Source organism: Diceros bicornis, chromosome 31 (assembly GCF_020826845.1).
Source record: "Diceros bicornis minor isolate mBicDic1 chromosome 31, mDicBic1.mat.cur, whole genome shotgun sequence".
Classification (NCBI taxonomy): domain Eukaryota; kingdom Metazoa; phylum Chordata; class Mammalia; order Perissodactyla; family Rhinocerotidae; genus Diceros; species Diceros bicornis.
Genome location: NC_080770.1, coordinates 33,471,113 through 33,615,291, shown reverse-complemented (window position 1 = coordinate 33,615,291; position 144,179 = coordinate 33,471,113). Strand labels below are relative to the sequence as shown.

General features: G+C 39.9%; 2 protein-coding genes across 4 annotated transcripts; one reads left to right on the top strand and one right to left on the bottom strand.

The window, feature by feature from the left end:
• Nucleotides 1-34,453: 34,453 nt before the first annotated feature.
• APIP (APAF1 interacting protein) lies at nucleotides 34,454-66,997 on the bottom strand. The gene is made up of 7 exons (XM_058527162.1): nucleotides 66,849-66,997; nucleotides 46,961-47,061; nucleotides 41,699-41,747; nucleotides 40,447-40,564; nucleotides 38,517-38,652; nucleotides 35,383-35,550; nucleotides 34,454-34,775 (listed from the first exon to the last, which is right to left on the bottom strand). Exons 1-7 carry the CDS (start codon nucleotides 66,903-66,905, stop codon nucleotides 34,676-34,678), a joined length of 729 nt encoding a protein of 242 aa, XP_058383145.1. The 5' UTR covers nucleotides 66,906-66,997; the 3' UTR covers nucleotides 34,454-34,675.
• Nucleotides 66,998-67,234: 237 nt separating this feature from the next.
• Nucleotides 67,235-142,752, top strand: PDHX (pyruvate dehydrogenase complex component X). Of its 3 annotated transcripts, none has more exons than XM_058527159.1 (11): nucleotides 67,235-67,409; nucleotides 84,511-84,591; nucleotides 100,062-100,162; nucleotides 108,255-108,454; nucleotides 111,160-111,258; nucleotides 118,359-118,533; nucleotides 120,165-120,312; nucleotides 127,425-127,483; nucleotides 131,429-131,587; nucleotides 136,099-136,163; nucleotides 139,127-142,749. In XM_058527159.1, the coding sequence occupies exons 1-11, from the start codon at nucleotides 67,250-67,252 to the stop codon at nucleotides 139,383-139,385; spliced, it is 1,506 nt and encodes a 501-aa protein (XP_058383142.1). In that variant the 5' UTR covers nucleotides 67,235-67,249; the 3' UTR covers nucleotides 139,386-142,749. The 3 variants fall into 3 exon arrangements, with proteins under 3 accessions (XP_058383142.1, XP_058383143.1, XP_058383144.1); XM_058527161.1 differs by lacking the exon at nucleotides 67,235-67,409 and adding an exon at nucleotides 78,518-78,593; XM_058527160.1 differs by lacking the exon at nucleotides 131,429-131,587 and having other exon boundaries at nucleotides 139,127-142,752.
• The last annotated feature ends 1,427 nt before the right edge of the window (nucleotides 142,753-144,179 follow it).

The following is a 144,179-nucleotide window of genomic DNA, read 5'->3' as shown; positions in this document are numbered from 1 at the left end:
CCGCAACAACAATGCTCACATCCAGTTGGATAGTCCATTCTAGTATTCTTTTCCTACCATCTGGTTCAGGTGAAATGATGTTTTTAGCCTCAGTCTATTTTACCTTTTCCTGTTCATCATTCAAAAATGGGACCTTTCATCCAGTACCGAGGGTCGTGTTGTGCAACATCTATCACAAGGGAGGTCGGGGGGTGAAAAAGAAAAGGTTCTAAGTTGCTCCAATGGAGCTGGAAAAGGTGTGAGAACTGGCTTTGTGGTAAAAAAAGAGTGTTTAGATCTCAGATCTTGTACCTGGGGTTGAGTGTTAATAGACTTTGAGATGAAATGAGGGCATGGTGTTCCTGGCGGATGGTGAGAAAACGGTGTGCCCCCCCCTCCCACCTCCCAATTGAAGCAGGTTTTTTGTTCCTTTTGCAACAGGCCTTTACTTACAAAAACAGCTGGTTCCCTTGGGAAGTATGTATCCAACTAATCCTGCAAATAGATACTTGGCCTCAACGGAGAAAATCAGCTCGCCATATTCAGCAGAGACTTGATGGTACTTGCCTCAGGCGCTCAAACAAGCAGGCCCCCCGCTGCCCATTAGGCACCTGAGGCAGAGTGCCTCGGCCAGGGCCAAGAACATTCCAGTAGCAGATTAAGATACCTGAAGCCTGGGAAAAGAAAAAACAAGAGAAAAAGAAAGAAAGAAAGAAATGTTTTGTTTCCAAAATACGGAAATTGTGAAATCAGAATTTTAAAATGATTAGTGACATTGCTGCAAATTATACTACACGTCAACTTCATCAGTTATTAAATTTGATATTCTTAACATCTCATTACAATTCAAAACCACTTGTGGATTAGATTTTCTTAGTGAAAATTTCCCATGGGTCCCCAACGATTGCTGAGAAATAATAACCAAGTGTGAATCAAAGGAGTCGATCATAGAAAATAATTTTGAAAGCCAAATTAAAAAAAGCCCTTTCAAGTATTTGGGGCCCAAGTTATGGTGGATGTGGGGATATTTGACAATGTTTGATAAGGTATGGGTGGGGCTGCCTGCGGCTTGAGAGGGTCCTTGCGCGGCCCCGCGGGTGGGCCATTTCTCCCCCCTGGGATCCTCTCTAACAGTCTCTATAATCCTGTTCTTTCTCTGACTTACCCCTGTGGAGGAAAGGCCCCAAGAACTCTTCCTTGTCCTGCTCCCCTGGGCTCCTGGACTCCTTCTTTAGCTATCACCCACAGAAGGACTTCACATTTGCTTGTGTCACAGACGACTTACATTCCCTTATTTTTATTTTGAGGGCTTTCTTCAACCTATTTTATATATTTAAGTTATATTCCTACTAAAGTGAGGGCCTCATTCATTTATTCATTCAATGAAGCTACCATGCGTTGGGTGCTTGGGATACAAAGCCGAGTGCAGCACAGTATCCAGCCCCTTCCTTCAAGACGTTCACAGTCAAGGAAGGAGGACAGACAGGAAAGCAAATAAATGATAGCACAGCTGCCTCCTGGAGGTTTACTCTCTGTTGGTTAGACTGGCACTGGGTTCAACAGGTTTTTATTTATTTAATAAGCATTTTGTGTGTGTCAGGTACTATTCTCAATACAGATGCTGTTTAACACTTTTGCAAGTATTAACACATTTAATCCTCAGACCAGTCCTATGAGGCATTATTATTATCCCCATTTTACAAATGAGGACATTGAAGCACAGATAAGTTAAGTAATTTGCTCAAGGTCTGTCACACAGCAAATAAGTAGCAGAGCCAGGATTTGAACCCAGACAGCCTGGCTCCAGAGCCCATACCACAGGCGTCTAGGGTATGAAATGAACTATATGATCAGTACCAGAGGGCTTCATAGAAAATGGTGCATAACTAATTATGCTCAGGTAAGATGAAGCAGGCAGGGGAGTCTTCACATAGGAGATGATATTTGAATTGCTTTGTATGAAACAGGAATTTTCCAACAGATACATTTGGAGTATAGAATTAAGAAATGCATTCCAAGTAGAAAGAATAGCCTGTACCATAGTCTATAAGTATAAAACAGACAGATATCATGATTTGTCTTGGGAGATGAAAATAGTTTACATGGCTGGAACTTAATGGGCTTGGAGAGGATTTCTAGAGATAGGACTTGAAAGGGAAGCAAGAAAATCAAACTTGCTGATCATTTTGAGGAATTTGGCTTTTGGTCAGTTTTGACTTCGGTCAGTTAAATGTTGATGATCTCCCCCCACTTCCACTCCTTCAAAACCACAAAAGAAAACCTCGATCAATTCAATTATGCAAAAGAAATGTTTTAAATATGCATGGAAGAAAATGACAGAAAGTCAAAAATCAAACAACAAACTAGGATAAAATATTGGTACTGCACAGCACAGTCCATTTTCCTTAATGTGCTGTTTACAAATTAATAAGGGAACTATGTGAGGTGACGGATGTTGACTAGACTTATTGTGGTGATCATTTTGCAATATACACAAACATCGAATCATTATGTTGTATGCCTGAAACTAATATAATGTTATATGTCAATTATACCTCAATAAAAAAAATAAGGGCAAAAAAAGACCAATAAATCAAGACACAAAGGACTTGTATAATTTAAAGAAAAGACATCTAAACGTTTGTAAAGGTGCTCTGCCTGCTCGTAAGAGAAATGCAAATGAAAACAAGAGTAGGATAGAATCCTCACTCTTGGTTTGGCAAAGGTCTAAATGTTTGGTAACACACTGGCCCAGCCAGGGTTTGGGGAAACAGCCACTCTCATAAATTGCTGGTAGGAAGCTAAATTAGCACCACCTCTGTGAGGGAAATTGCACAATATCTACGAAAATTACCATGTGCATATTTTTTAACCTAACAATTCCACACCTAGGAATTTGTTCTGCAGGTATATCTATACATGGATATGATATTGTACATACATATCCTTGCATGTACAACATTGTTTGTAACAGCAAAAGTTTGGGAGAAAAAAACCTAAATGTCCTTCTCTATGGAACTGGTTAAGTCCATTATGACACATCCATACCGTAAAATTCTTTGATGTCTTTAAAAAGAGCAAGTCTGTCCTATATGTATTGATGTGGCAGAATCTCCAACATACAGTGAAAAAAGCAAGGTACAGGACAGTGAGTGAGGTTTGTTACCATCTGTATGTATATGTGTGTCTAAGGAAATATCTATGTATATGCTTGAATATGCATAAAACACTTCTGGAAGAATGGTTAGAAGTTGATGAGACTGGTTGCCTCTAGGGAAGGAAGCTGGGTAGCTGAAGAGAGAGGGATTATGAAGATCTACTTTTCATTGTATAATTTAGGTGTCTTTTGAGATTTTTTGCTGTATGTTTTCTATTTTGATTTTTTTCCCGTGTATTATCTGATTTTTAATTTAGTTTTAAAATGTAGGTCGACTGCCTCCCCTTCACCATTGCATTGTTTTGCATTTGGTAGGAAGATCAATTGAGATATATTTCATGGGTTAATTTTCTGTAAAACTCCAAACTGAGTTATCTTCTTGCGGGGGGGAGAAGAGGGAAGAGCTTGGCCACGATAAACTGGAGCTGTGGGCTGGAGACGGCTTGAGGAGGTGGCTGCCTCTGTGCACCTGCCGGTGTGGGGCCAGACCATCGGCCTCCCTGCAGGACGGGCAGGTGGGAGAGAGGGATCGCGTGTCTAGGGGAATGTGTGCAGCAGAGCCCGTCGGAAGACTTTTGTTTAAACGCCTTTCCAGATGCTGGCTTTCTGGTTACCCAAACCCGGAGACCAAGGTGGTGAGACACCTGTCCAGCCTCAGTTCTGGTTACACCCCTGGGTATGTCCTCACCGACGCACTCCGGCGTGTGCGTGAGCCTCAGTGGCCCTTCTTGGATCAAAGCTCAGTTTTGCTGAAAGGGATGAATTTATGTGTCTATTTTTAGTGAAGTATCTGGAATCAATCTGCTTTGATTTAATGTGTTTATGTAACCTCACGGAAGGACTGATTTTCTCAGTTCATAAGGATGAGTGCAGAAGACCCAAGTGCCCATTTAAAAGACACTGTGTTTAGACCTCTCAAGGTATAATTAATCAAGAGAATAAAGGATCGAAGATTATTTCAACCGACGAGTCCAGGCCCTTCTAATTAGTGAACACTGCCCAGTTGCCTGCAATATTTTCTTTGCCAGGAGACAACTCCTCTCCTAAATGTTTAAGTGACTTCTTGTTGAGCTGGTTTCTGAGGATTAAGCTCAGTGTAATTTCATCTTCCCCAGGTGTGAGACACTTGTGTGTGCAGTAATATGATTCTGTACCGTCAGGGAAAACAGTGTGTCTTTGTCAGCACTGTGTGACAGAGTCAAACCCTGAATCATGACCTCACTCTTGGCAGGCCCGGATCCTGTGCGGTCACCACTTGCCCTTCTGCTGAGAGACGTGAGGGTTCGGCTGCTGGTGCCCGGTGGCACTGGGCAGCAGAGTGGAGGTGAGGTGTGCCAGCGGCCACCATGGACTTCAGAAAGCCTTTCCTTTCCCACTGCTTTGGAATCAGCTCCTAAGGGCTGAGCAATACTATCTCTGTTTTCATCAAGGGTGAAAAAACAAAATACTTAGTAATTAATTTGTATTTGCTTTAGCTAGTAGTTAGGTCAATTATTTTTCTGACTCTTTGGGTAATGTCCTCAATAATGGTTTCCTGCTGAATATTTGCATTTTTGGTGTATAATATGTACTCTAGTCTATAAAGTATTAGCTACCATTTATTACTAATAATAGCTAAATTTTATTGAGTTCTAACTACGAGTCATGGACTGTTCTATGTGCTTCCATGGCTTATTGCATCTGATGCACACCACTATAATTATCACGTCCGTTTTTCAGATTGGAAAGTGAAATGCAGGGGAAGTTAAGTTACCTGAACAAGGGAACAGGGCTGGTAAGTGGTGGATGTGGGATTTGAATCCAGGAGTCTGAGTCTGGCGTTTTAGCACATAATCACAAAGTCATCTACCTCCATTTATTATATAGCAGACACATGACAACCCCAAGAGGTTATGATTGCCATCTCCATTTTACAGATGGGCAAATAGAGTGCTGAGAGTTGAAATGAGTTACCCAGGTCACACAGGTAGTAAATGGTTAATGCTAGCTAGCTCAGATCCAACTCTGAGCTCTTAACTCACAAATCATCCAACCAAGAAAGGTGAATCTGTTTCTGTCTTGGTCCACGGAGAGCCTAGCACACGTGGTGGACAGAGATATGGGCTGTATTGCCATCTGTCGCCTTCTGGCCACACAGAGAGGAGAGAGGCAACAGAAAGGAGAGACAGCTGTGTTCTGAGCTGGGGATTATAAACATTTGTTACTCTGTCTTGCTGTCTTCCAGTAGCAAGGAGCAAGAAAAGAGTCTTGAAGGGATGGAACCTTAAATATCATAGGTCAAACCCTGTAATTTCACAAATGAGGAACTATTGCTTCAGAGAAAGAATGCAACTTACGCAAAGTCACAGAGGAAACATTCGTGGTCTTGCTGGCGTTAGAGCCAGAGTCTCCTGACACCCAGGCTGGTGGTAGTTCTCTTACACCTTCTTGGTTCTCCGAGTTTACTAAGCTGGGTGCTGCAGAAATACCGTTTGAGTGCGGTTCCTCGCTGTGTGGGTTAAAGTCAGGCCTGTTCTTCAATATTACACTTGAAAGTTCTTCATCTGAAGTCTCTACACAGTTAGCCCAAACCATATGAATTTGCTGCTTTTATGGTTCAAAAACATTGAATATTATCAACTTCTTATGATTCTACCTTAGAGGTTTTCATTTAAGAAGTACCAACTAGCAGAGACTGCCTTGAATTTAGTAAGTCAAGAAATCATGTTCTCTTATTGGATTACTTCTTAATCCCAACGCACCTTCTTAACCTATCTGTATACTTGCTACTCTTTCCTTTCCATCCAGAAGGAAACACTGAATGACGTGAGAAGAGTAGAGGAGGGACAACATAGCTAAGACTTTCCCAAACTCCCGGGTATGATGGCCTGTTAGTGTCCTCTGTGTTCTTGGCAATTAAACTTAAAGACATTCCTAAACTCCTCCATCATGCCCACTAAAACCAGGTCAGACTTCCTCATGCACTCTCATAGCGCCCATAGCTCTCATCATAGCACTTAGACTTTCCTGTTTACTTGTAAGAAGATTTGACTAACTTCTCCTGGCTCCATTAGAGCAGGAACCTGACTGGTTTTTGCTCATGCTGTGCCTCCAGCATTTAGCACAGAGTGCAGCACATAGTAGGTGCTCAAGAAACACCTGTTGAGTGACTGAATGAATAAAAATTAAAACTTAATGCTTTGTTTTATTCCTGTCCTCACCATCCAGCAACCTAATGTCAAAATGTTTTATTTAAATTTAAATCCATCAATGGAAATCTGTAGAAAGATCCCATTTGTCACTTTGAGAGGCTCACCTGCCCCATGCCAGCCAATGACCTTTACCAGGTATCAATGTACTCAGAAGGCAGACCTGGCAAGGACTCCCCTTGAAATTTCTTTGTATAGCCGTGAGGCTAGTATGTAGATTAATTTAAAATTTGGATCTCAAGTTTTAGGAGGCTTTAAAACCCATCAGCCAGACATCACCATAAACATTTGGTCATTATGACCATTGGGGTGAACATTCTGGCAATCCTCCTCACTGCCCTGATTGGCATATGCCAATCATATGCACACACAGTAGGTCAAAAGAAGGCCCTCTGGTACATCCAGCCAAGTGGACATGGGCTGGTAGAGCCACTCCTGCAAACAAAGGCAGGGGCTTGAAATGAGAGGAGCAGAAATGGAAGGTCCAGTCTCCCCCAGTTCATTAGGGTCAGAGTTAGGATGAACGGGGGCACAGTAAAAGATGCTCTGGAATAGATTTGAGGTGGGAGGGAGGTCTTAAGAAATTTGAGCCAAACCATAGTCTTCATCCCCCATCACTGACCAGTTCTTCTTTGAGAAAATGATCTGACCCTAGACTGAATCCATAGCCTGTCAGTGATTTGGAAGGCCAAATGCACACAGATGACGTAGATGCTGCTGTATCTGTGTCCCAGAGTGGGACTTGACATGAAACCTGGTGTCACTGCAGAGAATGAGACTTTTAATGATTGCTTTATTTGCCTAAGTTAAGGCCTAGAAAGAACGATCTTTCCCCAGTTGGAAGAAGGACAGTGTGACCTGGTATCTTAACTGCTCTTACCTGCTTTGCAATCTTCTAGTCAAGATCATTATCTGCAGGCTGGGCATACTAGAAAGTAGGATCATCTCCTCTGATATCTCAGCGGGGACTATGATCCTCTCTGCTTGAGGAACATGAGAAAGCCAGGCCCTGGGAAGTGACTGAGACAAATTGCTTGGTTGAGACACCAACTCATCAAAAAAGACTTAGCTTAAGTAATTGCTCTGAGCTTAGGTTGAAGTTGATGGCTGCACATCCAGAATTCCCTGTGTCTCTGTCATTTCACTACCAAACTTCTCCAATGAGTGGTCTACACAGGCTTCTCAAGGTCGTCTCCTTGACCCTCTGATATCTGGCTTCTGTTTTTCAGTTTTCCCCAAGCTCTGCCATCTCCCCTTTTGGACTTGGGTTTGTCAGTACTTTCTGTGGTTGCCCCTGCTGTTTCTCTTAACGGTTCCTTTCTACTATCCCTGCCTCCAAGGTTCAAGTAAGGGCAAGAGAAAAATATTTTGTAGGCTTCTAACTTGGGGTAAGCCTGATGCTTGATTTATTCACATGCTACACTGGCTGTGGGAGACAGTGTCCAATTCAGCCCCAAGTTCTGACTTGTGAGAGCCCGGATATATGCTTTGCTTAAATTTCCAGCTATGTGACTGACCACATCCTCTAAGCTAAAAGGTTGAGACATCTGGGCACCAAATGGTTATCACAAATGATTGTCACAAATTGTTATCACAAATGTCCCCTTTATTGCCCTTCTTCCTACATCTTATCAGAGGGGTGCGTAGTGGAAGACTGTCGGTCTGAGATGCATAGACACTGTATGGTTTTATGAGGAAGAGCATGTTGGATTTTAAAGTTTAAGAAATTTAGGCAATTTCCTAGAATGCACCAATTCTCCTTTTTGCCAAATTCAAGAAAGAAAACAAAATAAAAAATCAAACCACCATTTATTAAGCAGTATACTTGATACTTTGCATACATGATCTCATTTACACAACCATTAAAGGAGGTATTTTCATCCCCACTAAAAGAGAATTGTTCAAAGTCACATCATGGATAAACGGAGATAGGACTCAAAGCTATGTTTTTCTGAAACTAGAGTCCATGTTTTTAACAATACTATACTACACGTTTTTCCTCAGTCTTACTCTTGATATTTTAGCAGCAATAATGTTTTACCTTCTCCCTTTTGAAACTCTCACATCTTAAACTAAACGCTATGCTCTCTGGTTTTCCACCTACTTCCTCTTTCTATTTCTTTTGTTGGTTTCTCTTCTCTTTTACACTCTAGAATGTACTGCTAAGCTAGTGTTTCTTCACACCCGTGGAAAGATCTATACTCACGGCTTCAGTTAACACTTCCATGATCTCACCAGATTCTAAACACCAGGACAATAGAGACCGGATCTGTCTTATTCACTGGAAAATTGTGAGCATCTTGCAGAGTGCCTGACACATAGTTGGTGTTCAATAAGTATTGTTGAAAAAATGAATGGATGAATGGATGGGTTAATCGCTGATCTGCTGAGAATTCTTGGATACTCTTTTTCCCAAAGTCTAGACCCATATTTCCAGCTACCTACTGGATATTTCCACCTTAGTGTCTTGCCATTGCTATGAGATGATAGTAAGAGTTTCGTGGAATCACTGAGGGTTTCAACAATTTGCTGGGGCAACCACACCAGTTGGACTCTCTCATGTTTTTCCATTGGAGGCTGCTGTATTACCAAAGTGGGTTATGGAGCTTCTACAGGGGAGAATAGAATTTTGGTTTCTTCCAATGACACGGGTTTGAGTTTTTTTGGAAGGGTCCAGTATAGCAACTGGGTGGAGTCCTTGCTAAGTAGACATGGATGGAGAAGGATCACTGGATCTGAAGCTACTGGTAGCTCATGTGAGAGTGACAATATCATCACACTCATTGGGTAAACGCATCCTAGTGTTGAGTGCCCAGGGAGACTTAATTTCAAGTCAAGTCCAGGCGTGGAAGAATAATGAGCTCATAGACAGAGAAGAATCGTGATCCTATCAGGGCCTTCAGATCTGTTTCTTGGTTGACTCCTCCTGCTATGAGTCCTCAAATATTTCCATAAAACTTGACAGTAATGCCAAATCTGGTGGCTGTCCTTAGTTACTAGGGGTGTGGTCCACTGAGGATTTTTTCAGCCTGAAACAATCAATAAAATGACTTTTGGGAGGTATTATCAGCGAGAGACCTAGAGGCTGGATGAAAGCTACTGGCTGAGTCATTCTGCCCACTTAATTGTTTCATACCTATTCTATAGGTCTTCATACTTCATGCCACTGTCATATGTCTCTCTTCATATTTCTACCTCTAACCAATTTGATCCCAATTTTCCAATCTTTCTCCTTCCAGGCTCGTGAGGAACCTGCCAGGCCATTTTCCACTGCCAACGAGTGTGTATATATTTTAACCCTGGGCCATTTTTTATGTGCATACAAAGAGGGTGAGCAGATTCATCACCTGATACTCTATCCATTGGAAGAATTTTTGCCTCTCCACTATCTTTCAAGGCCACCCCTGGGTGGGGATATAGTGCAGCTGCTGGCCATTTTTGGTTTGCACCTACATACTAAGTTGACCCATCCACAAATCAAGCCCAGGATTTTTCCTCCTCTGTCAGCTAGTTGTAAGGAATCCACCACATGATCATAGGTGTGAGCTAAGGGAGAAGTGCTCATGCAATGATAATGAATGGTATGGAAGCCTGAGCTATCTGCTACTGCAATTGCTTGTGACTTCTGGCCCAGCTCATGCTTGAGCCCAGGGGTACTATCGCTCTCTGATAAATTGTGGCTGGGCCTGTCTGAACTATGATTGAGGGGGTGAGGGTCTGAGAAAACGCAACACATGATGACAATAAGTGTTCTGGATGCATGGTCACTTAGTGTATTCGTCAGGGTAATCCAGAGAAACAACCAATAGGAGATCTAGATTGAGATCTAGATGTACACACACACACACACACACACACACACACACACACACACACGTGGAGAGAGAGAGAGATTTATTTTAAGGAATTGGCTCATGTGAGGGCTGGTAAGTCCAAAATCCGCAGGGCAGGCCAGTAGGCTAAAGACACAAAGAAAAGTTGATATTGCAATCCTGAGACTGAGGACAGTCCGGAGGCGGAATTTCTTCCTCCTCAGCTCCCCTCCGTCTTTTCCCTTAAGGCCTTCAACTGATTGGATGAGGTTCACCCATATTATGGAGGGTAATCTGCTTTACTCAAAGTCTACTCATTTAAATGTTAATTACATCTAAACAATACCTTCAGAAAAATAGCTAGACTGGTATTTGATGAGACATCTGGGCACCCTAGTCTGATCAAGTTGATGCATAAAATTAACCCTCACCCTTGGTATCTCATAGGCAAGTTCTGTCTCTACCAGGGCTCAAGAGCACACTAGGAGTTTTCAGAAGGCAAATAATCTTCCATTGCAGAAGCCCAGGACCTGCATAGTGATTTTCCCACTGAAATTAGTCATAAACTACACATGACATCATTTCCCACTGCACATTCTCAAATACTAGAGGGTCTTCTGGGTCATATGGCCTCAGCAGCAGGGCTGCTTGCACCACGATCTGGAGCTGCTGCAGAATTCTTTCCTGCTCTGTGTCCCTCTCAAAGCTGGCAGTGTTCCAAGACATCCAGGGTATAGACACCCAGTGTATAGACTGGAGTAGTATTCCCAAGTGGAATATGCTGCCTCCAGAAGCCAAAGAGATCTACAAGGCATTGTGCTTCCTTCTTCCTGCTGGGAAGCATAAGATGTGAAAATTTGTCTTTCACTTTGGATGAGATATCCTACCATGCCCCTGACCATTGGATGGACGTTTAAAATTTTTCCTCATGTGTCAAGCCTCTGAATCTTCATAGGGTTTATTTCCCATTCATTGGAGCAGATACTGTTACTTCTTGCTCATTCAGCTCATTAGCATAATGTCATCAATGCAGTGGATCAATACCATGTTCTGTGAGACATACAGAAAGTCTGAATCTCTGGAGTATAGTATGAGAGTGAGAGCTAACACAGCCCTGAGGGGAAACTATAACTATTGCTTATTTCACATGAAGGCGAACCATTTCTGATCATCTTTTCTGATACAGAAATCGATGGCTCCATATCATGTGTCTGAGGCCATCTTAATCTCTAACAAAGATGCCATATCTGGCATGGCAACTACAGTTGAGTTTGTGATAGTCTATTGTTATTCTCTAGGGGATCTGTCTGATTTCTGAAGGGGCCCAAATTGGTGAATTAAGTGGAGATAAAATGGGGATCTCTACTCCTGCCTCCTTTAAATCTTTAAGGGTAGCATTAATTTCTGCCATCCCTCCAAGGATATGAATTTATGTTTTATTTAGTATCTTGGCTGGGGGCAGGGTGGGAGTAGGTGGCAGTTTCAAAGGCTTCTGCCTTTTCTACTATGATAGACAGCTTTCACCCCACAGGCCAAGGATCCAATGTGTGGGTTGCACCAGCTACCAACTATGTCTACTCCAATTACACATTTGGAAATGACCTGTAGGTGGGTCCATGGACCCAGTGGGCCCACTGTTAAGCCAGAACTTGGCCGAAAGACCATTTGTGACCTGGCCCTATATGACCGCACTCTAACAAGGGGCTGTGATGACACTTTGGGTCTCTAGCTATCAAGGTCACCTCAGACCTTGTGTCCAACAGCTGTTGAGTGGTTGGGAATTCCTGCTTTCCCCAAGGAAAACAAATCAACTCTTCCATAACCAGCCTTATGTCCCAGCTTTCTTGGTCAAGCACTCTTAGAATTATCCCCACAGAACACCCCTGGCTCCTGCCAGTACCTGTAGCTAGGTGTTGCAGCTCCTTGTGGGTCCCTTTCCTCTCTTACGGGCCCTAGCGCAACACTTGCTGGGGTTATTCTCTGACTTAACGCTAGTTATGCACCTCGTGGCCAAGAGGAGGTGGGAACAGATCCTGAGGGATGCTGCCTTGTGGGGGAGAGGCAAAGGAGGAGTGCTAGCTCCTAATAGGGAGGGGAATTCACTTCTGCAGGCTCAGGAAGTTCAGGGAATCTCGGAATGAAAGATTTTCAGGGACATCAATACTGATTTCTCCATCTGATGTGTCAAGGTCTCATTCTTTCCCAATAAGACTTGACCCTATTATGGCAGACGGACCTTAGTTGGGAGTTTAACATTCTTTGAATCTCAGATACTCTGATGATTAAAACCTGAGCTTGTTCTTCTGCTTTCTTAGCTCTCCAACTGCAGAGGATGAGATCTCTTGGCTACCAAGGAAACCCTCTGGCTTTCACTGTTCGCTCTCAACAGCCTATTAATCACCCTCAGCCTTTTGTTATCTTTTACCAGAGCAACAGTCACAGTAGCCTTCCAATCCCACTGTTGTCGCAATGACTATTTCTCCCATAATTTTCATGTTCTGATATACTGGCTGTGCTCGTGTTTTCCCTTCCTTGGTACACTATTCCACTTTACCATCAGTGAAAGTTTTAACAATGGGACCATCCTTTGGTGCCAGGGGCTATCTGCTCCACCTACTACAAGATGGGGTCCTCAATGCCAACTTGGTGGTAAGAGATTCAGCTCCAAACTCTATCTTATATCTACTTCTCAGACCACTCTTGCTACTGTCACAGGCTGAGAACCCCAAGAAGTGGACTCTGAGACCAAGTTTAGTGTACAGGATGTTTATTACGTGGTGTCCTTGGGACAACATATGTGAATAGAGTAGCCAATTCATTCTGGTTTTACTGGGACATTTTTGGTTTTAGCAATGAAAATCGAGCATCCTGGGAACCCCTTCAGACCTTGAAAAACTGGGACTGTTAGTAACTCCACCTGTGGAAGGGAGGGGACAGAAGCAGGATTGAATAGAGGGAGAAGTCAAGCTGCAATGGAGGTCTGATGGCCTCAGCTGACCCCATGGAGAAAGAATCCTGGAATTAAATTGGCCCATCAGACATGTCTAACATCAAGCCGAAATGGCCAGGCCTTCTTAACCAAATGAGTAAAAATATTTAAATTCTACCAAGTTTATCCTGTTATTTTTCAATCTAAACCAACACAGCCAACTGGGTAGCATGAAATGAATAGTAATATTAATAAACAGGTTTGTTATGAAATTGAACCTGATTTTATGCAAAATATGAGTAGTATATCCACCAACACAGGTCTTTACAACATTTATTTTGATTTAGCCTTAATTTTAGCCTTCAATGCCTATATTTCCATCTCTTCTTTTCTCTTCCTTCTCCCCCCACATCAACGCATTATGTAAATTTTTATATGGTCCTCAATCCTTTCAGAATGAGCGTGGGTATATATAAATGAAATATAAATGCGATAACACCATATATATGTTACTGAAGAATCCATGCTATGCTAAAAATAATAGGGTGTATGAGATTGGCAAGGCTGAGGCAGACCACTAAAAGTTTATGGGACCGTGTAACCAGAACACCAATAAAAACAACAGTATTACTAATAAAATGCTAGCAGTAGCTCTATCTTCTAGTATTTATACCAAGATCACTGTTAGTTAATCATTTACTTCCTTATAATTCCATGGGGTTGTGCTTACACCATTAAGGTGTAGGTCTTAGATTGGCATTTGTTTCTAAAAGACTGTATTTTCATGAAATTTAAGACCTGATCCAGTGCAAAGCCTTCTTCATTAATTCATTGTTTTAAATAGCGGGAAATGTCTTCTTAGTGTCTTCTTCCACACCTGCCCCAGAGAGTCTCACAGAGTGAAAATACAGGGGGCTTGTGAAGCTACCGAATCAGGCTTTTTTTCTTTGCAATAAAGAATGAGTTTCTGCAGATTTTCAGCTTTCCCCCAAGGTTTTCATATTTTCTAAAGCTTTCTCATTAATTGTGAGAGCTTTCCCTTATTGCTTTAAAATAATGTACTGAGAAAAATTGTGTATGAACCAACAAACTTCCACGTTATGCCAATAGACCAACATCATTTCTCCATTTACCAATTTGTATGAAGTAATGCACATGAAAGACTGTAGTCTCATCAACATTACTGTGAGTTAGCCTTTATTCCACACAATTGCCTAGCACTTGGTTTGACTTGCCATTAGTCAGGGGTTGTATCAGTTAAGACTCTGTTATGAAAGAACCATCTCAAAATAACTTGAGTTAAAAAAAAAAAAAACAAATTTGTTCACCCCTCTGACTCAAAACGCTAAGGGTGAATCCAAAGGCACTGCTGAGTCCAGGGACTGAGACTCACATTTCAGTAGATAGTTCTCTGTTAGAACTCTCTGTTCCTATATCTTGGCTCTGCTATCTCTGCTTCTCTTCATGTGCTGGCTTCATTCTCTCCAACGGGAGACAGAGTTCCTCTGTGTGGCAGGGAAGATGGGCCCTGGCTTCAGGAACAGCATCCTTGGGACAATCCCTATGGGCAGGGGAATGGTGTACCGTGATTGGCTAGGCCTGGGTCATGTGCTTACGCCTGCAGCCAGAGGGTGGGCAGGACACTGTGACTGACAATCATTCCAGAACTTCATGGAATGGGAGGGTGGGGTGGAAGTGGGTCCAATGAATGAAGGAACTGTGCAGACTCAACAACAGCTTACCACTACAGACATACCAATACCCGAGTACTGAGAAGTACTGAGGAAAAAAGAAGCTGAAATTAGGAGTTAAGAGACTCTTAGGAAATGTCAGCCAAAAAATGGAAGAAAGTTATGTGATTCTGCTCAAAGTCAATGAAAAAATATTAAAAATGCTAACACATATGCTGAGAATATAGGTGTCAGGAGAGAAAGCACAAGTCAGGACAGAAGATTAAAAGAAGGTATGCTGACTGAGGAAAAATTCACTCCAAGTCAAATAGCAGATATTTGTTTGGGCAATTAGAATTGCAATTTGGGAGACACAGATTCAGGTAGGAACCCAAAGCCTGTTCTGAGGAAGACAAACGAGACAACAGTTTATAAACACAAAAAGAGATCAATTACTCAGGTTGTTTGGCAAAATTTGTGACTGGTGCCGGCAACAACTGTTACTTCTTGGCTATCCGTGATGGGTTGCTAAGGCCGTCTCTAGGGCAGAAAGTTCTTATCTATGGGAGTAAGTATAGTTCTTGAGAGAAGGTCAAGATGACAGCAGTGAAGCACAGTTCAAAAGTTACCTTCCGTCTGGGTAGAGATGGGTGCGTACATGAGCCCCACTTCCTTCATGGCCTCCTGGCTCCATTGTAGAAGACTTGACACGTTGTCCACAGATATATGTTTAAAGAATAAAAAGAAAGAGAACTAAGGGGAGTGACGTCAGCATCATGGCGGAGTGAGCTTTCCCGTGAATTCTTCCCCCACAAAATACAACAAAAGTAACAGCGACAGACAAACAACGGAATCCCAGACAGTCAAAAGCTGGAGCGGAGGGATCCACACTGCCGCACATCTGAGAGCGGAACGTGCTGGGCCCCCGGAGGAAGTGGGGAGAGGTAAGGAGAACTCCGCTCCCTCCCCATCAGATCAGCGATCCGGTCCGCGCGGCTCCCAGAGAGGGGGGAGGGGCGGCCCTCGGCGGGAAACTGCAGCTCTTCGGGCGCTCTCAACCAGTGGGAAACTCCCGCACAGAGGGCTCAGAGGAGCCACAGGGCTACCATCAACATCTGAGCAACCCAGAGAGCGGATAAAGAGGGGCAAACGAGAAGCCTCCCACGTCAGGGACCCAGAGGGCAAAAGAGAGAGCTCCCCCCTCCCCACAACCCGGAGTCTGCAGCTCGACCAGATCTAGCGGTCCGAGGCAGACCTGAATAAATTGGACTGGACCCGTGGATCGCAGTGGGGAAAAGAAACAAAACAAAACAAAACAAAACTGCGGATCGCAGCAGAAAAACTGGGGCAGAGCGCAGGGGGCTTAGACTACACAGCCCTTCACCACCACACAGTGGCGGCAGGTGGAAAGTGCAACCAGAGACTTCCAGGATGAGGAAAACCAAAACCAACACAGGAACCACAATGCAAAAATATATGAAATCACCAGACCAGAAACAAAATGACAAGCAACCAGAAATCAACCCCGAAGACACAGAAATCCATAAACTAAATGACAGAGATTTCAAAATAGCTATCATAAAAACACTCAACGAAATACGAGACAACACAGACAAACAATTAAATGAGATTAGGAGTTTCTTCACAAAAGAGATTGAAATCATAAAGAAAAACCTATCAGGGCTGATGGAGATGAAGAACACAATGGAGGAGATAAAGGAGAATCTGGAATCTTTAAAGAAAGAGAACTAAGAAAAAGGCAAAAAAAGAAAAAAAAGTAATAAAGCAATGAATAAAATATCTCCAGTTAAGAATGGAGGGGCAGAAGGATTGACAAAAAGGAAAGCTAGGAGGAAATCCCAGGGTGTGAAAACATTCAGAAAATAGACACAAGTGAAATACATACTTTAGATTTGGTTGACAGCAAAGTTCTTATTTCATATTGAAACTATAGGTGGTAGTTAGTTTCTTAAGTAAATAGAAAAAATGCCTGAAGAATATGTGAATGGCATTGAATGATTGAAGATTAACAGCTAGAAGTAGTTAAGGCCTGGGTTAAAATCACACTTATTTGTAGGCTTGGTGAGTCAGAATTGCTGTAAATGCTAAATGGTAATTCTTAGGAAGTTACCTGGGGCAAAAGTAATATCCTTCACATGCCAGCTTTCACAACACAGCAAGGTTTTTAACAATGTCTTTCTTGGCTGGGAAGGGAAATCAGCAACTTGAAATGAGAGTTCAGTTTTGCTTTCTGGATAAAAAGACGCAAAGGAGAAAATTACAATAGGTCTGAAATTTAGAAAAATGGAGGAAAGAAGTCTTTTTTAGAGAATTTGTATAAAAAGCACACATTGCTGATAAGACATTGACGAATGTAGATCAAAATGAGTTAATTCATTCCATTGTGTGATATGATCACGAGTTAGAGATGTCATGCGATTAAATTAACTGCAATAATTGCTAAAAACAAAGGAATTTAAAGGGCAGAATTATACCTGACACCCTCTAAAAGGAATGGCTTTGAAAGTGCCATTGGAGAGTGTCACTTAGGTGCAAAGCCCTTAGAGGTTTGAATTTAAAACAGAATCAACACATTTCTAAGTTACATGAGATAGAGGTCATCAGGATCCTCATATATATGAAGAAATACTAGAACAAAGTGGAAAGGGCAGAAATGTGTAGGCTGATCAGTTTGTATAAATTCATTCTTAAGAATTGTAGAGGGAGATAAGGAAATAATTGCTTCTTTAATATCTTAGTATTCTATCATTCTTAGATGATAGATGTTAATCACCTCTATGAATATTGTTAAAATATATTGACTAAACATATTTTAGTTTTACTAAAATGTCAGGGAGAATATACCTGACATTTATATAAACAGTGAAAACAGATGTCAACCTGAAAATATCCCTATGTACGTTGTCTTGAACAATTTAAAAATTTGTAAATCAAATGCATAGATCTGCATTTGCTGAGAGGTTTGCTCATCCCAGTTGGGCAAATACCACAGAATTAAGAGCCAAAGGCCCAGGACAAGTTCCCACCTCTACTGCTCACAGGTCTTGGGCAGGGTAAGCTTTCTGTAACTGCACTTTCATTTGTAACTGGGGGTTTACTCAAAAAAACAAACATTTTTGATTGTCTGCTATGTGTTGGCACAGGGTTATGGAAATCGATAGGACATGCCCTGGTTCTCCAGAAGCTTATGTTCTTTGGCAGATGGTGATAACACCAAAAACACAGGATTGTTGAGAAGATGACTAGAAGGGTGAAAGTGCTTGCTAAACTATTAGGTGTTATGCAATTATTATTATTAAATATAGTTAATGAATAAAGTGGTTCAGAGCTTGCTAATATCTATTTATAATATTTTTATAATTTGCACGTTGGAAAAACCTAAACATGGCCCATCCCGTCCAGGAAGAGAAAAGACTTGAAAGGTGACTCCCTGCCCCAGACATTTCCCTTATGTTTTCCAGCTCTTGTGTCCTACTTATAAAAGTGGTCCCTATCCCAAGAAAATGGAGATAGTTAATAGTGGGGCTTCATTTTGATACATCATCTTGGCTCTCTCAGGGATTTTTCTTCTTAATAAAAAATGTTATTTTTATTTAAAAAAGTCATAAGTCACTCTCCTCAGACATTAGGTAGCCAGACACAAAAGGCCAGTTATTGTATGCTTCCAGTTACATGAAAAACCCAGAAGAGGTAAACCCATCGAGTCAGAAAGATCAGTGGTGACCAGGGCCCGGGGTTGGGAGGAAGGAGGACTGACTGATTAAGAGGTACAGGCTTTCTCTTTGTTGAAAATGTTCTTGAACTAGATCATGGGGACACTTGTGGAATGTTGTGAGTGTCCCTCTTGCCCCTTAAATGAACAATTTAAGAGGAACAAAGAATTAAATTTTATTTAGGTGATTATTATAGAGTAAAATATAGGAAACCACTAAGTATGTGTAAGATACAAAGAAACATTTTAAAAAGTGCAGTATTAGGGGACGGGAAGGAATTCTGTGGTGCTGGAGCTCAGGAGCTGAGGCCAGTTGCTGAGGGGATGCAAGTGGTTGTTCCAGGTCTTAAAGATGAAGGCGAGCTGTGGCTGGAGCCTGCTCCGTCTCTGAATCTGAATGTGTGGCTCTGAGCTGTAGTGGTCACCAGAGTTGGAGCTGGTGCTGTACATCCAAGAAGAGAAAATACCATCAACAGGACTGCCTTTCCATGTCATTCCAAGTAAAGGAAACCTCTCAGACCAATTGACGAGTCTCACTCCAAGAACCAACCCCCAGAAAGTCTTCCCAGACTGGAGTCCGGGGGAATAGTGATCTGAGCCCGCTGCTTGCTCCCAGCCCAACCCCAGCCTCTGGAGGTTCTGCTTTGTGCGGCCCAGCCCCATCCCCTCCACACACGCCCACGTCCCCCACCCCGAGTCCCCCTCACACTGAGTCTCTGCCTCGGTGGGCTGAAGGTGCTTCAGCTGTGAAAGAAGAAAGTGGGCACGCTGCTCCAGGGCTGAGCCTGGCATGTTGAGCCCAATGTATGCCAGTATCACCTCCCGGCAGGGACACTCGGGGGTCTGGAAAAAATCCTCAGGGTATAGTTCTAGCCAGGTGCCCAGAATGAAGGAGATGGCCCTGAGGATAGACAGGTGGGCAGCAGCGTCAGAGAACTGGCCTTCCCTTCCGCACGGCCCTCCCAGGGCACCCCTGTGTGGGCCTGGGCTCCTCTCCTGTGCCTCCTGCTCCTGGCTGTCCGGGGGACAGTCCCCCTTTTCGTCCACCTGCACTCTGGCAGTCCAGACAGAGACAGGCCTGGTCACCAAGGAGGACCTGGCAAAAAGCCTCTGTAAGTGAGAGCTCTTGGGCAATGGTGTGATTACCTCTCCTTTTCCTCAGGGAAGCCTGACACACTCCTCTGTGCATCTCCCGGCCCACTGCCCACTGGAATGTCAACTCCCTGAGGGCAGGGAGCAGTGGAGTCTGCTCTGTTCATTGCACTCACTGGCACCCACTAGGTGCCCCATGATGATCTGACGAGTGAGGGAACAGACGAACTTTGTCTCCTGCCCAGTCTTCCCAGGGCCTGCCTCATACCCCAACTTCAGCTCCCGTGCCTGCGTGCTGTCTAGTTCACTAGGTGTCCCACATGGGTCACCCTCCCCTGACACTAATCTCTAACAGGGAGGTGGTCATTTGGCCCCTGAGCACTCACTGAGTCCCCCGCCCCGAGCACCAGCTGAGCACCCACTGTTGAGGTTCTGCCAGATTAGTGAGCAAAATGCTTCCCACACCTCCTCTTCTGAGTCCCAGGATGGGGAGTGGAGGCAGGGCTGGGATGGACAGGGGACGGCTACGGATTCTCTTACGGGCTGACTCTGTCCTCCAGCCCCCCTCTGCTCTCCCACAGCCCCCACAGCCCCATCCGCAGCTCTCGAGGAGTGCTTTCTTCTCTTCTAGGAGAAGCCCTCAGACCTCTGCCCTCCCGTAGCCATCAAAAGATGAGTGGGATGCCGGGTTCTGCCCACATCCCCGATTCACAGACCCCACACTCCCCTCACAGCATGGAGAGAGGAGCCTCTCCGACTCGATCCAAAGCCCACTCACCTTTTGACTTGGTCCAGGGGCCCGCTGTCCTCACTGGAGTAAGGGAGGATGCACCCGTATCTAGAGGAGACAGGAGGGCATCACGTTGACTGTACTGTGGACAGTCCCTGCCTGAGAAGTCTAGTGTGACTGTCTGGCTCTGGACTAGAATGGAGCCCGGGAGGGCAGGGGTGTCGTCTGCTCTGTGCCCTGGATTATGGTCGGTGCCTAGCCAAGTGCCTGTACCTAGCGGGGCCTCTTCTCTATGTGATGAATGAGTGAGCTCCAGCCAGCCGCATCACAGATGTTTGAGTGGGCCCCCAGCTCGCCTGGGGGATCCCTGGTGTGGCCTTTACCCAGGCCAGAGACCTAGATGAAATCTCCAGTCTCCTTTTCCAATGGGATCACTGCTCAGCCCAAGGCCACGGGGACAGCGAGGGCTGAGGCAGAGGCTTCGTCACGGGGAAGAGGAAAACGATGGATTAGCACAGCCACGGCCCCTCCAGCAGACCCTTCCACAGGGCCAGGCTTCTAGAACGTGCTTTCCGTGCAGGACCTCGTTGAGTCCCTACCATATCCCTCTGAGGTTGATCCTCCTTGCACCCCACTGCTCAGAGGAGCAAACTGAGGCTCGGAGTGGTGCAGTGATGTTCCCAGGCCTCACAGCTAGGAGGTGGCTGGGTCAGCACAGTGCCATGGAGGGGCAGGGCGCTCACCTTTGACACAGTGAGTCCAGCACCTGTAGGGTGGTGGCAAAAGCCCTGTGTGACCAGATAAAGCTGTGGATGTAGGTGGTGTCGCCTTCCAGGAAGGCGGGCACCAGGTGCTCCACCAGCTTGTCTACAGAGCCACCCTGCGTGCTCCACACCTTGCGGGTCTCCTCCCTCTTGGCTGTTGAAGGATTCTCACCCTGGGGTGGGACAGATGAGAGAGGCTCAGTCAGAGGCAGCACCATGGGCAGCAGGAGGGTTGGGGACTGGAGCTCAGACGGAAGCCCCAAGGCCTCCGTGACTTCCGGCAAGAGGGGGGACGTGAGTGTCCACAGCGGGAGAAAGTTCTCGGCCTTCAAGTTAGAGTCTGAGGTGGGGAATGAGTAAAGACATGAGTGTCTGAGGTCAGTTTGTTAGCAGAGTATTGCCAGCGTCTCCGTGTCTGAACAGCGTCATCCCTGTGATTTCTGAAACATATCCCATTCCAGAGATGAGAACACAGAGGCCTCTCCTGGGGTGGGAGGGCTCGGGAGAGTGGGGCATGCGGGATGGTCAGCGCAGCACTGTGGAAATGGCCGCCGAAGGTGCCACGTCAGGGAGGGGCTGAATCACTGCGGTAACCGGTCTCCCTTCGGGAATGTTGTGCAGCCCAGTGAGATCCCAGCACCTGCCGTCGGGACGTGGTCCTTGGGACAGCAAATTACAGAGCGACAGGCATAATGCCAGGAGCCCCATGTTCTTTTGGGGAAAAATATCCCTAGCCATTGTGATGATGTGTAAGACATGGAGAAGTTGCGGGAGGATTGTCAGGACAACGTGGACACTTGGGGATGGGAGTTAACACAGGAAAATGTGTAGACAAACGCAAAACTACTCTCGCCTGAACAGGAGGTGAAATGGTGTAAATACTCTTGACCGAACGTGAGGTGAAATGCTATCAAAGTCTCTTTGCTGGTGTGCCCACAAATACGTGGACAGGGACTTTGCGTGTGGCCAAGGCAGGGGCCGGGCGGTGGAGGCGGGTGGGAGGAGAGGGCCATGCAGATGCCTCTGGGAGCAGGGCTCTGGGAGGGAGCCCTGGGGAGTGTCTGTGTGTTCTGGGCTCCTCTTTGGCTGTTCTGGGCTCCAGGGTCTTGGGTCTTCTCAGCACCTGCACTCACCCTGAGCCGGTGCTGGACTCTGTTAGTGGTGTGGGGCACCCTCCTTTGCTGCGGGGCAGTCGAGTAGAGGACCCCATGGATCAGCTCCTGTCCAGTCTCCTGCGTAGAGCTCTGTGAAGACAGTGCCCGGCAACCAGGCGGAAAGCCTCAGAGCCCTGCCTGGCTGTCTCTGCGGGCTCTCACACCTCTGTGACTCTCTCCACTCCAGACACACAGGCGCCACAGTCTGCACAGACCTCCACCAAGGAGGGACACAGAAGACAGCCTGAGGGCCTTGGATTAACACAGATAAGAGGCGCCTGGGGAATCCCCTTCCCGTCCTGCCAGCCCGTCCTGGGATGTGACCCGGACAGCAGCCTCGGGTTATCAACTGCCCACCAACCTGTTCCTGCCTAGGGCGGATCCTCCCCACATGTCCCTCTTCCCCCCAACACTGAAGAGGAGGGCATGGGGTCTGCCCAGGGAGAGCTCACAGAGGTGGCCTGACCTCGACTGGCCTGACCTAGGCCACCTCGTGTTACCTTAGAGGACCTCCTGGCAAAGGGCCAGAGGCAGCCAGCCTGAGATTTCAGCCAACGTCTAGAACGTGTCAAAAGGTTCTCCCTCCGGGGTTTCTGGAAACCAGAGCCCTGGTGAGTCGCGGTATGGCGGGAGAACATCTTTCAACACCAGATGTCTCCAGCCAAGTGAGCTGGGTATGAGGATGTGGATGCCTGGTCACGGGGTTTCCAAGTTCTGTTGGGGTCTGTTGTCAAGGAAGTGACTTCATTTCCTGGAGTCCCCTTACTTGTGTCCCCTCCTGCGATAACACCCATCCAAACAGTCCTCTGGGCTGCTGACTTCTCACCCCCCTTCTCCAGGCAACATCATATCTGTACCCGGTACACCAACACACCTGTCTCCACTGGCCCCTGAGAAGGTCTGGGTGCAGCCAGGGTCCCAGCTTTGAGAGAGACGCAGACACAGCTCCTCATTCTCACCTGTTCTTGATCCTGGATAAGCCATTGTGCCTCTCAGGGCCTGTCTGCCTCCTGTCTGCACAATGGGGATTATTCTAGCATGGACTTCCTCGAGACGTCCTCAGTCACGTGTGGGATAATACTTTTAAAATTGGAGGAGTGGTGTCACATGTAGGGAATGCCTCCAACCTCTTTTTTCTTCCTCTTGTCACCTCCCCTGTGTCTGCTTCTCTTCTGATCCCACCCCGTAGTCCATCCTTACATCTAACGTCACCGTGTTTGTGTGTGTGAGTGAGTGTGTGTGTGAGTGAGTGAGTGTGTGTGTCTGTGTGTGTGTGTGTTAGTGCTCACGTTCTGGATACCCAGGAGAAAACAGCCCCCGCAAAGGGAGGGATGGGCAAGAGCTTCCCAAGGTCTTAGGGTTTCTAATTTCCAAAGCAAAGCTTGTGGGAGGGGTTCTAGTCTTGGCCTAGAAGGTCAGAACACACCCTTACCTCTGGACTCTGCCTGTCACGTGCGGTGGGGCAGTCCCTGCCTCTGTGGGCCTCAGTTTCCCAATTATCTGATGAGGGACTAAATTCAGAACTGCATAAGCATGAGCTCAGCCTAAAGGTGGGCCCCTGCTCCCTCCGCCCTGGGTGTGATGTGGACTGGGGAGCACTCAGGGGTTCCCCTGACCTGGGCTCATCCTCAGAGAAGAACTTGCCAGATGCCCGTCTAGGCTACCGAAGGCTCACCCTCACCCCCGTGCCATCTGCATATCTGTATGCAGTTACACACCTTTCCCAGAGTCCCCTGAGAGAGCCTGTGTGCGGCCAGGGCCCCATCTTTGAGGACACAGAGCTGGGTTTACGCCTGGCTCCAGCGTCTCCCCAGTCTGTGATTCTGGGCAAGGCACTGAAGCTCTTGGGTCTTCCGCTTCTCCCCTCAGGGGCTCCCTGTGATCCCCAGCTCCCGGTCTACACATCCCTGTGTAATCCGCTCCCCTTCAGTGTGGACTGAACTTAGTGAGCCCTGTCTTTTCCACAGAAGACGGCAAAGTGATCCAATGTCACTTCCAAGGTTTGGTTGTAAACAGCTGGTGCCCGCCCTTGTGTCCACTCTGACCTGTGCGCTCTCTCTCCTCCTCTCCCTCAGATCCCTCACTCTGGGGAACGAGCCTCTGTGCTGTGACTTCCAACAGAGAGAGGCCCGCGTGGCCTCGCCTGAGGGAGCCCAACAGACGAGAGGCACACGGGCGTCAGTCTGGAGGGAGTCCTGCCGGTGCCCCCGCGTGCGCTCCCATCGGGAGGCCAGCGGGTCCTGCCTCAGTGGAGGCCGCAGCCCGCCCTCCTGAGAGACCCCGGCAGAAGCAGCCCGCGGAGCGCTGCTGGCTCCCGGGCCACCGACACCGTGAGCTCCTCCGTGTCTTTCAGCTCAGCCGCTAAGTTTGGGGAGTTGTTGTCACAGGGCAGTAGCAGCTGATCACTCAAGCTGTCCTGCTCCCGCGGCCCTGGCCCTGCTCTCCTCCCGCCCCTCCGGCCCCGACTCTCCCCCCGAGCCGCCTGCAGCCGCCCTGGCTTCCCGTCTCAGCTCCTCTCTGGCCACACGCCCTCGTGCCTCCAAGTGTCTGCACCGTTGCGCCCTCTGCCAGGCTCCCTGTCCCCGGGTTTGTGCAGGGCTGGCCCCTTCTTGTGCTGCTGGCAATCAGAGGTCACCTCGGCGCAGCCTTGAGGGCGCCCCGGCCTGGTGGACCCAGCGCTCCGTTGTAGCACCTGCTGCTTTTCCCTGTGGCGTGCGCTCTTGCCCTTCACATGGGTTCTTTCCCTGCTGGTGTCCATCCTGTCCTCCTGACTGTGAGCTCCCGGAGGGCAGCACCTTGTGGGGACTTTTCCAGCACTGGCAGCATTTGAGCGCTCGGGCACAGTCGCTGAAGGACTAGATAAGAAGATCCATCCCACCACCGGCCCGCTCAATTATTAGAGCCCAGTTGACTTGCGTCGTTTTAAACAGACTAGGTCGGTAACTATTTAAGTTAATCCTGTGATTTAGGCCCTTTGTGGGTATATCGGTTTATGGTGAATTACCAGATAACTCCCCACATTTCAGTAGCATATCACTATATATTTTCCCACGAGTGCTGGGTGGGTGTTCAGGTTGGAGAGACCACACTCTTTCGTGGTCCTTCAGGAACCCACAGTTCTTCCATCACGCGCCTGCTCCATCCCTAGGACATCATCCACCTCTGCGTCCATCAGCGTCAGGGGAAAGGACATAAAGAAATGCACGTGGGAGGATTTTATCAGGCAGGTTTCGAATGGCACGCATCAGTTCCTTTCCTCTTCCACTGGCAAATAGGTGGTCCGGGGCCACCAGGGAGGCTGGATAGTGGAGTCCAGCTGTGTGCCCCAAGAAGCGCAGAGGGGATTTTTGTGGACAACTAACGTTCTCTGCAACAGTGAGTAACTCATTTAGATTTACTGTGTTTTGCAAATTGTTCTTGAGTTTCTACCATGTGCCAAGCACTGCGCTGTGAGCTGGATGGAGAAGTGATTGAGCAGTACCTTGCCCCGGGAGGCGCTCCCAGTCTAGAGAGGGAGACTAGATGTGGTATGACATGCCTGCCATCCTAAGAGGAAAGGATAAAGTGAAAGTGCTCTGGAATTTCAGTGAATGATTCTAGATTTAAAAGCTACCTGGTGCTTATATCCAGTGAACTCCACTTGGAGACATAATCAAAATATGGTTGGTGGAGGAAGATGACATCAGGAACTATAGAAGCAGTTCATTATGTACAAATATGATAAGGAATAGTATGTACCCAGTAAAATCATATACTCAAAAATATTAAAATAAGAAAATTAATAAAGTTTGGAATATCTAAATTTAGATGAAATTTGAGTGATAGTTTTTCAATTTTGTAAAATGTTTTATTGTTAATATAATAAAAGGATTGCATAAATATGTTTTATTATGATATACTACCCATTGAAACACAGCTCACTGTTTCCCCCTCCCCCAGTCCCTGGCAATCACCATTCTACTCTCTGCTTCTATGAGTTTGATTATTATAGATCCCCCATATAAGTGGAATCCTGCACTATTTGTCCTTCTGTGACTGGCTTATTTCCATTAACATAATGTCCTCCAGACTCATCCACGTTGGCAGAATTTCCTTCTTTATTAGGGCTGAATAATATTCCATTATAAGAATATACAACAGTTTCTTTATCCATTCTTCTGACAGACACTTACGTTGTTTCCATATCTTGGCTATCGTGAATAACTCTGCGAAGAATGTGGGAGTGCAGATATCTCTTCAAGATCCTGTTTTGAATTCTTGTGGATATATACCTAGAAATGGAATTGCTGGATTGTATGTTAGTTCTATTCTCAACTTTTTGAGGAATCTCCTTACTGTTTTCCACAGAAGCTGCACAATATTACCCTCCCAACAATAGTGTGCAAGTGTTCCAATTTCTTCACATCTTCACCGACATTTAACTTTTTTTTTCATAATAGCCATCCTAACAGGTGTGAAGTGATATCTCATTGTCATTTGGATTTGCACTTCCCTTGTGGTTAGTGATGTTCAGCATCTTTCTATATACTTGTTGGCCATTTCTGTCTTCTTTGGATAAATGTCCATTCAAGTCCTTTGCCCATTTTTTAATCAGGTAATTTTTTTGCTATTGAGTTGTATGAGTTCCCTATATATTTTAGATGTTAACCCCGTATCAGATGCATGGTTTGCAAATATTTTCCCTCATTCTGTAGGCTGCCTTTTCAATCATTCCAAAAAAATTTTCCAGCTTTATTGAGATTTAATTAATATAAACCATTGTATAAGTTTAAGTACAACATGATTTGATATATGTAAATACTGTGAACTATTACTATGAGTTTAGTTAACACATTCATTACCTTATGTAGTTACAATTTTTGTGTATGTGTAGTAAGAAATTTTCAGATCTATTCTGTTAGCAACTTTCAAATGTACAGTACACTATTATGTTAACTATATATTATGTTATCTGTAATCACCATACTGACATTAGATCTCCAGAACTTATTCATCCTATAACCGGAAGTTTGTACTCTTTGACCACCTTTACCCATTTCCCCTGTCCCCCCGCCCTTGGGAACCACCAATTTACTCTCGGTTTTTATGAGATTTTATTTATTTATTTTTTTTCAGATTCTACATGTGAGATCGTACAGTATGTGTCTTTCTCTATCTGACTGATTTCACTTAGTATAATGCCTTCAAGGTCCATCCATGTTGTCGCAAACGATAGAATTTCTTTCTTTTTGACTGAATATTCCTGTGTGTGTGCGCGTGCGTGAGTGCTATTTATCTATATATGCATGTATCTATCTATCTACACATCTATCTTATCTTTCTGTCTCTATCTATCTAATCTATCTATCTATCATCTCTCCATCACAATTGCTTTTCCATTCATCCGTCAATGGAAACTTAAGTTGTTTCCATGTCTTGAATATTATAAATAATGTAGCAAGCCACATGGGGGTGTAGATGTCTCTTCAAGATAGTGATTTCATTTCCTTCAGATGTAACCAAGAAGTGGAATTGATGAATCATATGGTATTTCTATTTTTAATTTTTTGAGAAATCTCCATACTGTTTTCCATAGTGGCCGCACCAGTTTGCATTCCCACCAGCAGTGCATGAGGGTTTCCTTTTCTCCACATCCTCTCCAACACTTGTTAATTATAGCCATTGTAACCAGTGTGAGGTGATATCTCACTGTAGTTTTGATTTGCATTCCCTGATAATTAGTGATGTTGAACATCTTTTCATGTGCTGTTGGCCATCTGTATATCTTGTTTGGAAAAATGTCTGTTCAGATTCTCTGCCTATTTTTTGATTGGGTTGTTTTTGGTTGTTGTTGTTGAGTTGTATGAGATCTTTCAATATTTTAGAAATTAACTCATCAGATATATGATTTGCAAATATTTTCTCCATGTTGGTGGGTTGTCTTTTTATTTTCACAGTTTCTTTCGCCTTGCAGAAGCTTTTTAGTCTGACGTAGTCCCATTTGTTTATTTTTTATTTCCTTTGCCTGACTAGACATGGTATTTGAAAAGATACTGCTAAGACTGATATCAGAGAGTACTGCCTATATTTTCTTCTAAGAGTTTTATGGTTTCAGATCTTACATTCTAGTCTTTAACCCATATTGAGTTCATTTTTGTGTATGGTGTAAGACAATAGTCTACTTTCATTGTTTTGCTTGTGGCTGTCCAGTTTTCCCAACACCATTTATTAAAGAGACTTTCGTTTCTCCATTGTATGTTCTTGGCTCCTTTGTCAAAGATTAGATGTCCTTAGATGTGTGGGTTTATTTCTGGGCTTTCAATTCTGTTCCATTGATCTATGTGTCTGTTTTTTGCCAGTACCATGCTGTTTTGATTACTATAGTTTTTAGTATAATTTGAATTCAAGGAGTGTGATACCTCCAACTTCGTTCTTTTTTCTCAGAATTGTTTTGGCTATTTGGGGTCTTTTAAAGGATTTTTAAAGGTAATTTTGATTCTTGGAGATTTTCACTTTACTCATTAACTTTCAAACCTAAGACGCAGCTCTACTGTATATCAAAATATAAACAAAACAAAAAATGATTCATCTGTTTCATTTGCAGAGAGGTGGCCCTTATTTCAATAATAAATAATATTATGTAGGAAAGTAAAAGGTACTTAGTAAGATTATAAGTAAAATAATAGAAGAGAATACTATCTTTATATTTAAAAGGATGAAAATTGATTATACAGTTGAATAATAAATGGAAACCCAACGCATCATTAATAAATGGTCCCCAAAGAAATTTTGGGAAATGTTAGGTCAGTAGAGCCAAAGATGCTTCTTTGTGAACATATTAAAAACTCTGTGAGATTCCTAAGTCCCTAATGCCTATCTCAGAAGCCACATACGCTTTAAGAGGAAAATGCTCTTTTACACACCTAAGAGCAATTTGCATTACATTGATCAATAAAGTTGAGTTAATGTGGGAAAGCACAGAGGGCTTACTGGGTGATCTTGGTAAATTTTTTACTCTGAATTTCATTTTCTTCATCTGTAAAATGGGGGTAGTAATACCATCAGGAGTAATTATCAGAATTGGATATAATGTATTTAAAGGTCCTTACCATAGTTCTTGGGCTCCTACAAACCAGAGGCTGCTGGGATGACTTCAATTACACCTGGCCTGTGCTGGGGGTCATTCTGAGGACATGAATAAATTCATTTCATCCTCACAACATTTACACCTAAATCAGAAACTTTCAAGAACAATGACAGAGGAGATTAAAACTGCATTTGTGAAAAGAATTGCCTTGCTTATTCTCTGGCTTCTAAAAGTCCAATAATTGAAAACTTGTAGAATTTTAAACAAGGAGAGGAAAACTATATCTATTTTTTCTTGTGTTAGGTTTAATTTTCAGAAAATATACTTTCAAACAATAAAAATTACATAATTAGAGAGAACTGTGACAGAGAAAGAGATGCAGACTTATAACTTGTAACCTCAAAAGAATAATACTTAATTCGGTGATTATCAACCAAAACTTGATTCAGTGATTATAGATTAGATTACAGGTTAACGAAATGCAAACCAAATTCTTTTTCTCTTGCAGTCCTGTTTTAAAGAATCTTGATGGGAGAATTCTAATCGCTTCTTGAAAAGTGATATCAATAGTATTAGTCCCATATCTGACCACCTTGACTAGAATTGCTGCTGAGACATGGCAGTTTTCGTCATGGAAAGGGAAGTATTTGAACAAATTGAAATTCATATAAGATGAAACTCTCCTTAGTCTACGACTTTAGCTTTCTGATTGTTTGGGACATTCTCTGGGGAACTCTATTGTTTTGAGGTACCTCTCACAAGAGAGAGCTGGGTGGGACCAAACGGCTCTAAAGTCATTTGAGAAACAAATGACATACTCAACTAAAACATGTTAGTCCCTTTTTCAATGAAAGTGAATGGAATGTTCTACACTGAAAGAAATAAAAAAATGTTTGACCTAGATCTCTTACCAGTTTAATCCTTCCTTTATAGCCAAGCTTTCCCCTCCTTATTTAAAGGAGGAGGAATAACTGAAGAACAACAAGGGCATGGGAAGACGCCTGTTGCCCCCTCCACAAATAGTCACTGAACGTGCAGGACCCTGAGAAGCAGCCTTCCCAGAGCTGTTTGCCTTCACCTTTGGTCCTCAGCTCCTAGCAATCACACAGTAGGGATCATATTCTCCTTAAAAAAATTAACTAGGAGATATAGACTTCCACCAGCTGTTCGCCCAGCTGTTCCCCCACCTCTAACTCGGGTTTTGCAAATCTTTTTCCATTTCCAGTGGTAAAGAACCACACAACTCGAGATGCGCTGTGCTGCAGCATAGCCTACATGACTCACCTGCATTACAAGTACCTTGAGGACCACTAAGTGCGGTGTTTAGGAAACGAAGTTGATAGTCAGAGTGCATTCCTAGTAGGACAGGCACTGTAGTAAGAAGTCTACATACTTTCTCTTAATTAAATAAGAGAAATTAATTAATCTCAATTAAATTTATTATTCCTGAGCTTCAATCTCCTCATCTAAAAAAAATGGCATAATACAGGACCTACCTCAAAACAGCCTTCTGAGGATTAAATGGGGCTTATAGAAAGGAGAGTAATATTTATTGAATAGCTATGACGGACCAAGAACTGTGGTTTGTTCTTTCACATACCCTACCTCATTCACTAGCTCCATTTTGAAAATGAGGAAAATGATGTTAAGCGGAGGTGACCAAAACTATTTTTTCCCAGTGGAAGAACTTCCACCAAGAACCTAGAACACAAATATTTGTTGAGGGCTTACAACGTGTCAGGCATTTTTCTTGGTTGTAGTGAACAAGACAGAGGTCTGTCTCAAAGAGATTTCTAGTATAAGAAACCAGAAAATGTTTGGGGGTGAGGGGAGGGTAATGGCTTATAGGGAAGAAAAATCAATAGCACTGTTTTGGGCCATGGTAGGTTTAAGATGCCTATGAGACATCCAAAGGGTGAGGAGTAGGAGGCAGAGGGATAAGTCTGGAATGTAAAGGAGAGGTCTGGGCTGGAGATAAAACACGGTGGGTCAGCACATCGTCCATATTTAAAGCCATGGCACTGAATGCGGCTTCCTAGGAAAAAGGCATAGATGGAGAGCATGGTTAGCCCTCTAACATGTGATAGAGAAGAAACAGTCAAGAAAAGAACACAGAAGTGACCAACGAGTAAGCTGAAAAGTGCAGTCTGGTGTCATGGAAGCTAGAGAAAAATGTTTCAAAGAGGAGTAATCAGTAGTAAAGCTACTGAGAAGTCAAGTAAAATACAGAGAATTGACCACTAATTTTGGCAAAATGTGGTCTTTCATTCGACAAATATTTATTGAGTCCAACGATATACTAGATGCTGCTCAAGGGACTAGAGATATACCAGTGAACAAGGCAGATGAAAATCCCCACCTTCACGGGATTTGCATTCTAGTGAGAAGAGAAAGATAATTAAATCACAGTATGCTAGTTGGTTATTAGCACTTTAAAGAAAACTAAAGCAGGAAGGAGAGAGCTCTGGCTGTGGGGGTGAGGCTGCAATTTAAAATAGTGTCGAGGGATGACCCCACGGAGGTGCCTGCCGTTTGAAGACCTGAATGAGCAGAGGGAATGAGCTATGCGGGAGTCTGGAGAAGGTTGTTTAAAGAGGAAAGGACACGTGCAGAAGTGCCTGGTGAGTTTAAAGACCCATGGCTACAGTGGCTGGAACAGAGTAAGTGAGGAGGATCCCTGAATGAGGCAACGGGGCGACTGGTGAATACCTTTTAGAGCTTTCATTGTGAGACGGCAAGCCAGGGCTCTGAGCAAAGGAGTGACACTGGCTCATTCCCATGTTAACAGGATCGTGCAGACTGCTGTGTTGAGAATAGACTCTTGGGACCAGGCGTGGGGGTGGCGGGAGCAAAGACCGAAGCAGGAAAATTGGTTAGGAGGCAACCGAAATAATTTAGGGGAGAAACAGTGGGTGGGTCTTGGGCCAGGTGGTAATGGTGAATGCGGTGAGAAGTTTAGAGACTCTAGATACATTCTGAGTGTAAAGCTGACAGGATTTGCTGATTAGCTGGATGTACCATGTACAGGAAACCACCAAGCATGACACCAAGATCATCAGGCTGAGCTACGGGAAGGATGGAGTTAGCATTAACTGAGTTGAAGAAGACTTCAGGAATTGCGAATTGCATTCTGGACATTGTCCTTGAATATGAGAGGCGGGAGCTCTACTGCTTGAGTGAAGAGGCTGGCCCTGCTGGGAAGCATGCACAGTTCATTTGGACTGCAGAGTGCACACAGGCAGGGGGGAAGCTTGTAAAGGTGCCTTTTGATGGCTTCTAGTTTTTCAGTGAAATGGTGATCAAGGCATCAGCCAAGAGTATGCAGGGAGGAGGTGTTTGAAGTTTGAGAACAGTTGTTGAGGAGACGGGAGGAATGAGTGGACGAGGGTAATAAAGCAAAATTCCCGGGCAGCACTAAAGGCCCACTTGACCTGAGCCTGGTTGTTTTCCTTCAGTCACATAAAGGCACGCAGATGGAGGTGCGGAGTCCGAGGAGAGCTGGACTGCACTGTGAAGGTCTGCTGAGTACAACGGAATAAGAGAAGGGGAAGACGTTCAGTGCTCAAGTTCACTCACCCAGAGGAAGAGCGGAAGGGAAAACCACCACCACTTGAGAGCTTCAGGGGACACTGTATCTTCAGGGGAGAGGCAAGCTGCACTGAGAGCAGAGAAGCAAAGCAGCATTCAAACAGGCTGAGAACACAGGGGCTTTGGTTACTCCGTAAAGCTGTTCAGTGGAGCGGTGCGGCCTGACTGGAGTGCGTCAGGGAACAAGTCGGAGAACAGAAGTTGACAGAAACGTGGACAACCCTTTCAAAAACTTTTGCTGGATTACCTGAAGGTTGAAGGCAAAGTCTGGGTGTGTGTGTGTGTTTTAAGATGGAAGATATTACAGCACGTTTTTATACCAATGGAAAGATCCAGTTAAGAGGTTAAAAAATCGACGAGAGAGATGGGATAAATATGGGGATCCTTGCCGAAGCAAAGCCCCTGAGAAGGTCAGAGGACACTGTATCCAACACAAAAGTAGAGGAAATGGCCTTAGAGCCAACTCTGTAGAAGCCAAGGCACAGAAGGCTGCAGGCAGGAAGGTTGTGGAAACGTGAAGAGGCAAGACTGCTTAGTTCTCTTTAGAATGAATCTACTTTCTCTCTTCAAGTATGAGAGGAAGTTAGATCATCTGGAGGGGGGAGAATGTTGGAGATTGGATGAAAAATAAGGGTGAGAGAAAGTCATGTTTGGGAAAATAAATTTACTAGGGAATTACAGTAGGTCTGTTTGGCAGTAGTATCAAGTGCCCACCTGAGATCTGTGGTCATAATTCTGAAGTGAGATCAGTCAACACAGTTGTGCAATTTTTCCCCATCAGGCCTTGCTGCTTGGGTGCAGGCGCCGAGTAAGTGGCTTAACAAGGACTGAGGGCTGTGCCAGGTGAGTATGACAGAGGGAGCAAGATACAAGGGGGTTAGGATGTTTGCAGTGAAGTGGTGCAAACACTGGGCCGCAGTCTATGCTTCATAGGGAAGGAAGCAAGGACATGAAAGGAGTCTTGGACGATGACAAATGATGTGATCAAGAGACTGCAAGTCTGGATGAGGTTAGAGAGCTGCTGGAGGGAAAGAACTGCGGTACACAACTCCAAGGGTCGAAGACAATAAACCAAGAGGGGGGTATGTAAGATTTTGGAGATGGTGCATTATTTTCTCCATCACCTAAAAAAGAGTATTAACTAAACAAAACTTTTATGATCAAGTTAATGCTGTTTGTGGCTACATTAAAAAGAGTACTTTCTGATTACATCACTGGTTTGGTCAGGGTTTGTTTGGCTGGAAGAGTTAATATCACCTGATTTGAATTTCACAATCAATCCCAATATAAAATGAATGCCCGATGATTTATTATAGGGAAGCACTACAGCATACAGGGGAAATCTATAAAATTGTTTTGACATCAACATTGAAAGATATATTTGGCCTTAGCTTTTCACATAAATTTTATGATGCCAATATTAAAACAAGGAAATGCTCATTCCATAATTAAGTTGAAATTTTCCAATGAATTCTATTATCACCAGCAACTTTAAAGATAAGAGGAATTCTCTGGGAGTGTATATAAAACAGGAATTAATTTAAAGGAAAACATTTTGTTGCTAAGGACTTAAAAATAAACAGAAAAAACACTCATTACAAAATTTTTATTCCACTGCATTGTCATTTAAAACTACAAGAATATAAGCAAATATCATCCAATGTGAGAAGAGATTCAGGGTGATCATCTGCAGTATTTAGTGACAAATTAACAGCATCGTGGAAATTGTCAATTCATTTAAAAAAATAGTCGTTTCATTAAATAATAATTAAAATAAGCTTTGTCTCTGTGTCTAATTAAACTTCCATTCGGCTTATACAATTCCATTTTCTCCCACTGGAAGCTGTGCGGGATCCAGCCCGACTGTCTTCATTGACACAGCAACATCAAACAAATAGTCATAGCACTCACACCTGCGAAAGAAACAGTGACAAGAACTGAAGGTCTCCAGTGAAATCGAGTTCTCCAGTCCTAACAATCACACTTCTCCTCTCCGTCAAGTTAACCTTGTTCCTAGGACATTTTTTTCTCAATTCCCAAGCCAAATTTTTCTTATTTTGCCCCCATTATTAAAACATGGAAAGGAATTATATCGAATCATGCAATCATATTATATATTTCTCAGGAAATAAAAGGGAGTTTGGAATATACTACTTAATACATAAATTTCAATTTTTTACAATGTGCTACTTTTTGAAGTGAATGTAGCAGATCATTACATAACTTGGGTTAGCTTTATTCTCCCTCCCAGCATTAAACTCTGAGAACAAGATCTGTGTCTCTGTCTTTGTATCAAAGTGCATAGTGCCTTGCCAAATAATAGCTTATCCAACAAATATTTCTTAATAAGTCAATACATAATACAAATCAAATATCTAGAAATAATAAGCTATTTAAATTTAAACCAATTTGACAGGTAACACACAAAAAATCATACTTCATTTTAAATAATAAAACATATTTTGTTCTCTTTCACCTTTAGTGTGAACTTTTTCCAAAAGTAATCTCATTTATACTCACATGGTCTTAGCCTTCTCCCATGTTTCTCCCCAGACATACACTCCATGACGTCTGACTAGCACCGCACAGGAGTCTGGGTACTCATTCATTGCACGAGCCATTCGTTCTTTGAGGTCTTTCTCCTCAGGTGTATTCTCAATAATGGGTACCACTAACATATCATCATATCTGTAAGACAAAATAAGCCATTTCTTTTCCATTAGAACAAATAAAGGAGGCCGGCCCGGTGGCACAGCGGTTAAGTTTGTGCACTCTGCTTCGGTGGCTGGGGGTTTGCAGGTTTGGATCCTGGGCATGGACCGACGCACTGCTTATCAAGCCATGCTGGGGTGGTGTCCCATATAAAGTAAAGGAAGATGGGCACAGATGTTGGCCCAGGGCCAATCTTCCTCAGCAAAAAAAGAGGAGGACTGGCATTGGAAGTTAGCTTAGGGCTAATCTCCCTCACAAAAAAAAAAAAAAAGATATTCATATGAAAAATTTATAATTTTTTAAGTAACTAGTTAGATATTCTCTTTATATCTGGAAAGCCACACCAAATTATGAACAAGATGTTGCATGTTATTTTGTGTATCTTGAATAAACATCTATATCAAAAGATGCCTTGGGAATTTGGCAGGCATTGTTCTAATCCTAAGTAGAAGTGGCAGAAATTTGTATAGGATACCCAAACCTAACAAAGACATTATCAAGATCATACAAGTATTTCCTTGAAGCAGAGATAATCACAATATTCTTAACAGGAGATGGGAAATGACAGGTCTCAGAATCAGAAGCGTAAGAAGGATTAACACTTGAACTACTTAGTAAGCAGGAATTTTCCAAAGATGCAAAATCATTTTATTTTATCTCTGCAGGATGCCCAAGTGTCTCAGATAGGCAAATACACCAGGTGTGGCTTGTGGCACTGGGACAGCAAGAACCTTCTGGAGACAACTATCGAAGGCACGATAATATGTGCATCAGAACATTCTCCAATCTGTAGCATTAGAACTTGCTTTACTTCCTCCTTGTTCTCAGTAAATACATGTAAGGAAATCAGAATACGCTTTCTCCTTTTTGTTCAGGTAATAATATTTAAGCAAATAACTTAGTTATTGGTAAAATTAAGTCTATCCTCGAGGTCATTTATAACTAGTCAAAACTCAGACATGTTTTCCTTTTCACATGAATTTCTCTTGCCTTTTTAATCTAACATCCGCTTTTTCACAACCTCTGTAATGGCTAAACTTAAAACAAATGTTCTAGGTAAAGTTATTATCAGAAATGGCTAGTTTAGGGCAGGTATAGTCTAAGTAGCTGTCATGTGTTAAACACCTCGGCCAACCATTGATAGTATGGAGTTGCTCATTATTTCACTTAAGCAAAATACAGGTAATTATAAAATATTCTTAATTAGGGAAGGAATGAATTGCTAGTCCAAAATCTTTCCTAATATTGGCTAGGAGAACCACAAACTTATATTTTCCTCTAGCATATACTGAATAGTCAGACATATTTTCAGGGGCAAAATAATTCCATAGCAAAATAAGACCAGAAAGCTACTTTAACCCCAGCCGCTCCTTTCACAGACAGAACTCTCATCTGCACCAGTTAAATGAAGAACAGCGCCAGGATGGTCCTCTGACCATCAAACAGTGTTCTTTTCACTCCACCATAGGCATGTTGCTTCCAAAAGGGAGGACAATTATATTTAAATATGGTAACCTCCCCCGGTAAGAATTAGGTATTTCAAAGTTAAAAAAAAAAAAAAAAAAAAAAAATTAAGAGTAGAGAATATCAAAACCCTCCTTTCTTACTTCATCCAGACTTCACTGCTCCTTCTTTTGAAAACTGGACTCTTAGGATTCTCCCCAAATTCTGATAAAGTACCACTGCCCCCCAAGCTGTGATAATGACCCTGTTAGACTTCCCAGCCAGGCTTAACCAGAACTGCAAAGGACATCTCAAAAGCCCGCATTCTTTCAATTCTGAAACATTAGATATAACATACAGAATGTGTACGTTATGATGCATAAGAAACGGCAATTTTCCATTCATGTCACTCTTGTTCCCACAAAATCCCAAAGGCTATGTGCTCTGTTCCTCTACCCACCTTTTACACGTTCTTCTCTCCTATTTTATTTCTTCACCAAGGCAATCAAATGCCAATAACATGGATGGCACACGGAACGCCTCTCCTTCAAGACCCAGATATGGAAAAGGCAATAGGGGGTACTCTCTTCAGTACGTATACTTTCAGAATTTAAATACTGAACTTTTGTAAACAGGTATTTCACAGTGCTGAGGAATGCTTTAGGCACGCAATAAACATTAATTAAAATCAAATCAATTTCTCAGCACACTAGTTTAAACACGTACATTCGATTACTTAAGTGCCGTAACAATAAGATGTTGCTGTGAGAACACTTTAGAGAAAGTGGCACTCTTTTCTCTAAACGAGGCAGAATCAGGCCCTTTAGGAAATTACAAAGGGTGAGGGCTCAGGAGGAAGAATGCCAACACATTCAGATGAAACGCTGAGCCCGAGGACAGGTTTCTCCATGTCACTATATTCCGGATTTACGAATAATTACTACACTTTTGTGGACTGGTGGATTTATCTGATATCTAGAAGGCCTCTGTTCTACACTATCTATGCCACTTTCCACAGTGAAAAATTATAAAAATAGAGAGATCTATTTAATTAAGATTATTAGAAAACTTTTATAAATATGAAAATGTTCTAGAAATACTAAATTAAATCAAAAAGAAAGTATAAACTTTAGTCAGGGCTGAAACTTCCTGAGACAAAGTGAAGGTGAGGAGACCCCGCTCCTTGGGTTCTTCAACATGAGAACATCATCTCCCCACCTCTTCAGACGTCTCAGCCGAGGTTTTCTCATTTTACTCTGACACACGTTTCATTACTCATGTTCTAAGACTTTATCAAGGCCGAGTGAGGGTGGGGCAGGAGGAGAGGAGCCATCTGATCTGTGTCGCTGAGAACAGATCTGGATGTATATTAAGTGGGGTATTATTTAACATAGATCCCGCCACATCTCATTAAATGCATAAAAAGATTAGTATCCTATTTATCAAAAGAAGGAAAAATACTTTTCAAATTATTTAAGCAAAAACAGAAAAAAAAATACCTATAATACCCTCCTGAGGTCCATTTCTTTATTCCTTTGATCATCTCTTGATGTGTAATTTTAAACTCCCGTCCTGGGAAGAGCAGGGTGGCCAAGACGGCAGCTTTCGAGTGCGTGTGGATCACGGCACCTGCTCCTGGCAGGGAAGAAGACAGCGCACACTCAGTGAAAACTAAACTACACCTTTCAGAAAGAAAAAAACCACACACGCACACACACACAAATATATGCATATAGGTTAGGGACTTGTTTTTCTCGGGGTGGAATAATAAGTTGGCGGTGGGGAGGCGGGTAAGGAGGGAGGTAGGGAGACAGGAATACTAATAGAGGAGTTGGAAAGCAAAAAAGAACTCAACTTCACCCAGCACAAGGATAATACACAATACTTCACACACGCTCAGGAAATCCCTGTACTCGGAAGCACAGCGATAATAATTAGGGAGCTCCTTATCACACCACTACCCTGACTCAGTGAGGGGCTCCTGTGTGCCAGGCACTGGGCAAACCTTCTTCACATACGTTATCCCCTCGCATCGTCACACCACCACAGAGGTAACTTCTATCTCCTCCCTCTAACGTCAGGAAATGGGGGCTCAGCGACGTTACATAACTTGTCCATGTTCACAGACAGTGGGGCACGGCTCGGATCTGAACCCAGGTCAGTCTGACTTTTCATCACCAAGTTAGGCTTCACAGCACAGGCCACGTCTTGGTAACTTAAGGGATGGTAAGAATTTTTAGGTATAGATGTAATAGATTTATCTAGAAACGATTTACATGCTATAAAATTCAGTAATTGCTGTTTTTGCAATTGGAAGTTTATTTAGCTTCCTGCTGTTAGGATCTGTTGCTGAAGTTACATCCTGCCAGAAGCAGCTGACAGCGTCCCGGCACAGAGCACAGCACAGTTCCCTCTCGGTGCTGACCTCCCTCAGCGGCTGTAACGCCTGGTTCTGATGACGGCACTGTCAGGGTGGAGCCTGCACTTTAGTTATAATCTTCTATTTGCACACTGTCCTCTAGGCTCAACCTTTCTAGGCTGGTTTTCTACCACAATTTCTGGGAATTAAAATAAGACTCCTACTTTCATCATACAGTAAATGTTTCAAAAAGAGAGGACCACTCCAGCTGAAATGAAGGCCATAATTCTCCCTCATTTGTGATTTACTTTTACTACAAGCTCCCACAGGTATAACTCTAAACTAAGAGTGGGAATCTGATTGTAAATATAATATTTAGTCAGTCAATCTGACAATGCAGTGGAGTCAGACTGACCTGGGTCAGAATTCTGGCCCTAATACTTGAGCTGTTTAATTTGGGAAGATTTCCCAGAGCCTCTGTTCTCTCACACACAAAATAATAACAGACCTTCCCTGTGGGCTGATGGGAGGACTGAACAAGTTAACACATTTCAAGTTCTTGCACATAGTAGGTATTCAAGAAATGTTAACTACAATAATAATTACCATTATTTAGGAGAGCCTACTCTGCAAATAGCCAGCCCTGGTGGTCTAGTGGTTAAGATTCGGCGCTCTCACCACCGAAGCCCTGGTGAGGGAACCATACCGCCCCTCTGTCGGTTGTCATACTGTGGTGGCTGTGTGTCGCTGTGATGCTGAAAGCTATGCTACCAGGATTTCACGTACCAGCAGGGTCACCCACGGTGGACAGGTTTCAGCGGTGCTTCCAGACTAAGACAGAGTAGGAAGAAGGACCTGGCCACCCACTTCCGAAAAACTGGCCATGAAAACCCTGTGAATAGCAGCGGAGCATTGTCTGATACAGCACCAGGAGGTGAGAGGACGGTGCAAAATGACCAGGCAGGGTTCCGCTCTGCTGTCCAGAGGGTCACCTATTGGAATCGACTCCACGGCATTAACACCAACAAACTCGGCAAATATTCTGTATGTCAAACACGTTTTCTGCCCACCTCTGATTGTGTAAGCATTCATGAAAAGAGGAGTGCACTGGCTTTTTTTTAGATTCTTATATGGTGGAGGTCCACTTATATCCTGTTCATTTATGTCACAAACGAACATGTCTTCAGGCTATTTATAGAGGGAGAAAAAGAAAAAAAGGCGGGTCATACAGTATCAATTAGAAATGTCCCCTTTCTTTACATACATTTCTATACATATATTATACACACACACAGAGTGCTAATATATATGTATACACATTTAACTCATATTTTAAATATTCATATAATTATAGTTTCTCAAAGTTTTTTAGCCATTTTGAGAAATAAAAAATGTTTTCTACTAATAAAAATATTCTTGAGTTAAAAAAGTTTCCTTCAGAATTTAAAGAAAAAAGTGATATGTAAAATTTATTATGTGTAATGATGTTGCTGTCATTTTATCAATTTAGCTTCCCAACTTTACCCTATAATTTCATAACTATATTCCAGAGAGACTATATAAAGAAACCATCATTCTAAGATGAGTGTTACAATTTTTTTTCACATAATATAAGAGGAAAAACAGAGTAAAATCTTATATTCTGAGAAACTTACAGTACTCAGCAATGTTAATCTCAATAAGGTATATTATTCTTCAAGTTCTAAGAAATTATGCACATCTACAGATTTTTCCTAGTAATACATGCATATTTCTGACTTGTAACTTTTATTTGTCAGAGTTTATTATAAACTATAATATAAATGTTTTATTAATGAAGTAAAATGCCTTAGATAGAAGTATATGTTTGTTTTAACAAGATTTTGGGTATTATTCTAGCATTAACACAAAATAAGTCTTCTCAAAATTTTGAAATGAAGTTTTATAACTTTAAATTGGAATAGCTTTGCTATTATTAAACATGAATCAGTTTGGTCCATTTGAGACTATCAATCTTTTTACCCTACTAGCCTGATAAAGGTGGTATCACAATGCTACAAAGTTATAATCACTTTTTATTATGACTTAAGATTGTGCTATTCACTTTGCCCTCTAGAGGCTGAAAGAGATTTCAAAACATACTGGTTACATGGAGGATATTTACCACCTCAAAAATAATTTAAGAGTTACTCAACAAATGATTGTTCAGTAGTTATGTAAATTATCACAATATAACCACCCTTCAAAACCAACACTTCTTTTAAAATTAATTCCATTTCACCACACAGTAATCAAGTAGAGAAGAAAAGACATGTGAGTTTCAGAAAGACCCCTTTACCATACCTGAATCCGTTCCTTTTGCACTCCTGAAGGAGCAATGTAGATTTCATTGCTGGGAAAACAAAATACAGAAATGGTATTTATTTAACTCTAATGTTCTGCTTTTGCACAAAGAAAAGTGTATCCTTCCAATACAATCGTTACATTCTTTATAAATCAAGTCATACAAACAGTTGCTTGATTTAATTAATGGTATAGGCTGTATAGAAAGAATACCAATTACTGTAATGCTGGTGACACAGTAAAATGTTGACAGTTGCTTTTGTCTTCTACGTTTTCATATATATATTTCTTTATTTCTTCTTATAGTGCAAAATCAATGGTAACCATGATTTTTCTGGTTAGGGAAATAAAATTCTGAAAACACAAGTCTTTACCATCTTTAAGCATGAATAAGCAGAGTTTATCCTACTATACGCGAGATACAGTCATTCCAAAATCCAATCGGGGGAAAATATGCTCCTTAGGAGTGGACTTTTGTGTTGCAAGGAATCAGGTTTAAGTTTCTCATCTGAAATGCTCTTATGATAAAAATATGAAGTTCAGAGACCTCTGCTGGACAGTTTACTAAATTACAGCATTAACACTGGGCGGCTTTTCGGGTGGGACAGTATGCTTCCTATTGGAAAAGCACATGTATCTTGTGAAAATATTTGGTAATAAAGCTAGCACAATTGCAAAAGTTAGAAATATAAAAGGAATGGCTTCATCTGGAGATCTCTGTTACAGAATGCTGTGCTAAGGGAGACGCTACACCATATCATTTACCACAAGGTGCTCTCAAATTTGATTTGGAAACTAATTTCAAAAGCTTCTTTAAATTCTCTCCACTCTCAATAGAGCTCCTTTGGCTCATTTATCAATTTCAGTTCCTGCCAGAGGGTATTAAACAGCTGCCACATACACGCAAATGAAGGAAATGCCAGCCCCTGCACACCCCAGCTTCTGCCACTGAGGCATGGACACAGGGACATGGAATGAAGATTAACTGTTTCGTAGTGAAAATGAGGATGACGGCCTATACTGAATCGAGCTGTCAAACTGAGGTTACTAATAAACCTACAGACTTGGAACTGACCAAGACGTAAGGTCCAGTGGTGAATTAATCTAGAACAGGAAAGCCTGGCCACGGGAGCGAGCCCAGAGCACAAGGCTGCATCCCAGCATTTGTCTCCACGAGGCAGCTGCTGTGTCAGAGCTTTGTCGCACAAGAACACTAGAGCGACACTGCTCTGGAACCAGTGGGAATGCGCAGGGATCATATGTTAAAAAGGGCCTTGTACAAATACCAGGGATCCAAAGCTTTTGTCCTTGTGTAACATGGAAGAAACTTTAGAATCCTGTGTGGTAGGCATCCAATCACCTCCCCTGGTGAGTGGACTCATTGGTCATCTCGTGTGGGGAGAAATTTATGCAGTCCTGGAAACATACGCAAGTAAAACACAGAACAGTTTGCTGGTAAATAAAACCCATCTGCAAAGTAGGAAAATCCAGGGTATTTATTCTGTTTATTCAAGTGATCTGGTATGCTAAATCTGTTTATTACTGCCTTTGTAAAATGGAAATCAGTTTAGACTTTAATCAACTTTGGGTAATTAAAAGATCAGCTAAATAGGTTTTAGAAAAAATATATTTTATTTAGAAAAAATTTTATTTAGAAAAAATATATATCACAGGTTCGGATCCCAGACACGGACCTACAGCACTCATCAAGCCATGCTGTGGTGGCGTCCCACACTCAAAACAGAGGAAGAATGGCACACGTGTTAGCTCAGCGCCACTCTTTCTCAAGCAAAAAGACGAAGATTGGCAACAGGTGTTAGCTCAGGGCCACTCTCCCTCACCAAAAAAAAAAAAAAAAAAAAAAATCATCTAAGTCTTACTATGCTTCAACTATTTTGTCTACGATAAGGGTTTACTAATTTTAAATCTAATAGCATGCAACAGGATTAGAGTCTCTGACACATATCAATATTACGCTGTGAAAACACGAAATGTCAAATTTGAGTGGTAGGGACCCAAGCTAAACACAAAGGCTGCTGAGTATCCTGGAATTGCCTTGTTTACTGTTATTTTCTTGGTCCTCCATTTCCTCCTCCCATTTAATTCTTATAAATAGTGTCTTAAGCTGTCTTTTGTATACATCTTTTGGTACCACACACCAGAAGCATAAGCTGGAATGGTATCAGCAAACCTTGGAATCAGCAAATAATTTTAAACTTCCACAGATCTTATTGTCAGTATTATTCTGGAAACATAATTTATTGGGTTTACACTTCATTCCAAATTTATTTGTTCTAAGTATCAAAGAAAACCAAACTTTCACTAACAACATGAGAATAATATTGCTGATAAAGTTATTGATGTGGGCTTATGAACTCATTTAAATATTAGGGAAAAGTTAATCATTTTACTATAAAATACCCATTTTACTCTGTAATGTACAAATTTAACAGGATTCCAAATATAGTGCCATAAAATTGTTGCTGTTTCCACACATGACCTCAGGGAGGCGCTCCTCACCCAATGAGAACTTAAGGAAAAAGCATTTTATACATAAGATGCAACTTTCCTATAAATTGATGCTAGTGCTATAAAAACTATTTAATTTTAAAAGATGCCAGTGAGTATTTTATGGTGGCCACACACAATTTCAGTGCATGGACTAGTAAAATTCTGCTAGAAAGAATATAGTCCTTTTATGATAAAAAAAAAATTGCTCTTGTGATTTTCAATGGTCCCTTATGTGCATTCTATTTTTAACTTTGCTGTTTTTTTTAAAGAGCCAGTTAAAAATGGTTCTTTTAACTCAGTTTGGTAGAAAGCTCTATTTTGTACCTACACAAACTATTTAACTACACGCAAATAAAAAGTAGTTAATTAAAGGCAACATTTAGAATATGATTTATTATAAGTACAGCTGAGAAACCAAATTACTGGGACTCAACTCCTAACTGAAACAACAACAAATTTTGTTATCGAAAGGACTTTGCTGTAAACAGGTCAACTTGAAAATTTTGGCAAACTAATGTGAAAGTCTGCAAAATGCTGAATCGACACATGAGCACGGGGTGGATGATGCAAGAGGAGGCGCAGACGGATGCTCGATGTGAACTGAGCACATCCCTACATCCGCAACGTTGACAGCTGTGACTAAGGCCCCTCCTGCCGTCTCCCACAGGTCAATTAACAGTTCTGAGTTACCTGGTGATTTGAAACATGAAATTACAATGGCATCATCTTGGGGTATGTCATAAAACCCTGTGGGAGATCAAAATTGGCCACCCTGAAATATATCTGTTTACCTTGATTATTTTCTCTGATGGACATTTGACCTCCCCCACTAACTGCCTAAAGGAATTTAACTCTGGGTATGGACAGACTGGCAGGGTCCTCGCTAAGCCCATTCTTAACAAAGTTCTGTTTACCAAATATTTACATTTGTAAACATATCTTCCTCTGTGTAGTGGGAAGGGGGGGGATGACCTTATCTGTGAAAACTCTTATCAGGACAGAAGAAGATGACTTAAATGTACATACTCTTGATTACTCTAATTCCTGTCTCTCCGGCCACATTCTCTATAGGCGGCCCTGCAAAGCATTGTCTGACAAACATTTACATTTCCCTCTTCATGTAAATTGTCTTCTTCCCCCTCTGAAATCCCAAAACACCACCCACCCCCAATATCCTCTTTTGTCTTTAGCTGAAGATCGTATTTAAGACAAGAATCTCTGGATTGTGTTGAGAAACTCAGTGTCCCCGGTTTCTCCCATGTACACGTTATTAAACTTGGTATTATTTTCTCCTGCTAACCTGTCTTGTTAATTATTTGGCCAGCCAGAAGACCCTTAAGGGAAAGGGTGGAGGGGAATTCTCCCTCTTCCCCGACAACCCCTTTTGTTCAAAATGCATTTATTATATTTACTACAAAATGCAGCCTCCTTGGGGGCATTACTATATACATTCAATAGAATATAAATATTGAAGTAATTCAATTTTGTTAAAGTGAGTTAGGATAAAGATATAAATCAAGTTACTCAGTTTAACACTCAGTTCCAGACAATAATATTCCTAAAACATTTCAGGAGGAAAAATATTAATCCTACTCCAGAAGCACTTCAGAGAATGAGATCCCACAACCTCTATTTTCACTGTTAGTAAGTTCCTTATTTCTTCATCCTCTTGGAGGAAAGAAACTGAATCAATCTAATGAACAATTAAATACTATTCATTTCTCTGTTTGATTTGAGTCCAGTACCTCTTGTTTTGTCCTCTGAGGAACACAGACCAGCAGGTGCCATGTCCACTAATAATGATATATGCACTTAGAAAGGAATATTGCCTTTCTTCTGACTCAAGAAAATGTAGTTTTTAAGATTTTCAGTAGTTAGTAATCTGTATATAAGTGACTTTAAAATATGTATCTAAACCTTTGAAACAAATCCTGTCTACCTAGAGGGGATCCTTTCTAATTCCAGACATAGGAACAGACAGTAGTCCCCCCTTATCCACGAGGAACATGTTCCAAGACCCCCAGTGGATGTCTGCAATCACGGATAACACTGAACCCTATATATACTGTGTTTTTCCTGTACATACGTACCTACGATAAGGTTAAATTTATAAATTAGGCACAATAAGAGATTAACAACCATAACTAATAATAAAGTTGGCTTTGGGGCCATTAGTAAGTAAAATAAGGGTTACTTGAACACCAGCACCATGATACCACGATGGTGGATCTGATAACCCAGACAGTTACTGAGTGACTAACGGGCAGGCAGCGAATACAGCGTGGATACCCTGGACAAAGGGATAATTCTTGGAGAGGGATGGTGTGAGAGTTCATCATGCTACTCAGAATGGTATGCAATTTAAAACTACGAACTGTTCACCTCCATTTAATATTTTCAGACTGAGGTTGACCAAGGGTAACTGAAACTTCAGAAAGTGAAACCCCAGGTAAGGTGGGACTACTGTACTTGGCAGCATGTTATTTAGCTTTGGTACTCCAAAGGCTGAGGACCAAATTATCCTGATCAGAAATTGTGGTTCTTAAATCCTGAGGTATTTGTTATAACTGCAACATCTGCACCCTTGTTCCATTCAGTTATGCAGATAACCATTTCTCCATTTAGATACAAAATATCTTCAGTATCATCTAGAACTGCTCCTCAGTTGTTCTCTGGACATAAGACATGTTCGGCTCTCCATGGTTGACTTAAACGGAGAATTCCCAGAAATGAAATCAGCCAGAAACTTACCCATGCTTCAAGCTAATTCCTCCTCCAGTCCCAGTGACCCAGCCCAAACGGTAAAACTGTTTGCAAAGTTCTGGGATCAGGTATCTTGGATGTTCCTTGTCCTTAAAAAGAAGATAACGATTTTTAAAATAGACAATATTTTATCGAGTGATTATCCTAGCTGACATCTCTATCAAGAAGCCAATTTACGGAAGTTTAAGAAAACCTGCCATAGAGAGGGTACAGTGAGGGAGAAAACTATTATGAAATACTTGACGTTTTTAATGTTTAGAAGGTGGATTTACTATATTATTTGGCAGCCTGGAACTATTCAGTATAGGGCCATACAGTCCAGCACTGCGGAACAGGCTGTGAGAACAATCACAGAGTGTCTACTGAAATGGCTGGAGTCACACAGAATCTAGCGCTGAAAGAACATGCTTCAGTTTGTCCAGAAAATTTCTTTACATAAAGCACCTTATTCAATTAAGGCACGACATACATGAGATACTATGATAGTTCCTTGTTCATAGCCTGTGTTGGCTCAATTTTATTTTTATTCTAAAATGTCCCATCTTTTTTCCATAGTGATATTATTTTCTCTTATTACAAAAGAATATATACTCATTATGGTATATAAAGTCAAGAAAATAACATCAAAAGCACACACTCAGTAACAACCACAATTAATACATTCTGGGCCCATTTCTATGAAGATACATGTATACAGAAGCATACGTATACATGTTGGGATAAACATCCAGCTTATTTTTATGTAAGTCTAAAGATTACTTCTTTAGGAAAAAAACACACCCACATTTCCCTCTCTTTTTTAAAGTTAAAATTAATGAAAACAAAAATAAAGAAGAAATACAATGCACTCCATTTTTGGCAGTATGATATACAACCCTTACCTTGAAAACTAAAAATGCTAAATAAATTCCAAAATAAAGCGCTGAGATGTCAAGAAAGCAAGTTTTCATAGGGGCCATAAAAGAAATGAGAGCAAGACTACCTGGGAGGGAACTGAGCTCCAAAGCCATAATTTCCCTGGAGGTATTTGCAAAATTCTCGTGATTTGCAGCTTCAATTCTGATAGCTATACAGGCCCCTAGAAACCGAGACACAACCCAGGGCGTGCTCACAAGGGGGCGTCTAATAGAACCCCCACAACAGCCTGAGAACCCCACGACAAGGGCGAACAAGAAACAGACCCACCGTGCAGGAAAGCACAGCAAAGACACTTAGCTATATCATTCTTCTTGTCACTGGGTAAAGGGGAAAAATATCTTTGGGTCCAAAGAAGGGTTATTATTGAACAGACTGAATTTTCAGCTACAGTCATACACCATGTAACGACGTTTCAGTCAACAACGGACCACATATACGATGTTGGCCCCATAATATTAGTCCCATAGAGCCTAGGTGTGCAGTAGGCTACACCATCTAGGTTTGTGTAAGTATACTCATGATGTTCCCACAACAACGAAGTCACCTAATGGCATATTTCTCAGAATGTGTCCCCATCGTTAAGTGACAGGTGACTGTACTTAACTAGATACCTGAAATTATGGTGTTTTTCCAAACTTATGGTTAATATTTTACATATATATTTGGTTTTTGGTAAGTATTAAGAACGATAATTTGATGGAGTAGCCTTCAAAATACAAAATTAAGAACAAGGAACTTGAAACTTTTTTGAAGTTCTGATTCAACACAGGCTTAGGAGTTAACAGACACAAAGTCAAATCCACATTACCATTTACTGCTTACATGATTTTGGATCTCAGTTTACTCATCCATTAAATGGAAACACTGCGAGGATTAAAAGGAGATATAATGGATATAAAGCACTCAGCAAATGTGTGACACAGTGTTAGTTTCCTTCCCATTTTAATGAGTTAAAAATTCTTGAATTAAAATTAACAATAAAGGTATGTTGGTTTTTCTTATATCTGTCCTTATGCAATCTAGCCAAAATTATTCATGGCTTGTATAATTTGTTATTTTCTTTTTTAGGGATATAAATGATATTTTAATTATATACGAAGATGATGAGAAGACTCCTGCAGTTTTTCAATCCATAACACTATCAATTTGCATAGCAAGGTGCAAACATTACACAAAATGGTCTGTTACTACGGGCCTCCCCTTTCCCTCTGTCTTTCCAGTACTTAGGTATTATAGCAATCAGCCAGCTTCATGCTACAGGAATAGCAATAATAAGGCAGCTGTTGTTAATCAAGTTTCAGTGAATTGTTAAAATGCACAAAATTATAATTTCAATGAAAATAATCACTTGGCAACAGGAACCAACAGAGATATATTTGGTAAAAATGCAGTCATTTAAATTGTCCAGAATGATTAGAAAGTGAAAATCAGAATATATATTTTAACAAAAATTGACAAGAAGGTTTAGTTTTTAGTTCTCCCCTGAATGTCAACATTTTAACTCCTCTGTTATCGTTGCATCTGGTTTTCAATTAGAATAAGAATTGCATTGAAAGATGTATCTAGAGATAGGTTACAATCAACTGCTTACAGTAGAAGTTCTACTCTAAGTACGAGGGAGAAACATTTAACGGTATTTTGTATATATTAAAAATATTAAAGTCTAAAAAGTTTTTGAATCAATACTCTATTTTTCCACTTTTTCGATCGAGTTATTTTAAGGAAATCAGCCTTGACCATCACTGAGATAGCTGCTCACAGCTGACAACAGCTCTAATCCCCACCCCACCTTTTTTTTTCCATGTAAGCGTAACAGAGGCACGTACTGCTCAGACAGAGGTTTTCCTGGGGGGCTCTCACACATACAGAAACAAAACACGGGTCAAAGATATGATTTAACCCATCAGTTACTCAGGGAAGCACAAAGATGTTACAACTGGTTCTAAAGAGAATTCAAAACAGAGGTACGCACGCACATATAAGCAATCAGGAATCTGGGTCTACAAAAGCACCACTGGACAACATCCCTGGCAGCACTAAGCTGAGTCTCCACAACACAGCTAGCATTTCCATGAGCAGTGGCCATCTGCATCACTGTCAGGAGCTTAGGATTTACAGAGCTGTAAAACCAAGACACCTAGTAACCTTGGCTCATTTCATTCCTGCACAATTCCTCCCGACACTGGCCTCAGGCAGGGACTGGAGACAGGCACAGCAAAGCTGTCAGCCTCTCTCTGTCTTTGTTTCTTTCTGCACATCTGTTTCACTCTCCTCTCTGTGCAGACTGGTTGTTTTTGCTTCACCTCCACTTGAAGTCCTAACACTCCCTTCCCTCTTCCCCACACTTACAAACTCTTCTTCGTATCAGTTAAGCACCGACCAGAAGAAACCGGAAGACCTGGAGCCCCGCTTGAGCTTTGACCCCCGCTAGCTGAGGGGGGCAGTGCCCCAAGGCAAGTCAGTGACTCTTTCTGGGTATCAGTCTCCTTATATTAATAATCTGGATCAGCGATTCCTATCCTTGTGAATTTCAAGACCAGTAGTTTTTGTTATTGTTTTTTAAATTTTAGGGACTGACATAAGGTTGCCAAGTTATGACATTATATTTAATCATCTACAATCACCTTCTTCAAAAAAGTGCATTTTTAACAGAAAAAGAGTAAGAAAGATGATCTCAGAATAAAAAGTAGTCCTTTAAATTGAATACAATTAATTTTGCGAAATTAATTTTTTCATTCTCCTTATTTTTCTTATTTTGTACCTGTCGAGTAAAAACTCTTTCAGGGACTCACACTTGGGGAGGATTAAGGTTATCTTCTCCTATTAGGTCTCCTTGCCCACAATTCTTCTTCTCCAGCGTAGCCTCACTCTACTATTAGGACTAAGATAACACCCTACTTCAATCACTGAACTCCAGTCCTCAGATCCTTCAATGCTCAAATACCACCTCCTCGGTCTGTTATTTAAGTCCTTCTGCTTCCTTGCCCCAATTGAACTTTTCAAATACTTTCTTCCACTTTTTTACATAAATCTCTCAGTTCTTTTCAGCCTAGCTGTGGCAGTCAACCTCCAGGATGGCTCTTAATGACCCCTGCCTCCTGGCAGTCACACCTGGGTGTATGGTCCCTTCTCACATTGTGCCAGGGCTCGTCTGCGTGACCACAGACTAGGGCAGAAGTGACAGTATGGCCCTTCCGAGATTAGGTTATGAGACCCTGTAGCTTCTGCCTTGGTTGCTCTCTTGGATCACTTGCTCCGGGGGAAGCCAGCTGCCATACTGTAAGGGTACTCAGGCAGCCTATGCAGAAGGCCACGTGGCAAAGAACTGAGGTCTACGGCCAATAATCGGTGAGGAACAGAGTGAGCCACCGTGAGTGAGTGAGCTTGGAAGCAGATCCTCAAGTCACAGTCAAGCCTTGACTGCCACCTCATGTGAGGCCCTGAGCCAGAACCTTGAGCTAAGCTCTCCTGGATTCCTAACCCTCAGAACCTCTGTGAGACAATAAATGTTTGTGTTTTAAGCCTAAGTTTTGGGGTACCTGTTATGCAGCAATAGATAACTAAAACTTATTTTCTTGCCAGCCAAGAATACATCTTTTTTTCTCTGCACCGATACTGCTCATGCTGAATCTCCAATCACCCCAACTCCAGCTGTCAAACCCCTGCTTGTCAGCCCTACACCAGGCTCCTACCCACTTCACCTAGGACTCCCTCTCTCGTCACCTCAGCAGGAAGTACTCACTCCTCCACGCAACTCCGGGCCATGGCACCTGCTCTGTGTACCTTTCCTCTGGTATGTATCACAGCCCTCTCAGTCACTCATTCAGCAAACTTGCACTGAAGGCCCTGAAGAAATAAACACAAGTAAGATAAAATCCTTACCCTCGAGGAGCTCACAGTCTAGTGAAGGAGTTAACAGTTATGAAATGACAAAGTGATACATAATCTAAGACCGTCTAGGGCATTATGGGAGCAGAAGCTACTGGGAAAAGATTCCCAGAGAAGGGGATGGCAGAGCTAATCTTAATGCAGGATGGTGGGAGCATGCGGGTAGGTGAAGAGGAGAAAGGGCATCTCAGTCAGAGGGAACTCTCAGTAGTTGGAACTGGTTATAAATTAGGTTCTCTGGGATGTTGGGGAGGGGAGGGAGAGTATAAAGGGTCTTTCGTGCCATGCACAGGAGTTTGGACTTTATATTATAGATGGTTGAAAACCACTGAGCAGTTTTAGTTGGAAGATGACATGATCAGATTTCGTTTTGGAAACATTTCAACAGTGGCGGTAGACAGAAGAGGCTGAAGGGTGGTGACCAAGGAGGCAAAAGACCAGACCGGTAAGGAGGCTGTGGAAATATTTCAAAATGAAGTTGTAAGGGAGCGATGGTGGAGATGGATTTGGAAGATATTTAAGAAGTTAAAAAGAGAGGATGAACTTTGGGTGAGAAAACTGAAGAAAAGGAAGTCTTCAAGAATTCCAAGTTTTTGGTTGGCTGAGTAGCTCAGTGGAGAGTGATGCCATTCACTGGGATGCCACAGTTGTCAATTTTTACTGAGTGCTTACTATGTGCCAAGCCCTTCCTGGGAATTCAGCGACGAACAAGACAAAGTCCCTGCGCTAAAGGTTACACTCTAGGGGGTAGTTTTAAAAAATCAAACAGAAGAGATAAATAAATAAATTGCAATAAGTGGAAAGAGGGAAATAAATAAGGGACTTAGAGAGAAATTGCAGAGATTACCTTTTTCCCCCTGTTTTATTGAGCTATAACTGACATACGAGATCAACTTTGATAAGGTGGTTATGGAAGGCCTCTCCAAGCAGGTGACATTTAATTTAAGGCCTAAAGGATGTGAAATAGCCAGTGTGTGATGAACGAGTGTGTGTGCATGTGCAAGGTTTTGTGCTGGGGAGAGGCGAGCAGTCCAGGCAGGGGAAGCAGCAAGTGTGAAGACCCTGGGGGGAGCAAGTGCTCGACACGTTTAATGACAGAAAGAAGAGCAGCTGGCTCGAGCAGAGTGATGAAGTGCTGAGAGCAGAGTGGTGAAGTGCTGAGAGCAGAGTGATGAAGTGCTGAGAGCAGAGTGGTGAGGTGCTGAGAGCAGAATGATGAAGTGCTGAGAGCCGAGTGATGAAGTGCTGAGAGCGACAGGAGATGAGGCTGTAGGCGCCAGGTCGTGAAGGGGCTTGAAAGCCATGCTGATGAGAACAGACCTTCCAGAAGGGAACTGATTCACAGTGGGAGACAGGGAGAGCAAGAGAAACAACTTTAGAAGGTGGGAGAGGATGGACACCCTGACAAGTGGGAGGACTTGGCTGCTTCTATTTTATGAAATGAAAGAAGATGGGGTTATGTTTAGGCAGATGTGTAGGTGTTGTGGAAAGAAGGTGAGGAAGTTCATATCTAATGACTTCTATTTTCTTAAGAATAAACAAAGTCATCAGCTGAGTGAGAGTGTGGGGACAGAGTATGAAAGCCTTGAAAGGAGAATGAAAGGTAGACACTACTCATCTCCGGAAGTGGGACCGTGAACTACCAAGAAAACGCAGGAGGGGTGTTGGGCGGTGTGAAGTGCCAATTTGAGGCTGAAATCTTGAGTATGAAGTGAAGACAGCCAGCATAGTTGTGGAATTTTCTGCAGCAATGTTCAGCTGCTCAGTGTAATCACCAAGAGGATGGGTGGCAGTGTTCATCTTGGGCTGGGGTCTTGCTAGGCCAACTACATTTGTAAATTAGGTCATATACGGCCTTAAGTAACAACTGTTCCAACAGACTGGGTGTAGAAGCCAGATGGCAGTGGTTGAGAAGTGAATGAAACTCAGAGGCAGAGAATTCTAACAACTCTTGCAACAGCGTTGCTATGAAGAGCTAGACAGTGAAACAGAGGGGAAAACTTGTTAGAGTTTTCTTTTACATGCTAAGAGGTAAAACTAGGGAACAGGGGGAGAGTAAAGGTATAGGAGAGCAAAGGCCTAGCTAACAGGTCAGTCTTTGTGGAGACAGAAGCAGCTGGAATTAGGAGACCCGTGAAGTATTTGCCTTCAGCAGGGGAAAGAGTAAAGATGCAGGTAATATGTGATGAGACAACTGATAAAAAGACTAGCTAACATTTATTGAGCGCTTATTTTGTGCCAGGCACTATTCTAAAGGCTTTATATGGACAACTTTACTTAATCCTTATAATAACTATATTATACTAAGAAAGATTAATTTGTCCAGATAGTAACTGGCAGAACCAAGATTTGAATGCAGGCAGTCTGATTTTAGATGCTTAGTTCTTAACCTTTATATTATAATGTGGGTGGCAAGAGGAAGAAACTGAAGTTAAGAAGTTCAACCTAATAGCGTCCCTTTTCTTACTATTTTGGAGGCAAGGTCATCTATGAAATAGGCTTGGGGTAAAGCATGAAGTGAGATGGTGAGGTTTTGGGATGGCTCCTTAGGGGAATGTGAAAGGAAGCTCCCCAGAGGACGGCCATGAGGTACTCGGGGCCAGCTGCAGCAAGACACCCTAATATTTGTAGAGACACAAATTTATACAGGGAGTGACCCCCCCATCCCTTGGGGGTCTGGGTGGGAGGCATTCAAGTAAAGGCAATTATTTGTAATATAATATGGAGGATCCTATGATAGAGGCTACTCACCGAGAACTATAGCAGCAAGAAAGAAAAGTCTTTCACCCAAAAAAGTGTGGGGTGAAGGGATAGTGGTTGGGCAGGGAAAGATATGGCCATGGGAATGGGCACGAGACTGAGGGGAGGGGTAAAGATGAACGGAACTGATTAGATCAAGGAAAATAGAGCCAAGGGTATTGGATGGCCTTGTGCTGTAGTAGTATCAACGAACAAATATTTTTCAGGGTTAACGTATATATATCACACTGTGATAGGTAAGGTAAAAGTCAAAAATAGAAGTAATTCTTGGTTCATCTCCCCAACTACACATAGCTCCCTTTAGGTGGGGTGGGGAACATGCTCTTCATATACAGATACACCTAACCAAGTGTTTTTCTCAATATACATTGGCTGAATTAAGATCACATCTCTTACATTAAGAAAAGTCCTGGGCCGGCCCCATGGCTTAGCGGTTAAGTGCGCGCGCTCTACTACTGGCGGCCCGGGTTCGGATCCCGGGCGAGCACCGACGCACCGCTTCTCCAGCCACGCTGAGGCCACGTCCCACATACAGCAACTAGAAGGATGTGCAACTATGACATACAACTATCTACTGGGGCTTTGGGGGAAAAAAAGGAGGAGGATTGGCAATAGATGTTAGCTCAGAGCGGGTCTTCCTCAGCAAAAAAAGGAGGATTAGCATGGATGTTAGCTCAGGGCTGATCTTCCTCACAAAAATAAATAAATAAAAAGATCAACCTGTTAAAAAAAAAAAGTCCTATATTGGAGGTTACAAACTGGTGTCTCATGGATGGAATCAGGCTCACGGGAAGTGGTGTATTTGGCCTATACAGTGCTTAAATAGAATCTGAGCCAACATTTAAAAATCAGATTTCACAGAAATTCTGCATTTCTAGCTTCCCTTAAAAAAGGAGAACTTAGACAAGGGGCCCATACTCCCATATAGCAAAAAAGGCTGGAGTTTTGTAGCGCGACCTCTTAAGACAGAGCACACGCTGGGCCTAGTATCTTCTTTTCGGTCTCCAACTCAAAATAAGGGCCAAACTAAAATGCCAAATCCTCCATAAAGCCTCCTGTGACTCATCATTTGAAATTACTTTCCCCTGCTTTTGCACTCGCAAAATACTTTGTCCTTCTCCTAAGGAACTTATTTAGTCCTCTTTCCACCACCCCGCCAACAGCTCACTGCTGGTGTGTGGTACGTGTCACTGGCATGCATTTGGAACTGCTTCAGTTTCCCAAGGGCAGGGACAGTGGCTCATTCACGTCTGCATCTTTCAGAGTCCGGACTTCGCTAATACACAAAATTTTTAGGGAAATACCTCTTGACTTCTGTTGATGTTAGAAAAATTCAGCTTAAGAGCCTTAAGTACGTCATTGGGAATTTAATTTCAGAACTGTAAAACCACTTCAGAGATTACTGTTACAAGCTGAGTGTGACCTGAAAATAATATAGTCAGTGCCTGGACAATCTTTAGAATATTAGAAGAAAGTCCATGAAACATAAATCAACTGGGAAAGTTTAGAACAAAGGATGACAAAATAACAGGATTGAAAGGGCTATAGAGGAAGGCAAGTAATATTATATGGGTTTAGAATAGGGTATCTATCAATAAATACATGGGCCTTCAGCGGAAAAGTTTTGGTGAGCAAGTATCCCAAACCTATCTCCAATCCCGCTCTCGCTCCCAAGCTTGAGAGCCATAAATACAACAATGTAGTTTACAGTGCCCCACTTAGCATGTACCTCAAACTAACATGCCCACAACAGGCTCATCATTGAACTGCTTCTTCTTCCTGTGTGCTCTTTCTGATGGACTACCAGGCCCCATTCCATCAGAAAGCTAGAAGTCCTTCTTGGTTCCTTCTCTCACCACACACATCCAATCAATAACCAAATCCTCCTGATTTTATTGCCTAAATCCCTCACTCAGGCTACCGTCATCTTTGCCTAGATTACCACCACAGCTTCTCCAAGCCTCTAGTCTCCAACTCCAGCCAGCACCCCCCAGGCTTTCTTCAGTCATCTTTTTGATTGTCTCATTGCCCTTAGTATACAATTTGTATTTGTAAGATTGGCTTATCAAGCCCTGAAGGTTCTGATCTTGCTCTCCTCTTTAGCCTCATCTCTTCCCAAGTTCCTGCCCCCTACTTCATATTCCAATAACACCAAACTTCTCTTGATATGAGAAGCCACCATGCCCTCGTCTCTAAGACTCTGTGCATGCTTTTCATCTACCTGGGAAACCCTTACTTCCATTTCAATGGTTACATCTTCCTGGTCCTTTAGGCCTCAGCTGATCCCTTAATATCCTCCTGAGGCATTCTCTAACCCATTCAAGTCTGTGCTCCTACAGTACCTTGAACTTTCCATCCTAGTACAATGTCACATTGCCATACTGTCCTATGTCTTGTGAAAATTAACAAAGGGAAACCTCACTTAAAACGGAATCAGCAGTACCACTGGAGGTCAATTACAGGAAGGACTGTCAATTACAGACCCCAACAAGAAGAATCCTCAACAGGAAAGAATTGTCAATTACAGGTTCAACAGCAAAGATAAGATGTACATGCATCTCCTGGAGGAAACTGACTACCTCAACAACTAAGCCAATGAGAACCTGTCACCACTCTAAACTCTTGCTCTCCTCCAATGGACTTTTGCTCAAAACAACCCTCCCAATTTCCTTCTTTTTTTCTATAAAACAACTTTCCTCTCCTTTTCTTATTGAACTTGCCTATGGCCTTTGCTATAGCTTGCTTGTCTCAAATGGCAATTTCTCTGCTATTCCTGCAAGAACCCAGTTCACTGGTAAAATAAGGACTCTTATTTTTTAGGTTAACACTCTTTACTTATTTTTATCTCCCACTATGCAAGTATGCTCTACTGGGGAAGGAACCATTTGTGGCTCGCTCTCTGCTCAATCCACAAAGCCTGGCACATAGTGCGCACTCACTAAATATTTGTTGAATTAATCACTTACAGTTGAACATTTCCCTTCCTTAAGGCTGAAGAGACTGTCTCCCTCAATTGTCCACAAACCTTCTAAAGCTACACAGAAATTTTATGACTTCTTGAAACTTTTCCTATTGCTTTATGTTTGTTTAAAACCAGGTATACACAAACATCTAGATGGGCTATGCAAATCTGGTGTGAGTAGTGGAGCTGTGGTAACCTGGCAAGCACATGCCCCATTGAAAGTGGTGCTCACTAGTCAGCTCAATCCAGATCCCACGGAGGAATAAGGGCCCAGAGCCACCAGATGTTCTGAAGTTTTAAGAGAAGCCGGAAATGTTCTGCATTTTGAAATGTTCGCTCAAATTTTTTATGAAAAATGAGTGGAGCGAACACTCCTATTCACCAAATTGTCTGTGGGCCATGGTTGGTTTGAGAATTCTAGTTTATTCTCAGACCCTTTGATTAAGGCTCTGACGTTCATTTAGATTCCATTTCACCAAGATTTACTTATTGGGGGCATTAACATGTATGCTACCGAAACATCTTAGAAATGATTCTACTAACAGGTTGCTTCTACTTTCTATGTCCTCCACACACACCTGCCTAGGAACCATCCAGAGCTATCTGTCTTGTATCCAACATCTTCTCCCTTTCCATTCAATGCTCCCTGTCCAGTCTTCTATCCTCAGAGGGTCATCTTTGCATTCTGGGGAAAGTCACTTATTCACACGAGATAGTGGTTGATGTGGACAGCAATAACAAAATTGACAAAACGGAGTAACATATGTCAAAACTTCTAAAATGGAGCTGGGAGGCCATTAAGGAAATGGGGCTTACGCATACACACCACATCTCTACCCAGACAGAATGTAACTTTTGAACTGCTTCACTGTTGTCATCTTGACCTTCTTTCAATAAATATGCTGACTCCCATAGATAAGAACTTTCTGCCTTAAAGATGGCTTTAGCAACCAATCATTTATAGCCAAGAAGTAACAGTTGTTGCCGGCACCAATCACAAATTCTGCAGAACAACCTGTTGTGATTTATGTCTTATAAACTCTTGCCTCCTTGTCGTCCTTGGAACACATTTTGGGTTTCCACCTGAATCTAGGTCTCCCAAATTGCAATTTCAATTGCCTAAATAAATATTTGCTATTTGAATTTTAGTGAATTTTTCCTTGGTCAACATTTCTTGGCATAGTCAGCAGGATCCAAAGCAACTGACAGTGGACCCTGGTCCCTCCGCAGACACACGGAAGGTAACTCTAAGAGGCCCTTGTTCTCTAGCATTTCCACCAGCGAGCCTCAAAGTTCTGGTGGTAAAAAAAGTTCTCCTGGATCCAAACTTCCTATTTTTAGTTGAGATTCAGACCAGATTTCATTTGGGCAGATTAACGGCTTTTGTCCTCTCTCTTTTGGAGGGGAGGATTCTGTCTTCCCCTTAACGAGGCAGAGGATTTGGGTTCATGGACTTCTCTGTCCTCTCTCCTTTGGAGGGGAGGATTCCATCCTCATCTTAACCACGTGGAGGATTCAGGTTTAAGGACATTTCCTGGTGAATGCTATTGCAGCTTTAGTAGTTTTTCACTTTAAGTGGCCACATTCTCGTACAATTTGAAATTCAGCTGTTCTTGATAACCAATGCAGACCTCTCAATTTCTTCTGTTATCCAAATGAGGGTTCTCTGACTCGGAAGATAAGAGATATTGCTCCTTCCAACCCTTTTTGGGTTGTTTCTAGGTGACCAGAAACCTAGCAAAGTGCTGGGACTCTGTCTATGACATGCAGCAGTCTTACACGGCCTCCCAACAGAACACACCCCGGTCCTGGGTCAGAAGGAACTTCATAAGCTCATCCTGAAGGTACACATAAAGGACTGGGTCATCCTAGTACCTTGAGCAACCTGACACTAATTGGTGCTCAGGAATCTCCGAGACACGTAAAAGAGAGACCAACAGCCCACTGGTGACACTCTGGAAAGCGGTCCTCACAAGCAGCACACACTGGACCCAGAACATATGTCCTCCTGCCTTGGTTATCTGAGAACAGCCCTCGCTAAGTTATGGGAAACAATTGTTGTAGAACAACCATAAATGTATCAGTCTCCTTTGGGAACGCCACCTGGATCTATATTTAAAGAACATGGTCCCTCTTCTTGTAAATTTTTATCTCAATGGACCCATATTATCAAAGGATGATTTAAAACTTTCTTGGCCCCAATGGGGCTCATCTGAAACACCTAAATTAGTTTATTTGTGTGCACAGTCAGAAAACAAGAAATCTAAAGCTAAACAAGTGGAAATGGGTGAACTTTTGAAATAATTTGGAACTCTAATGGCCATTCTGGGGAAATTCTGTTTCAGATAAGTCTACCTTAAGGGTCACCCTTAGAAGATTCCCAACCTTTCAGAGACAAGGGAATGCATTCTCTGATTGGTATGCAGAAGCTTCTAAAAGGCAAAAGGACTTCAAAACAACTCTAAAAAGGATCCTTATAGCATGCAGGGAAAAAAAAAAAATCCCCAGCCATCTGAGCAGGTAACTTTAACTTAGTTCATCTGCCAGAAACACAATTTGGATCCAAGTATTCTTTTGAGTTTTGTACCTGAGACACGGCTAAAATTTTTAAAGATCTCTGTTTTTGTTGGTCTGTATGTCTACGTAGGTATGTCTCTCTCTCTATATATATGATACTTCTCTACCATTGGATTATATTGCCAAAATTAAACATTTATATAAATTAAGTATTCCTAAAACTCTCAGAAATATAGAAACTAATTCAAATGTTTTTCAAGTTCAAGTGATCTGAGATAATCTTTGATAAAAGGTAGTTTAAGTTTGTTGGTTTAATAAAAACAGACACGTCTTCAGAGTTATCAAAATTGAATGTAATGCAAACATACAACTTTTTCTCCCTGGGTTTATGGCTGGGTAGGCTCCTGCTGTTTCTCTCGTGGAATCTGTCCACAAGGGAAATGACTTGAGATGATGGTTAACTATTTACTGTCTAATCCAAATATGACTGTTAAAAACAAGTGTTTAAATAAGTGTAAAGAAGATAAAAGTTTATACCAAGTTAAACTAATTGATAGGTATTCCTTGAATATCTAAATCATTTCCTATGGATAGGATGGTATACTGAGACACTGACTGCTGAACAAGTTTGTCTAGTTTTGGCTTTCTAATTTTTTTCAAAGACAAACAATATTTGGATTATCAATAGACATGTTTTGCACCACACTGAAAAGATGGCTGTGAAGAGATATATGCAATTAAATCTAGGAATTATAAAATGTGTTTATGGGTTTGCTAATCTTCTATAGGATGCTACTATAGGATAGTTCACAATTACCTGCTTCCTAGTTTTCACTGGAAAGCAAAGATCACAAATAGTTAAAAAAAACAAAGTTGGGAGAAGAGCTGAGAATACAAAATGAACCAAAGAGAAAATGTCAGAACACTTACAGAGTAATAAACATAAATTAACTCTACACACACTGCACTGGCGCGAGAGAATGCAGGCAGGGCGGCAGGCGCCCCTCTGAAAGATGAGAAGCCACGGAGCTCTCACCAGAGCTTTCTCCCACTACGGAGGGTTTACCGCAACTTCTTCCTTTTTTAAATTATGGTCACAGACCATAGATAAATTATCATTAACATTAATTTACACAGAAAATGTACAGGGTATCTATATTTACCAAAATAGATAAATGGATAATATATATCTTCAATTTTATTTATAATACATAAATTTATTATAAATGTACTTATATACATATAAATAAAATAATTTCATAAAATGCAATATAGTATACATGTATGGCATATATTAAAAATAGGACGTATGTGTCAGTTTATTAAATTTTTATTTCCGTTACTTATATGGTTTTATATATTTAAGTATATGCTGGACCATAATATACACTCTATTTCTTGCTATGGAATGATCCAACATGTTTGAAAGCCACTGTTCTTATACCACAGTAAACTGAGCAACAGAAGGGTCTATGCTGCCAGATGGACAGGCCAATATAAGAACCGCCACCCTTTCTGGCCTGTACACACACCATGATAACTCCTCAAGGCCAGACTGTAATCACTCTCTGATAGGCTCATACCTTGTTGCCTTCTCTTTTCAGATTTACAGCCAGGAAACAATCTTTATTTAAAAGAACTTCCCCCATCTCTTATTACTACTTACAAGGCTGAGAATTCTGGTGGTGGCTTCCCAGATATTTGTAGCTCTGCCATCGGTTTAGAAGGTTTAGAAGTTGTTGTTTCATCTTTCCACTCTTTATTCCACCTACTCAACCTAGAGCAACCCTCTTCAGCAATAATGTGGGAATCGTGCTGCCTCTGCCTGTTCTGTCATGCCCAGTTTGGCAGAGCAATGTCAGGATGAACCTACAAACAAGTATATCTCATACTGTAATTTCCAGAGTGTATAGTTTACTTCAACTGTGTTATATATGAGTTTATATCCATTTAATGTAATGTATAGGCAATTATGATATCCACTAAGAGTAAATCTGTAATCATCCTGCAACAACTGCCTTGCATCATTTCTTTTTTTTAGATAAACTTTGTTAGGTTTTTGAAATAAGAAAACGACTATATATGAAAGTACACAAGGAAAGAAGGATATGTTTTCAGTAAGAGAAGGTAGGAAGAATGAAGATGAATTTTTGATAAAGGAAAACAAGAAAGTAATTTTGTCCTAAAACAAAATAATTGTTCTAAAATAAGAAAGAAAAAGATAGGAGAAAACCTAAACAGATATAGAAAGTTGTAGAAGGTTTGTGAAAAAGGAGTCTTTAAAAAGAAATTTTGATGTGTAGCCAAGTTGGCTAAGATTAAAATAAATTTATTTTTAAAAATGAATTTTAATATCAAAACTACACTGGTACAAAATTAGAATTTGGTTTTTCTCTCTATTAAAGGACAAAGCCTTCTCAGATCTCTGATCTGCTCTTAATAAGAAACTAAACAAAGTTTCTTTACCTTTAATGTAATCTGCCTAGGAAACAAAGATTCTGTGTTTTGTCTTTATCAAGTCTTCAATTAGTTAGGGAAGCTGGGTTTTGCTCAGCACTATGTAACTTTCTGTTTGCCTTTAAAATCACTTGGTCACTGTGGTTAAAGAGACAATTAAGTACTATTTCATAAAAATTTGTGATCCTTTTTGATCAAATGTTTTAAAACCTTTTTGATATCTTTTGACAAACTTCCCAAAAATCAAATTCTACATAAAGTCTTTTTTTTTTGTCCTGAGAGATATTAAACTAATTAGGCTTATTCAATATGTTAAACCACATGCAAAGCATTGTCAAATAAGAAATAACATTAAGCCTTCTTTATGTTATGTCTTTATAGGTTATAAGAGTTCCAGAAACGATGTGAAATTCCTGGGAGTCTAATGCGTCCTGACATAAAATGTTGTCTGTCATCAAAACTGAGGCTCACACTAAATATCAGAAAAGCACCTTAGCTGACTGTCATGCAAAGGTAGCAACAACAGAATCTTAAAGGTTATGACACATGTGGATGAAGTCCATTCTGCTTCTCTTGCAAAAAAAAAAAACTGACCTCTCATTGCCATACTTTTGCCATTCTGATGTCCTTGTAACAGGGCAACAGTCTGCTCCTGAATCAGAGAAATTAAGGTGGGTAAACAATGTCTGTAAATTCAACAAACAGCTGGGGCTATGGAAAACCCAAGATGGCCACTTGGTTCTTCCTGCCTCCCTGGGAAACCCCACTTTCTCATTTTTACATTCCGTCCCCGCCACAGTGCATTATGAAAAAGTATTCGGCCCCCAGAGGCCTCAGACCTCCTCCCTCTGGGGCCTTTGAGCACACGCAGCTGGACTGCATTCACATGCTACTTAGTATTGGTTATCATCATGTTCTTGTTATTGTATGTATGTTTTCCGGATGGGTTAAAGCCCTCCCTTGCTACAAAGCTGACGCCCTCATGATGGCACAGAAACTGCTAGAAAATGTATTTCCCACTTGGGAAGGTATAGACTTTCTAGCATCCAGTGATCGAGGCACCCACTTCACTGGGAAAATCATATAAACCTTAAGGAAACCTTTTCAAACTTCTTGGAATTATTACTATTCCTATCACCCTCAATCATCAGGCAAAGTTGAGAAAACTAATGGAAAAACTGGATTCAAGCAGAAAAAACATTAAATTACATGGGACTACGTGAGCTAAGAAAGATGCTCTAATGTTTTGTTTTTCCAGATTTAAAGAAATGTTTTCGGGCCAGCCCCGTGGCTTGGTGGTTAAGTGCGCGTGCTCCGATGCTGGTGGCCCGGGTTCGGATCCCAGGCGTGCACCAAGGCACCACTTCTCCGTCCATCCTGAGGCCGAGTCCCACATACAGCAACTAGAAGGATGTGCAGCTATGACATACAACTATCTACTGGGGATTTGGGGGGAAAAAATAAATAAAATCTAAAAAAAAAAGAAATGTTTTCTTTTAAGCTATCAACAATTTGGTAAGACATACCTTTGTGAACATAGATGAAACATTTACTTTTCCTCCCTACCTGATCCGCCAGAATTCAGAAACTCTGAGAGTAGTTTTATTTCCACTTGTATAAAAAATCAGGCCAAGTTTTTAATATAAACAAATTAGTCTTGCTGTGATTATTTTGGTAAAAAATGAGGATAACTGTAGAGATAAAAATTACGTGTGCACCCTTATAAATATTAGATTCTAGTCCTGTTAATTGTCTTCAGGTTTTGTTATATATCTATAGACTAGACTCCCCTGGCCTAAGGTATTGCCTTTGGCCTCGCCAACTGTTTGAAGTACCCTCTTTGGAAAATACAAACTAATGTTACATGAGACAGTTACCAGCAGATCAGTGTCTACGGGTACATAACTTTCTGCTGATCCCCTGTTGTCTTATGCTAATATGGCCAGCCAGCGTAAGTCTCTACTGTTTTATGCTCAAGCCTATCAGCAACAGATTCCAATTTAAAGGGTCCTGTTGGTCAGAGTGCAGAGCCTGGTGACCGGGGATTCTGGAAGCATCATGAGAGGAAGACAGCCCTCAAGCCCCATTGGAAAGGGCCTTGCCAAGTGCTCCTGACTGCTGACACTGCTGCAGAACTAGAAAGCATTGCATGCTGCATGCCCCTCTTTGGGTACAACTTTGTGTCTGGTTACTACGAGGAAGCATGAGCTTATGAACATCCAGACAGCTGGCACACGAAAGGATAATGCCTTTTACGACACCATAATATTCCATTTCAAGTTCTTGTTAAAGGAAAAAAATCCAACCACAATCTCATAGGTTTAGGCGAGGCTTGGCAACCCCTTTTTACACCTCATCTACTCTCTACTGGTTACCAGTGCTGAAGGGTTTGTCCCTTGGATTGATGTTATCCATAATGACCTGTTGACAAAATTTTATCCCTAACCACAGCTACACTGGCAAATTCTACTGCTCAAGCCTTGGCTCAACAACGATCCCTGGACTCCCTAAGGGGGACTGTATTAACTCCCTAAGGGGGATTATATCAGATAACCCAAGGGCTCTTGATATCCTAACTGCTCAACAAGGGAGTACTTGCGCACTCCTGGGAGAAGAATGTTGCTTCTACGTAAATGAGTCTGTGGGAGTGGAGAAGAATGTTGCTTCTACGTAAATGAGTCTGGTCACATAAACCAAGAGTTAAAGGTCATAAAAGATAATATAAATGTCCTCAGCGATACAGGTCATACTACTGGCTACCTGGACCACTTTAACCTGTTTGGTTGGTTACCCTCTGGCCTCGAGCTCTTTTGAGATCAGGGTTCCAGGCCCTAGTAATGATTATTGTTCTGGTTTGTTCAATTTTTCCTGCTTGAAACTTCTAATGATTTGCATTTCATGATACTGCATATTTGTGTCCACTGCCAGAGTAATGATTGCTCAGCGACTTGAGATGACTGACCAATCCTGCAACTCTGAACAAAGGACTTGACACTTTTTCCAGGTAGAAACTAGACCTAGGACTCAATTCGTGACTGCCTCCTCATTGCTCACATATGGCCAAAGCCCCTGACTGCATTACTCCTACTAATGATCGAGCACCGGCTACCAGGGACATGACTCCCCAGGAATGAGCCTTCCTGGCAACGAGGGAAACATCAATATATCAAAGGGTTGATCCGTGATGCTTTCTGCTACAAGATCTTGACCAAAAGGGGGAAATGTGGATAGCAATAACAAAATGGAATACCACATGTCAAGGCTTCTACAATGGAGCGGGGAGGCCACGAAGGAAATGGGGCTCATGTACGCACACATGTCTACCCAGACCGAAGGTAACTTTTGAACTGTGCTTCATTGCTGTCATCTTGACCTCTCAAGAGCTATGCTTACTCCTACAGATATGAACTTTCTGCCCTAGAGATGACCTTACCAATCACGGATAGCTAAGAAATAGCAGTTGTTGCCGGAACCAATCACAAATTTTGCAAACAACCCGTGTGATTTCTCTCTTTCTGCCTTTATAATCCCCTCCCTCCTTTGTCTTCCTTGGAGCACATTTTGGGTTTTAGCCTGAACCTGTGTCTCCTGAATTGCAATTCTATTGCCCAAATAAATATCTGCCGCTCTTGGAATTGTCATTCCTTCCCAATGTAGTCGGCATTGACAAGTATTTCACAATAAAATCTCCCGCATGTTATTACTTTTTAATTGAGACCTTCAACCCTAAGAACACCAGGAGCAATGAGGGGGCTAATTTTAGGAGGCTTTCCCGGCTCTTTAGCAGGGCTTCTCACGCTGCCTTGTAACTGTTCACTGCTCTAGTTTTCCTCTACACCCCAGGCCACTTGCCTTAATCACTACTGTATCCTTGAGCCCCTAGAAGGGTCCCATAAAACCGTTAGTGTGTATAAGTGAGTGAAAAGTATACACAGCCCGAGGCTGGATTTCCCTTTAACGTCTGCTTAAGGAAGAAGCGCTTCTGCGATCACCCCATAATCAACCTAAACTGAGGCAGGCAGAGAGCAATGCCCAGAGGAAACGTGCGGGTACCGAGGCCCGCGCTTCCGAGTGCCCCTGCGGCCCACCGTCGGGCTGGGCGCCAGGGCAGGGGGCGAGCTCGAGGCCAGGCCCAGCTCCAGCGCACCGGCGCGCTTCACCTCGCCGTGCGGCCCGTCCTCCCGACAAGTCTTTAGGACACGCGGGAGACGCCCAGCGGCCTCCTCGCTCCGCTACTTCACCCCCTCCGGCCTTCGGTGCCCCCGCCCGCCGTCGGAGAGCCGGACCGCCCGGCGCCCTGCCCCACGCCGGCACGCGGAGCGCCCCGCAGCCCCCACCTCCTCGGAGCCCAGGGCACCGGCGGCCCCGCCCTACCTGCGCGCCGCCTCGCCGAGAGCAGCAGTCTCCCTCCGGAGCGCGACAGCCAGACATGGCCGGACCAGTGGACCCCGGCCTCCAGCCCTACCTGAGTCGCTCCCGGCGCTGCAAGCGGGCTCGCGTGCGGCGCCGCAACGCCACCAGGCGGCGCCGGGGGCAGCCCCGGGGGCGGCGCGGACGAGGCGGGAGGCGGGAGGCGGGAGGCGGGAGGCGGGCCCGGGGGCCTCGCAAACCGCAGATCCCGCGGCGCTGCCGCCTGTGGAGGCGGGGGCCACCGCGGCGGGAGGAATCGGCCGGCGCCCAGGGGGCGTGGCCACTGGCCGGGAGGCGGTCCCGGGCGGGCCTGATGACTGGGCCTTCAGGCGGTGCTTCGGGCAGCCCGCGAGAAGGCCGGGAAGATGGCGGCCACCTGGAGGCTGGGCTGTGACCCCCGGGTTCTGCGCTGCGTCTTGGGCTTTAGCGGCCGCCGAGGCACGGGAGTGCTTACGGGGGCTGCCGGGTGGTCTGTCGGCCGCGGAGCTGGTTGGAGATGGCTTCACAGCACGCAGTGGCTGCAGGGTGAGTGGCTGGGGCTTTCTCTGCTCCTCTGTGTAGCTGAGCGGGGGGCCTCGGCAGGGGCTTTTTGATTGAGGGCCTGCGTCTGGGTGTGGAGGTACCGGGACTTCCTGACCCCCGGCCTTTTCTCGGGGACGGCTCCGCTAACTTGGTTTGGTGCATGCCGCGAAGGGCTTTCTTGGGAGCTGGGGGAACTTGACTCTGTCCCTGGTCCCCTGGTTGGGATGGCTTCTCTGTGACCTTGCCTTGGAATTTGGGTTATTTGTGAGGCGCGCAGAGAGGTCCTCAATGCTCTTCTCGCAGGCCCCTTCCCAGTCGCGTCTCAGGTTGCTTTAGGGTTGTCAAGCATTTCGGATAGGGAAAAGCTGCTTCAGGTTGCTGAGATTCAAAAGCCGCTCACTTTTAGCTGTCCTTCTTCATCCTCTTGGGCCATCTCTATTTGAGATTTTCGAGGCCACTCAGGTTGCCCCACGCTGCGACTAGTGGAGGACTTAGTTTGTAAATTTGCCCATGGCATCACAGATATAGGTCTGGGAGAATGTTTTAAGCAAAACATGCATTTGGAATAGTGAAAGTTTGGAAGGGGAATCGTCTCAAGAAATTTATCATAGAAAGTTGACATTTACTAATGATATCGACACAACACAAGGCTTCAAGTATTTAACGGTATGTAGTATATAGTATGCCGGGCATTATTTTTCTTTACATGGGAGTCGGTCGGGGAGCTAGGACCCACAATTTTTGTGTGTTACATATGACCTGCTAATCATCATTCTGGAGCTCTACAGAATGAATTTTAATCTAAAAAATTAGGTGCAGTCGGCATTGTCTACATATTCTAAGCTGCCTGAGGCTCAGGAAAAAAAAAAAGTTGCAGCCACACGGTAGGATGAGTGCACTGAGATTTTTAAAGATTCGGCAATGGGAACAATTTATTTCAGTTTCTTCAGCTTAATGTTTCATAAAATACTCCTTGGAGCAGTGGTTTTTTATCTGTGTAGGGAATTCCCTGTCCTTTCTCCCCCAAGTTTGTTAAATATTGCACTTTCCTACAGTTCTCAGAGATTCTGTCTGGGGTGGAGCTCAGCAATCTGCATTTTACAAACTACCTTAGGTGAGTTTTGATATTTTATGTTGGTGTTTGGTGGGCTACCCTTTGAGACTCACTGTCTTAGAAAATCACGGAATAGTAAAAGCTCAGTGTTGCGAATAATCTAGGAAAAGTGTTCTTAACCTTGATTGTAAAACAGATCCTTTTGAGAATCTTTGAATGCTCTAGAACTTCTCTGGGATTTTCCTTACACGTAATGTAAGGACTTTTGCCTTTAGAAACTCACTTAGGCAATCTTTATCTGATGCATCATGACATTTTACCCACCCCCACACACACCATGAACAACTTTTCTAACTCTGCTCGAACGTCATTTGTAAGGGAGAGGACACTACATCCCAAGGAAGCTGTCATAGTTTCCCAGTGCCTCCCTCTTTCAGTTAGAAGGACCCTTGTGATTACATTGGGCCCACCTGGATAATTCAGGATGCTCGCCCCATCTCAAGATCAGCTGTTTAGTAACCTTAATTCCTTCTTCAGCCTGGATTCCCCTTTGCCGTGTAGCATAACGTATTCACAGCTTCTGGATGTTAGGACTAGATGTCTTAGAAGGGCAGGGGGCATTATTCTGCCTACCACAGAAGCTGACTATGTTGTTGGCTAGCTCTAAGTTATTTGGAAATTTTGGATTTTTTTCCTAATACTGAGTCAAAATTTGCCTGACTTTTCACCGACAGGTTTTTGTTTTGCCATGCCAAATACACATGGCAATCCTTGAACTGTTTGTTTTACAAAGCATAGATTTATACCGTGTTTGTTTGTTTTTCTCTGAGCTTGGTAGAAAGTGTAGTTTCATAAAACTAAGCAATTATTTGGTAATCTACAGACTATATGAATTAAGTACAATTATTGAACTATTTCCTCTTTCACATGTCTATCCAGGATTTAAAAATCTGTCCGTTGGGAGTACACTTGGAGTTTTGGTTTCCTTAGGAGGTGTTTGTTGGCAGCATTTTAATGAGCTATGACATATGCCATGTGCTTAGCGCTTCCTGGAACACCTTACTCCTCACAACAACCTAGTAAAGTTGGCATTATCTGCATTTTACTGTACAAAAGTACTAAGGCCCAGAGAAATTAAGTAGATCTCCCAAAGCCACACAGCATAATATTAATGCAATGAAAAGAAGAAAAAAAAAAAAATATATATATATAATTTGTGTCTATGTTTAACAAGTCCCTAACTTGTTTCATTCTTTCCACTGAAGCGTTTATTGCGAGGGCAGAGACTGTTGTTCACCATTCTACTGATACTGAGTGAAAAAAGGAGCATTCATTGTTAGGCATACGGTGGCCTGCTTGGGAGGTAGTTGACCTACTGAACAGAACATATGCTCTGTATTCTGGCCCAGGACCCATTTAGTCACATTTACCTTCTGGAGCCACAATACTGAATCCTGTATAGGCCTTATCCTTAAGGTATTAATAGTCTGCCTGGGGAGATCAACATTAAGGGCTGATTTCTGTGCTGTGTGCAGTGAGCTCTGTGGGGTAAACTTAGGATGATAAGGGACTACATAAGAAGGCTTCCTAGGGGTGACAGCCCTTCCAGGCTGAAAGAATAGCAGATTTAAAGGCCCAGAGGCCAGATGGGATATTTACATAAGTGACATAGCATTTGTAAACAGTTTATCAGCCTACCCGAGGCAGTTAACTTGGAAGAGTTTCCGTTGCTACTCTCTCAGAGTAAATGGCATGGTTTGGAATTTAATTAATAATAAGATGTTAATTGATAATATGATTTTAAGTTGTCTCTGAGAAATAACATCTTGAATTTAAAATGACATTTAGGTGGAAAAATAGTTGAGGTTCAATCTTTGTAGTGCTTTGCCTGTTATATAACCACAGACCTTGTGCATGTAGATGTTAAATAAACATATCTAGGGAAGCGAAAAATCGAGGAATTTATAAAAGGACACAGAGGTCTATAATCGAGGAATTTATAAAAGGACACAGAGGTCTATAGTAGGATTGCAAGTTGACAGCCAGTGAACTGACTCTACATCATGTTAGAAGAAAATTACATTTATTGACAACATTTAAAACTAGGAACTGCACATAAAAATCTAGATTTTTGTCTTCTCTTGAAAATTTAAAGTTAGGGCCTATATGGTGACAGTTGGTTGAGACTGAGGAATGATTATTATCTTTAGGTAGGAAATTCTTCTAATTTACTACTGTCCCCTCTACTCTCTGTTACCTCTCAGTCAACAAGGCTGAATGTCCCTTGGTATTTGTCATCACCTCTAGTTGTCATTCTTTTCTTATACCCTTGTCTTTATGGAAAGCAGAAAACAAGAGATAGACCAGGAAAAATGGGAGAGAGCAGATATTGTGGGTATGTATGTAAAGGAAGAAAATTCCTGTAGATTTAATATGAAAATAAAGCATGTCTGGATCTAAAGAGAAACTTTAAGATGCTGCTAGCCCACTTCTCTCTCCTCCTATTCCCTGTAGGCATCTACATTTTTGACAGCAGTTCTATAACAAGGAGGCAACTTCTTTGATAGGAGTTGATGGTATGGTATTTCTGCCAAAACGTGGATACCATTTTAGGCCTGGTGCTTATCAAATCCTTCTACACCGATACTGATGAGACTGATCCCGTTCTTTGAATTCTCCGTTAACTTTGGAGACAGGAATACGTAGACCAGCTGAAGCAAAAATAGGAATTATTAGAGGAGTACACCACCACGTAGATGAAGGGCTGGCTACTTGGGCCATGGGGGAACCATGACGATTCCATCCATTTCTTCTAGGGCTCCCATTGTCTGTCTTCTCTCTTTCTCTGATTTGCTTTTCTCCGCAGACTTGCCAGTCTGCCTACTCATGGCTTTTCTCTCTCTGTAATGTCAGCTTGCCTTGCCTTCATGCTGATTCAGGCCCTTATGCTCCATGCTCTTTCAGTTTAGTTCGAGTGTGCACCGTCATTTCTGTGACCTAGTTCCAGGTTCCCTGGATAGGGAAGCTGATGACCCAGTGTGGGTCAGTTGTGGTTTAGGGCACACAGGGCTGATTCCTTCAAAGCCTGCAGTTTGGACGTCTTCTTTGAAAAGGAAGTATCAGTTGGGAATCAGTGATTGGCATGTCTGTTACTACGACAGTCTGATTAAACTAAGACAGTGGTGAAGTGCTTCTTCATTTTAATTGTTTCTAGGATAAGTAATGACTAAGCAAAATGTATGATCACCTAAGCAAAACAGATCTAGGCTCCTCAGTAGTTGAGATGTGTGGCCATGGAAGGAGATAAATGAGATCTTAGTAGAAGCAGCTGCGTGAGAAACTAGTACGATTTGGATTATCAGGAAGTACTTAGTACATATTTGCATTGCTTTAAAACATTTCGTTCTGTGTATGAAAGTGGGACATTCCAAGTAGCCATCACATTTTGAGCACTGAGTATTTGTCAGGCTTCGTTTTGGATTCTTTACTTGCATTACTTCTGATCATCATAAGAAGCCTGCAAGGGTTAGTTGTGTTTTACAGGTGAAGAAATAGAGACTCAGTGAAGATTACTGTGTGGCCAAGGTTAGTGAGTAAGTGGATGACTGCTTTGGAACTATGCACATACTATACTAGTATCCAGAGGAAGAAAAGAGGTCCTTTCTTGTTGGATATTTTAGAATGAATTGACTTGGACTAATCAAGGGGCTTGGTACTATAGACTGAATATTTGTGTGCCCCCCCCCCCAATTCATATGTTGCAACCTAATGCCCACTGTTTTGCTATTAGGAAGTGGGGGCCTTTGGGAGGTGCTTAGGTCATGATGGGAGCCCTCATGAATGGGATTAGTGCCCTTATAAAAGAGACCCTGCAAAGCTCCCTAGCCCCTTCCACCATGGGAGGACACAGCGAGAAGGCATTGTCTATGAACTGGGGAGTGGGCCCTCATCAGCCACCACACCAAACCTGCCAGCATCATGATCTTGGACTTCCTAGCCTCCAGACTGGGAGAAGTCAGTGTTGTTTATAAGCCACCAGTCTCAGGCATTTGTTATAGCAGTCTGAACAGACTGAGACACGAGGTAATGAGGTCACTCACTCAGAGCATGTATTCACAAGAAAGGTATACAGCTAACAAAATTAGGGCTCTGCCAGCAAGAAAGAAGTTGGAGGAGTGGGTTTGGGAATAATGAGTAGCATTTATTGAGACCTTACTGTGTACTATGCACCCTTCTCAGCACTTGACGTGAATTAACTCATTTAGCATTCGCAGCAGCTAATGCTGTGCTCGAGATAGAACTCCAATTTCAGCCCAGGTCTGCCTGACAACCAAAGCCTGTTTCCTTAACCTTAACCGCCATCTACCTCAGTGTGATAGCTTGGCTATAGACGTCAGCATAGCAGTGTCAGCTTGCTGAAGTTTTGTTCGCCATGTGTATATTCTGTTTTACCCCTCTGCTTTTTTTTGTTTCATGAAGTGAGACATGGTTTACTAATGTTTACATTGTGAAATAGTATTTCAGTGACAGTGACAGTAATGTTATTACATCATTTTAGAACAATTTAAGATACTAAAAATCTAGACTGTGTATAAAGGGTGGCAGGACCATTTAAGAGAGTTATAACATGTTAATATCCCCCATCTGTAAGTTTCTAAGATGATGTACTCTTAAATATGCCTTATTGTTGTCTTGAACTTCATTTGCTTTTTACAGCAAAATGTGTAAATCCCCAAACTATTATGCACGTGTTCATTCTTTTGCTAGACTCTTAAGTGGAGTAGTGATTTCTTTTTGCCGTTGTTCCAAGATTGCAAAATAAACTGAGATTCATGTAGAGTCTTAATTTTATACTTTAATACTTAGAAGACCAGTGTTGTAAGCTGAAACCTCTTCTGAAGTGTTTGGTTTGTCTCACTCAGAGGAAATAGTTCTGCAGCCATAGACTACCTAGCACTTCAGCCAGCCCTTACAAATGTACCATTGGACACTAAGTGTGTGAAAGGATCAACAGATTCCGTAAACCAATGATCTACTCAGTACCTTTCTGCAATCAAGGACTTACATGAATTTCAATTACATGAAACTTTTCTAGGGAAGAATTAAGGTTGGCTGATTTATAATTCAGGGGAGCTTCCTTGGGAATCTACTAGCACTGGTTTTTAGAGGGGCACTTATCTATTTGAAAACTGGTAAAAGCTATACCACTTCTTCAGAAAAATGCATATATCCTCAATTTTGTATGTGATTCCAGGGAACTTGTAGATCTCCCTGTAATTTATCTATAAATACTACATAGTCTCCAGCCTATTTCTATACACATTTTGATCATTTCCTACATAAAATAGTTGTGCTACTTTGCAAGGATACTTACCATATCTGAGAACAAGAAAGATATGTTTTAATGTAGGGGTTCCAACTGTAAGCAAATGACTAGTGGCTACATTGACATAAGTGACTACAACAAAGCCAGTAATTTGGAAATCTTGATTCAGATCTGGGTTTGGGTTAATTTACTTGTGCATTTAGGCTTATCAGACCACTCATCTTTCCCTCAACATCTGTACTTTCCTTTCTTTTGCTCATATTGTTCCTTCAAATGGAATAACTTTCCTTGTGGTTTGAAATCTTTCTCATTACTGAAGTGCCACCCTCCGGAGTCTTTCTATAGGGTCCTGGCAGGGAAGAGATGACACTCTTAAAAAGAGTAATTTGAGGAGAGGTTAATAAGTGACCATTTTTGTGAATTCAGGGTGCTGTATTAAGGGGCTGTTTAGAGCAAGGTGCTGTCACCACCCCTAGGCCTGACGAGGCGTGGGAAGGAAGCAATTACCAGAACTGGAAAGGAGGGAGCCTGTGGGAGGACATCTGATGAAGCTGTGCCCCTCGGTTAAAGGATCCAGCCAGCCCCAGGTGACTTCATGGGGAGGCAGCTGAGGAAATAAATACCCTGACCTCACTCTCTTCTCTCTCTTCAGTCTCCTGCTTATGTGGCCCATTGGCTGAACCCTACTGGAGACCAGCGCACAAGGAAGCCTGTGATGTAGCCCATACAGTAGTGTGGGGGCAGATTGACAGTAGATCTGGAAGGGCAAATGGGAGATACCGCCCCTGTCCTCCTGACTCACACCCATCAGTCATTGCACTTTATACTGTCAAGTACTGGATTGTGTATATATGGTAGTTATCATGCTAAGGGAGGGGAAGAGAGCAAATATAATTTCTACACTTGGAAGACTCACGTGTAGTTTCCCTGGATTGCATCCCTAGGTCAGTGCCTTACACAAGAGTAAGCACAGATTATAACTGACCTGATTTTCAGTGGAATTTTTCTGTCTACGTTTGAATAGGTGAATAGGAATCAAATCTATGTAGTTTATAAGGCTCTTGGGGCACTTTTCTGGGAAGAATGATTTTCTTTTTGGACCTATGGCATCTAATTTTGAGTTTTGTTTTTTCACGTGTACTCCTAACTCGAGTCATCCTTGACTCTGACTTTCATATGCCACATCCAGTCTATCAGAAATTCTTGTTGGCTCTACCTTATAAATGTAATCTGACCTCTCCTTACCGCTTCTACTGCTACCAACTAGACTGGTCCAAGCTACCACCACCTTTAATCTAGATTATTGCAGCAGTGTCCCAATAGATGCCCCTCCCACCACCCTTGGCCCAGTACAGACTGTCTCCATGCAACTTGCAGAGTGCTTCTTTTAAATGATAAATCAGATCATGCCACTCCTCTGCTGAAAACCCTCGAAGAGCTTCGCATTAAACTCAGAATAAAATCTGAAGTGGTTACTCTGGTTACAAGGCCCAATATGATAGGAATCCTCCACCTCTCTGACCTCAGCTCTTACTATGCCACTCCTCACTCACTCACTTGCTCACTCCACTCCAGCATGCTGGCTCCCTTGGTGTGTTTTGAACATAGGAAGCACATGCTCATTCTTTGTGCTTGCTCTTTCCCCTATTTAGAAGGCTGTCCTGTCAGAGATTTGTGTTGCTTCCCCCATTCAGCTCTGTTCGCTTTATCAGAGGAGGTCTCTTCTGATCAACTGATAAAATAGCTCCTCTACTGCAGAGTGGTCCCCTACCTTCCTTTCTTTTCTTAGTCCGCATCACCCCTAGACGTCGCGTATTGTTTATTTTCTGTCTCCCCTCTTTAGAATGTAAGCTCCATGAAAGTCAGGATTTTTATGTTTTTCTTTACTTTTGATATCTCCAACCCCTAGAAGAACACCTAGCTAGCACCTCGTAGGCACTGAATAAATACTTGTTGAATAAATGAACAAACAGGTCTTCTTGTCTCTTTCCTTCTCCACTCCACACCTGTGCTGTGAAAAGATCTTCCAGAAGTGCCTACTCCCTGGCTTAAAACCCTTCCATTTCTCACTACCACTGTTGGGATGAAGCCCAGACATTTAGAAGGATCTGGTTCCTAGATGCCTTTTCAGTCTCTCAGGTCACACGGTCTAAGTGAGGAAAGGAGAACAGTTAACACATTCATGGGTATCTTCACTTTGTACTTAAAATGCCGTTATTTTAGCTTTGTAGTTGTGACCATCTCAAAGCATGTGCAGTTTTTTTTCCGTAAATTGTAGACTTGTGAACATAGCCGTATATGTGGAACTACAAACAAGTTCAGTTTTTTATTGTAGTTATTTCTTTTACTTGCTCAAAAATTTCTTCGTGGCTTTGCATGCTGTTTAAATAACGTCAGACCCATTAGCTAGGTATTAAAGTGTATTATAAAGTATTGTAGCTACTATAAGGTATTAGTCCCAACATACTTTAATTTACGTGGTGCACTTTTCATTTTCATTATATTCTGCTTGTCAGCTAAACTAAGCTATGATTCCCACCTCTGTTTATTTGCATGTGATGTGCCCCTCACCTTATTTTATTTGCCTAGCACAGATTTTTTTAAATAAAATTTTTTTATTATAAAATTTATCATTTTAACTATTTTTGGGTGTACAGTTCTGTGGCATTAAGAACATTCACTTTTGTGCAACCATCACCATCCATCTCCAGAACCTTTTCATCTTCCCAAACTGAAACTCTGTACTCGTTAAACAATAACTTTCCCTTCTCCTCCTCCCAGCCCCTGGGAAGCACTGTTCTACTTTCTGTCTCTATGAATTTGCCTATTCTAGGTACCTCATAAAAGCGGAATCATAAAATATTTGTCTTTTTGCGTCTTGCTTATTTCACTTAGCATAACGTCTTCAGGTTTCATTCATGTTGTTGCAGGTATCTGGATTTCATTCCTTGCTAAGGCTGAATCGTATTTTATTATGTGTATGTACCACATTTTGTTTATCCATTCATCTGCCAATGGACATTTGGGTTGTTTCCACCCTTTGGCTGTTGTGAACAGTGCTGCTATCTCTGAACACGGTGTGCAAATACCTGTTCGAGTTCCTGCTTTCGGTTCTTTCGGGTGTATATCCACAGGTGGGATTGCTTGATCAAGTGGTAATTCTGTGTTTAACGTTTTGAGGAACTGTCATGTTGTTTTTCACAGTGGCTGCACCATGTTGCTTTCCCACCAACAGCACACAAGGGTTCCAGTTTCTCCACCTCTTGCTAATACTTGCTTTCTGGTTTTTGATGCTAGCCATTCTAGTGATTATGAAGTGGTACTGGCACAGATTTTTTTTTTTTTTTTCGTTTCTGATCTAGAATCTCAGCTCTCATAGCTCTTTGGTGTTCTCAGGGCACTTTTATCTACTCCCCTCTAGTACCTGTTTATTTATCTTGGCTTCCTGTTTAAACTGTACCCCTTTTGAGGTCAGGATGCTGGTCTTGTGTTGCGCTAGGGCTAGGATAGCAGGAGCTCAGTAGGCGTTTGTTGAATGCCTGATGTACCCTTTGGCTTTGGTGGTGAACATTATGACAGCACCACTGAGGGCAAAATGTTGGCCAGTGATTTTAGTGCGAGTTTGGGTTTCAGTTGTGCCATACCTTTACCACAGCAATCAAGAGTTACTGTACTTGAGCTGTGGGAACGAGGCTGCGTTAGGTAAAGGAGAGGGTAAAAAGGAACCCTGCAGGTTTAGTCTGGGAAGGTGAAAGGAACCTGTGAATCCATCCCTCTTCTTGAGGAAGGAATTGTGAAGTGGGATATTGTGACACATCGAGCCAACTGTCCGGATACCTTCAGACTCCACCCTCTTTTGTCTGTACTGCCTATCGATAATAAATAGTTAGCATTTTTGAGACAGACTTACTCTTTGCCAGGCCCCGTTGTAATGACTTTGCAGGTGTTACCTTATTTAATTCTTACAAAACTCTGTATGTTACGCAACAGGCAACCGAGGTGCAGAATGACTAGGTAACGTGTCAGTGAGGCATCTGTAATTTGAACAGAGGCGGTTTGGCTCCAGTGTCTGTTATCTAAATCACGATGGTATACTGCTGCTTCTTAACTTTTTTAAAAAGAAATCATTTTATTAAATAATAAAATATATGTTTTAACACAGTAATACACGCATATAGTTTAAATACTCAAATAACACTAAAAGGCTTATAAATACAGGGGTCTCGGACCCCTCTCTCCCGCCTTCCCCAGTGGTCTTCCTCCTTAGAAACAGCACGTTTTGTCTCTTAGCTTTCTTCTGGTGTTTGCCCGCTCCCTATTTCTATTTTATGTATTATCTGTGGATGACTTCCGATGAGTGTCACCCCCATGTGTTCCCTCCCCCCCTCTCCCAGTGTAGTTAAATTGCAATGCCTGGTTAAATCTATATTCAGTGTTTACACTAAACCAATACTATGCACAAGTGAGGACTGTCATATATTGTCCCATATTATGATTGTTCTCTTTCTTACTTTTTGCTTTTCCTGAAGTTGTTGCCTTTTAAATTTTTTCTTTAGTTTTCTCTGTAGCTATTGCGAAATCATCCCACGCCATCTGATAGGGTCTGAGCACAATATTCTGTATTGTCAGTCACATCAGATAATCTCTCAGTAAACTTATTTTTGCAGTGGTCTGTCTATCCCCAGGTATGTAGGCTGAACGTCCATTCCAAAGGTCCCCTCTCTTCCTTCTCCAGAGTCCAGTCTTCAGTCTGCCGTTGAATGAGGGTGGGGCTGTTACCAGCACTGGACTGACGAAGAGGATCCAGGTATCTAACTGCATCTCTAAAGGCATTCACCCAAATGTGCCCCCCATTTCCTCAGTACTGCCAGTTCCTGGGCTTTTGGGGGATTCTGTGTATCAACCAGGTTGATCATCTCAGCTTTCCCCACTGCTGGCTTAGGATTTGGCTCTCTAGAGTCTCTTTAGTCAATTATTACTCATCTCTTTACTTCTCTGCTTCCAATATTGTGTGCTCTTGTTCCTTTTCTCCCTGTCTTTTTTGGTTTTTGTCTAAAAATAGGAAAAACAAAGGCACATTTTTTACTTGGTGTTAGATAAGTTTTGGGGAGGGAGTGAAATTGGATAAATTTATTGTAGAAAATTGTTAAAATGTAGCTTATAAGAAACAAAAGAAATAAAAAGCACTTATAATAATATCACCAACTGGAGATAACACTATTGTCATTTTAGAGGCTATATTTTCAGTCTTTGTGTACAGGCTAATCAGGTGGAAATTGGGTTATGTCATATACTGTTTGTGGGACATCTTTTATATGTTTGTTACCATGCCAAGACCTGTAAATGCTATTTTCAAACAAACTACTGTGCATACATTTTCTGTTGTTATCCATTGACATTTTCAATCTATTCTTACACCAGTACCACACCAAAATAACTATTTAAACAAAGAAGACTCATATGACAAGCACTGATTTAAAAAAAAAAAAAAAAACTTTAGGTGCCTGTATGTAAAACTGTAGTGTGAGTATTATTGTGCCCTGGTGTTGACTTTTAAATTACCTGTACTTCATTTGGCTTTATTTCATCCAGCCTGCAGATGGCAGAATTGTTTTATTTGAATGGAAATTTTAAAGATTCAATTTTATTTAATGAATTCTTGCATTGGAAAGAGAGGTGATTAAATGAGCAGCATCTCTCCCTAATAGAGAAAAAGCAGATTAATGTTAGAAACAGGGAGCCACACTAAGTAAGTGCTGGGTAATTTACTGCTTCATTTGGTCTGTCTTCATTTCATGGTTTTTGTGTGTTTGGATTATAGTTGTATAAATGGACTGGAGCATGACACTTAAGCAGTACCATGTGTAAATTGCTGAATTTCCTTAGTTACTTTAGTCAGAGTAATAGAGCTTAGATCTGCTTCGTATTAGCCACAAAGCAATTCATTCTGCATTTGTATTTTAAGAGTTTGCTTATATTAATCTTTTTATTTTTTTTAATCTGGAGACCTTTTACAATTGGTGTATAGATCATCAATTTAAAACTTTGATATAATTCATTTTGCTGAAGTATCAGTGTTTTACTCTTGGATAAAAGAAATACTTTAGGAAACAAGAAATCAGAATTAGATTAGTGTACCATATTTGAAGTTGAAGACAGCATTATGCTATAGAAAGAGGGGAAGAGTGAATCTGAAGAAATGTAGCAATTACTTAGAGAAACTGCTGTAAAATTCACTGATAGATTGCTTATGTGCTCAGTATGGAAGGCAAAGCAGCAATATACTAAGCAAAAAGTTTTATTTATTGTATCGTTCTATTGAGGCACGAAAAAAGATTAAGACAGTTGTAATGATTTGTGAGACTCTACTTTTAAAATCAGTATGTTTAAATATAAGCTGGAATTTCACATTACTGTAGTTATCTTAAAAAATTTTAAATATGATTTTTAACTCCTGTGGGAGGGCAGATTTTATAAGCCATTAGATATAATTTATTAGCTTGATAAAAAGGAATAGAACACTAAAATGACTACAAAAGGGTTAAATTCTAACTAAATTTTGGGTATTTTTTTTTTGAGCACTAATTGAAATAACTCATACGATCAGTGGAGGAAAAAAGCACATTTCCTTTATTTTCACCTGTGGTTGTGCCCAGTCGTTAGTAGGAAATATAATTGGTGCACGTTTCAAGGCCTCCTCAATTTGACAGGAGAGAGGTAGAATGTACTGCTTACTGGAGTGAAAAGGGAAGCTGTATTTAATTGCTAATGAAATTAAACAATATTGGGTATAGGTTAAAATTACAAGGAGTCTAGAAAAGCCCATAATATCTTAATAGAATTGACCATAAAGTGTAAATGTTAATTATTTGCAGCCCTGTCACTCAGAACTGGTATTATGATTGTATAATTACTTTCCCACTGGAAAAGTACATTTGGAAAAGATGTGTATAATGTTCCAGTGGAAAGAGCATACACTAGAATGAATACGTACCAGTATTAATAAATTAATGCTTACATTTTGAAATGATTTTCTAGCATGAGAGTCTGCAGATAGATTGGTTAGATTAATCAGAAAATACATTGCATGTTTTGCTCTGCCTAGTAAGCCAGTACGATCAATCAAGGGGTAGAAGTGAGTAATGGAGATATCCAAAACGTCTGTCTGGTTTTTGTGACCTTCGTTCCAGAGTAAGGACACTGATCTATTACAGGATTTTTATACTTTATTGCCATTATTCAGAAAAGCAATTTCAATTCATCCATGAAGGGTGATTGTATGAGGAATGATTGTTCTTTTGACTTTTAAAATATGAAAATTTTTGAGGTTTTTGATGTGGTAATTTGGAAAATAATACTCAATAAATGTAAAAGTTTCATAATATAGTCCTTAATGTCAGGAGTAATGGAAATGTGAAGGTCTTGTAGGTGAGAGATTATAGTAGGAGATAGACTCATAAAATAAATGTGAATTGTATCATGGCAACCAGAACCAAGTGTAAAAATACTGAAGAGAGCCTTTGTGTTGAGAGAATCAATTTAGTGTTTGTCATAAATTGGAATCTGGTCATAGACTTGGTGAAGTCCATTTCTTTTGCTTCTTTGTAGTGGAACTCTATTTGATGTATAAATTTAATATGTATGTGATTATGAAATAGTCCATCTCATAATGCCAGGCTTGAACGTTTTAAAAGAAGCATCATATTGGGACTTGTTTTAAGCTATGCTTTTCAAGAAGAGGCTGGCCTCTTGTTAGGATGCTATTAGAAGGTAGTTTTTGTTTGTTTGTCTGTTTTCTTTTTTTTTTTAATCCCATTTGTCATTATGACCCTTAAAAAGATTAAATGCTGAGGCTTGAGCTGGCTATACATTCTTTAGGCAAATGTTTTTGTTTTCTTCATCAAACCGTGTAAAAAGTGGAAAAGATAATAGACACAACATAATGTAGGGGATTAGACAGCTCATTTTATCATTTCCAAATGTGTCGAGTATCAAGCTTTGAGCACTTTGGAAGAACTCTTGCAGTCAAGTGTAGGCTTGTTAGGTTTGGGTTTGGAGATGCATCGCTGATGTTCCAGTGTATCAAAACAAAGTTTGCCTGTGTGTACTTTCCTAAGCCCACTTCCCTCAGTCTCATTCACTCAGGAGGTTACTGCTCCAGTGTTTCCTAGACTGCAGTGCCCTGAGGTTGTGCATAGTAGTTTGCATTATTTTCTACCTGTTCAGTGTCTTAATGTGCCTCTTTTAATCCACAAGAACTCATTTTACTAAAGAAAATATGGGAAGATATTTTAAGCTATGTTCCAGTCATAATTTGCATTTCAACTAGAGGCAGCTTGCAAGTTAAATGAAACTGTAGTGGTGAAAGTTACTGAGAGACGTAGTAGTGCACAGGAGCTGTTGGCCTGTGTTCTCCAGGCTCTTCTGAGATAATTGTATGTTTTAATGATGTCAGGAGTCAGGAAACTCATTGTGGCTATTTTTCCTCCCTTAATTCCAAGATATAATGCACTTAAACAATGACCTGTTCTCTTCTACATTCAAAATATTCATTGTCAGTAGTAAAAGTGGTTTCTTAGTACAGGAATTCTTTATGCCCAAGGTAGGCAAAGTGTTTATTAAGATGTTTGACTGGACATATGAAGAATGCTCACGTGGACTTGATATGTCTGGTTTGCTGTGTTTGAATTTCTGAGTGAGTAGGCTGTGAATAACCAGTGATTAACTGATGATCCATATTTGTAAGGATCATCGATTAATGATGAGAGGTAGTGCCGTGTAGTAGAGTACAGCCTTGAGAGTTAGGCAGACAGAATTCAAATCCTTTAATCAATGGATTGTAGTTTTCTCATTGATGAAATTGGTTTGGGCTCTATCATTTTTGGGGTATTAGGAATGATAAGTCTACTTTTCTACTCTTCTTGGAGTTTGGTACCGATTGAGACAGAGGCAAAAAAGTCAGACAGATGGAGATCAAAGTAACAGTCTTGATGCTGATGGTTTTGTTGGATTGGAAAATGTGACTTAGATCTGTGGCCTTGTACAGTTGGACTTCCCAGTACAACCCTATATTTACACTTTGGGCTTTTGTTTGAGAGGGAAAGTTTGTATATACAAAACAAACACACAGACCTGAATTGCTTCCTCACGCCCAGTGGGCCCTGGTGGCGGCGACAGAGAGAGGTGGGCTTGCTGTCTGCCTTTGAAAGGCAGGTGCATTTAGGCCTAGCACATAGAAGAGCTGCAAGGAAAATGCAGGTTCCCTATTGGCAGGCAAGTCTTAAAACAAAATGAGGAAAAGGCTGAAAGGCAGGTATGTATGCTTGGGTCCATTTCCCAGTTCTTTAGAGAGGAGAGAAGGAAAAGTGGAGAGGGGACAGAAGCTTCCTTCGAAATGCTTCAGAGATGAAACTCCTTTACCGTAAAGCCATAGGAACTCTCCATTTGAAATGACAGTAAAATTAGTTCAGTTTCCCAAAGGAAATACTTAACCTCATTTAACATTAGTATTCAGTTCCCTTCCTTTTAACCCTAAAGCATCAATGGAAAAAAAAGAAGCCCCATTCTACCCTCTTCCACATTTGAAATATGTTAGATATGGTGCGTTGTTTTGCTTTTTGGAGTCACAGAATTGAATAATCTGAGGAGAGACTAGGTTCAGTGGAAGATTTCAGGTAATGTAATTTGTTACCATGGCTACTGCTAAGAGCTGGCGCATGCTGTTAACTATTTTATTAGTACAAACTTCACATAAGTTTGTCATCTAACAGCTGTGTGCTGTTTGATTATGGTCTTGGGCAGCAGATGACTACTGGGAACCCCATCTGGCCAAATAGCGGGAGTGTCTCCTTTGTGGATACCTAGGGAAAGCAGCTGTGTGTCATTGAGAGGCCGTCCTGGTTTGAGTCGGCCTTTGTGGGTCCCCGGTGAGTTGTGGAATGGAACATTATTTGAGATTAACTACTTAGGTTAATCATCCTTGACAAGACAAACTTTTCCTTTCATTCACACTTATCAGTAAGAACCTTTCATTCTTGAAGAGTATAATATCAGAGGAAAATGAAAATGCAACCAATTTCTTAAAGTCTGATTTGATTATTTTGTTTTAAGTTGTCAGAACCCTAGTTTTTTTTTATTATTATTTTCTTATTTATCTTTTCCTTTGGTCATTTTACTTGTAAATATTTTTTTCAGCAACAAAAGGGGAAGAAGATGAAACATAAGTCAAAATTTTTGTTTTTAATCTTTTAAGCACCTAGCTTAAAAGTATGCACAGAGGAGGGCTGGCCCCATGGCCTACTGGTTAAGGTTGGTGCGCTCTGCTTCAGCAGACTGGGTTTGTAGGTTCGGTTCCCCAGCGCAGACCTACACCACTCATCAGCCATGCTGAAGTAGCAACTCGCATACAAAATAGAGGAAGATTGGTAACAAATGTTAGCTCAGGGCTAGTCTTCCTTAGCAAAAAAAAAAAAAAAAAAAAAAGCAAAAAAGCATAGAGGACTAGGAGTTGAAAGTATTCCAGATTGTTATTTTTAAAAAGTTGAGAATTTTATGTTTCCATACTGTTTACTGGACGCTTAGTTTGATCGGTTGGAAGTCTTTTAGACTTCAGAATATTTTCTTTTTCAAATTGAATTTGATATTAATTTACTTGAACTTTTGATTGATGCCTCAGGAAGTACGTTACTTTGTTGGGGCTAATCTTTCCTTTTTTTTACTTCCAGCTGATCCTATTAAGATACTAATGCCGTCACTGTCTCCTACAATGGAGGAAGGGAACATTGTGAAATGGCTGAAAAAGGAAGGTGAGCAAGTACATTACTGATGCCTTGTGTTATTTTGACCGTTTTGGTTTTTTTCTAATGAGTTGTATTACATAGTACGTGATATATATGAGATAAATTGGATTCGTTTAATAGTTAATCTAAGTTTGTTTAAATAAAATTTTCCCATGGTAATGTAGCAAAGATTTTCTGGGTTTAACCCCTATCTTTTCACAAGCGGAGATTGGTAAAATATTTTAAGGCTTTTTTCTAAGTTTTACTCCTCATACTTAGCTTTTAGTTTCAACATCATAAATTTGTTGATCCCCTTAAGTTAATTTATAACTTTATGATGATTCTGTGTGTTTGTCGTGTGTGTGTGTGTATGTGTGTTTTTCCTGGGCTAGGCAAGTTGATTATAAATTTCATTGGAAAGAACAAATAAGAGTAATAAGGAAGGCTCTCAAAAGAAGAGCAGTGGAGGAAGGTTATAGCCCTACTAGATATCGAAACATATTGTTAAGCCCCCATAATTAAAAGTGTAGTATTGGTGCTTAAAAAGACAGATTAATAGAACCGAATAGAAAATGAGGAAGTAGACTCAGCTGCGCATGGGTGTTTAGTGTCTAATGAAGGAAGGTGATCTCATATTTATTCTTTGTACTCTGCCAAGGAAAAATTACAAATGAATCAGACACATAATGTACAAAAATGAAACCATCCAAGTACTATGAAAAAAATTGGTGAATTCCTCTGAACTTGGAAGTGGAATAAACATCCTAACTACAACTGAAAATCCAGATGCAGTAAGGGTAATATTGATAAATTTGATGATAAAAATAATAACTTTAGTATAGCTGAAAACACAATAAGTGAAGTAAAAAAAGAAGTGACAAATTAGAAAGGGTATTTGCAATTTTTATCACAAAGGGTTAATATCCCCCAAAACTGGAGAATACGAAAACTGTCAACTCAGTAGGAAAATAGTCAAGATACGTGAACAAATGGTTAGATACAGCAAATAATAGCAAAAGGTGGAAACAACCCAAATGTTGATCAATACCGGATTTGCTGAATAACTTATGCTGCATCCACAATATAAAACGAAATGAAGAGTATCTGTTTATACTACTGTAGAGTGATCTTCAGGGAAAATAGCAGAGTGGAGACAAGTAGGTATAGTATGTATCATTCATTGAAGAAAGGGATGGGAGTACTAATATTTGAAAAATTAAAAAGAAAGGATAAAACGAAAATTGAACAACAAATGGTTACCTAGAGAGTAACCACTGGAGGGAACAGTGTGGTGGAGAAAGTGGAAGCTAAACTTCTCTGAATATATCTTGTTTCGTTTCTTTAACTTTGGAACCATATACATATTTTGAATAATTTTAAAACAAAATTAAAATTTAAAAGATCCCCAAAAGTGAAAACAAATTGAAACAGATGAACCTAATTATATATTGAGTGGCTGATATAACCATACAGAGAGGGATTATTTCAAATCTCAGTAAACTTGACCATATATCCCTAATAGATAATAACTGAGGGACAAAGACATCTCAAAAAAAAAGAATCCTAAACTGTTTAGTGTAATCGTAAAGTGGTTATGTTGGTATTGTTATTCTAAGGCTTTTGTGTGTATTTAATGGGATAAAGAAAATATAGTGATTAAGATGATATCACAGGGAACCCAGACTTTTGGTGTGGTTTAAAGGAGAGACAGTTAAAAGATAGCTAAAGTCAAGGAGCGATCTTGTGATGATGAATTTTCCAGCTCTTTTGCTAGCAGAGCCTGGAAAAAGGACCAGCCCAGTAGCAGTGAGCACCCCTAGCAACCAGACCGTAGTCTGTAAATGCCAACTCCCACTAAAGTGAACTAAAGATCCTTGGAAAATAGCTGCTTCCAGTTCTGGGCAGGAAATGTAGGTACAAGATGAGCTTGGAACATCTTGTCAATTTAGAAGGCGAAGAAGCTATGAGAACTCCCGAGGACATCCTAAAGGACTCAGGAGCTAAAGATGGGGCAACCTGATGGTCAATAAGGAGAATGAGTGCCGTGTATTGAAACACATGAAATGTATTTGAATCCAAAGTTCACAATAATACTAAAGAAAAAAACTACTAATTATTGTTCTTCTTTGAAGGATGCTAGTAAATTAACTCATTTTGAAAACTTTCATGAGTGGAAAGACTCAAGTTTTTTTTTCCTGCCTTTCCAATCTTAACTGTAGCTCAGGATAACCAATAGTTGATGAGAATAAGTTTCTCATTGTTAGCATATCCCAACTCTTAAAAGATAGAGGAGTGATAGAATGTTACTGTATCACCATTTTGCATCCTCTAATGAAGTGAAGGATATAACCAGTGATTGTCAATGGCTGCTAATAACACAAAAAGAGAGAAAACCAGATATTACATGCTTCCTGATGTTAGTACACCCAGACGCCAGATACGAAGTTGTCTTGCCAGAACTGGATATGATCAAGCCTGTAGCTCTACCTACCATTTTCCAGGAAATACCAGGGAAAGAGGGATGAACTCAATGACACCATGAGGAGTATATGAGCAAAACTCAGACTGTGAGGAATTCCACAGGCCAGTTCCTTCAACAAATCAATTTCAAGGGGCAGGAGGGGGTGGGCAAAGGAAGGAGGGAGGGGAACCTATAGCTTGAAAGAGATTAAGAGACCAATTCCAATGTTCGGACCATATTTTGATTATGATTCAAGCAAATAAAACATTTGGGGACATTTGAAAATGGTATATTTAATGATATTAAAGAATTAATCATTTTAGAGGTTTAGTGATATTGTGGTTATATTTTTAAAAAAATCTTATTAAGAGAGATGAGTTGAAATCCTTATGTATGAAATGATTGTCTGGGATTAACTTCACAATAACTCTGGTGGTGGATAAAAGGATGGGACAGGATAGAGATGAAGCAAGACTGTTTGTGAATCAGTTGACAATTGTTTAAGTTGGATGAAAGGTATGTGTGGCTTCATTAACTTTCCTCACTACTTTTGTATATGTTTGAAATTTTTGTAATAGTATATATTTTTAAAAGTCGTACAATCAATAAATAGCCTTTGAGATTTAATTTGGAGTGAGAAACTACTCTTTCCTCACCTTTTTGTAAGCTCCAGGTGAATTAGAATGTTGCTATTACCAAGAAAATATTTGCTACAATACTACCTATAAAGCTATATTAGTCTACTGTTTATAGCAACCATTTTGCCAGATTTAAGTGCTCAATATGGTGCTTAGAAAATAAGACTAAGACCGTGAGGGCCAAAGCGGTGAATGTGCCGCAGTGTTCGTAATGCAGCGCAAAGGAACAGTTCCTGTGAAAGAAGTTGGGGAAGGAGACCTTTTATTTTTCTGGCAGCTGCCTTCTTTTCCTTTTTTCTTACTCTGGTCATTGCCACATGTGGTGGTGGAGTAGCAGGCCTCTCCCCTCCTGGGAGGGCAGCTTCTTTTTTATTTTTGCTTGAGGAAGATTGACCCTGAGCTAACATCTGTGCCAGTCTTCTTCCACTTTGTATGTGGCTTGCCACCACAGCATGGCTTGATGAGCAGTGTCTAGGTCCTCGCCTGGAATCCGAACCTGTAAAGCCCAGGCCGCTGAAGCAGAGTACGCAAACTTAACCACTACGCCACCAGGCCAGCCCCCAGGACAGCATCTTTTAGCACCCTGTGTAACCGTCTTTCCCTATGCTCTACTCATTCTCAACATGTTAAACTTTCGTGGAGGAAAGTGGATGAGTCTCCGGTCCCTATTAGGGATTGTTCAACAGATGTACAGAGAAATTATAGTGACCAGATGAATTCCCCACAGCCATTATTATGCTGCTTGAGAAATGGTGAGCCAAGTGTAAAAATGGATAGAGAGGAGGGAAGAGTGAGTTGAAAATGAAGGACGTGGCCTGGGAGAACTTGTCTGATTCCAGAGACTACCTGTGGCAAGGACTTCTAGGGTATTCGTATGTGTTTTGGTGGGCACAGATGTCATCCAGGCAAATGTTGATATAGAGTGGTCCAGTCTAGTGCTTATAAAATAGCATGGAGAGAGTTTAGGCAGTGGGCAAGAATTCCGAGTCTGACAGAGTTATGTTGTGATTGCAGGAGATGGAGCCATTCACAGCATCACTACTGCCAGTGATGACAAGTGTGGGGATCAGGAAGAGGGCTGCAGTATTTACTTCAGAACCCAAGCCAAATGAGCTTGGGAGTTTGGGAGAAGGCCCCAGTTCTTTGAGGGAGACAGGGGTGCTAGGAAAGGCAACAAGATAGATTACAGAATGGGCCTCACAGCAGGAGTTTGGGACTATGGATTGGGCCAATATGGAGGTTAAGAGGTATGGTTCAGTGGGGCTATCCAGATGACTATGACTGGTCCTTCATGTGCTAGATACCACGTGTGATTGGAAGCATTACTTAATTCTGTTTCTCAAGGGGAATACGTCTGAGTTTTGATAGATCTCCTTTCCCTGTTATGACTAGCATAGTAATGGAGCAGACCCAATAGCACTGTAAGTAGTCAGTTAGTAAATATATTGGCAGAAGAGAGAGTAAGCCAAAAGCAGGAAATGTGACAGGGATCTGAGAAGGCTTTGCAGATGAGGTACTATTGGAGCTGGTCCTTGTAGAATAAATGGGCTTTAAAAAAAAAAAAAAAGTGGTGAGAATGAAGGATATTCTAGGTAGTGTAAACAATATGGGCAAAATCTTAGAAGTGAGATGTCACGACATATATTTTAGTAATAGCAGGTAGTTCTGGCTGCATTAAGGGCATAGTGGGTGTGAGGTAAGATAGGTTATAGGAAGGATCTTGAATTGCAATCTGCAGTTTGTCAGTCTGTGAGGGTCCTTATCCTAAAGCCAAGATATACCCACACTCATGGTTATTTTTTAGGCTCTGGTTTCTGTGTGCTTTCTTGAGCTGTGTTAGTAGCATTACACTGAATGGAACAGTGCTCAATGGAACCTAAGAACATTCTGGTATCAAAAGCTAACTATAGAGAATTTAAGTAGGCCCATTTGCCTGTTCACATTTAGAAAACCAATGCTGGGAGCTGGCCTGGTGGCTTAGTGGTTGAGTTCGCGCGCTCTGCTTCAGTGGCCCAGGGTTCACGGGTTTGGATCCCAGGTGTGGACCTATACACTGCTCATCAAACCATGCTGTGATGGCGTCCTATGTGCAAAATAGAGGAAGGTTGGCACAGAGGTTAGGTTAGGACCAATCTTCCTCAAGCAAAAAGAGGAAGATTGGCAACAGATGTTAGCTCAGGGCCAATCCCCCCCCGCCCCCTCCCCCAAAAAAAAAGCCAGTGCTGAGGACTTGTAGTCAATATGACCGTCTAAGTAGATGGGAAAAAGCTTCTCCTCACTACTGGATGTAACGTTATAAAACAAATCTTTTAAAAGTAAGTTGAGCTTTAACTCAAGAGTTAGGAGCCACCAAGTGTCAGCAGCGTCCAGAGTAGAGAGTGAGACTTGAAGCCACGTGCCCCACTGGGCCTAGAAGACTGGAATAGCTGAGATGGGGAACAGGTATTTTTGGGGTGGGGGGAGAGGGAGGGATGGAAATCAAAAATTAGATTCAGGTTTGGATGTGGTAACGTTTGAGATGCTTACTAGACGTTCAAGGGAAGATGTTCAGTAGACAATTGGTTGTAGGAGTTGAAGTTCAGGAATGAAGTCTGGCTTAGACATAGAAATTTGAGAGTTGTCAACATGTGAATGGATTTTAATGCCATTTGATAGGCAAATTTATTTGCTTGACTTGAGATCTATTTGGAATAAGAATGCCTACTCCCTTGAAAATTTGCTCTCATGGGCCTGTCCTCATGAGGCTTTGGGGTCCAAATTTATAGTACTTGCATTTTCTGAACCCACAGGAAAAGGTAAGGTGGTCCTGGGCTGATGGTCTTCCTGGGGTACCTGGCAGAAGCCATTATTCTGGAAGGACGCTGCATCTAATCCAAGCCACAGAAGATTCCCAGATAAAGCCCGCTTTCCAAGAGTTCACAATCTCAAATTTAATAATGCACAAGGAAGCAGTCTTTTAGGAGCAAAAATCGGTGGACATAACAAGCAGCAGGACTAGATCTCCAAGAACTTCAGTCAGTTGGGAATTATTAGATACATAAAAATGTCTGTTTAAAATGACTAAAAACGTAAGAGAAGGAATTGAAAATATGAAAAAAGACACACTATCCAAAAGTTCAGGCACATTTGAAAAGGATAAATAGAACTTCTAGGAATGAAAAGTATTGTCTCTAAAATTGAAAAACAAAAAACTCAAGGTTTGATTAAAGTGTGATTAGATGTGACTGACCAATGAATTTGTGATGAAGACTAACCTGAAAAAGTTAGCTTACACACAGCAGATATAAAGCAGTAGAAAATATGAAAGAGAAGTTGAGACATGAAGAATAAAATAAGAACCATTTGATAATCCGATAGGAGGATTTCCAGAAGGAGAAAAAAAGAGAGGATGAGGAAGAGGTCATATTCAAAGAAAAAATGGCGGAGAACTTTCTAGAATTTGAAAAGACATACGTCATATAAATGAAAGAGCCAGTGTTTCATTAGGAAGCACTTTGAGCAATTGGCTCTGCATGGTTGCTGCCATCCTTTAAAGTAATTACCGGTATCTAAGGAAGTTTCACCTTTATAAATAATGTAATCAGTTGGAGTCTATTTTTAGGTTTGCTTTTCCTGATGAATTACAGAGCTTTGGCTATTTCTATATTCAATGTGACAGATTGTTGGTGTCGTTAAATAATGATTCAGACACAGAACAGCCTTTTAGCATTATTATAAAAAGATGAAATCTCTTCACACTTGGAGAACTGATGGGCAAGTAGATAAGAAGATTCTTTGGACCACATTTATCTCTCAGACTTCTGGCTCGCTGGCAGTCTGCTAAGTTATTCACGCCCATTAGAATATGGAGACGATGATGAAGAGCCAAGAGACATATGGTCTCATCAGTCTGTTCTTTTTCACTTTGATGACAATGTGCTGTTTCATATAGGACAAACCAGGCTGTACTTGGAGCCCCTGCAGCATGTTTCCCTGAAGGCTGCTCTTAAAATTGTGTGTTCTGTCACCTGAGGAGAAATGGTTATTTACCAATATGTTATAAATAATTGAGAGCAAGCTTAATCCTTGGTTCTCAATAATTCACTGCCTTCTTTTTAAGTTCATCACCTTTGTGATTTAATTGTGATCTTTTGAGCATAATTTTCTTTTCATTAACATTTAGGTACTGTACACATGAGTGGGACTGTATGTGTCTAAGCAGGTTTGGTGCTTGATACATTTATAATAACTGGTTTAGTCATTCTGTGTTAAAAACATTTATGTTCTGGCAGAAAACTTTTTATATACCTTTTTCTCTTATTAGCTGTGTTTTTTAAAAATTTTATCTTGAGATCTTTATTAATGTATGCTGTTATTTAAAACAATGAGATTAGACCTTCAAACGTGAAGAGGATTGAGATTTTTTTCATGAGAAAGAGTAGTGTTGTATCTAATTATGAATCTAGTTTATTTTTAAGCAAAGGCTAATGATCTGGTCACACTTCAGTGGATAGCAGTTCGGTGTTACAAACCTTTAAGATTTCTTGAAAATCTGAGACTCTGTAATTCACAACTACTATTACTAATGTCGTGTGTGTGTGTGTGTACTATTACTAATGTCGTGTGTGTGTGTGTGTGTACTATTACTAATGTCGTGTGTGTGTCTGTGTGTGTGGCCAAGACAATAAGGGTCCAGTGTAAAGAACTCTGGCCTAGGAATCACCATGTGTCCTTTGGGGTTCACACTCTGTCGTGAAGTATCTGGGAGTGAGTTGAACTACGTGAGATCTAAGGTATATCCCTGGCTTCAGAATTCTGTGATAACTCAATTTCATTTTCTTTTTTGAAGTCATGGAAACATGGAATAATAGAGCATATAAATTATTCCCATCTTTGTTGGTCTAATGAATGCTAGAAAAGTAGCTTTGTAGTGAGTATTAGAATCCTTAATTTCAGTCGGGGTTAAGAATTTGCATCATAAAATTAGTAGAGAAAACATTTCAAAAGTGCTAGGTAACATGTACAATTTCAAAATCTCTTGAAAGGTGAATTGAACTGTAATTCCACATCTTTATTACAAGTTTGTTATTTGGGGGAGAAAAGGATGCTTCAAATATTTCCAGTTTAATTAAAGTGGATGTAGTTCAGTTTTTCCTCAATTGAAAGGTCAAATCTGTTAAACAAAGTAACAAAAAGATGAAAATATTCTTGTTCCCCCTTTTTGTGAGAGAATATTTGAGGGTATGAAAAACGTTGTTTTCTTTCTTGAAATGTTTAAGAGCATGTCGGGAAACGCTGTGGAACGGCACTGGGCTGAGATAGTTATGTGATGTACTTAGCCGAGCGGTGTCTGGAACGTGCATACAACGTGCTCCCGCAGTGATGCTGCTCTTGGTGTTATCTCAGACTGTCATTTTATATGGGCATTCCTTCTGTCATGTGACTCGCAATTTTGAATATTTCAAATAGTTTTCATGTGAATCTTAGGCCGTATCTCACTAATGTAGTGTGTAAAATTCAGAAGTGAAACTGTTTTGCAGGAGTTTATCACTGAAGTGTTATCACTAGGTGCCACCAGAGAGTTATATGGGTCTCTGGTTTCTGTTGTAGAAGATTGGTTTCTCTTATTTCTGGGGATTTGTATACATGTCTCTGGTGCTAAAATGGAAAATTTTTGAAATGTGCATTTTGTAAATAGCTTCACTGTTTACTACTATTTTAACAGCTAAGGTATATCTCAATAAATATACTATAATTTACATACTATACCACCTATTTTAAGTGCATAATTCAGTGATTTTTTTGTAAATATATAGAGTTGTACAACCATCATTAAAATCCAGTTTTAGGACATTTCTGTCATCCAAAAAGATCCCTGGTGGCTGATTGCAATCACTTCCTTCTCCCATCCCTAACCTGATCTGCTTTCTGTTTCTAAAATTTTGCTTTTTCTCGACATTTCATGTAAATAGAATCATATAATATCTAGTTTTTTGTGACTGGCGTCTTCCATTTAGCATGATTTTGAGGTTCATGCATGTTGTAGCATGTATCAGCAGTTCATTCCTTTTATTGCTGAATTGCATTCCATCATTAATGCTTTTTTACGTTTATCTTTAAGATTTCTATTGTGTCAGAATTTTAGAATGGGTGAGTAGAATTATAAATTACAGTATTGTTCAATAAACTTTCTGTCGTGCTAGAAATGCTCTGTGTCTGCACTCTCCAGTACAGTCACCACTAGCCACGTGGGTGTCAAGCGCTTGAAACGGGCAGCGCAACGAAATGTATGAGGGCAGAAGGCTGTGAGGGAGGTAGCTTCGCCCAGCAGTCTCCTCAAACCGCTGCTCACGCCGTCAGCCCTCGGGCAGGACCTCAGCCGGCCCAGGAGCCAGGTCACCTGGGTCTTGGGCCATGGAAATGATACCCTTTTGTGTGTGTGTGTGTGGTGAAGGGGGAAGAGTTGGCAAACACTGCCTAGGGACTTCTCTGTCTTCTCACATCGCTGTAGACACTGATCAGACGGGATGGCATTGTCTGCTTGTTCGTGCTCTTCTTCAGTCAGATTAGGAGCTTCTCGAAGCAGGTCTGTTGCATTACTTTTTACCATGGTGTCTTGCACAATGTCATTCACATAGAGGCAGCTTGTACGTATTCGTTGAGTAAACAATTGACATTTCTGTCTAATCCTGGTTGTCATCGTGGTTCAGCATAGCACTAAGAAGAGGTTTTTCCTTTAATGCTCATGTAGGTGTGATTTATTTGGTCTTACAGATAAAAACTAACTCTCCGCCACCACTACCACTACACACACCTTTTAAATAAAGACCTTTATTCTTAATGTTTGGCAGAACAAAGTTATTTTGTGAAGGCCACAGGATGTGTTTAGTTAATCACATAAACATCACCATTAACTGTGTTTCATGAAGACTGTATTTCATACCCAGAATTTAAAAAGAGAAAGAGAAGCCTCTGTATACTCCAGTCCTCAGGTCTGGCAGCTGCCCGTCTGGACAAAGGAACAGGATGATGCTGCTGGCTTCGGTGCTGGGGAGCGGCCCCCGGGCGGGCCTCTGCTCTGGCCCCTCCTGGGGCCCGCACTCTCGCTCCGGGCCCGCTCCACCTCGGCTGCTGACACACACCACAAGGAGATGGCGCAGGGACACAGCAAGGCTGCCATCTCCTACACCCAGTCAGCCATCAACGTGGCAGCTGAGGACCCGTCTGTCCCCTCGCACCATCCATGATGCTCTCCCCCAGCTTCTCAGTCTTCTCTAGACTATGAACTCGTGGATACAACCCTGTCTTATCGCTGTGTTTATACGGAATGCTTAGTTATACACCAATGTTTGTCGAGTGATCTGTTTGAAATGACAGAATATAGACTAGGGAGCTAGAATGAATCTTGGTTCTTAATGGTTATTAATAACATCCCTAATGTTTTTATCTAAAGCTGTTTTGAAGTGTTATTTGAAGATGTTTGTGAAGAGTTAACCTAACATTTTCAGTTCCATGATTTTTTTTTTAATGTAACTGCACATTCAAAACCTTCCTGAGTCAGAGAGGTTAAGTAACTTGGTTAAGATTACTAGTTAGCGGGCCAGCCCCGTGGCTTAGCAGTTAAGTGCGTACGCTCCGCTACTGGCGGCCCGGGTTCGGATCCCAGGCATGCACCGACGCACCGCTTCTCCGGCCATGCTGACGCCACGTCCCACATGCAGCAACTGGAAGGATGTCCAGCTATGACATACAACTATCTACTGGGGCTTTGGGGGAAAAAAGGAGGATTGGCAATAGATGTTAGCTCAGAGCCGGTCTTCCTCAGCAAAAAGAGGAGGATTAGCATGGATGTTAGCTCAGGGCTGATCTTCCTCACAAAAAAAAAAAAAAGATTGCTAGTTAAGCGTCAGAACTTGGAATCAAACCTGTCTCTGAGTTGGAAGAGTTTTAACTATTATGCCTTGCAGCTTTTCTGAATTATAGCGCTCAATTATTGATCAAGGCTGAAACTGAGTAGATTTGGAATCTTCATGACTCATTATTTAGTCTCAAATTTTTCTTTAGGCATTTACATTATGTTTTATTATTGATAGATAGAACTTTAGTTTCATGATAAATTAGGGGTAATGTGCCCTTATATAATAATAACGATGTTTTAAACTTTGCTGTGGTTCCTAGGGAAAGTTCACCACACGATGGATAGATCCTTCTCTGTTTCTTTTCATTTTCTCTCTCTCTCTCAGCATTCTCATAAAGCTAATATATATGTCTATGTTAGGTGAATAGGTGTACATATAATTAAAACAAAATAAAAAGGAAATAATCTACCTAAGTTATGTTAGAAGCATACTACAAATCGAATGTTAGAAACAAAAGAGATATAAAGGACAATTTGATGTATACCTTATAAGGAAATGAGGATTTGTCAAATTATTGCAGTTTTTTTCTGAAGTGTTTAATCTCAAACTCTGTGTGTGTGGAGGCACCAGCTGGAGTCCTTGAGCATGAGGGAGAGTATAAAACATTAGTGAAGAAGTCTGATAAATCGAGGAAAGCCCAGTTTAAAAGAAGTAGTAATAGTAACAACTTTTTATAATACAATTTGTGATTCATTCAAATTAATTACAACTACTGTAGGAATTCAGGAATAGGAACGGCATCATCTAGGTTGATCTGTGGCTGAAGTAGAATTTGTGGATGGTTCTTAAAGGGTGTTTGGGATTTGAAATAGGCGAGCACAAGTGATAAAACATCATTTTACTATTTTCCTGTGACCAGAATTTCTTTCCTTGGAGTCTAGAAGAAGTATTTAATTGTTAGGTTCCTAGTTCAATTGTTTTTTCCATGGTTACAGCAGAAACATATAAGGGTGTGATTTTTTTTCCTTTTGAAGGACAATCTATTTTAACTACTGAAATGTCTGTCCTATAAAGCAGTGTGTAAGGTTATGTAACCTAGTACTGTGGCTTTCTCTGTAGGGCATACAAGGGTCCCTTTTGGTCTGATCTCTGCTTACCTCATCCCACTAATCTGGCATCCCTTCTGTCAGGTGCCAGGAGCCAGATCCTCCAGCCTCCTGTCCCTTTTGCCCCAGGGCTTTGGGTGTGTCGTGCCTGCTGCCTGGATCACTGCCCTTTACATGATTGTATCCTCATCTTTTCAGGCTCAGATTAGGTATCATTTTTTTTCTTTAAAAAGCCTTCTTTCACCCTCCAAAAACTGCATTAGATGTCCGTCCTGAGTGTTCTCATAGAGTCCTGACTGTAATTTCACTGTATCCCACTGTGATTCCAGTTAACTTGTCAGTGGAGAGTAAGCAGGCTTATTGAATGCAGAAGTCTTGACTTTTCTCCCCTCCACTGCTGTATCCTCGGTGCCCTAATGCATTTTCAGTAAATATTTGTGGAGTAGAAAAATCTCTTTGGGGTGAGACCCAGCACATTTTAAGTGTTCAATAAATATCATCTAACAGATAAGTTTGTTTATTTCATTAAAATAGTTTATTTTGGTAGTTCTGAACTATTTCAGCTGAAGATATTATAATATCTGTATGAACATCTTAGTATGCAATGGAGTAGTTTCTGTACAGAGAACTTTCAGAGCATATTTGTTGTCTGAGTGTTTTAGATTTTCCTTCATGTTCTTTCGTTGAATGTGCGTATTAATATTGCTTTACCAGCTATTTTTGTTTTGTGTGTGAGGGAGTGTATTTGTGTGTTACATATGTATCACTCTCTGTGTTTTTATTCTGTTTTCATTTTAGGTCTGTCTCTTGTAAGCCACATTTACCCAGATTTTATTTTTTTGTATTCATTTTGGTGATTTCTGCTTTTAGTAGGTAGTTTAAATCCATTTGTATTTATTGCAATTACTAAGACATTTGGACTTATTTCTATCATTTTTGTGTGTTTTCTGTTTTTATTCTTTTTTTTTTTTCTTTTTATGTGTCTGCCTTCTATTGGGTGACAGTTTTTATTTAATTTTTTCTCTTGTTTTTTGATTGCTGTGAATTATATTTCTATTTTTATATTTTTTTTGGTGTGTACTATTACGTTTTTGGGGGTACATACTTAATTAAATTTTTCCAGTGAAGTCTAGAGTTATTCAGCGTTTTTTCCGCTTATCTGTATCAGAGTTCTTAGCATGCTTTAACTATCAACTAAACATTCCCTTACCCAGTTTATTATTTTTTACAGTTTGAGTTTTACACGTATTTAAACCCTCAGAAATTACCTTTTAAATGATTAGTAGTTAGCATTTTATCCGTTTCTGTGATAACTTGTTTCATGTAGCCCATGGGTCCCCTCTGTGTCCACTTTTCTTCTTGATGAACTGCATTTTGTAATAGTTCATCAATAAGTGGTAAATTTTCTTAGCCTTTATATGTCTAAAAAATACTTTTTCTTCAATCTTGAATGATGGTTTGCTGCATATAAAATTCTAGACAGTTATTTTTCCTCAGCTTTTTGAAGATATGACTCTTGTCTTCTGAGCTGCTAAGAAGTGTGCTCTCAGTCTGTCATTCCACTGAGGTAATCTGGTTTTTTTTCCTCTGATAGCTTTTAAGATTGTTTTTGTTGTTGATAGTGTGCAGTTTCTCTGCAGTGTATCTAATATGAATTAGTGTTTACATAGTCTAATACTCTTTTTTCTTGTTTATTTTTTTATTGATGTGATAACTTACATAACGTGTAAGCTCTATTAATTTTTACACACACATATATTGAGATTACCACTACCTACTCAAGATATAGAATATTTCCAGCAAGCTACAAGGCTCCCTGTGCCCCCTCCTAGTCAATACGCCATAGATAACTGCTATTCCAAACTCATTCAGAACTCTTTCATTTTGAGGGTATATATCTCTCTTTTCAGTTCTTGGAAATTCTCAACAAATATGTCTTCATGTATTGCTCCTTAACCATTCCCTCCAGTCTTTTCCCTTAAAGCTAGGAACTCCATTAGACAAACGTTGCAGCCTCAGTCTGTCTCTCTAAACTGCTCTTTTTATTTTTTATCTTTTTATCTCTCTTTGTTAAGTTCTGGGTAGTTCCTTCATGCTATATTTGATTTAGTAATTCACTTCACTATGTCCAGTCTAGAATATATCCCATTGATTGTTTCTTTTTATTTCAACGACTGTATTTTTCATTTCCAAGATTTCTAATTAGTTTTTTCCTTTCTACATGGTATTATTTTGTTTTATTTCTGTACATTATTCTTTTTTTAATCTCTTATTCTTGTGATGGATCTTCTACCTTCGTTTATATTTCTGAACATCCTCAAGATGCTTATTTTAAAATCTTTGGCAGGTTGCAGTAAATGAACTGCACCTGGAATGAATTTCTGTTCCAGTTATTGATTTTGTGGGTTTTCTTTCTTAGCGTTACAATTCTTCATATGTTTTGGAACTTTGTTTTGCAGTTTGCTTTTGAGTGGAAGGTTTGATTTGTGTGTCGATGTCTTCCCACCCATCTCCTCTTCTCCCATTCCCCCAGCCCCTTTCTAGGGATTTTACTGTTGATAGTGGACATATCTGTAGCTGCAGTAACAGAGCCGGAGAGTGGCTTGGCTCAGATCCTGGTGTTGAGGCAGTGGTTTTGTTCCCCACAGTCCTGATTAAAGTCACAGTCCTGGTCAGCAGGCTTGATTCCCCATTTTATGAGCCTCCTGTATGAGTAGAGGACCCTAACCCAACCCTAGCTTTAAGTAGAGAATCTGATTTGAGTCCTGGTCTTCAGCAGGCCACTTTCATTCCCTTTACTCAAAAGGACACTGCCTCCCGCCTCCCCCTCCCCCCCCCAGCCCCCAACCTGCTTCTGGATCAGAAACCAGCAAGTCAGGTTCTGCTCAACATTGTTGAGTATCCATTTTGTTTCTGTTGCACAGAAATGTTTCTCGTTTGACCTCAGCTGTATCTTTGATTTTCTCTTTTCATGCTCAATAGGCTTTGTTTATGCTGTGTGGTGCCAACAGGATTTCTAAACTCACCCTATGATGTTAACCCAGAAGTGCTATTAATTGTAAACTTTTCTCTTCATGGAATAATAAAGTATATTAAAAAAGGAAGGAATGTGGGGTTTGAAATTGATATGTTTGGAGGATATGCATTCCTTGCTATTATCTTTAAAATGTGATTTTGTTTTTAGTATTTGCTCAGTAATCTTTGTAATCCTTTTTTTATTATAACAAATAAAATTTATATCCAATATAGTATTTTTGGAAAATACAGCAAAACATACACACACACACGCACGCACACACAATGATGAGAATTACTTGTAGTTCCATAGCCCAGAAATAGCTACTGAATATTTTGGTATTCATTATTCATGTTTTACACACATACACACACACACAGACTCACATATTAATATGTATATTTAAAAAAACAGAACAAACCCAGTGTTGTTTTCTAGGTGAGGCCGTGAGTGCTGGAGATGCCTTATGTGAAATAGAGACTGACAAAGCTGTGGTTACCTTAGATGCAAGTGATGATGGCATCTTGGCCAAAATAGTGGTAAGTTTTTATTTTGATTGTCTTCAACAGGATGAAGATTTCCTAAATGTAAATTTTCTTGAAATAAAGTTGCCTTTTATTTTTACCTCTTTGTTTTTAGTGTTGTATTATCTGAGATAATACATTTTTAATTCAGATGTTTAAAATATTTTAGTGTTAATGTCTAATGATAGCCAGTGATGATCAGATAACATAGAACTATTTCAACTGTGACATTGGTGCTCAGTGTTTTGGGTTCTCTTGTTGAGGATGAGAAGCATTCTGGCCTGAGGTATGAGCGAAGATTATTTGAGGTGGAAATCCAAGACAAAGAAAGTATAGGTTAAAGCTTAGAGCTAGCAATTTTCAAGTTTGTAGTTGATAAAATCAAAAAGAAGGAAGGTTTTACTTTTATTACATGGGAAAAAAAAAAAAGTCCCATCTTGATCCATCGCTAGGACTCCCAGGGCTGGAAGTATGTAAAGTGACTGTCTGCCCAGCTCCTGTTCTCTGGGCAAGGCTGTGTGCAGTTGTCCTGTGCAGATTCTTGTCTGCAGATTTCACAGCCACTCTCGGTGGCCTGGTCCAATTCACTCATCCTTACAGTTGGGACATTTTTATAAACGTTTAAAAATATATTTATATAAATAGATGTATGTATAGAATATTTCACGTACTTAAATATAATTGAGTTGACAGTCTTTTGATAGTATATTTTCTGTTCCGTGAGCATTTTTATGGAAACTATGCTTGTGGGTCTAGCAAGAGCAAAGTCATTTCCTTTTAGATCTAAATTTAAATATATGCAGTAATTTTGAATACTCTTCTCTGGGCAATCTTTGCTTTATGACTAATTAAAACTATGGAGCTACAACTTGAATACTTGGTAGTATTAGTAGAAGCTGAAGTTAGTTCAGCCTTTCAACCAAAATGTGTAGCAGTACGAGAGGTTACTTAAATAACAGAAGAAAATATGGAGTATCATGTAGCTATTAAAAATTGTTTCTAGAAAAAATACTGTGATTTCTTTATATATGTTATATGTTAATAGAAGTTCAAAAAGGTTTTTTGAAAAAATACTTTTAAAATTGCCAATGGACAGGGATCACAATCTTGTAGGACTTTAAATAAAGAAAAACATAAATATAGAGATCAGAATAAAATGTAAAAATGTTGAGTGTTTGTCTTTGGGGAGTACAACTAAGTGATCCTCCAGCCCCATTTTTTCTATTTTTCTGTATTTTCTAAATTTTTTATAATATGTATTTTATTTTTATAGTGCAATATTAATTTATATGAAAAGTCAGCATTTTATGGTTAGGTGGTATATTAACTATGGAGTGTGTTTGTTTCTTAAGTTCTAGAGCATTAATAGATAGTGTGGTGTGGCAAGTAAGATTGTCAGCTCTGGAGTCACACTGCAGCCTGCCTCATATAGCTAGTTAAGCTCTGCCAGTTATTAGTTATGTAATGATTGACGAATTCGGTGCCTTTTTCTTTATAATAAAGTGGAGATACAATAATACCTATGTCATGGGATAGGTAGTAGAGATTAAGATAATACATATAAGCAAGACCTGTCACACAACAAGTGTTAATAAATGTTGCCATTCTCTTTAACGTTACAATTCTTCACTCAGCTCTTGGGGACCGTTAGCACCCACGTCAATCTGTATGTTTGTGTATTAATTTGTATTGGTTGGTTGTAACTGGGCAGTAAGTATCCATTCATGCCTCTGTAGTTTGATGTGTACAAATAAGCCACATATTTATTGCTAATGCCTTGTTGATGGGTTTTTAATTCTGAGCCACCAGCTCACCTCTGCTTTGAGCATGGATATAACGCCTTCCTTTGTATACTTTATCCAAAGACCACACTGTGGAATGTTATACTCTAATTAGATGTAGATCTGTACATGGTTTTTCATTCCTATTTCTTACTAGAAAAGCCCCTTTCCCTTTTTTCTAGTCACTTATATTTTATTTCCTGTATTCTAATTTGTCAAACTTCCTTTACTTGTCATCTGTGATATTAACAGCCGTGTTGAAACACGTTGTTGAAAATACTTCCTTGGAGGAAATATGAATGGAAGGCTAAAATTTCTATACATTTATAACTAGGAAGATATAAATATTTGTACCAAAAATAGTTTCTTTGACTAATTCATGCAGCATTTTGAAAAGGAAAAAGATTGTTTGAACTATCATCTGTAATAACCCCAGCTACATTTTATTGTGTGTGCTTTTGGCAAGCTATGTTCTTGGTCCTAGTTCTGGGTTGTTTGGCTGTGAAAGTCTTCCAGAATGGATAGCGTTTTCCGCTTAGCTGCTTAGCAGTGCATTTCAGGTTGCTGACAATGTCATAGGTCAGTGGTGCCATGTCGTCTGGCCCCTCGCGCTCTGAGAAGGTGTTAACAATGTTAATAAAGAATAATTGCTGTCAGTGTAGATAAGTATGATTTATTTCCAGTTTAATTCAGTTAATGGGAGAGTTGTTAAATTCTCATTTAATCACTAGTAAATAGTCATGCAGAAACCTTAAATTATTACACATCTGTTAGTTCATAAACTTAGTCTTAAATATATTATTCAGCAAATTCGACAGCAAGTGTTTTAAATGATAAAGTAATAAAACAGAATATTAGGATGACATATTTGGAGAGTTTATTAGAGATTGTCTAGTTTGGCTTCAAACGTGTTTAGAGTTACTATATAATTTGTCATACAAACCAGGATACTTTTGCGCATGAAACGGGTGTAGGATGTTATGATTATTTAAACTTACATAATTTTTTGAAATTTTAATTCATTGACTGGCAGTACATTTATTGATAGATTTTTATTTTATTGGGTAGACCATTATTCAAAACAATTTTCAAAAATAGAATTATTTTCTAAAATTAACACCTATGGATATTAAAACAAATTTTTTAAAAAATACTTCCTTTTATTGGTCATCTGAATATTAAAAAAATAATAATTATTTTTGGTACTAGTTACGTTATTCAATCAATTTCGTAGCTGTTTCTCACTCTAATACTGTGTTATTAGCATTTTCTAAAGAATGGCTATTTTTCAGCGTGGTTTTATTTTTCATGAAATTGCCTGCAGTTGCCTTCAGAGTTGCATTTTATAGTTTGCAAGTTTATGGTTGATATTGAAGTTGTGAGACCTTCACTTGATTCTTCTCTGTAAACTGTAATATTTTTAATTGACAAAATACCCTCTCAAAGCTCAGAGCAAATCCTACTGAATGGAACATATTCTCAGTTCTAATTTTTTCATATTGAAATGAGTAAACAACATACTGAAGTGGTAAATCAGTCTATGTTCTTCATGAATTAAAAGCTAAATTAATTATAATCCCCTTTTATATCTTCTTTTTTAGGCTTGTTTTTAAAAATAGCACCATCTTGAGGTACTACATGATAATTTCAATCATGTGAATGCGATTAACAGATTCGGTACTGATCATGTGAATGTGATTCACAGATTTGGTACTGATTGTATTGAATGCTATCTCGAAGGTCAGATTGCATTTGAATGCTGGTTCAGATACTTACTAACCTTGTGATCTTGAGCAAGTTATTTAACCTTTCTTTGCCTCAGTTTCCTCGTCCATAAATGGGACTAATAATAGCACTTACCTAATAAGGTTATTAGGAGAATTAAATGAGTTAATACTGTGCTAGAACAGTGCCTGGCGCTTGAATGCTAGACAGACTGTTATTCAAGGACTTAATGAATGTTTCTTCTCCCCCTCTGCGTTTTAGCTTGTCACTAATTTGTTTTCAGCTTCAGTGTTTCCTGTGTATCTTCCTTTTAAACCAAAGTTCATGGTGCATATAAGTTAAACAGTATGTATTAAAGAATAAAAACAATTTAAAACTGTATAAAGTTTTAAACCACGAGAGAAAATCTTTGCTAAGTTTTCAAATCAACTGAGTCAGACATGTGACTCAGCTTATCCCCACTAACCACGTGTATGCCTCTGCAGTTCTCAGACTACTGTGTTTTAAAGAAGAAAAATATTTTAAAAACTGCTTTATTTGTTGATTATTTTTCAATGTCGGAATCAAAACAGACAATATCTACTAGCACCTTTAGTGGAATGAAGCACCTCAAACAATTTCTCTGTTGGGAGATATTACGGTAGACATTTTGTGTCTGGACTTCAGCATCTCCTATCCTTGGGTACACTGACAAGCTTGTGTGGGCTGTGTTAGCATATTTGCAGGTGATTCACATCAGCCCATGGGGAGGTCTCTGGTAAAGAGGCCCCATCTTGGGGATCCGGGCCTAGGGATAGAATTTAGTCTCTGTATGAGTATTATCGAGAAGTAGTTTGTCACAGGCCTTACCACGTCAGTGTCTCACATGTTGCTGTTTCCTCTGCAGGGCTGCCAGCCACGTGCCGGGCCTTGAGGCATGAATTTCCAACCCTCACCAATGGGGCAGTCCTCTGTAGTTCAGTCTTAATCTATGTTGAGTGTATTTTTCATTTTAAAAATCAGTAACTGGGAGGAAAACACCACCACCACAATAATAATAATAATAATAATAATAACAACGATAATACCTCTCACGTTTGTGTAGCAGTTACTAGATGGCAGATACTATTCTAACTGTCTTATTATATAACTCAATCCTATAACAACTCTGAAGTAGCTGCTATTATTTCCAGTTTACAGATGAAGCAACAGGCATGGTGAGGTAAAGAAACTTGACTAAGGTCACATAAGTAGTAAGTAACAGTGCCAGCATTGAAACCCAGGAAGTTGGTAGAAAACTGAGAGGAAGGCTAATACTTTGAATGACAGACTCCAGATCCAATATTTGAGCATTAGTGAGCTGTTTTAGCAGAGTGTAGTGTACAAATCCTGCCTTTGATAATAAGAAATCAGTGGCACAGGAGTAGGAGAGAGTTTTGATCAAGTTGCCGAATGCCTGGGAGAAGAGCTGGGTGTTTGAGGTGTGGCCTGGCTCAGAGGCCCTATTGGAGCCAGGGCGTCCACAGTGCTCACTCAGGGAGCAGCACACAGTTTTGAAAAGAGCGTTGTTTACTCTTCTGTTGCTTAGTCAACACCAGTTTCAAATATGTGCTGACCACAACATAAGCAAATGTCTCCAGGAGACTAGCATGCCTCTAAAAGATCTCTTACTGCACTAAGGGAATAGTAAAAGGGAAATTGTCTTCAATTCCTGTAGTGATTTTAATGACTTTAAGTGGAGCTGTAATAGACAGTGTTTTCTGTTGACTTCTGTTACATGTTCAAGTTGTGTGGTAGCATATCACCTGTGCATTGTATTTGGGTTTCATGTTCCATGGTGAAAACATGGAAAAAGCATGAGTAGTTAAAAATAAAGTTTATTTGATATTTCGGTATGGTAAAAATTGAAATGATACTAAATGCTCATTATTGCCTACTTGTGAAGGTGTCAGTAGGTAGGGTATGTATGGAATCATTTCTATGATTTATTGTAGTAAATAAAACAGAGGATGAGGTGTCCCTTTCAGATTCAGTATAGTGTCTGATTCATCTAGTGACATTTTTTTTTTTTTATTGATGTTTTAATGGTTTCTAACATTGTGAAATTTTGGGTTGTACATTTTTGTTTGTCCATCACCCCATATATGACTCCCTTCACCCCTTGTGCCCACCCCCCACCCCCACTGCCCGGGTAACCACAGTCCAGTTTTCTCTGTATTGACATTTTTAAAACAAAACTTTCCTGTTTTTTAAAGAATGCTTTGCATTTGAGTGATGATCTTTGTACTTGGATATTGATCTTATTGCTGATACAGTTTTGATAGACATTAACATAAGTGGACTTCATATCACTTAGTGCTTTTTCTATCAATTTTGTAGAAAATTAGTCATTTTACTTTGTGATTTTGAGTTAGCAGTTCATAAGCAGGTAATTAGACATTTTTAGAAGAAGAAAAAATGTTGACCTAATAATAATCTTAACTCATCTTTTTGACATAGTAAAGAAAAATGAGCAGTCCATAGAAGTAAGACTTTTTAGTATGTGACAAACTAAAGGAATTGTTCTTGGGTTGTCGAGTATTTTTTCACAGCTTGCAATTCATTAAACGTCCTTATTTAGTTGTATATACCCATTGCTTCTATGTATTTTGCTTCATCAGAGCGTTGTTCCTGTTCTTCCCCATCAGTAGTTAGTAAACTTAGAAGCTTCCTAACTCCCAGTACGTAAGCCATATTATTTTAAGAATAGTGCACATACTAATAAGCATCAAAATTAGTGTTACTCAGAAATGTCAAATGCATTCTCGGAGTTATGCTTTTACTTGTAATTACTGTATGGGCGAGCATCCTGCAGCCTAGCATTCTATTCATTAAATTACTTCTGTAATGACTCTTACTTAAAGTAATTGAAAGAGAAACCTAAGTGCCCATCAAGGGACGAATGGATAAAGAAGCTGTGGCATATATACACAATGGAATACTACTCAGCCATAAGAAACGATGAAATCCAGCCATTTGTGACAACATGGATGGACATTGAGGGTATAATGCAAAGTGAAGTAAGTCAGAGGGAGAAGGTCAAATACCATATGATTTCCTTCATTAAGTAGTAGATAATAACAACAATAAACAAACACATAGGGACAGAGAGTGGATTGGTGGTTACCAGAGGGGAAGGGGGGAGGGAGGAGGGTGAAAGGGATAATTCGGCACATGTGTGTGGTGATGGGTTGTAATTAGTGTTTTGGTGGTGAACATGATGTAGTCCATGCAGAAATAGAAGTACAATGATGTACACCTGAAATTTTTACAATGTTATAAACCAATGTTACTGCAATAAACAAAAAATTAAAATAAAAAAAAGAGATATATAGATATATAACAGCATATTATTCAGCCAAAAAAAGAAGGAAATCCTGCCATTTGTGACAACATGGATGAAGATGGAGGACATTATGCTAAGTGAAATAAATCAGACAAAGAAAGACAAACACAGTATATCACCTATATGCAGAATCTAAAAAAGCCAAACTCATAGAAACAGAGAGTAGAGTGTTGGTTACCAAGGGCTGGGGGAGGTGGTGGAAACGGGAAGATATTGGTCAAAAAGTATAAACTTCTAGCTGTACGATTAACGAGTTCTGGGGATCTAATGTACAGCATGGTGATTGTAGCTAATAATGCTGTATTATACATACAGTATACTTCTTATGTATTTGAAAGTTGCTAAGAGAATAAATGTTAAATGTTCTTACCAAAAAAAAAAAAAGTAATTGAAAGAGAATAGTAGAAAATTTTAAAGGAATGACATGTGTTCCAATACTGAAGTTATAAAATACTGTCATCTGAAGGTTCTCTAGGGACTTCTTTTAACAAGTAAATAAGAATCAACCCTTTCTTTATAAATTAATGCTGCTGAAAGGCTTAAAAGACATTTATCATAAGTTAAAAAATTCATCTTTGATCTTACTTATGCTTTTAATTGGCATTATCAATGAAAAAGTGTTTGGTTAGCTGAGACACCACCATGTTTCTGATGCTCTTATAAAAAATTGATGAAATTTTATTTTATTTCTCAGGTTTGGTAAATACATAGATACACAGGGAAAAAGTTAAATATACAATGGGATGTTCTTTTTTCCAGAGACTAAGTTACTGAAAAGATTTTCCTTTAAATTTATTTGGGTAAATAGGACTAATTTGGGGGATTGGACTTCCTAAGCCATTGTATAGAAACTGTCTGCGAAAGACAAGTGGTTGAGGTATGTATCTCCTGTTTTGGATTTGTGCTGATTGACATCAAAAAGAAGATGGTAGTAATAGCTCTTACATATTTGAAGGCTGTCAGAAAGAGGAGAGATTCTAGATTTTTCCCTTTATTTCAGGAGGTAGCATTAGTACCTGGGAGTGGGAGAGTGGTGAAAGAAGGTGTAAGAGGGGGAAGGTAGGCAAGGAAGGTGATGGGGGGAAGGAGGAGGAGGAGGAGGCAGGCTGGCTTGGAAGTAGATTTTAGCTCAAATTAAGAGATCTTTCTAACCAGGACAGAATTATCCAAGGAATAAACTACTTCATGAGGTCATGAGCCTTTCTGTCTCTGCAATTATTTTCTTTTTAAAATATAGATTGAAGAAGGATCTAAAAATATACGGCTAGGTTCACTAATTGGTTTGCTAGTTGAAGAAGGACAAGATTGGAAACATGTTGAAATTCCCAAAGATATAGGTCCTCCATCACCAGCTTCAAAACCATCGGTGCCTCAACCCTCACCAGAACCGCAGATTCCTACTCCTGTCAAAGTGGGATACACACCAGGGAAACCACAGTGAGTATATTTCTTTGAATGATGTTTAAAAAAAAAGTAGTTACAGCAACTTTTAGGGTATTTTAATCATTATCATATTTAAGACAGCTTTGTATAGTAAGTAGGAAGTTGCTGATCTTCCCTTTTTTGTCTTAGGAAACTAAGGCCTAGGCATGATTATTTTTTATCATCATTGTTCATTCCACAACAGACAGTTATTGAAGACCTGCTATGTTCCAGGTCCTGTGAAAGCCCGGCACACCCAGTGGAGAACAAAGCAGATAGTCTGTGTCCACACTGGACTTGACTTAGGTTTTAGGATTCCAGAATGGAATTCAATATACCAAACTTCATTTTGTGTTCCCATCCGTGGAATGGTAGTTACTGTAATATGAATTCCAAAGTTTCACATGTATAACTGATATAAAATGGAATTAGCATTTTAACATGCATTCCTTTTCCAACTATTCTGCATTTGAGTTTCTGAGACAGATTGGAGCTCTGTTTTGTTCATTTGTTCTGTAACAACACAGACACTTAGTAAACATCGTTTTACTTTAGCTTTACATAGCTTTAATTGATGGACTGGGAAAATTCTAACAAGTTTCATTTATTTATTTTAATATTCTGTTTATACAAAATTATTTTTTCCTTATAAGAAAAAGTTCTTCATAGAGAAAATGTCCTATTAAGAACCACATTTGAACTTAAATAAAAATGCAAACCATTTCATTTTTAAAAATTTTTTTCGTTTCATTTACCAACGTCAGTTCTTGTAAAAAAAAATTGAGTGTTTTGAAGTACTGAGTTTGAAATCCCCATTACTACACACAGTATTTCTGTTTCCACTGCCTTGACTCCTCTATTTTCTCTTTTTTCATTTACCATGAAAATTAGAAGGTAGGCTCACAGATGTTTTGTACTTAATGCTCTTCTCCCCTTGCAAAGATAATAGTGTGTGCTTTGTCTTTCCCTTAAGATCCGTCATTCGACACTTACTTGGGTCAGAGGCCCCTCAGTGTAGGTTACAACCGGCTGACCCATGAACCTGCACAGTGTCGGCCCACGCAGTGATTTTCTTTTTTGGAAACATTTTTTAATTTGTTGGTTACTAGTTAATCTTACATACACATCTAAAGTCTCAGTGTCTCTTAAAGAAAGTGACAGTTGGGTAGTACTGAGCGCCTATCAGCTGGAGCTGTTTCCCTGAAATGCAGCAAGCACCGCGTCTGTTCCTCTCCGTTTGTGGGTTGTAAACTCCAGCCCAGCCCATTTGACTCTTGTTTCCATCTAACAGTGGTCGTTCGTGTTTGCTGCTTTGCTTAAAGGTCTTAATTGAAGAGTAGACATTTACTAGTCGTGTGACCTTTTGTTGTGCCTTAGTTTCCTTGTCTGTAGAATCAAGATAATTGTTTTTGTCTCTCTTACTCTTCTGGAGTGAATGTAAAGTAAAAATGTTTTCATGTAAATACTGAGAACTTTAAAAAATACATGAAGGATACAGTTCAGTTACAACAAAACAAACAACCCAATTAAAATGGGCAGAGGACTCAAATATGCATTTCTTCCAAAGAAGGTATACAGATGGCCAATAAGCACACGAAAAGATGCTCAACATCACTGATCATTAGGGAACTGAAAATCAAAAATGCAGTGAGATAACACTTCACACTCATTAGAATGGCTATTATCAAAAAACAAAGAAACAGAAAATAAGTGTTGACGAGGATGTAGAGAAATTAGAATTTGTGCACTGTTGGTGGGAATGTAAAATGGTGTAGTCACACCAATGGTGTAGGTGTGGAAAACAGTATTGCAGTTCCTCAAAAAATTAAAAATAGAATTTCCATATGATCCAGCAGTTCATCTTTTGGATGTATACTCAAAAGAATTGAAAGCAAAGACTCAAAAAGATATTTGTATATCCACATTCAAGCAACATTATTCACAATTGCCAAAGATGGAAATATCCCATGTGTCCACAATGTGCTATATACATATAGTGGAATGTTTTTCTGTCTTAAAAAGAAAGGAAATGCTAACATACACTGTGACATGGATGAACCTTGAAGACATTATGCTAAGTAAAATAAGCCAGTCACAAAAGGACAAATACTGTATGATTCCACTTAATAGGAGTTTCCCAGAGTAGTCAAATTGGTAAAGAGAGTAGAATGATGGCTGCCAGAGGCTGGGGGGAGGGAGGAGTTATTGTTTAATGGGTACGAAGTTTCAGTTCAGGAGAATGAAAAAGTTGTGGAGATGGATGGTGGTGATGGTTGCACAACCTTGTGATTGTACTTAATGCCACTCAATTGTACACCTTAAAGTGGTAAATTTTACGTATATTTTACTACAATAAAAAATACATGAAGGAACAATATAGCTAGTTCCTTATTGATGTGTGTGATGAGGAGCCGTGTGAAAAGTTACTAGTCAGAGTAGAAACTTTCTCCCTACGAATTTTTACTCTTATTAAAAGAATATTTTGAAATAGTAACCAGTTAACTTTTTAAGTAGTAACCAGTATGAAAATGTCTTGGTAGTAAAATAAGCCAGATTCGTACAGATTAATTTATTTGACTGTGACTATCTATGGGAGTTGTTTTAGCTTTATTGTTAGTTTTTATTTTTCTAATTATCAGCAAAACTCTTGACATTTAGATATCTTTGAATCAAGTGTTAAGTGTTAATTTGTTCCATTAATCTTCGTGTTTTCTTCCTAGGCTCCGTTTAAGTCCAGCTGCCCGCAATATTCTGGAAAAACATACACTGGATGCTAGCCAGGGCACAGCCACTGGCCCCCGGGGGATATTCACTAAAGAGTATGTGTGTGCTTTATGTAGTAACCAATTCCATTATTTATCATAACCATCTTTTTCTGAAAGTATTTAAAGAAGAGCTTATTCAGTGGTAAGATTTAAAAGGAAGTACACTGTTCTTTTGTACTTTTAGTTGCTTTTGTCGGTATAAAATTGTATTCTATGCAAGGGTTGTTTTCTGAATAATTGCAGCATTACTGAAGAACAGATCTAATTTGGTAACTGAACCCAGATGTTTAGAAATAGTGATTAAATGCAGAAAGTTTAGAGTACAGAATGGTGAAACTTTATATTGTTTTAAGTTTGTATAAAATGATCACGCAATCACATTTAAATTTCTAAAACATGGAAATACACTTTTAAAAATAATTTCATTCTTCCTCATTTGGATTTTGTTCACTTGTTTGATCAAAGCAATTTCCGTATGAGGTTGGGTCTCTTTTTAGATTTTCTTTTCTATTCCATTGATCTGTCTGTCCATGAGTTAATACCTCACTTTTTTTAGTATGACACTCTTAATTAGAAATATTTTATAGTAAGCTTTAAAATCCGATAGAGCTATCTTTGCTCTGCTTTTTCAATAAACCAGTTTTCTTGGTTTATTCTTATTTTATTATTCTTCCAAATGAATTTTAAACAATCCATCTAGCCCCACTGGCAGGGTTGGGCAGGACTATGATAATTTTATTGGGATTGCATCACATTTTAAATTAACTTAGGGAGAACTGACATCTTTATGATGTTGACGTCTTCCTATTAAAGAACATTGGTATGTCTTTCCATTTGTTTAAATTTTGTGTCTTTCAAGAGTATATTAAAACAGATAGCCCCTGCTCTATTGAAACTTAGTCTAGTGGGGAAAACAAAGATTAATCAAATAGGCATACGAACTAATGTGAAATTACTGTGGTGGTATGTGCCACATTTCTGTTGGCAGTAATATTCAATTCTTCAAATTGAGTTAACATTTTAAAGCAGTATGCTTATTCTCTGTTTATCTAGTTTTAGAAATGATCAGTAATATTGGCCAAAATTTTTGTAAGTTGAGATAGAGCAAAGGTTATGAAATTTTTAAGTGGCAGCACTGGACCCGGTGACTTTTCTTTTTTTTTTCATTGGGTTATTTTACTCTTCATTAAAGCATTGGTTTATTATTGGATATTTCTTTTATTGAAAGCAATATAGCTTTAATTCTTAGATACCCTAATTTATCTGTCTTGCCGCCTTACCGATTTGTTAATCAAACACGTGTGTGGTTTTCTTAAACATATACCGTGACGTTCCTGCCATACTTAACGTGAGTTGGAAGTCAGCTGTCCTGACCCCTGGCTGAAAGCAACATCCTACACTGTAGATTTTTAGTTAAATGACTTAAAACTTTCACTTAGCCATAAAAAATTAAAATTAAGAATCCTGATAGCCAGTTAAACCTAGTTTTTTCCCCAATATGGATCCTTAATAGTGTCTACTATTTGTGTCTTAATATTTGTTAAATTTCTACCAGTCTCTATGTTAGTAAAACTCTGTAAAAATGAGACAAAGCAACTTTCTTTATAACAAGGTAGACTTACTTGTATATCTGAGGGATAGATTAAAGAGTCTATATTTAACTTATTAATCATTGAAGATTTGGTGAAATGTAAAATAATCATAGCTGTTCCTTAGAAGGATCAATTTTGCAAATTTGTGTAAGATAAATTAGAGCAGAAAAAGACTTGAGGTAAGGAGATAAATTAATAGGCTCATAAACTAATCCAGGTAAGAGAGAATGAATACTTGAATGTGAATGGACGACGTAAAAGGGAGATTACTGATAGAGACGGCATTATAAGGATAGAATCCAGAACAAGTCAAGGAATGAATTTGGGATTCTGGTCTGGGGGATGAAATTTTGGCTCCATAAATAGAAATGAGGGATTTGGGGAAGCATTTGTCTTGGTGGAATAACTAATGTGTTTGGTTTGAAGCTTATTGTGAGTGCTCACAAGCCATTCAGGTATCAGGATCAGCGAGGTGACGGTGCATTTCAGGAGGTAGTTTGGGACTGGAGAGGTGGATTTGGTAGATGATAAAGTGATGGTTATAATTAGGATCGTCAATAGGTAAACTTTGTAGAAAGCTAAAATTCCTGTGTTGGGGGACATCTATGAGATGGGTAAAGAGTCAAAGACGAAGGGATCTGAGAAAAGGCTCTTGAGGCTGGTGTTTGGGTGACGTTTTAGGAGGCAGCTCAGCGATGCTACAGCAGTGGGATACAGAAGTAGAGCTTCCTTCCGTCTCCCTTCTCTCTCCGTATGTGCGTAATACACACATGATGAGCAAATATGGTGTTTAAACCCAAACTGAGAGTTATAATAGTAATCTAACATTTCCTCAGGAGAGCAAAATGCTGTTGTCTTGCTGGATACCCTAAGGAAGCAGTATTCAAGAGTTATGTTTTTAATATTCCTGCCGTCTTTCTCCTCCTATTACCCAGTTCCCCTCCCTGCCCTTATTCTTTAACTCCCCACCATAAGAGAGTCAACCTTTGTTCTTCAAAATATGACATATTACAAAAGACTTCATGAGAAAAATGGATCCTTAAAGCATGCATTATTAAGGATTTTTGCTTTGTATACCACTAAGATGCCTGCGTTTTAACATTAAGGTGAGCTTTCGAAAAAATTTTGTCCTGGTGTCATCTACAGAAATGTCATCTGATAAAATTGAAAAATTGCAGGCTTTGGTATAAGCTGCCCCCAAAATACCTTAGCACACATTCTTAAATAGTGAAGGACAGCCTTTCTCCTCACCTTGCCAACTGAAAGTGCCAGTAAGACAGAAGGGTCAGTTCCAACTGCTGAGGAAGTGCCTCTGATCCATTGTATTTATGAAGAAAATCCTGACGTCAGGGTTGCTAATTTAACGTTGCATTAAAGCAAACATATTGTTCAGAATATATGTTGTGCAAAAGCATAGACTTTCCTTTGCCTGTATGTGTAACTGTTTTAAGAAAACAAGTGCCAGGGTCACAGTTATAGGCAGAACACTTTTAGGTTCTTTGCCTGCAGCCTAACATCTTTGGTGTATCTACATTTTAAATCGTAGTTGTAGTTAGTGTCTGTATTCATATCGCGGCATCAAAAATCTGGTAGGCATGACCGACAAGTGTCTGTTATGTTTTCAGTGATATTTCTTTTTAAAACTGATTCATAGCACACCCAGATGAATTACAGGGTCTGGTAGAAAAGGTTCTGCCCTGAGTGAGCTACCTGAGCATCCTCAGCCTTTCTGCAGAAGTGTGTGGTCTGTTAGTTCTTCTAGTTTTTACAGCTCTTACTGCCTGCCTAATTCTTCCAGTTTAGTCTGATTATTTAATGGACAGAAATCATTAAAATCATTCTCTGCATTATAGAAACTAAATTATTGACTGTTATTAAACAGTAATTTACATTTATACGCTATGAGGCATGTAGGTGTGAAATCAGCAATAGGCGTTTACTGGGAACCAGGGGCCACACTGATTTTCCACTGGCTTGTAAAGAGGATTAGAGACCCCTCCTTACTTTTATTCTTCACCCAGTACTGTTTTACCCAAGAATCTCAGCTACTGCTGGGGTGAAACTAATCTGCGTTTTCTTGATTAAATAGTATGTATAATAGTTATGCTGATAGTGAAATAGAAATGTGTCTATTTAGTGTGACCAGCCTTTTTTTTTAAATAGATGTATTCAGGCATTATTTTAGATTTTTTAGTCTCCTCAAATGTTCGTTATGTTTTGTTTGTTTGTTTTTGACTGATTACTGAGGGTAAACTAGTGATCCTTGTATAAAGCAATTATTGTGTATTGGATATGCCACTCTAATGCTAAACTTCGATTTAAAACCCAGATTAATAATAGGTTTTGTTACAGACGTATTTAATTCCCGTACAGAATGGAGAGGGACTAGTAATGTTAGGCAAGCTAAATGTCTTTGGTGGGAGGCATTTTTCTGAATCAGCAGAAGGCCTTCTCTTATATCAGCTCTCGCACTTGTATCTGTCTGGCTAGAGTGTTGGCTCATGGCAGTGAATTGTACTGGCAGTCATTTACTTCACGTGTAAATGTTATCACAACTGTTAAATGCTGCTTTGGTTATAAATATCATAAGTAAGTTAAAAATTAATTTCCAAACAGAAGTAAGCGTGTATCAGAAGCCTTAACAGTGCATAAGATCATTCTCTAGGACCCTTGCCTCCTCTGCTCCCTCAGTCTTTCTGTAACCAGTACCATGTTGGGGCTCGTGCCTTGAGAACCAGCCCTGGGAATTTCCAGTTATTTCCATGCTACCCTTTGTTCACTAGTAAAAGGCCTCGTTCAATCCCAGAGCTGCTGTTAATCTGAGATATCTGGGGCCGGCCCCGTGGCTTAGCGGTTAAGTGTGCGAGCTCCGCTGCTGGCGGCCCGGGGTTCGGATCCCGGGTGCTCACCGACGCACCGCTTCTCCGGCCATGCTGAGGCCACGTCCCACATACAGCAACTAAACGGATGTGCAGCTATGACATACAACTATCTACTGGGGCTTTGGGGGGAAAAAATAAATAAATAAAATCTTTAAAAAAAAAAATCTGAGATATCCTTATTCTAGTCTGTTCTAGTGAGAAAAAATTACTCTGACTTGGCCTCAGTTTATATTTAATTTGCGTACTAAGTACATAGGTAGTAGAAAAGTGGTCAGAAGTGCACAGGTGTTGGCCATAGCGGCTGTGATCCTGGCCCTGGCAGCTCTTACTACCCCCCTCTCCAGCTTTGTCTTCTAGCCCTCTCCCTTTGTTCCCTGCACTCCTGCCACACTGGCTTGCCTTCTGTTCTTAGGGGAAGCCCTGTTTTCACTGCCTTTACACTTGCTGTTCTCTCTGCCTGGAAACATGCTTTTCCCAGCTCTTCTTCAGGCTTGCTCCTTCACATTGTTCCACACAGATGTGACCTCCTCAGGCCTTCCCTGACCATCCTGTTTTAAAATAACCCCTCCTCTTGTCCGTCCCTCTCCATCTCATTACTGCTGTCATCTACCCATCTGTTTACCTGCTGAACGTACTGCCCTGTGGGATAACGTTCCTCAATGGGAAGTGTCTTGTGTAACGTTATGTCCCCAACACCTGCGACAGAGTAGGTGCTTGAGAAATGTTGACTTAGACGTGGAGTTTAATCTCTTGGAGCCTATTTACTCATCTGTAAATTGGGAGTAATAACACCTCCCTCACGTGGCTGGTGTAAACTTACATAGTTAACTTAAGCACGACACAGACGTAAGGGGCTCATTTTCTCACTTTTATTCTTTCTTTCCGTACTTAGTGATCCAAGGTTATATAACAGTTTCCTTCATGAAGAATGTACCAGTACGTTGGAGGGGTCCCTCTAATGATGGGCTCCAGGTTAGGGCGTTCCTGCCTGTGGTGGTTTCTATTGCTGCGTAACAAGTCACAGCAGACTGAGCAGCTTAAAGCGACACCGACTCATCCTCTGACAGTTCTGTGGGCCAGAAGTCTGGGCCCAGCATGACTGGGTTCTCAGCTCATGCTCTCACAAGGCTGAAATCAAGTTGTTGGCCAGGGCTAGGGTCTCAGCTGAAGCTTGAGTCCTCTCCAGGCTCAACTGGTTGTTGGCAGAATTCAGTTCCTGGGGCTATAGGACTCTGGCCCTTCTTTCCTTGCTAGCTGTCAGCCAGGGGCTGCTCTCACCTCCTTGAGGCCTCCTGTTCACGTTCTTGCCACGTGGTCGTCTCTGTAGGCAGTTCACAAATGCCTCTTTGCTCCTCCGAGGCCAGCAGGAGAATTTCTCTCCATTCAAATCTCTTCTTTCAGGACTTCCCAGTTCCATTTAGAGGGCTTATCTGATATGTCTGACCCCTGCAGGATAATTTGCCTTTTGATTAACTCAAAGTCAACAAATTTGGAACCTTAATTATGTCTAAAAAATCCCATCACCTTGGTCACATAATGTAACCCAATCATGAGAGTGGCATCCATCATATTCACAGACCCACCCATACTCAAGAGGGATGACACTGGCTGTGTACACCAAAACAGCAATGTTGGGGCCATCTCAGAATTGTGCCTACCATGTTGCCGAAAGATATCCAGTAAAAGGTTTTGTTTGGGAGAGGATAATTGTCATCTCAAATATGCTCAATGGATACTAGCTTTTTCTCTTCACCAATTCTTTTTATAAAATACCAAAGTATTAACTGTTTGAGAAATTTTAAAAATATAATTTGCTTTAAGAGGTATGTCATTCTGACATTGTTTTTAGATTATGTAAAACCTTTTTTTAAAATTAAAAAATATATATAATTTAAAACATTTTTTTAAATCTAAATTTTTTTTGAAAAAGGTACTTCTGAATTGTCAGATAATAAAATTTTCAAAAAAAACTATTTTAAGAAAATACATTACTGTATACCCACTGTAACTTGCCTTAGTGAATTGAGGGCTTGACATATTTAGTAGTCTAATTATATTCTTTTAAAAAACAAAGATACCTTTGCTTTACAGAATACTACAAAGGCAAGTTTGTTACTAGTTTAGTTATATTTCATGCTAAACAATGTTGTGGGTTAGGTTTGTTACATTGGATTGTGCTGATAGCATATTGAGCAAAATTAAAAATGGTGTGATTTCTGGCCATAATCTAATTTGCACTAGAATAAACAATGATTTAGTAAATATCCTGATGAAAGTCATAGGCACAATAAACTTGTCACTTTCTGAATGTCATGTGACAATGATTTCACTGTTATAAAGAATGAAGGTATGGTGTAATGTATGAATTGCTCATCTACCAAATGATACCCCAGGGAAATTTCTTTTTGCAAAATAACTCTCTACACCTAATACTTTGATAAAATTCTAATTGTTGTTTGATTTTGGAAAACGTACAAATATTGTAGGCATTGGACAAATAATATGAATCAGCAGACCAGGTAAGAGACAAGATTTACTTGTCTAGCTCAAATAATTCATTTTGCATTATAGCCTTGACATCTATATATTTCTGTGTCTTCCCTCCACATCGCACCTCCATTTTCTAAGAGTTCCTCATATTCCTTGTTGCTAATCATGGTTAATTCCCTCTTATCTCCAGGGATGCTCTCAAACTGGTCCAGTTGAAACAGATGGGCAAGATCACCGAGTCCAGACCCGCCCCAACCCCTCCAACCCCTCCCACGGCTCCTCTGCCCACACAGGCCATGGCCAGGCCATCTCATCCCCGGCCCATGATCCCACCGGTGTCAACTCCAGGACAACCTAATGTAGTGGTAATGTCACCTGTGGAGATTCTGTTTTTCAGATTTAAGTGAGAGAGAAAATAAGAACCACTACTGTCTGTTTTACTAGTACTTTTAGCAATCTATTTTAGTAAAGTAGGTAAAAGTCTTAGAAGACAAAATACTCCAAAGGCTTTGTTTTGCAGATTTCCTAGCACAAACCAAGTTTGTTTTTACAGTGCTAATTTCCAAATAGAACATAAGAATTACGGTTCAACTTAGATGTACCACAACTTCAGTACCATGTAGATGCTCTGTAATCATGACACTTTACATGTCTTTTTTCTTGGATGTGGTACTAATAATTGGTAACTGGCACTAGCTGCCTTTTGTGGGTGTGTTTTATTTTTTGACTGAGGGGAATAGATAGTCTCACTATGAAGAACTGTAGAGACTATATAGCTATCCTTCTTTCCTTCTCGGACACATGCAGTATAACAGCCCTTTTTTGTTTTCAAATTGCTCCATTTTGCCCCTCTGTCTCCCTTTCCTAGTACCTTTCATGTCATTTGCGTCCCATCAGAAGAAATGCAGGTTAATAAGGTTTTTTAAAATTAGATAGGTGCTTAAAAAATAATAAATAAACTTATGCTGCTCTTTTTAATGGAGAAATATATTCCAATATTTTAAAAGAATTGAAAACAGTATAAGTTTCACATAGGAAACAGATTTTTTTAATGTACATTAATGATTCAAGACTACATACACAACAAGTTTATGTGTACTAATCAAATCTTATTTATTTAAAAAGTAAGTTATTCAGATTAGGAAGATAAATCTTACTTTCAATTCTTATGGTATATAGAGAGCATTTATTCTATTTGATCAAATGCTTTGCTAACATAAAATGTTTAATTTCCTAAGGGAGCATCTGTAAAAAAAAAAAGAAATCAGCTGTACTCTCTGCCTCTTTTTATTATCCTGAAGTGATTGTAACCAAGTCCCAGAATGGAGTGAAGGACAAGGAAGGAATTAGATGTAATTTAAGGTCCATCATGCTTTTGTTAGAGGTTCAAGGAACAGAATGGAAAAAGCTACAGTAAAGTTACAGGAAGATTTTATCATCTCATTCATACTTTATATTATGAATTTCTAGGAAATAGAGTACTCCTGTGATTTTTTTAAAAAGACAAACCAAAATAGAAATAATTTAGCAGACTATCCAGTATATTGGATTATTTTTTTCTATTGTATGCCATTTTTATAAGTAAGAATTGCTTTTAGTTCTTGATTTATTGGCTGCTTTGAGTTTTGTTAGGAAATGATGTTTGTAACAAAAGTTGCTTACAGGTGGTATCTGTGTGTGTGTATGTGCATGTGCATATGCATGGGGGAGTTATTAATGATTGATAGGTTTTTTTTTTTAACTCATCTTAAACCTAGTAACATAAGATGTCCCATTCACAATTGAAACATTAATTTTTCTACTTTTTCTAGCCATATACTATAAAGTTAAAACTCAGATTTCTTACATTCCTCCTTATATCAAAAATTTTAATAGTACTTTTCCTGTATTAATCTTTAGTTATTATAAGTAATGGAGACTGGATTTCAGTTATAAAGTTTGTTGGATTTTTCTCCTTCTGTTTATGGCTTAATGGAAGATTGCTATTTCTTTGCAGGGCACATTCACTGAAATCCCTGCTAGCAATATTCGAAGAGTGATTGCCAAGAGGTTAACTGAATCTAAAAGTACCATACCTCATGCATATATGACTGTCGACTGTGACCTTGGAGCTGTTTTAAAAGTTAGACAAAATCTGGTCAGAGGTTAGTAAAGCTGAGTTTACTTAATGCAATATACATGCTAACCGTCATGAAATCCTTTATTTATAAAATGTACGTTGTACAGCTTGTTATTTCAGTTTCATCATCTGGGCATATTTTAGTGCTAGAGAAAGTGATTGGTTCTCTTATCCTATAGGAAATAAATTGGTTCTGTAGTTTTGAAGAAATCATGCTTTTTGGTATGATACCTGAACAAAGCAGTCCTTAACATCTCAGAACATATAAAATCCAAAACTAATTCAAGAATGTTTTAGATTGTAAATATATCTTAGATATCACTCTTCTTTGTACAAGTTTTAATTTTTTATTTCTTCTTCAAAATGCGTTTTAAGGTTATTAAATTTGTAATGTTCCTCCCCAAAATCAGTTAAAACCTATGTTGCTGAGAGACGTGAATTTTTAGCATGAACTGATGTTTTCTTTCTTTCTTTTTTTTTGGTATGCAAGACTTTTATTTCATTTTCTTGCCTTATTGCACTGTCAAAGACCTTTGTTACAGTGATGAATATGAGTGGTAAAAGCAGACATTCTTGCCTTGTTCTTGGTCTTGAGAAAAAGCATTCAATCTTTAATGTTAACTGTAGGTTTTCTCTGGATTTCCTTTTCAGGCTGAGGAGATTTGCTGAGAGTTTTAAGCGTGAATGGATGTTGAATTTTGTCAGATGCCTTTTGTGCATCTTTTGAGATAGTCTTTCCTTTTTCTGTTAATATGGTGAATTATATTGGTTGATTTCCAAATGTTGAATCAACCTTGTTTACATGAGTTATTCTCACTAATAAGTGATTAAAACTCATTTAATCATTAATTTTCTCATATAGTCCTTGATTCTATTTTCTAAAATTTTGCTAAGAATCTTTACACCTGTGTATAGGAGAAATACTGACCTGTAGTTTTCTTTTATTGATATGTTTTTTCTGGGTTTGTGATAAGATCTCATAGTCTGAGTTGGGAAATGTTTCCTCCTCCTTTATTTTCTGGAAGAGTTTGGGTAGAATTGGTTTTATTTCTAATTGTTTGGTAGAATTCAGCAGTGAAGCTATGTAGGGCTGCGGTTTTCTTTATAGGGGGATTTTTAACTATGAGTTGGATTTTTTAAATAGATACGAGTTATCTGTTTCTTTTTGAATGAGCTTTGGTAGTTTGTGTCTTTCAGATTTGTTTATGTTATCTAAGTTATCAATTTGCTGGCATAAGGTTGTTCATAATATTACCTTATTATACTTCTAACATCCGTGTAACCTGAAGTGATGACCCCATTTTCAATATTAGTAGTTTGTGTCTTCTGACTTTCTTGATCAGGCTGGCTAGAGGTTTATCAGTTTTATTGATCTCTTCAAAGAACCAGCATTTGATTTCACTAGCTTTCTCTATTGTTTCCGTAATTTTGTTTTCATTGATTTCTGCTCTCACCTTTAGTATTTCCTTTTTTCTATTTGCTTTGGTTTAATTTGCTGGGTTTTTTTCTAATTTCTTAAGGTGAAAACTGAGATCAATATAATATAATAAACTTTATTTATTTCTAACTTAAGTATATAATACTTTTCAATTCCCTTTAAGCAGTGCTTTAGCTGTATTCCACAAATTTTGATATGTTTTATTTTCCTTTTCATTCAATTCAAGATGTTTTCTAATTTCCCTTGTGATTTCTTTTTTGATCCATGAGTTATTTAGAAGTATAAGTTTAATTTCCAAATATTTGGGGACTTTTCAGTTAACTTTCTTGTGTGATTTCTAGTTTAACTCCATTGTGTTTAGAGAACACACTTTGTATGATTTAAGTCTTAAATTTCTTGAGATTTATTTTATAGTCATAATGGGGTCTATCTTGGTGAATGTTTCATGTGTACTTGAAAAAAATGCATGTTCTACTTTTGTGGGGGTTTTTTTTCCTACTTTTGTTTTGAGAAGTATTGTATAAATGTCAAGTGGAGTTTGTTGATAGTATTGTTCATGTCTTCTATATCCTTAGATATAGGAGATTTCTCATCTATTTGTTCTATGAGTTCTTGAAAGAGGAGTGTTAAAATGCCGAATTGTAATGGTGGATTTGTTTGTTTCCCCTTTTAGTTCTGTCAGTTTTTGCTCTGTATATTTTGAAGGTCTGTTATTAGGCATACACATTTAGGATTTTTGTGTGTTCTTGATGAATAGACCTGTCACATAGTGTCTTTGTCTGTTCCTGGTATAATAATCCTCATCCTCAAACCTTTATCTAATGTTGCTACAGCAACTCCAGGTTCCCTTGATTAGTGTTTTTATATTATATCTTTTTACTTTTAATGTATCTGTGTCTTTATATTTAAACTGATTTCTTGCAGGTGGCATCTAGTTGGGTCTGGTTTTTTTATCCAGTCCTCTGGTCTCTGTCTTTAAAGTAAGGTGTTTAAACCACTCACGTTTAGTGATTTTGTCTTTAGTTTTTGCTTTGTACCATTTGTTGTCCTTTATACCATTTTGTCCTTTGTTTTTATTTGTCCCCTCTCTTCTTCCTGTTTTTCCTTTTTTCTTGACTCCTTTTGGATTACTTTTTTATTTATGATTCCATTATATTTCTATTCTGTCTCTTCTCTCTCTTTTTTTTTCCTGTGGTGATTCCCTTAGGGTTTACAATGTAATTCTGTAACCTATCACAGTCTACTTGCACGTTTTTCTTACCCCACTTCACGTATAATGTACGAACCTTACAATATACCTGCACTTCTCCCTCCCGTCCTTTATGCTGTTGTTCTCATGTTTTACTTCTACATAGGATATAAGCCCTGGAATATATAATGTTTTTTACTTTAGCAAATCAACTATATTTTAAAGAGTTTTAAAAATGAGGGGGAAAAAGCCTTTTTATATTTGTCCATATTTTTACTGTTTTTGTCATTCTTCATTTTTGTGTATAGATCTGGAGTGCTGTCTGGTATCATACTTCTGTCCGAAAAACTTGCTTTAATGTTTCGTGTGGTACAGGTTGGCTGGCAATAAATTATGTCAGCTTTTGTCCAGAAAATCTGTTTCTCCTTTATTTTTTCCCTTTCTTTAATTATTAGTTGTGGTAAAACATACATAAGATAAAATGTACATCTTAACCATTTTCAAGTGTATTAAGTACATTCATATTGTTATGCAACTATCACCACCATCCATTCACAAAACTCTTCATTGTGCAGAACTGAAACTCTGTACCCCTTAAACAATAACTCCCTATTCCTCTTTCCCCCTGCCTCTAGCAACCACTATTCTACTCTCTGTCCTAGGAATGTGACTACTTTAAGAACCTCATATGAGTGGACTCATGCAGTAGTTGTCCTTTTGTGACTGGCGTGTTTCCCTTAGCACGTTGTCCTCAAGGTTCATCCATATTGTAGCATGTATCAGAATTTTCTTCTTTTTTATGACAAAGTGGTATCCCATTTTATAAATACACCACATTTTGTTTATCCATTTGTTTGTCAATGAACACTTGGGTTGCTTCCACCTTTTGACTATTGTGAATAATTCTGCTGTGAACATGAATATGCAGATCTCTCTTTGTGTCCCTGCTTTCAAATCTTTTGGTTATATCCCCAGAAGTATTACTGCTGGATCATATGGGAATTGTATTTTTAATTTTTTTGAGGACCTGCTGTACTGTTGTCCTTGGTGGCTGTACCATTTTGCATTCCCATCAGTAGTGCGCAAGGATTCCAGTTTCTCCACCTCCTCGCAAACACTTGTTATTTTCTGTTTTTTTTTATAGTAGCCATCCTAATGAGTGTGTCTCCTTCATTTTTGAAAGGTATTTCTGCTGGGTATAGAATTTTGAGTAAACAAGTTTTTTGTTTCAGTACTTTAAATAAAGATACCATTCCATTTAAAGATACCATTCCATTATCTTCTGACTTGCGAAATATCTGCAACCATTCTTAATCTTTGTTCCCGTGTGTATCTGATGTTTTCCTCCCTCTCTGGCTGCCTTCAAGATTTTCTCCATTAGCAATTTGACTATTATGTGCCTAAAGTGTTTTTTTTCTCTATTGCATTTATCCTGTTTGGGTTACTCTCAGCTTCTTGGAGTCATGGTTTGTTGTCCTTCATTAACTTTGGAACTCCCAGCCATTATTTTTACCTGTATCTTCTGCTTTGTGTGTTTTCTCCTGGGGACTCTAATTATGAGTGTTAGACTAAATTGACCAAAGCTCTTAGAAGCTCTGTTATTTTTTTGTTCACCCTGATTTCTCTTTGTGTTTCAGTTTGGAAAGTTTTTGTTGACCTCACTTCAATTTCACTGATTCTTTCTCTGCTGTATTAAGTCTGTGAAGCTTGACAAAAGAAATTCTTTCTTTGATAGCATGGTTTTTCCCCCTGGATTTCCATTTGAGAGTTTTTATAGTTTCCATCTCTCTCTACGGATATTCCCCGTTTGTTCATACACATTGTCCCACTCTCTGTTCTAGACCTTCCCATATCTGACCGTGGTTAATCACTTCCTGTGTCTGCCTGTCCCCAGAGAGCATCATCACCCTTTACATTATGTTCACCTGTTTGCTGTGTAACCTCAGCTCCCGAAGGAGCTCCAAAAAGTTATGATTTTGCAGTTTATCCTGGTTTTTCTCCCACTTATTAGGATGGAAACAGCTTTCTCTTGTGGCTTTCTACATCCTAAGTGAAAGCAGGACTGATGAGTCAGTTTAGATACAGACTTCCAAGATTTCAGATGAAGGCAACCTGACAGCTTTTAAAAGTTCAAGGAAGCAAATGGAAAGCTATTTTAAGGAAAGTGATCAGTACTCAAAAAGTTAACTCTGGAAGCTCCCCTTATAGGTCTCAAATCATGCTTGCTTAGTTGTGACATAGAGGTTATCATGGAAATTTATAAATCTATAAAATTATAGAATAATTTTCCTAGTTCCTTGTTCTCATGAGGCAGCAAGCAGTACCGTTTCTGTGGAGGTATGGATTAGTGTGGTATCTTTTCAAGGTCCAGCTTTGGTATGTCCTTGCAATTAGGAATTTTCTGGTGAGTCTTCAAAGAGCCCACATGATCTATGTATCTCCACTCCTCTTTCTTTCTTTCTTTTTTTTCTTTTTTTATAAGGAAGATTAGCCCTGAGCTAACGTCTGTTGCCAGTTCTCCTCTTTTTGCTGAGGAGGATTGGTCCTGAGCATGCCCAATTTCCTCTACTTTATTTGTGGGACGCCTGCCACAGCATGGCTAGGTGGCAGTGCATGGGTCCATGCCCGGGATCCGAACCTGCGAACCCCAGCCGCCAAAGCAGAGCGCGCAAACTTAACCACTACACCACCAGGCCGGCCCTGCACTCCCCTTTACTATATAAGGTTATAATATATAACATTCTATAAACATGTTCCACACTTTGTTTTATAACAATATGCCAGTGAGAATGTTTGATATTCCCTGAGAAACTATTTCCTACTCTTTTCTTAATAAATGTCACCCGTGGCCTCCTTTCTGTATGTTTGAAAATTTTGATAATAAAGAGTTACAAAAAGAGGAACTTGAAAAAACTCTCCTTTGCACATGTTAAGCTTGAAATGATGTCTATTAGACATGTAAGTGGAAATGTTATGTGAGAAATTGGATATGAGTCCGAAGCTCCAGATACATTAGGATTAGAGGTAGAATTTGGAGGAGTCATCAAATCATCATCATATAAATGGTATCAAAACCATGGAACTGAAAGTTCTCACCTGGGGAGATGCCAACACTGAGAGGAAGGGACTGAAAATGAGTGAGTGAGCAGAGAGTGGAAGAAAACCAGAGAGTAAAGTGACATAGACGCCAGAAAGAGACAACGGTTCAGTCAGGATGCAGACAGTGGTCCACTCAAGAATACTGTATGACGGGGACAGAGATTTTAGGTGAGGACTGTGGATTGGGTGGCAGGTTTGGAAATCATCAGTTGGTAGGTGGTTTGGGCGGAGACCTATGGAGAGTAGATCAAGTCAGGAGGAGGCTGAGAGGCATGAGAAAGAAGCATAATGAGTCCATAAAATATTATGTCTGTGTATTTGAATTTTTGCACCAAGTCTTGTATGTGGTTACTATTAAAAGTCTCTAAGCACTGGAAATCCATTTATATTTCTACTCCTAAAGGGCTTTTAAACAAACAAAAATGTGTACGTGTTCCTGGAAGTATGAATCAGAAGAGTTGTGAATTAGAAAAGCAGCTGACAGTTACCATGACACTCGGGCAGTATTTAGGTTTATGGTAATTCATCTAATCTCTTTCTGAAATCTCCAGCATGCCTTTGGAATGAGCTGTTGTTCACATAAAATTCCATGATACTATAGTAACAGGATTTGTGTATGCTGCTGCATACCATTGACTAGATCTCGGTCTTAAAGTCTTTTTCTAGAACTTGTTGCAATAAAGAATCAAGTATTCTTTACATTTTCCAACACTTTTTAATACCCTCTGGGGAAAGCAAAGGTATAAGTCAAATACTTTAGTTATGATCAGCTCTGGGGGAAGGGAGGGGACCTCAGCTTTATCTTAAAATCATTATGTATACTGGAAGGAGATGGATTGACCATAAAACTAGACAGAGGCCTTCATTCTATTCATTGCACTAGGAACTCTGCTAGTATTGCTTCATCTCTGACATTTGCTATGTCCTGTGTTGTTAAGTTAAAAAGCAGCTCTTGTTTAATGCAGTGGTCTTAAATTTTTTTGTTATACACCTCGTTAGTAAAAAGAAATTTTTGAACACCCTCCTTTCTTTATATATATTTGTTTCTTTAAAGTGACTACATACACCGCTGTTGTAATATAATCAATATATTATAAAGCACACACAGAATAAGGACATTTGAAAAGAATGAGAAAAAATGAGTCATCTGATAAACTTCCTGGTTATCCACACCACAGAGAGACCATTTGTCTGTTTAGAGACAAGAGAGTTGGTTCTCAACCTCATATAATGATATAATGCAAGTTTTTCTAAACAGGGCAACGTTATTGACTAAGCAAACACACACACCTGTAATATTTTTTATCACTGTTTGTCAGTGCAGTCCGTAAGTTACAAGTATGAAATCATAGTGGTCAGCACTGAAGTTTTGTTATGAAGACTCACTTTAATATGCTTGTTTTTCTTTCAGATGACATTAAAGTATCAGTAAACGATTTTATCATCAAGGCAGCAGCTGTTACCCTTAAAGTAAGTAGCAAACCCCAGATAATTTTGGCTTCTAAAGTAGTCTCATGTCTTGGGTTGTTTCTAATGATAAATAGAACCCTTATTTTTAAGTCACAAAAATTTTATAATTTTATTGCTAAAAACATTCTATCATTTAATCTTACTCCCTCAGTTTACAGATGAAGAAACTGAGAATCAAAAGGGCTTACAACTAATAATAGCAGAATAAAGACCATTTATTCAACAAATACTATTTGATCTCCTATCTTATGTTAAATACATTCTAGGCCTTCGAGATATAGTATTGACGAAAAGCCTACGTATTTTCTGCTCCCATGGGGCTTATATTCTAGTTGAGAGAGACAAACAAATATATGTCAGATAGTGAAAGTGCTGAGGAGAAAAGGAAAGCAGAATAAGGGGACAGGATAACTAGGGGTGTTATTTTCAAAGGTTAGGCAAGGAAGGCCTCTCTGGCAGGGTGATAATTGAGACAAGGCCTGTGAAAGAGAGAGTGTGCCAAGTAGATATCTGTAGAAGAGTGCTCCAGACAGAGGGACAGCAGCACAGAAGCTGTGAGGAGTGGATTGATCATTCAGACAAGCATGCCCGGAGGGGAGTTAGCAAGAGTAGAGGATCGGAGATGAGATGAACCATAAAAAAAGAGGGAAGAGTTGAAGAGGGCCCAAAGTACATGAGGCTTTGGTGGCCATGGTAAGGACTAGGGATTTTATTATGAGTAAGAAGGAAGCCTTGGGAGGACTTTGAGCAAAGGAATAGCAGGATCTGACTTATACTTCAGAGAGAAAAAGGAGCGACTTGCGTGGTCCTGTGTGGAATATAGCCTGTGGAGAGGCAACAGCGCAAGCGGTGAGCTCTCCCAGGAGGCTGTAGAAGGTGACAGTGGCTGGACAGGAGATGGTAGCAGTGGAGCAGGGTGAAGGAGAGATTTTGGTTACCTTTCAAAAGTGGAGCTTACAGGATTTGCTGATGGACTGGATGCGGAGTGTGAGAGAAAGAAGGCTGAGGATTTTGGCCCACGCAGTGGGAAAAATGGAACTTTCCATGTACTAAGATTGGGACAATGGGAGAGGACCAGGTTTGAGGCAGGGAATCTGGAGTTTGGTTTGGGACAATTTAGGTTTCAGAAGCCTAATAGTGTCCCAGTGGGGTGACAAGGGAGGCAGGTGAACACACAAGCCTCCACTTCAGTGAAGGTGTCTGGATTTACACCTAGCCCAGGCTTCCTGACTCCCTGCTCAGCACCATTTGCTGTCATGCCTTCTTCCCAGAACTAGGCTACTTTCTGATCCCTGCTTATGAAGTGCTGTATTTAAAGTGCATCTATAATGAATTTATTTTTATTTCTCAACACTGCAATGATAGAGAATTTTAAAGGCATGCCTTTCCAGCCATTTGGTATCTAAATGTTCATGTGGCTTTTCTCTTTTGACCAGATAATATTTTGAATTATATTGATGACTTTCTAATTATGAATCATTCTTGCCCTCTATAAGTGAATCTTTAGGGGTCGTTGGCTATTTGTTAATATTTCATTTCATAATTTTATATTAGAAGCTGTAAGTAATTGTGATTTAAATTTTGTGCTAGCTTTGTCAGGCTTTTCCTTTTTTAAAATCGGTGGCTTCATAAAATGAATTTTGATGTTCTTTCCATTTCCTTTCTCTGTGCTTGTTTCAATATTATAAAGATTTTTATTTCTTCAAGTTGTATAGAATTCACCAGTAAAAATATCTGAGCCTGGTTCTATTTTGAGGAGGGGCCTTGGTAACTTTCCCCTTTTTTCCTCATGATTATTGAGCTGTTTAATTTTCGGCTTTTCCTTGAATCAGTTTTAGAAACATATATATTCCTGGAAAATCGTTTTTCTCATCTAGATTCCTAAGCTTATTAACCTGGACTCATTTAAATTTGTTTCTTCTAATTATTTTAATGTCCTCAGTGCCTGGGGTGTTTCTGAATGGTGTCCCGCTTTTATTATTGCATATTTGTATTCTCACTCTTTTTATATTGATTGTTTCTTTATGTATTCCTTCATTTCCTTTGGTTTATTTTGGTTAGAAATATTTTGTTAGAAAATTTGCATGTGTAATTCGTTATAATTATTTTCTGTTAATAAAAAGGATCAAGATTATGAATTTCCTTTGACTGCGACTTGGGCTATGTCCCATAGATTTTTGTTACATAGCTTTCTTTTGTTTTTTTTTTTATTTATTTTTTTTGTGAGGAAGATCAGCCCTGAGCTAACATCCATGCTAATCCTCCTCTTTTTGCTGAGGAAGACCGGCTCTGAGCTAACATCTATTGCCAATCCTCCTCCTTTTTTTTTTCCCCCCAAAGCCCCAGTAGATAGTTGTATGTCATAGTTGCACGTCCTTCTAGTTGCTGTATGTGGGACATGGCCTCAGCATGGCCGGAGAAGTGGTGCCTCGGTGCGCGCCTGGGATCTGAACCCGGGCCACCAGTAGCAGAGCGCGCGCACTTAACCGTTAAGCCATGGGGCCGGCCCTGTTACATAGCTTTCTAATTAAATTTATTTGCCAGATATTCATTTGTGAGAGGGTTTTTTTTTTTTTTTTTCTCTTTTACTTTTGTGTTGGCTATGAAGAATTTAAAATCTTCTGGGGGCCGGCCCCGTGGTTTAGCGGTTAAGTGTGCACGCTCCGCTACTTGCGGCCCAGGTTTGGATCCCGGGCACACACCAACGCACCGCTTCTCCGGCCATGCTGAGGCCGCATCCCACATACAGCAACTAGAAGGATGTGCAACTATGACATACAACTATCTACTGGGGCTTTGGGGGAAAAAAAAAAGGAGGAGGATTGGCAATAGATGTTATCTCAGAGCCGGTCTTCCTCAACAGAAAGAGGAGGATTGGCAATAGATGTTATCTCAGAGCCGGTCTTCCTCAACAGAAAGAGGAGGATTAGCATGGATGTTAGCTCAGGGCTGATCTTCCTCACAAAAAAAAAAAAAAATCTTCTGAAGAGTTGAGACTTTATTATTTTGACATAGTGGCATTGGTGAATGAACAAGCTGAGCCTTGAAAGATGGAGAGTGAGAAAAGCCAATGAAAAGGGATGAAAGGGAAATGGGCATAGCCTGACAGTGAGAAATCTGTGTAAAGTGGAAAGTTCATCTTAGGGGCATGGTCAGAAGTAAAATTATAGGTAGGGTGGAATCAAATCAAGGATTGCCATGCTTAAATGATGTGCTGGGAGGCTTGGATCTTGTTCTATAGAAAGAGTTTTTGAGAAGAGAAATTAGTTTTTGATTTCTATTTTTCAGCATCATTTTCTCCTGTGATGTTTGGCAACATTATCAATACACACTATTTCTAGGCAATTAGTCATCTCATCTGTTTTTTTCATCCTCAGTGCTGTGGTATATATATTAAATATATACGTGCTTATATATACTGTATATCATATGTTTATGAAGTCTGGGGAATCTCTTAAATAGGGAAGTCTTTTATTAAGGGCCTGCTAATATCTCCTAGGGCTGCACTGGAAAATCAGGCTTCCTTCATGTCACAGGAATAATGTGGGTGACTGTCACTGCCCCACTCCCGCCCCTGCCCTCTTCTCCTCAAGGTCATGTCAGTCATCATATGAGGCAAGAAGTACAGCAAACGTTAAATGCCTTCTCGCAATCATATTTAACAAAGGGAGCCCTTTTTTTAACCATGATATAAAGAGATCAAAATGTGTATATCATCAGAATTTCCTCAAGCTTGCTTCAAAAAAGATGGTGTGTTTATTCTTCTCAAACATAAAAAATATTTAACACAGAGATCCAAACCATTTTTTCAAACCGAGTTTGTCTTTATTTCCTTCTGTCTGGCTATATTCACTTTCAAAAGTGCATAATAGTGTTATTTTTCTGTAACCACCTTGGTCTCAAGCTACTTTTCAGTAACATATTTTTTCTGTTTTTGTTTCCTAGCAAATGCCAGATGTTAATGTAAGCTGGGATGGAGAGGGCCCGAAGCAACTGCCCTTTATTGACATTTCAGTGGCTGTGGCAACAGATAGAGGCTTAATGACACCAGTCATAAAAGATGCTGCTGCTAAGGGTGTACGGGAAATCGCTGACTCAGTAAAGGTGTGTCTTAGGGGAAGTCTGTGCTGTCAGGATGTTAGAATTGCCTTTCTGATGAAGTCTGCACATGGCCCGGTCACACTGTGGTAGAGACAGACAGCCATACATACATACATATATTTTTTTTTTGGTATTTCCAAGTGATGTGTCAATTGTGTGATTTAAGTTTTTATCCAGGTACAACCCATTTTAAGAACATTTAACATTCGAAAATTCAGGTATAATATACAAGTAAATTGGGGCCAGCTGCATTCAAGTTATAGACAAATGCTTTATTGCCCAAAGTCTAGAATTCACCTCTAAAAATATTTCAGATAGATTTTAGAGTTGAAACTGTATTTCTGTGAAAGTGGTAATAGATAGACCTCACTGTTAACAGCATTTTATTCTTAAAAGAAAGTTTCTTCCATTCCTCCCTAAAAGCACTTAGCATTCCAGAAGCAAAGGTACTTTATTTTTCCTGGGTTTCTTTAAAAACAGTTTTTGTAGCTCTTCCAATATGGAAGAATCTGATTTCACCAAAAACATCACATTGAGTAGGCAGGAACATAGGCAGTAGGTCAGCTTTGACAGCCTCAGTACTTTTCAAGTGTATTTTTTGGCAGGTCTTGAAGTGTTAGCATTGAAAATTTCAGATTCATTTAGATGAGGGTTCTTTTCTCTTTTCTTTTACCAAGGACCTGTTTTATGTATAATGGTGGAACAGTTATGAGGAGGATAAAAGTAGAAGATAAGACTTCTTGGGGGAGCTGGCGGTAGATAAATGCATAGACCTACTTGCCTAAAATAAATAAGTGAATGCAAGGTAATCTAGTTTAAAAAGCATACTCTAGGGGGGCCGGCCCGGTGGCGCAAGCGGTTAAGTGCGCGCGCTCCGCTGCGGCGGCCCGGGGTTCGCTGGTTCGGATCCCGGGCGCGCACCGACGCACTGCTTGGTGGGCCATGCTGTGGCGGCGTCCCATATAAAGTGGAGGAAGATGGGCACTGATGTTAGCCCAGGGCCGTCTTCCTCAGCAAAAAAAAAAAGGAGGAGGATTGGCGGATGTTAGCTCAGGGCTGATCTCCTCACAAAAAAAAAAAAAAAAAAAAGCATACTCTAGGGGCCGGCCTGGTGGCGCAAGCGGTTATGTGCACACGCTCTGCTGTGGCGGTCCGGGGTCCGAGGTTCGGATCTCGGGTACGCACTGACGCATCGCTTGTCAAGCCATGCTGTGGCGGCGTCCCATGTAAAGTGGAGGAAGATGGGCACGGATGTTAGCCCAGGGCCAGTCTTCCTCAGCAAAAAGAGGAGAATTGGCAGATGTTAGCACAGGGCTGGTCTCCTCACAAAAAAATAAAAGAAAAATAAAAAGCCTACCCTTGAAATTTTAGAGTTAGTTGTAATTAAAGGTGACCTTCGTGGGATTGACACTTTTAAGTCTTGTTTCATTCCTTTTTGAAAAGATTTGCAGAGTGTATTTTTACAGATAAAAATGTAACTGTTTTTCTTGAGAGGTGTTATTAACGTGGCCAGTTGGGAAGTCAAAGTCAGAGAGGTTGGCTTGCTAGGATAGCACGTGCCTTTTATTCATCAAGCCTTTTCAGCAGCCGTGAGAATACATATACTTTAGTGTTTTGTGACATTCAGATGAGATTGAACTTAACTACAGAGTTAGAATTTCCTTATCTTTATATATATTAAATTCCTAAAATTAACCATTATAGGGAGGTTTCTTTGATTCTGACCAATTTACCAATTTTACTACTGTAATGGGTCGTTCTTAAAGTAGCCATGTTATCAGGCCTTGCATCCTGAAAGAGCCTAATTTGGCGTGGTAAGGAAGCAGTGTCTGCAGCCTCCCAGGGGTGGAAAGGGCAGTCCCAACCCTCTGGAGTGTCCAGGGCCTCTGGCAGTGCTGAGCGTTTCCTGTAATTCCCACCCACTCTTCAGGTTTGCTGTGCTCTGGCTGCTTCTCTCCCACCCTGCTCTCTGGGATCAGCACTCCACTCTCTCTTGTTCTTGTGATATATCAGACACGAGGCTAAGCACTTCATTTCATCCTATTAGCCCAATATTATAGTTGGAACCTTAACTTCCCCATTCTGAAATTGAGGAAACTGAGTTTTAGCATCTTTAAGAAATTTGCCCAAGGTGATGTATCTAGAAAGCAGTGGAGGTGAGGATTTATTTAAACCCAGGTATTTCTCAGTTCCAATGCCACTTTCTTAGACCTTCTGTGGCTTCCATAACTAAAGTAGCTTCCTGACATTATTACCCTGTTTTATTGTTTTCATGCAGTAAAGCCTTTGAAATTTCCTTTGATTGTTGACCCTTCTATGCCCCCTGCTGTCTGATGTTGACTGTCTTGTTCATTGCCATATATCCAGTTCTAGAAGAGTGCTTGGAAGATGGTAGTTGCTCAGTGAATTTCTTTTTTTAATTTTCAATAAAAACTGTTTTTATTGAAATTATTTTTTCAAGGAGTTTGTGGGTCCCTGGAAATCATCCGTGGACCCCAGGTTAATAACACCTGCACTAAATATTTACTTGTTGACCCTCAGTAATCCCAAGGATGTCAATGTGCAGGGCTAAAGGCATGCCTCAGCCAAGTTCAAGTTTGTGTTCCCTAAGAAGGTAATATAGTAACGAGCCTTAGATCCCATGCTATTCCTAATTCTTCATTAATCGTAACAGTCTTAAAAGGCAGAGGCAAAGTTTACCTCATTAGTACCTGGTAAATTTTTTGAATGAATTAGTAAGGCACATGACATAGTTGAGAAATATTTGCTAGTTGTCTTGTATTATATCCTGTCAGCTGGATGGTTCAGGGAACATGTGCTTTGATTTTAAGTTCACGTTGCCAGGAAATGCCAGTGAGAATTTGAAATTTTCAGAATCAATGATCCTCCTCAGAATCTATTCTTATTCCAGGCTCTCAGAGTTCATTGACAGGAATATCCTGCTGATGTGTTTAGGGTCTACAGAGATTTTCTTTTAAGTGTATTATGTGTGCTTGCAACCTAGTTTTTTAAATGAATATGCTTTTTATTCGTTTTAGCCTGGTAACTCATCAGGATATGTTGAGATCATCTGCCTTTAAAGAAATACCTTTTGAAGTTCATGTGATATGTGCCTGTTCAAATCATGTGAGCAGTTACATTGCTTAAGGCAGGAAAACACATTTGTAGATTGTTCTCTCTACTTCTCATATTCCAGGGACTATGCAAGTCTAAGTTTCTCTTTGTGTTTCATATTGGATCCAAACAGTTTTATAAGTAACTATATCCAACTAATATAAATATGTAATTGTTTCTGTTGGCAGTAAGTCACAATGATATGTTGAGATCATTTTTAGATGTTTAAAGATTGTTTCATTTTTCAACAGTTTAATTATCTGTGGTTTAAAACGAAATAGTTATCAGTGGTGATTTTACCTATGCTAGCTATATAATACAGAAAATTAAGTAAGCACCAGATTTATTTCATCTACCCAAATGATATAGCTTCATTTTTCTCTACTATTCCCTGCATAAAGTACTTCATTATTAATTTTTTATGTAATAACTCAACCTCTGTTCCTTTGCTTTGGAAGCATCGAACATAAAAATGAACATAAGTGTGGCTGGTTGCAAGTGCAGGTGGGGGAAATTTAACTTCTTTTCTTAATGTTACTCTCAGAGTGTCATCTGTCTTTCCCTCTAAGTTTTTAGAAATCAGTATTGTCAGTCGTGATATGAAATTACTACATTCTTATATTCCTTGTGGCAGTGTAAATTGGACTAGCTCATTCAGGAAATGCTTCAGCTCTAGGATCAAGAACCAAAAAAATGTCCATTTTCTAGAGCTATATTCCATTTCTGAGAATTTATATGAAATAATTCAAAAGAAACCAATGAACCAAATTATAACACTGGGGGAATGACTAAATTGTTGAAGATGCAGTCTTTAGAATGTTAAGCAGACATTTAAAAATCATTTATAAAGACTAACAACACAAAAGATGCTTATAATATTGAGAAGGGATATATAAAATTCTGTTTTTTTATAACTGTTTGACATATATGTTATGGGTAAAAAAGAAGCAAACACTGAAAAATGAAAATTGATATGTTGGTTGTGAATTGTTGTTATTAGATAATTTATTTAAAAGCTGCCAGATTGACAGGAATGGCTTCACCTAATACTGTGTCTTACAAGAAAAAATTTTATAGGGAAAATAGAAAATTGCTTTATATGTATAAGAAAACACTGAAACATTCTGCATAGTGATGGTGCATAGAGTAATTACAACATTTGAAGAATTTTTAAAGGGAAGTGATTTTTTTTTAGTTTTGATTTACAGCTTTAGATTCTTGTATTATCTGTGATCTACCTTGTTCATTTTTTAATTGTATTAGAAAAAATTATTTTGACGTGTAACATCTCATAAAATCAAATCAGGGCGTATCAGAGATGAGCATGCACCCATTTCAGGTGACAAAATCAACTGTGGACTGTAGTGTTGGTTGTCATGCTCTGTTTGTATTTGCCTCAGGCTCTATCAAAGAAAGCAAGAGATGGAAAGTTGTTACCTGAAGAATACCAAGGAGGATCTTTTAGGTAAAATTTAAACTCTTATCAGTAACATCGAACAGATATAAGGCTTATGTCAACCTGTTTCATTTATTTTCTGAAACTTTTTTTAATTTAAGTTAAATATCACATACTTTATTTAGACAACAGAAAATATTCTTCAGACTAGTTAGGCTTTCATGTCAAAGTTAGTAGGGTTAGCTCGTTTTAACCCATTCACATGTTCATAGAAAGATGTTTAGGGTCTGAAACTTTTTTTTTTTGGTGGGGAAGATCGGCCCTGAGGTAACATCTGCCAATCTTCCTCTTTTTTTTTTTTTTTTTTTTTTTGCCTGAGGAAAACTGGCCCTGGGCTAACATCCATCCCCATCTTCCTCTACTTTATATAGGACACCGCCACAGCATAGCTTGCCAAGTGGTGCATCAGTGCACACCGAGATCTGAACTGGCGGACCATGGGCCACCACAGTGGAGCGCGCACACCTAACCACTTGTGCTACCGGGCCAGCCCCTGAAACTTAAATTTTTTTAAAAAATTATAAATGCAATAGATTTATAAATCTCAACTGTTTTTTTTCTACTTGTGATCTTTTGTTTTAAGATACTTCAGGGAAAAAGGTTAATACTTAGGCCCTTGAGTTGTTATCAGCTTTGTTTTTGTTTGTCACTTACATACAATAAAGTACACTGAGTGTAGCTTGAATGTTTTACAAAGTGAAGAAAACTAACCAACCAAGGCAAGGTATACTCCCTCTCCCCTTCCTAATCATCCCCCTCGAAGGTAACCACTGTTCTGAAAATGGTCACTGTAGATTTGTTCTGCTAGCTTTGATCTTTATGTACATACGTGTTCTGTAGTGTCTGACTTGCTTCACTCAGCACCGATGTCTGTGACATTAACTGTTGCTATGTGAAGAGTCATCTACTTGTTATTATTGCAGAGCATAGTGTTCCATGGTATGCTGTATAAATATACCAGCATCCCTTTTACTGTTGTTGGGCATTTGTGTTGTTTACAGCTTGGTGCTATTACAAGTAATGGTGCTATGGACATTCTTGTGTTTTATGGTGAATCTGTGCACATATTTTTTCTTGTATAGACCTGAAAATAGAATTGCTGGGTTGAAAGCTTTAATAGATACTGGCAAAAATTTCCCAAAATGGTTATATAAATTTATACTTCAATCAGCAGTGTGTGGGAATTTTCATTGCTCCATATTTTTGCCAACACTTAGTAAGGTTAACTTTTACATTTTAATGATTTGGGGTGTGTGTAGTGGTACCCTGTGGTCAGAAGAATGCAAATTAATGATGTTGAATATTGTTTTCATTTATTTCTCCGCCATTGGGTATCTAGTAACTAATCAGATAAAAGTACCTGTTGAAATCTCATGTCCATTTTTGAAAATGATTTGCAGGAGTTCTTATTTCCAGATACACAGACTTTTGTAGGATATACATTATTTTGAATACCGTTTCCCACTCTTTACTTTGCCTTTGGAGCCTTCTTGATGGTGTTTTTTTAATGAACAAAAGTTCTGCATTTTAATGAAGTTCTGTTTATCAGTATTTTTCTTTATAGTTGGTAATGTTTGTTTTATGTTAGGAATTATTGCCTGTCCCAGAATCATGAAGTGATTCTTCTGTGTTATCTTCTAGAAGCTTTATAACCTTTCACATGTAGATCACAATCCATCTGAAATTGGATTTTGTGTATGGTGTAAAGATAGAGGTCAGGATTCTCATTTTTTTGCCCATGTGGATATTAAGTTGACCCAGCATCACTTACTGAAAAGATTATTCCTTCTCCACAGCATTGAGAAGGTGGACCATGTGTCTCTTTGGTCTGTTTCTGTGTCCTCTCTTCTTTGCGATTGGCCTGCTTGTCTGTCCCTTCCTTGCTCAGTACCACCAGTCTGTAACTTGATCTCTGGTCATGAAAGTCTTCCAGTTTTGTTCACCTTCAAGATTGTCTTTCCAAATACATTTTAGAATCAACTTGTCATTTTTTCATACACACCCACACACACATACAGACCTTGCTGGGATTTTGATTGGGATTGCATTGAAACTTTTGATCAGGTTGAGGAGAATTGACATCTTTACAGCATTGAGTCGTCTAGTCAATGAACATGGTATAAACCATTGTTTATTCAGTTCTTTGATCTCTTTGTTATTTTGTAATATTTGGATAGAGGTCTTACATACGTTTCATTACAGTTATTCCTTGATTTTTTTTATACTGTTGTAAATGGTATTCTTTTAAATTTCATTCTTTAATTACAACTTGTATATAGATACAAAATGAATTTTTATATTGACGTTTTATGTAATGACTTAGCTAAATTCACTTACTAATCTTACTAGTTTTGTTTTTTTTTATTTTTTTTATTTTTTTTTTTGTGAGGAGATCAGCCCTGTGCTAACATCCGCCAATCCTCCTCTTTTTTTTTTTTTTTTGCTGAGGAAGACGGCCCTGGGCTAACATCTGTGCCCATCTTCCTCCACTTTATATGGGACACCGCCACAGCATGGCTTGCCAAGCAGTGCGTCGGTGCGCGCCCGGGATCCAGGCTGCCGCAGCGGAGCGCGCGCACTTAACCGCTTGCGCCACCGGGCTGGCCCACTAATCTTACTAGTTTTATCTGTAGTCTTAGAATTTCTATGTATACAATCAGTTCATCTGTGAATGACAGTTTTTTTTTTTTTTCCAGTCCTTAGACCTTGTATTTCTTTTTCTTGCCATATTCCACTGCCTAGGACTTCCAGTTCAGTGCTGAATAAATCTTTATATTAGACATAATGTTTGTATGTGTGTCGATATTTATTTTTTGGTACTATTATAAATGGTTCTGTTTGTCTTTAGTCTTTGAGTAACTTGGTATAAGGTTCTGTAACATAGTGTTTTAGTAAAGTAAAAATGCGTGATTCAGGGAGAGGGCACTTTGATAAAGGATGGACCACCTTCAGAGCTTTTTGTTTTCCTCTAGTATTTCCAACTTGGGGATGTTTGGCATCGATGAATTTACTTCAGTGATCAACCCTCCTCAAGCCTGCATCTTGTCTGTTGGGAGATTCCAGCCTGTGCTGAGGCTCACTCGAGATGAAGAGGGGAACGCCAGCCTGCAGCAGCACCAGCTCATAAAGGTCACCATGTCCAGTGACAGCCGGGCAGTAGATGATGAACTGGCTACCAGGTTTCTCGAAAGCTTTAAAGCAAACCTAGAGAATCCTGTCCGACTTATCTAGTCCTCAAAGATAAGAAGTTGGTCTTTGGCTTAGTTAATCTTATAGTTGTTACTCAGAGACATACGCTATTAGGAGAACAGTTAGAAATTTAAGTGTGCAGTGGATGAAGTGTTTGTTTATTTAAGGTGAGAGAGTTTGACCTGAGTTGTCTTCATTTTCAATTTGGGTTTAATGTTGTAGAAATAAAGGATTACACACTGTAACTAACAAAAGAGAGAGTATTTGGTCAGTCAGATCCATTTTTAACCTCTGGTGCTGTACAAAAGGGTGTTAAACTAGATGTATATTAAATTATATGTTTGGCTCATTTGAGCATTTTAGAATATTTGAGAATGTATCATAAATTATAAAAATCAAAAAGTTGTTAGAACTCTACCTTAATTATGTTGAAATTAGAAGTGATCTTCAAAGAGGATCCCATTAATTTCGCAGTGGGGCCTCAGTTTTACAAGCACTGCTCTAGATATACTTGACCAATTTAATATGTACAGAAGTTTATTCTGGATGATAGTAAATAAGTAAGGATCACATTGTATTAGGGGTTGTGGCAACATTATTGACGTTTTTATGTATATAAAGCCATATGTTTTAGAGTGGTTTCTATCAGTCTTATTTTTCACTTCTGTGACACTGTGAACTAAAGAGGAATATAAAAATCAAAAATGAAGAGAGAGAAAGACCAAAAAATTTGTTTTAATAATAAACTATAATTAAAATATCTAAACCTTCAGAAATAAACTGCTCACCTTCACACTAAGTTGGAATATATTAAAATAAATTATGCTATTTCCTACCAAACATTTTAAGTTAGTGTTGATTTAAACACAAAATGTTGTTTCTTAGTGCATTTTAATCAAGTTTGTATTGTACAATAAAATGTGAAAAAATATAAAAATTTCAATTGTATTTTAAATGATAGGACACAGAAGTTTAGTAAAACTTTGAGGTAGATTAGTGATTTTCCTGGAACAGCTAAAGAGGAACTCTACAGAAGGAAAGAAGGAATTTAAAATTAATATGACATTAGGAAAGTAACGGGTATGGAATGTAAAACTTTGGAAAGAGTGGAAGAGAAGGCTTGTGAAGCAGGTGAGAACTGTCCTTTTTATTGCATTGATAACGTGGGATTTTCACTAATTATTTTAAAGGCTAGAAGAGCTTAGTTCTCTTTTAACAGTTCTGCTACGACTGGCAGGATAAGTGTGCCGGAATTGGATGGTAATTTAGTTAACCAGTCACAGAGAGGCTCGTGTTAGTGTCTGTTGACGTGAACCACCAGAAGAAAGACTGTGCTACAAGTTCATGGGGCGACATGGTGAAATACGTGCACTTCAGCAGAAGAGCTTTCTAGAATAACTGGAGCCCAGTGTATGAGTTGTTAAGAAGACGCTTAATCCAATGACTCAGTTTTAACAAGCCCTTCTTAAATAGTCTGTAAAACTTTTGCCATATTAACGGTTACACTGAAAATTGTAACCAAGTGCTACTTGTAAAATAACTTTTATGTTACATTATTCTCATTCACTTATAACTGAAATTATCTGGGTTTTTTTTTTTTAATTTTTATGTCTGAGGAGTAGAATGTGAGACAGCCATAAATAAGCCGTGGCTTGGAGCTCTGTTTTCCGTGGACTGGCGTGCGTGAACCATAGTGTGTGTCTGCCTGTGGTGGAGTGGCATTGGTGCCCACCCTAGCCCACCTTACAGATGTTGTGAGCCACACAGAGAAACGCTGCGTAAATGTATGGCGTTTGCCTTCTTTGTGGACATCACAACCAGGCTTTTCACGTATCAGTTGCTTCTCATGGTTTGACTTTTTGTGGTTTGACTTCTCAGCTGTTGGCACAAATAGTCATTCATTCTGACTAAAAATATTTTCTCTAATATTTCTCTAGTGATTAGGTTTATGTAAGGAAATTGTCATTTGTAAAAAGAATTCTATCGCAGCATGAGGTCAAAGAAGAACTCTGATTCGAGAAAGGAGTATGGGACACTTGGTTTGGGTCATTACAGAGAATGAACTGTGTGCTGCATGGGCAGGCTCCTCTCCACACTTCAGATATATTTATTTCTTTGTAGTGCTGAGAGGATATAAAAATGAAATTTTATACCTGGTCATCTTTTTCTCATTTAAACAGGGTAAATGACTAAAACATTGGGAAGACTTCTAAGGAAAAGGCCACACACATTCCAGTTAACGCTTGGGCATGAAAATATCGATGAATGTTAGAATTTATAAGTCCAATGGCCCTGCCTCTCCCTGCTTACAACTTCTAGTTAACATTTACAGTTTGCTCACTAACTATCTTGTGCCAGATTAAAATCATCAGTATACTGCTGGCCAGACTCCTTTGTTTGAAACATTACTAAGAAATTTATGTATACTGGTACAAGTATTTTATATATAGCGTCAAATGGAACTTCTGTTTTTAGATTTTTTTTTTCATTTTGGACATAATTTCACGCTAAATTATATAGGCCAGTCACTTGGGCATTATGCTAGAAGTAAACCTAGTGTTCTAACCTTTTACTGAAAGATAGGTGGTGCTGTGAGTTAATATATTGTAGTTAGAGTGTGGGAGAAAAATAAAAATGGCATTTAAATCTTAGTTTTCAAGGAAAACGTCCTCATTACACATTGCATTATGATAGACTTTGTCTCAGGTGAAAAGAAGAAATAAAAGAACCAAGTGTGTTGCAGGTAAGAATTAACCTTTAATTTGAATATGATATTATTAATAGAAAACTTTTGTTGATTTTTGAAGAAGGAAGTAACAATGCAGCATTACTTTAAGATCGGCCTGGCCACAATATTGCAAGGTAGGTTGAAACAGAGAGGATGACAGTCAGCAGGAACCAGCTAGAAGCTTTTGCTGCAGAGAAAGCGTAAGTTAACTAGATTCTGTAGTAGGTCAAGCGGCTTTAAAGAAGGGAGAAAATGAAGAATACTGGACATGTTAGTTTGCTGGGTGTATTATGAATATACGGGGTGGGTGTGTGCTGTGAGATAATGCCGCAACAATGATACAGTTTCCCAGTCCAAACTCAATTCCCCATGGCCCACATAACCAGTATCCAACAGGTTAAGATTCTGATAAGTTATGTTCAGCAAGCGGTATATTTCAGAAGACATTTGAACTTTTTATGAATGGTGAAAGCAATCGTTTTCCAATAAAATTATTTTAAATAGTTTTGTGGATTTGTGAAATTTATTTTCTAGTGTCTCCATTGGTTTTGAAAGATGGGGACAGGCAGGGTTGGAGGGAAGATGTGGTTCGTCTAGACTTGTATTATTGAAGACCCCATTTAATTGAAATTATAAGGTATAAAGATGTATTTTGAAAAGTACATCTGTTAGTGGCAATCTTTTGTTTCTTTGATTATGTAAAGTTTACTGCACATTTTATCACTTATCTATATTTTTTGTAACAAATTCAAGCAGTTTGTAACAAATTCAAGTTTTTCCTCCAAACAAAGTGGCTATTTTTTAAACCCTTAATTTAACCTCCTCTGTATATGATATATACAATTAGGGGAGACTTGGACTTTTATTAAAAGTTGAGAAATTATTAACAAAATCATTAGTCATGATTTGCCTTTATTCACACCTAAAAATGTATTTTTTCTGAAATTTCTTAGTTTACAAAATTCTTTATTACTCCTATCACTAAAAAATGTCTTTTAAAGATAAGACTGTTGTGATGAAATGAAATGATATATTTTTTTATTTTATTTTTTATTTTTTTATTTTTTAAATTTTTTGTTTATTGCAGTAACATTTGTTTATAACATTGTAAAAATTTCAGGTGTACATCATTGTACTTCTATTTCTGCATAGATTATATCATGTTCACCACCAAAATACTAATTACAACCCATCACCACACACATGTACCGAATTATCCCTTTCACCCTCCTCCCTCCCCCCTTCCCCTCTGGTAACCACCAATCCAATCTCTGTCCCTATGTGTTTGTTTATTGTTGTTATTATCTACTACTTAATGAAGGAAATCATACGGTATTTGACCTTCTCCCTCTGACTTATTTCACTTTGCATTATACCTTCAATGTCCATCCATGTTGTCACAAATGGCTGGATTTCATCGTTTCTTATGGCTGAGTAGTATTCCATTGTGTATATATACCACAGCTTCTTTATCCATTCGTCCCTTGATGGGCACTTAGGTTGCTTCCAAGTCTTGGCTATTGTGAATAACGCTGCAATGAACACAGGGGTGCATGTACCTTTGCAAATTGGTGTTTTCAAGTTCTTTGGATAAATACCCAAGAGTGGAATAGCTGGATCATATGGTAGTTCTATCCTTGATTTTTTGAGGAATCTCCATACTGTTTTCCATAGTGGCTGCACCAGTTTGCACTCCCACCAGCAGTGTATGAGAGTTCCCTTCTCTCCACGTCCTCTCCAACACATGTTGTTTCCTGTCTTGTTTATTATAGCCATTCTGACGGGTGTGAGGTGATATCTCATTGTAGTTTTGATTTGCATTTCCCTGATAGTTAGTGATTTTGAACATGTTTTCATGTGTCTGTTGGCCATCTGTATATCTTCTTTGGAGAAATGTCTGTTCAGGTCTTTTGCCCATTTTTTAATTGGGTTGTTAGTTTTTTTGTTGTTGAGATGCATGAGTTCTTTATATATTTTGGAGATTAAGCCCTTATCAGATGTATGGTTTGCAAGTATCTTCTCCCAGTTGTTAGGTTGTCTTTTCGTTTTGTTGATGGTTTCCTTTGCTGTGCAGAAGCTTTTTAGTTTGATGTAGTCCCATTTGTTTA

Excerpts from the sequence above, each read along its gene's own strand:
- APIP (XM_058527162.1), bottom strand. The coding sequence starts at position 66,905 with ATGTCTGGCTGTCGCGCTCCGGAGGGAGACTGCTGCTCTCGGCGAGGC. Across the intron at positions 35,551-38,516 it reads ACCTCAGGAGGGTATTATAG|ATATGATGATATGTTAGTGG; the intron begins GTATTTTTTTTT and ends TTTGTCTTACAG. Across the intron at positions 34,776-35,382 it reads TGGGAGAAGGCTAAGACCAT|GTGTGAGTGCTATGACTATT; the intron begins GTGAGTATAAAT and ends TTTCTTTCGCAG.
- PDHX (XM_058527159.1), top strand. The coding sequence starts at position 67,250 with ATGGCGGCCACCTGGAGGCTGGGCTGTGACCCCCGGGTTCTGCGCTGC. Across the intron at positions 100,163-108,254 it reads GCATCTTGGCCAAAATAGTG|ATTGAAGAAGGATCTAAAAA; the intron begins GTAAGTTTTTAT and ends TTTAAAATATAG. Across the intron at positions 120,313-127,424 it reads TAGACAAAATCTGGTCAGAG|ATGACATTAAAGTATCAGTA; the intron begins GTTAGTAAAGCT and ends TTTTTCTTTCAG.